At 41.3% G+C, this 144,179-nt stretch overlaps 6 protein-coding genes across 9 annotated transcripts in view; 4 read left to right on the top strand and 2 right to left on the bottom strand.

Annotated features, from left to right (window-relative positions):
• Nucleotides 1-63,584: 63,584 nt before the first annotated feature.
• LCTL (lactase like) lies at nt 63,585-77,674 on the top strand (the record flags this gene model as incomplete). Its single annotated transcript, XM_080351212.1, has 15 exons — nt 63,585-63,593; nt 64,984-65,127; nt 67,032-67,157; nt 70,696-70,917; nt 71,356-71,443; nt 71,692-71,801; nt 72,080-72,208; nt 72,588-72,683; nt 73,324-73,378; nt 73,472-73,633; nt 74,322-74,596; nt 74,981-75,107; nt 75,528-75,727; nt 76,281-76,344; nt 77,559-77,674. 15 exons carry the CDS (start codon nt 63,585-63,587, stop codon nt 77,672-77,674), a joined length of 1,923 nt encoding a protein of 640 aa, XP_080207338.1.
• A 587-nt stretch (nt 77,675-78,261) lies between these two features.
• Nucleotides 78,262-88,237, bottom strand: ZWILCH (zwilch kinetochore protein; the record flags this gene model as incomplete). Of its 2 annotated transcripts, XM_080351386.1 has the most annotated exons (18): nt 78,262-79,002; nt 79,568-79,686; nt 79,777-79,872; nt 80,156-80,292; nt 80,678-80,706; nt 81,499-81,655; nt 81,872-81,951; nt 82,943-83,045; nt 83,775-83,830; nt 84,680-84,773; nt 85,105-85,176; nt 85,410-85,565; nt 85,843-85,922; nt 86,432-86,628; nt 87,314-87,432; nt 87,545-87,640; nt 87,893-87,941; nt 88,179-88,237. In XM_080351386.1, 18 exons carry the CDS (start codon nt 88,235-88,237, stop codon nt 78,911-78,913), a joined length of 1,791 nt encoding a protein of 596 aa, XP_080207512.1. In that variant the 3' UTR covers nt 78,262-78,910. The 2 variants fall into 2 exon arrangements, with proteins under 2 accessions (XP_080207512.1, XP_080207511.1); XM_080351385.1 differs by lacking the exon at nt 88,179-88,237 and having other exon boundaries at nt 87,545-87,976.
• Nucleotides 88,174-94,168, top strand: RPL4 (ribosomal protein L4). The gene is made up of 10 exons (XM_080351387.1): nt 88,174-88,597; nt 90,038-90,209; nt 91,009-91,115; nt 91,457-91,595; nt 92,127-92,251; nt 92,621-92,750; nt 93,188-93,344; nt 93,502-93,585; nt 93,787-93,907; nt 93,993-94,168. The coding sequence occupies exons 1-10, from the start codon at nt 88,499-88,501 to the stop codon at nt 94,086-94,088; spliced, it is 1,230 nt and encodes a 409-aa protein (XP_080207513.1). The 5' UTR covers nt 88,174-88,498; the 3' UTR covers nt 94,089-94,168.
• A 247-nt stretch (nt 94,169-94,415) lies between these two features.
• Nucleotides 94,416-96,257, top strand: SNAPC5 (small nuclear RNA activating complex polypeptide 5). The gene is made up of 3 exons (XM_080351247.1): nt 94,416-94,511; nt 95,098-95,187; nt 95,697-96,257. Exons 1-3 carry the CDS (start codon nt 94,422-94,424, stop codon nt 95,796-95,798), a joined length of 282 nt encoding a protein of 93 aa, XP_080207373.1. The 5' UTR covers nt 94,416-94,421; the 3' UTR covers nt 95,799-96,257.
• A 2,078-nt stretch (nt 96,258-98,335) lies between these two features.
• Nucleotides 98,336-134,050, bottom strand: MAP2K1 (mitogen-activated protein kinase kinase 1). 3 transcript variants are annotated; one of them, XM_080351122.1, is made up of 12 exons: nt 133,703-134,050; nt 119,791-120,001; nt 117,023-117,169; nt 112,937-113,014; nt 112,351-112,402; nt 106,035-106,159; nt 103,332-103,539; nt 102,848-102,912; nt 101,206-101,267; nt 100,137-100,182; nt 99,101-99,244; nt 98,336-98,774 (listed from the first exon to the last, which is right to left on the bottom strand). In XM_080351122.1, exons 1-11 carry the CDS (start codon nt 133,780-133,782, stop codon nt 99,131-99,133), a joined length of 1,188 nt encoding a protein of 395 aa, XP_080207248.1. In that variant the 5' UTR covers nt 133,783-134,050; the 3' UTR covers nt 98,336-98,774; nt 99,101-99,130. The 3 variants fall into 3 exon arrangements, with proteins under 3 accessions (XP_080207248.1, XP_080207247.1, XP_080207249.1); XM_080351121.1 differs by having other exon boundaries at nt 98,336-99,244; XM_080351123.1 differs by lacking the exon at nt 100,137-100,182 and having other exon boundaries at nt 98,336-99,244.
• A 7,117-nt stretch (nt 134,051-141,167) lies between these two features.
• The window catches only part of TIPIN (TIMELESS interacting protein), a 5,357-nt gene continuing 2,345 nt past the window's right edge, over nt 141,168-144,179 (top strand). The window contains exons 1-5 of the mRNA XM_080351434.1: nt 141,168-141,210; nt 141,558-141,715; nt 142,383-142,476; nt 143,387-143,462; nt 144,062-144,179. The exon at nt 144,062-144,179 is cut by the window's right edge and continues 5 nt beyond it. Of these exons, the coding sequence (XP_080207560.1) occupies nt 141,583-141,715; nt 142,383-142,476; nt 143,387-143,462; nt 144,062-144,179 (421 nt within the window). The 5' untranslated portion in view covers nt 141,168-141,210; nt 141,558-141,582. The remainder of the gene's footprint in view (nt 141,211-141,557; nt 141,716-142,382; nt 142,477-143,386; nt 143,463-144,061) is intronic.

The raw sequence follows: 144,179 nt of genomic DNA, 5'->3' as shown, positions 1-144,179 counted from the left end.
GAAGTGTAACTAGAGCATTTTTCCACAAGTTAACATGAAACAAGTACTAAACTCAATGTAGCCTGGCTACCCTCTCAAGCATCTTAAATAAACAAGGATGAGGATAATAATGCCAAGGCCAGCATTGCCAAAAACATAATGTACTAGAAACAGTTACTAATTACATATATAGGTTTACATACACACACACAAATGATCTCATGCTTCTTATACAGTATCTTCAACCCAAGATCAACATTCTACTTGATTCAAAAGTATCACCTTGTTTCCACTATGGATGCGTAAGCCAATCTTTCTACCCCTTGCCTCTATCCTATTTTTGATAAAGTGTTTCTACTGTGTATCTTAGGTTAAGTATTAACTTACATGAGAAACAGATTTTTCCCCTTCGCAAGGAAAAGCATCTTTTCAAATGTCATCAGTGGGAGAGAACTTCCACAATTAACAAACTCAGTGGCAGCTGCCACTGTCCCTTCTGCTTTTAAGATCTTTTTCACATGGCTTTAACTCTACTAACAGTTTTAAAGAAGTTGTTTCATTCCATTGCCTGGTAAAACGTATTTTCCACACTTCCATTGCATTGAGAATCGTCCATTGGGCCACTCCTAAAACTACAAAGACTATTTTGTTGAAGAAATCCAATCTCCGCATTCATTCCTAAACATAAGTCAAAATATTTCAACGGTGCCTCCCCTCCTTTAGATGTTTTTAATATTGGATAGGGAGATTTGCAGGATTTGCTTTATACATCTCCAGGTGGAATTGCTTAACAGTTACCAAAAAAAAAAGAAAAAGAAAAAAAGAACATTTTTAAAAAACAAAAGGGAGAGAGAGAGAAGACTTGAAGCTGCTGGTCCACAAAAGAGAAGTTAATAAAACACAAAGAATTGTGAAACAAGAACAATTTCCTCACTGGTTAAACTTCATGGAATGAATGATCTGAGTTTCAGTGATACCTAAAATATATATTGTACTTCTGTATATAAACAATAAAGAGACCCTGCTCCCTCACAGTGTTGCACTCTCTTCACAGGGTAACAAACAACTTTCATAAATTATAAGGTATAGCTATGCATATGTGCAAAGATAAACAGCACATACAGACCGACAGGCAGAGCAGAGAACAGCTCAGACCAAAATTAGACATCAGCACCCACAGAATTAAGAAAATTTCGTGTGGAATCCTTGACCTCAGCAGATGAATAAATTAGGTTCAAGGAAAAGGTAGATCTAAACTGAGATTCTCGGCATGGATCTGTTAACTTCAGTGTGTGACTACAGGCAGGCAACAACATTCCAATTCTCTACACCGCCAGCTATGGGAATATTAAATCTTTGACTGGGGAGATCGAGGACCTCTGAACAGAGAACTCTCTCTTACTCCTTGCTGACAGCCATGGGACCTTATCTGATCACCGAAAGCCTCAGACCTGTTCCTGGAAGACTTCAGCCATGTAAGGTGGCATAGTCACAGTATAAGGACTTAGATCAACCCCTGCTCTCACTTAAGATCACCAGATTTTTTCTCCCAAAGCACAAATGTTCCCCAGATTCAGCACCTCCTGCTCTGATGAGCTGCAACCCTGTGCTGAGATGGAAAAGCATCCCCAGGGTGGTGGGGTGGCCTGTGAGCAGACCCTGCAAACTCTCATGTATCTCCCAGAGTGGAGCCGGAGACGGGCAGAGCGATGTCAAACCACAGGGTGCAGCATGAGAGTGTCTGCAGGAACTGGGCGGCACAACCACAGATCGCGCCAGTGACCGACAATTCCAGCACGGCGCACACTGGGGGTTGTCAGCGCCCACCCGTGCACCAACACTGCTGTACGGTACCGCGGCGGCTTGGGCTGCTCCTCAGGCTTTTTTATGCTTGAAGTAAACAGAATCAAAGTCCAAGAGTTAAAACTCTGTTTCAGGTCCTATAAATTGCCAGTTTCTGAAATTACACAAGCAAACAATATTAAAAGAAATAAAACCTAAAGCGCAACACTTTCTACGAGCCCCTACTATTGTTAATGTCAGTACCAGAGAGCATTTGTCTTTTGTAAAGTTATATGAAGTCTTGGTTTGGCTGAACTCACATTGTCTGGTCATTTCTAGCTTCCCTAGTGAGAATATGACCGGTTTCTATTTAGGGGAGATTACAGGTAGCCATAAATTAACACCTAAGTGTGGTGCCAGCCTGAGCACCTTGCCAGCTCTTCACATCACTAGATGGCTGATGCTCTGGCAGTAAAACCTGCCAAGTCTTGGTCCACGTAAACTCAGTTTTTGACATGTGTTATGTTGATCACAGGGAACCATTAGACAGACCGAGTTATGGAAGAATGAAGCATTTTTTCCCCATCTATCATAGGTACTTTTCAGATGACTGCATTCCTGCATGACTACATCATCTTTTTTTTAAACCATCCAAGCTCCCTCACTGCCCTTGCCTGAAATGTCAGCTATGACCGGGCAGCTTGGATTGTCCATATTATCAGCCACTAGACACATGATATAGAACAACCTTAATTATCACCTGCACAATACTGTTAATTGTGGAGCTTTGGCTTTCAAGCACAAAAACACATTAATTGCCACATTTAAGTTTCTGACTCAAAGAAGTGAGTTGTCATAAAATACTGCCATGAGTGGAGATGCACACAAAGACCTCTTCCAAAGCATAGGTTCACTTAACATTCTTGGTATAAAACTACTCACATGCAATGCGTGTGAGATACATTCACACATCTTTTGCAGAGTATTAAGGAAAGTACTTTAAAGGCACAGTTCAATTAAACTTTTTAACACTCCTTTGTGAGGATAAAATAATCATCCCTATTTTGCAGCAACTGCTAAAAAGTTAATTAAATTACAAGAGTCAGACAGCGACTTAAAGGCATAGTCAGGAAAAGAAGTCAAAAGACTCAGTTCCATTCTCATTGATAGGAAACTCTCCCCGATGGATATAGGAGCTCAAGTCAAATTTCATCTGACTTCAGATGATACTGCAAACCTCACATTTTAATGAACAGATTATGAGAACTGTGAGAGACATCGAAAGCATAAAATATGTGGGGTACTGCAAAATGTTAACAATGATAAAAGAATACTTTGTGTTCCAAACCTCAAAAACTCGGGATAAAATTAAAATGAGAAACAGTAAACGAAACTGCAACAACCTGATAAAAGACAATACAATAATTGATTTGTTTGGATTCTTAAGCTTGTGAAAGGTTTTGTCCTTTTTGTTTCCTTTATCAAGTCCAAAACAATCCTAAATAAATGAATGAACGGTTACTATTGGATGTGAAGACACTATTTGAAAGAAAAAGTGAGCTGGAGGGCAATCATTAAAATGATCCAGGTAGAAGCTCCACTGATTTACATAGAAATTATTTGTTTTTATTGTATTCATGATGTCATTTCTTTATCAAATCATGATATAAAACAAGTCAAGTGTTTGGCAGATGACTAAAGAAAAGCTTTTAACCAAGTTAACATATCCAGCTTCATTCTTCTAGAAAACAGCTTGTATATTCAGTTTATTGCACAATCGCTAGTTCCATTGGGCTAATTAAGTCAATTATGTAAAAATATTCTTGCTTGCCAGGGTAGGCAAGACTTGCGGAGCAGTGGTAGATACACACACACCTGCACCTCTGTGTATCTACTCAGTCTCACCGATCCTCAAGCAGTTTCTGAGCAAGAAAATACACTTGTTCTGAACAATCATCATTCAGCAGTTCTTGGGCCAGGACTCCCCAGGACTTTGTGATAACCTGGTGACAGATCCAGCTATGGACAAACGTACTTGCCACAGAGATAGCAGGAGTTCACTTCAAATGAGATTTTCAAGCTCAAAAATATTTTCAGGATGAGGAACATTAAAAACTGAGGAGAAGCTTCGGGTTTTCCAAGGGCAAGAACACACTGAAGCACAGTAACATATCTCAGAAAGGCCCTCCGCACAAAAAGGATCCGGCAGCCAAATTCCACCCTCTACCACACTATTAATAACAGTTATTATTACTTGAGCTCCCTTTAGCTATCCTGGGTGGTTCTCAGGAAACAATGGCACAGTCTTTGCCTTGAAATGGTAATCTTCCATGGAGACATGATACAACAGGCCAGGGGAGCGAAAATGAAAGACGTGGGTGGGGACTGGGGAAGGCAGGACAACGGTCACAGTAATGGGATCACTTGTTATATCCTGTAACTATCTTGACGCTCCCACTAAGTGATTTAATTAATGGCTTAGCTATATTTCCAGGAAGGATTGAAAAGAGTATAGAGAGGGAAGGTGTGGCAAAAATGTTTAGGAGCGAAAGTAAACCCAACAGTTCACGAACATTGGAATTAAGGAAACTTGGATGGATTTTGCTTTATGACACAGCCTGTGGTCGAGACATTACAGTGCTTCACGCACGAGTGGATTCTTGTGTGTCTACCAAGGTGTGAGACCACGTCACCACCAAAACATTTCTGGCGTCTCCCTCATCAGTGCAGTTTCTTTGTACTGCAAAACCTGGAGAGAGATACATTCTTTTTGGTGAACAGCTTCAGCATTTTAGAGGGAGGGAGACGGATACACAGACAAACCAGACCAGGAAAAAACAACTTTTCCATTAGAGAACTGGTGTCGTGAGTGTGAAGGAACTGTGCATCCTCCAGTCACCCACCACCAGAGCGTGGCTGGGCAAGCTGCAGGCTCCGGAGACACATGCCACCTGGATTTAGGGACCTATGGGTACCTTCAGGGGATTCTGGTGCTTTCAGGAACAGCCTTGCAGCATTTCCCCTATAGACAGCAAGTCTTGCAGCCTGACCTGATTTCCTGCTGTCTCAGACATCACTCAGCTCCAAATACCTTGCAAAAATGGAACAGATAGAAATGAAAACACAGTGGTCCTTATTACAGATCATCTTTCTGTTCCATGTAAAGAGTAGTCACGCCTTTAAGCTCTCAGGAGAGCTGAGGAAGACAATAAGTTTTATTTAACGGAAGTTAAATGGGTTCTTGTTTTTCTTGAAGAGTTATTTTGATTTAGAAAGAAAACCTATGAAGATTTCATTTGCAAAAACAAATTTTAACACAAACAAAAAATGACTGTGAAAACCCCTGTTTGGGCTGAAAAAGCACTTCTTGTAACTAATGAAGTTTGCCTGACTTGGTCATTATTCTCTACCAGCACCTGCCACCCTTCACTGCAGAAAACCTCATGTCTCGTCCCGTGAACAGGACCAACATGTACAGATGGAGATGTGAGAAGGAAGAAGAGCTTGTGCACCACCATAGCAGCATATAACAGAGTCATGGTAGCAAACCAGGAGGTTTCCACCACGTGTGTTTGTGGTGGAGAAGCTGGGACACACACAACAGCTCTCGCTCCTTCGCTCAGGAGCTCATTTTGGTGGGTGCTGGAGGGGCTGAACCTGCACAAAGCACAAAGGCAGAGCTCCTAATCACCGCATGTGCCCCTGCCCTGAACCCACGCACCGCGCACACGCCGTTCCACTGAATGAGCAAAGCGATTTCAGGAACCAGGAAGCTTTCTCCTGGCTTGGCCTGTCTGTCTTTTGGCCTTGTGTGCTCCCCAGGTGCAGAGGTGAGCATGAGGTAATCACACCTAGTGAATATGAGGTTTAGTCTATAGGAAACCAGTGGAATTTATGTAATTTTGGCATGCAGTGCCTTTCTACTCTGTAAATTTAGCAGTGAGTAGCATGCTCGGCTCCAGAACAGTGCGTGCACTATATTACATGTGGATCCTCCCAACTCAGTTTCAGTCAGGAGAAAGGGGCTGTGAACTTGGGCATCGGTCACCAAATACTCACTCCGGTACCCCCAGCTGAGTCGGAATACCTGGTTCACACTCAAAAACAAAAGGGGGAATTGAACAGAAACAATGTTTATATGCTGCCAGAATCTAAACTCTGTTTTAAGGGTATATTTCCCAAATGATGTTAAAAGTACAGTGCTTATTCTGGCTTTGAGGAGAGTTGGAAAAGGATGCTCAAGGACTGGAGAATCATTTAATCTGTCAGCTACAGGCTCAAGGGAGAAGATGAGGGAGGAAAAGACCAATCTCTTTTATATTTGCTAATTCTCCTGAATGATCCAAAGCTTTTGAGGCAGCAGTTGAATTAATGCTGTATCTTCAGGCTACGCACAGTTCGTGTACAAGTGACAATAGTCTAACAGCTAGAAAAATGCTCCGAGACAGAGAGGACGTTCTTCTGAATGGCATTTTTTTCAGGTCCCTGCAGAAGTGAATGCTCGAGTCGTACAGCTCTGCCTGCAACGGGGCTGTTCTCACCCCGCTGTGTGTCCTTAATCCCACCATGGTCACAGGACTCCCAGCAAATGGTCATCACCCTGAGCTCTCTGACTTAGCCCGTGCATGTGACGAGAATAAAACACTTCGATCTGCAGATCTAAAGCACCCTCAGGCACAGATCCCACAGCCCAGCCGAGACAAGCTGCAGCAGCCACCGAGCAGAAGCAACACAGCTTTTATACTGGCTGTGGCAGAAGGAAACAAAATCATAGAATAATTTCTGTTGGAAGTGACCCTCAAGACATCAAGTCCTACTGCTAACCTGGCACTACCCCATGTCCCTGAGAACCTCATCTCCGTCTCTTCAACCCCTCCAGGGATGGTGACTCCACCACTGCCCTGGGCAGCCTGTTCCAATGCCTGACAGCACTTTGGGGAAGAAATTGTTCCCCAAATTCAACCTCAACCTACCCTGGTGCAACTTGAAGCCATCTCCTCTCATCCCATCGCATGCTACTTGCAAGCACACAGTCACTGAGAGGATGAAAATATGCAGAAAGAATTGCCATTATTCCCCTGCTCAGTACTCATGAGGCCGAAACTCCAACGCTGTGGCCAGATTTGGGCCCTCTGGAATACCATGTGATATATTTGTTCATCATCAGAACAGAATGGTTCTCTCTTATGGCCACTGAGAGGGTTGGGGCTGACAAGGAGAAGCTGAGGGCTTGTTCAGCCTGAAGAAGAGAAGGATGAGATGACACCGTACTGCTCTTCACCTGCATGAGAGGTTGAGGTGATGGAACCAGACAGTTCTCAGCAAAAGGATGGGAGGCAATGACATGATATAGAAAATCCTGCCTGGACATAAGGAGAAAGTTCCTGATGATGGCCGTGGCTCAGCGCTGGAACAGGGACCAGAGAGATTGTAAAATAACCTCCAGCTTTGGCTTTTCAAAACTCAATTAGTAACACCCTGCACAACTTCATCTAGCTTGGAAGTTAGTTCTGAGCAGATGGTTCAAGTCCAGGCCTACAGAGATCTTTCCAAACTCAGTTTTTCTGTGAGTTTACGATCACTGAGCCTTTCTGAGGTGTTACTAAGCACACGGCTGCACCTTGAGGCTGCTTTAATTTAGGCTTTAATTTATTTCAGTGGAAAAAACGCCTCTGTTCTCCTGACGAAATGCTTCCCTTTGCGCCTTACACTTACATGCAGAAGACAGCATTTCTTCAAAGCTGGCCTCAAATCACAGACCTACCAGAGAAGAAAATGACCCTAGGTTTGATTTTTGTGTGAAACTCACTCACATATGTCTCTCCACGGTCATCTCTTCATACAGCCACGCAGAAACAAACAGAAGAGTCTGGTCTTTCTGAGGCTGGGAAAAAGAGGATTAAAGCAGCTTTATCCACAGTTAGTGTTTTACACACTGACACCAGAGCTACATCAGCACAGATTTCTTTTTTTTTCCCCTGCAGAATATACACACACTGGTGCTTCCCAAGCCACAGGAACAGAAGGCTGCAGCCCTATTTGGAATTAAAATGTCATTATAACAACTACAGCAAAAGCTGACATCTCTTCTATGGAAAAGGTTGAGGATTTGGGGGAAGGTTTTGCATGTTTGTTTGCATTTTGAGTGGTTTTTTATTGCTACATACGTTTGTAGATACAGATCCCTTACCAAGTTAAGCCTGAATTCCCTTTTGCCTCCTAACTCCCTGCCTTAGAAACCAGCAGAGCCCTTTCAATGAAACAAAGGCTCAAGCTTAAAGGAACAAAATGTGTTGTTCTAAAGGTAAATTTCACAGCTTATTAGAGTTATTCACCTTCCCACTCTCAGACAATGAGTTTTAAAAGTTTTTCCAAGTCATCACACCATCGGTCCTGTCATTACATTTTTAAAATGTATTTTGTTCCTCATTACGTGGCTCTAAGGTTCCCTGTGCTACGGCACATGTGCTAGGTAAGAAGCTGTGAACTTCTGCAAGCTAGTGTTTCTGGGTTCTTTATTTTGTTTTACCAATGAGAAACATTTCATATGAATACAAGACCTTATTGTAAAAAAAAATTGTATTTCCCCAGTGCCTTTTTGTGTCAACAGAGGACTTTCCTGGCAAGTAATGAGTTTGTAGTGAGCAGGCAAACAGAAATAAATGAAATCTATGTGGATAACTAACTGTGGTGTATGTATATAGTGTATCTCCAAGGATTTAGAAAAAAAACTAAACAGCACAAGAAATCTGATCCTTTTGGAAAACAATAGCCATTTATGAAACCTTTTTGCCACTTACATTTCCAGGGAAAAATTAACCCCCCGCTCATATACCCTAGGTTTTTAATTAGACGTTATACACCTAATCATATATACAGTAACCTATCAAAAGCATATATGCTGAACACTTACGCACGATAACATTTAATATTAATTTTTATTAATACAATATTTATATTTTTGCCTCTCTTAGCATTTTCTAAGTTTCTCTGTACCCTGTTCAGATGGGCCCAAAGCTGCAGGCATTCCCAAAGAGTTTATATAAAGACTCGGGCTGCAGCTCGCAAAGGGGAATAGGCTGGAATTGGGTTTGGAGCTGCAGTGCCGTGATTTTCAAAATCATTTAAGAGATTTAGGTGCGTACATGCCACCGATTCCAATGGAGACAAAGGGTTAAATTTCTCCAAAAGTCTAAAAATCCCAGCCTAGATGTAGGACCGGCTTCTCCACCACTGCGCTGGAACTTGGCAGCGGTTTAAGAGAACACATCAACACTAAACAACGGTTTGGAACAGGAAGAGAAGATGAATATCTAATCCGATTGAAACTGCAGAGGAAATATCACGCAGGCAGCCTGGAAGGGAGCCAGGAATCTCACGCTAACAGCTCCGCTCTTACGAAAAGTTCTGCTCTGCTCGGGGTCTCTCACTACCAGGGATCAATACGCACGGCAGCATCTGGAAGCAGCGCTGCATTTTTAGTAGCCAGAACCTCCATCTTAAAGCACAACTAAAAAGATCAGTGTGTGTTAATACGCTCGATCAAGGATGTTTGGGAAGAGATGAAGGTTCAAACTCATATTTTTGTTCCTTTTATACAGAATGTCTGAAACAAAAGCCTTCCAAAACATAAATGATTCCTACTTAGGATACAAGTAGTGGGAGCATTGCCTTGTTGCTTCAAAGGGAAAAATAAATATCTGAAGTGTTTCCACCCAAAAGTCCCAGAAGACTCCAAATTTCCCAGTTATCCAGAAAAAAAGCATTTACACCAATGCTGTTTCCCAACACACAAGCTATAAATTGTCACCAACTTCTGCACAAGGCCATCCCGAGAACTGCAGCAGCAGAGAACTGGGCAGGCGGCCAAAGCCTTATGGAGCAGTCGATCGAGGTTCCCACACCAAAGCTGTTCCGACTGAAGTCTGTGGTGTCTCGGCGTCCATCCTGAAGGCTGTTCTCATGTATGTGCACTAGAATGCGAAGGAACCTGTCTATCCCAGCCTGTGCCCATGGAGAAAAATGCTAATATACTGCAGCAGGGAGAAGCTCCCACATGGAAGAAAATGCACCAGGGAATGGCCGTGCACACAGACTTCAGACGTTCATCTTGGCAAAGTTACCGATGTAGGAAGAAGGTTCTTTTGGGGCTTTTGAACTTTGCATGATTCACTTCTTAGCATGTCTCCCTCCTAGATCTTCATGGGCAAATTTTAACAGTCCTGCCCTGACTTTTACTCCTATGAGCTGCAAAGTGCAGAGGCACTTCAGCATGGCCTAAGTTGGTGATTTTGTATTTATTTATTAATAGTCTGGCTAGTTTATTGCTGGATCAGTTTTCTCATGCAGGTCGCTGACCTGAAGACTAGTGCTGGAGCAAGGGGGCAGCAGGACAAACACCTGGGGCTCGAAGAGAGCGGGACGGGAATACCCCTTTGCTGACACACACTTGAAGATGAAGCAACCGTATAACAGCTTCCTTGCTCGCTTTTGTGAGCACCTTCCCAACACACCACCACAAATTGCACCAATTCCACTGTTTGTGAAACTATCCAAGCGTAATTGTATCTGAGAAACATCTCCTGTGCAGTTTTAGATGGTTTCTGAACACAGCACCCTGAGCGGAGCGTGTTCCTCCGGTGTCCAGCAGTCTGAAGACACCAGACAGACCCTTCTCCTCTGTGCAAAATGTGACTCCTGAGTTTTCATGGATATACCAGCGGGAGCGAGGGAGCAAGAGTATATTTTACACTCTGGGTATTCCACTGCTTTTCCAAAACATTATGTCTTTTTAAGAAATAGAAGACTTTAAACAGAAATGGCGTAACATTGGAAATTTAGGGATTCAAAGTAAAATAATTTCATGTTCCAGAGTGCTTGGTTCTACAGCTTTTGCTTATTCACTTAAGAAATAGAATACACCTATATTTCCTCCTCCGAAATTCCAATTGGTCCCCTCTGCTACATCAGCTCCCACTTTTAAAAATCCCATTTAAATCCCATAAATGTTTTTTTCCAGAACGAGGCCAGGAATAAAGCCTTGGCAGGTTCGGCACCGCTCGCTGCCGGACGACTCCCCATCGTGCCTTCCCACACGGACACCCCCTGCCCAGGAGGGGAGATCACCTTGCACATCACTGTACGGGCACCGATACGGTGCTCAAAGTCTCTGATGTACAAGGATGACAAAGGACACTTAAATCTCATCTACTTATTAAAATGTATTTTGGGAATGAAGTCATATTAAGTGTGGTTTTATCAAGGTGATCCGGTCAAGGTGAGGTCTTGCATATCAGTGTTTTTGTTTTACTGGACACACTAAATGCTTTCTCATGTGAAAGAGCCAAAACAAGTGTCAAAATAGTAATATTTGTGTTTCAAAGGAAATAGGTGTATGTTTAACCTGGATATGCCTGAAGTGGAGATATTTGTGGTAACGCTACAACAATTTCTCCCTGAGATTAGACATCGCACTTTTTTCCACAGAAAATCCCTAATAAACCTTCTTTATACTGAAGGTTCAAACCTGGGGACTTGCCCTTCTTTCTCAACATGCATAAATCATTTTGATCCACAGGACAATTCTAATGCAGCCCGAGTGTCTTTGGCTGCAATAGAGCACACACTGTTCAATAGTCTTGATAAAGCCAAAGCCATTTCTTGCATAACCCACTTTCTTCTCAAGTCACAAATCCCACTTGGAAACACTGTGAATTGGACACATAGTAATTAACAGACAGATGACAACTTGAATAAAAAAATGCACCTGAAGATCTGCAACACTGAAGGATCTAGAATAAAATGGAAAAAGTCCAAAAGGGTCAAAAAGAGGGACAAAAAGACCCTCAGTCCCTTGATCCAGTTGTATTACCAAAATCTGCCATGGAATACGGAAAACAGTCATCATACGGGAAGAAATAGGGATATTACAGCCTAATTCACTTTTTAAGCATTGTCATATTGTTATTATCTCACCAAGTTATGTTGGGGATTTAACTTCCCTCCAGGTGTCTATCAGCACTTATTCAAGTAATGACAAATTGGATTTGTTGCAGGAAAAGGTTGATTGTACCTTAACCCCGTAAGTACGTCTTGGGACTGAAGAACACCCACTACCAAGCTTCCAGATCTCTTTCTAAAAATTGAATCCGTTGCACATGACTTCTTCATTCCCACTGTATGTAACACGTCAAGCCTGAAATGGGCTCAGTGGGATCTGTGATGAAATCCTGACTGCTCCGAAGTGAGAGAGATTTCTGTCAGGGACTTCAGGGGAGCCGTATTTCACTTCTGGAATTTTCCTTGACTTTAGGTACACACACGTGGCACTTACAATAGCTTACATGCAGCCTACCTAGCTTTTAAAAGGTTTTGATATCTTTAATTGGTATTTTGTTACAGCTATTTCACCATTTATCCAGCATTTTTCATTTTGCCCACTACGTGGGTAGGTTTAGCAGAAGCAAACCAATACAACTGGTCTGGATATAATGTTCCAGCTCCCCTTCTTCCAAATGATTTGGGAGTTTATCTCCCATCGCACACAGGCGTCAGAAGGTACTGACTGCGTCCTGCGTATCATAACACAGTGCTGTACACCCATGGGAAATTCAAAGTTCAAAGAACACAGACTCATCCTTTTCACCATCCACAGCCTGGAAACACAGACATGGTTCCTGCCCACCCCTTTTCCGAGATCCGTTTGCTAGTTTGTCTCCTACATACGCTCAAACAAGGATCCCAGAGCAATCTCATACAGACAAAATACTCTGTAACCTCAATCACACAGAAGTGCAACTGCAATTCAAAGAAAAGGTTTCTGCTCAGGTCAGAAGCAAATGCAGCTTGTGCTGAGAAAAGATCTAAAGACACGTGTGACTATACGACCAATTACAGGTGTGGTTACCCCCTGAACCCTCATGGGGACTTAGAAGTGAATCTCATGGGAAAACACCTTTTTCCATTTAATTTTCCAAGGGGATCTAACTTTCCCTTTTTTAACCCTACTTAAATTGCTCAACTGCTACAGAGGGAAATTAGTTCCTTTACTGCACTTTGGACATAAGCATCAAAATGAGAATGTGACTTTCTGGATCAAAGCAGAACAGTGTCACCAACCACACTCAATGCTGAGTGTTCATCAAGGATTGTTAAGTGGAGGATATTCCTTCTTTCTGCACTGGGCGGTAGCTCCCGTAGTTGATGTTCATTTTCCCAATGAGGTGGAGAATTTTCTCAGGAGAAAAAAGTTTTTTTCACAGGGGAAAACACCAAGAGATTAAGCTCTGGTGGCTTTAAGCTGCCCATTGACATGAGTCTGCAAACTAATATCTGAAATAAAACTTCTGCTATGAGTCTCCATCCTCCTCTCTTTACTTTTCCTCCATGACACATTGGCACTTGTTCCTGTGAAGATGCAGCCTCAGCTCACGTACAGGGCAACCAGATGGACACCTGGAGACACACAACTGCACAACCACCAGAAATTCTTCAGAACAAAAACTGATTCTCTCTAATTCTGTGGTGGATAAAGTAACCCAGAACTGATCCAGGGATTTTGGGAGATACCTGAATGTAAATAACAACATGTGACAATAGTGGCCATTAGCATTTTTCTGATGTGCATAGTCTATATTCCCCATTTCTTTGAACTAGATGATGTTTTATGGACATAAGCCTGCTCAGGGCCTTTTGCCATAACTATTCTGTTTCTTCATTCTCGGTCAGATGGTGGGAGAAATTTTTTTTTGGGTGTCCTTAATGTAAAATTGCCAAGAATAACTGTTGCCTCTCCTCAAATGGCAGCTGTAGTCCTGTGAAAACAGCCCCAGCGGGTTCCTTTCTGAAGTGACAGCAGGTCTGACCGACATCAAAGGGGACGTGAGGTTCTTAGTGAGGGCTGTTTGTTGATTTTTTCTCCAGTGAAGTGATATTACATGGCATTTCCAACCTTCAATCCTATTAAGTGACAGAACTACCTAATAACACTCATTAAATAACATAACTTGGTGTCAGAAATTCACTGACAGGTTCATGCAATTGAAGTGGTAGATTTATGCCCTAAAACAATATGGGCTTGGTGTTATTGTTACTGGTTTTTTTTAATAAATGTCATTTATTTTAACAGGTGAAAGCGTAACACCCAGGACAGTTCATGAAAAGGTTATCACCGATCAGCACATAACCAAGAAGAAAAGTGCCTGAATTCTATGTTGAGAGGGAAGAAAGCATTAAAAGCATGTTCATCACTTCTGAAACCCTTCATTTCTTGGAGACTGTTTCTTTTGTGACACCAGCCGACACTGCAGTGTTGTCACAAGGCAGTCATATGTTGCAACAGTATTTGGGATGGACATCGTGGGCTTTTTCCTTTTTTTGAAGTTAATCTGTTCCTTATGCATCCAAAGCAAACACAGATAACAAAAATATTAAGGTCTCAAATTCCACCATCATCCCTTGCTCTAAGTCAGCTCTTAACTGCACATTTTAAACCTTTAACCCAGTGTATTTTTCCTGTGGAGTGAATAACAAAGTTTGTCAGTGTTCACAGAAATAAGTTTATCAATGATTTCTTGCTTCTTTTTTTCCACAGCTCTTGTCCTACCAGAGCCTGTTTTACCACCTGATATCCAAGTGATAACGGCATGTTCCTGAGGTGGAGACCTGGCAGTGGTTCACATCCCAATGCAAAGAGAGCATGAGGTGTAAGACTGGGAACAGCCAACTGTCTGTCCAAAATCCACCTTACAAAGCTAGAATTCCAAAAATATACTCTAATCAACAAGACTATCGCTCAAAAACAATGGTTCTATACACCCAAAAAGTATTAGAAACCAGAATTTCTGTGGAACATTTGTACAGGTAAACTCTATTTTTTCCTTACAAGAGAAGACTATTTTACCAGTTGCCAGTAAACTACCACATTCAAAACCAAAGCAGAAAACATGCTCTACCTAGTGAGCAATTAGGTTTGACTGAGAAGTTCTGACCCTCACGAGAGATCCCGCTGGAGGTGACTGAATCCTCATGTAAGCAACTGCTCACCAAAATGAAAAGTAATTCACGATCTGGTCTGAAGGTCTGCAACTTGGACACACAGATCCTCCCAAGGTCTACCTGTCCACACTGAAAAATCGTGGTTTTTATTATTTCTCTGCTTGCCTTTTCTTACCATCCATGCAGCAAAAATCTTTCCAGGTTATTCTACCCACCCACCTCTGGAAAGACAGAAGAACATTATGGGGCTGTTTTCAGCCAGGACTCGCATTGATCAGATTTTCATCTTCTTGATGCTATGGGCAATTTTTCATTTTGCAGCTGGTGTAACAGCTCAACACTCCCACAACCTTCTCTTCGCTTTTCCAGCAGAACTCCCCATCACACCATCCCCACTTCTCCTTTACGCTGGTTTCAACATTTACCAGAGCTTCACTGAGCGCACTCAACCTGTTAACTGCACAGAAAATCCTCACATTTTTCCCCCAGGTTAGTTTTCTGCAGGTGAAGTGAGTTGAATTTTTTATACCCTAAAGGAGTTAAATAAAATATTCTTCCTGGAAATAACAATTAGTGGTTAAAACCCTGACACTCCAAGTAAAGGCAGAATGCTCTAAGGAATAACTAAACAATGCAGTGAATATTTGTGCAGCAAGAAGAGTTTGGAGATGTTTGTTTACCATGTAGTTTGTTCCTACTTGACTGATTCCTAAAGAACCCACAGAGCTCTGATTATTAATAGAGTCAGATGGCAAAAAACTGCATTTGTAATCTGTTTATAAACAGTTTAAGGGAAATTACAGATACATAAAAAATCAAAACCAAGCTTACAGTAAAAGGGGAGAGAGCTAAATTTGTTCTTCCAATAAGCAATATGTTATATGAAACTGAGCTGAGTATATCTGCCATCATTTTACCTGGAAAAAATCAAAGTGGGGAGGAATGATTTTTAGTTTGCCAGTTTTTTGTAAAAGCAAAACAAAAGGGAAAAAGCCCATATATTGTATTAACCTATTGTACATATGGATAAGTAGTTTAAGTAACACATACAATGATTTCACAATGTGCTTTGAAAAGATTCGTTAATGTCTTTGGAAATATGGGAAAGTAATTTATAACACCACATTAAAAAGTAATAGAGGGACCAATCCTGTCACCGCTAACTTAAACTGGGCACAGTTGAGCTTTCAGGGCCTTCCGACAGATTTAGAACATTTTTCAACAGCCTAGTTCAGATATTAGCAAACCCCAGCCTGGCTGGCTCCCACCACATCCCCACTCGCTAAATTACTCCCCTTTCCCTATCCCCCCCCCCCTTATTATAATTTAAAACAAAAATATTTTTTATGCGTTGAGCATTTGTGTATTTGGAAATGGTGCCTGCCTTTTCTCCATCCTGACAGCTCTGAGCACCGCGAGCCATTAGCAGCCTGCAAATCAAGAGACGCAGAGCAGCCAGATAGACCAAAGCAGAACAGCCCACCCTCAACAGCATCCCCGAAAACACCAGATTTATGTGAACTTCTGATTTTCCGCATAATACCATGAAAACCAAGGTCGCCTACACAATAAGAGGACAATTCTTGAAATGCATCAGTTATGTCAGTATCACTTTCCAGAGGCCTTTATGATCCAAAATGAACATTTTCCCTTTGTCTACGCAGTAACAGAAATGACGAGGATGAACGTACGGACTGAGAGGTTGTGTCCTGTGACCGGCTGTTCTCCCCAGTAGTAACATCTAAATACGACACATTTAACAACGTGGGACTGCACCAAAGAAAGAGCACTTTTCCTTCTCACCCCGTCAGCACAGCACTTCCAAGTGGTTGCTGGAAGGACCAAACCTTCAATCATTATCCTGCAAAGCTGTTGCACTTTCACAAGATGCTGCTGATCAGTCCAAAATTCTGATATAATTTATTTAAAAACAGGAAAACAAACAAACAACCACCAGTAAACAAATGAATAAGTTGTGTGTTATATCATGCAATCTCCCTGGCCAATTCTGCATTACAGGGCACATCCATTACTATCTTCTCTGGCTTCCATCGAGAGCAGACCCAGCACGCACAGACCCAAAAGCACCACTTCATGCATTAGGTAGTTCAACACAGCAAATACACAGGCAACGACCTGTAGTTCTCATTTACCTTCTGCTTCTCTTGCAGCGTTTGTTTGTCCAGGAGAATATCTTAAGCGTTTAAAACCTTTGAGTTTCTGTCAACTGAAGCCACTTGTGAACTGAAGCTGAAAACGTGAAGCCACAGAAATACAGAAAACTCTGCCCACAACATGCACTGAAACTCTGGAGTCCCCTCGGCCGCCCCCTTAAAGTCAACTTTCCCTTCACCACCACAGTGTTAAATTCTACACGTCAGCCCAAATGTACCAGGGGCTCTGAAAGATCTAGAGGTTCCTTCTGAAGCCCTGAACCAGGAGGAAGAGCCAGCAAGAGCCTGGGGCACCTCCCCGTGTCCACCCTGGATCCCAACCCAGGACCAGGCTTCAGCCCTTCTTGGTGAGGAATCCCAGGACCTCAGGCTTCAGCTGAGACATGTGGGCACATGCCCCATCCAGTTGTAGGACAAAGATCAGAGCCTCTCCCGTCAGGTTTTGAACCAGCTTCCTGCTTTATGAACTTTTGTTCCCCTACTGTATGGTTTGGTTCAGATTTAAACGCAGTTTTAGCTTCTGAGTTCAGCTCTCTTGTGAATCTATCAGTGCCTGGCAGTTCTTTGCATTTCCAAGCCAGCTCAGCAAGTTAATGCAGGCTGCCATGTCCCTTCCAGTCTGACATTACCCACAAACGGTAAAACTTTTCCCATTTAATTCTCTCACTACTCTTGAAAGGCTGACACGACGTGGTAAAAAAGCTCCACCATAGTACAGTTGGACTTCAACAGGAAAGTTCATTTCTTGTGCTTTTTATTACCTTGCTGCCATTTCCTAGCCATAAGCTGGAAATGTTAAATTATAAAAAATACAATATTAATTGAGTTGCCAGTTCTAATTTTGGACAGAAAAATGGACAGAGAAATAATCAAAGAGTTACCAAAAAAGCAGATGGCTGGAGAGTGCTTCTGGCAGTCATGCTACTCGCACATGGGACCACTTGAGTTTAACAAATTGGACAACAGAGAAAGGACTGAAATGGAAATTGGGGCTCTACTCCATTCAAATACTTGAAAATGTTTGTTTTGGATTTGTACCTCTGCTGCAATTTACAGCTCTAGATTAGATATAGCAAGAGGAATATTCTTGACTAGAAGAAAAACAGAATGACTAAACCATTTGCCAAATCACACAGATCATCTCCCTGTGTACAAATAATACCAACGTATAAATGGTTTTGTAAATAACACCTAGTACTAAACATGTATTTTACAAACACAGCAATAAAATTCTACCAGTAGTTAGAGCACAAGACACTTTCCTGACTCAGACTGCAAAACTTCTTCAAGTAAGGCCCATATCCACATGTAAACTTGTGTAATTTATATCAGCATGAAACAGAAACCTGCAGCAACTCGAGATTTCACAGTCATCTCCATGCAGCACAGAGACCTCCCCTGCAAGGGAGACTCCAGCCCAAAGCTGCTTGTTCAAAAAGCACGCTCGTCACTGCTAATGAACTAAACTTTGTTTGGTTGTTTCTAACTTTAACTGGTTTTGAGACCATAAGGCATAGTGCAATATTCCCTATTTGATCAGGGAGGGCAAATCACTAAAACAATGTTAGTTATGTCAATATCAAAGGCACATAGGTAATCGATGACACCAAAAAAAGGAAGAAGAAAAGACTCACTCCATCATTCTTGCTGTAAGAAACCAGTTGCATAAGTGTTTAACAGAAAAAACACGAAGGCTTTTGTCAGTGAGATGCCAGTTGCAGCTTAGAGGAAACGTATGGCCAAATATGACATCACCCACCACAACTAAAAATTAAGACGAAAGTTCTGCTGGTCTCAGTGACCAGTCACTCACCAGGGAACCAGCGGTTTTATGTGCACGCCTTCCTGAAGAATCCAAAAATAACATCTTTCCATAGAGCAGAAATTCCTGTAGTGTTCACGCTTTTCATTTCAGCAATGTTGCAATCCAAAGTGCCAGCCCTCTGTAATGAGGTAATCCGACAATGTAATTTGTAGTATTTTATTATGTCAAAATCGATCTTAGCATTTCTATAGCAACTAGATCAAAACAAAAGATGGAGCAGACAGAGTAAGTCTCTCCCTGCCACCACCCAGATTTTTATATAAATACATATGTATATATATATAAAGCATTACACATATATAAAGTTAATGTTCATGATTCATCATTAAACAACGCTAGAAAAACAGCACTAGAGAAATAGCAGCACAGTAGGATAACATTTAAAAACAAAAAAGCTAGCAAATGTGTAAATTGACATCAATAAAATATATTTTAAAAGTGACTGTTCAATTATCAAACACCTGTGAACAGAGTATGTCTTTCCCATTAAATCCACTCAAGAAAAGGTGTTATCCATTTCTGGTTGGGACAGATAGAAGTGAATACTGGCTTTGCTGACATGAGTTGAAGAATACAGTATCTTCCCCCCAAGGAAATCACATTTTTACCATTACTGTTAACATGTTAACATTGAAGAGAGTTTGACTGCTATTCAGCTACCTAAGCTTAGTTTTGTAAGTGCTGTGTGCGACAGTCCTGCAAATGTCTGTCAGTTTATTTTAGTGCCCTTGTAGAAGCTGAGCTGAGTCCAGACGCTGTGATTGCAAAACATCAAGGAAATCTCTGGATGTGGAACCTGATGCCACTTCCAATCAACTAATATGATTAATAGCAGCACCACCCAGCCCCTTCCGTTTGAAACAAAGACTGATCTGTTACAATGGTGGAATAAAAAAGCTTGATTTTCCTCCAGACCACTTCTCCTTAACATCAGAGTAGCTTCTGAACATTTCTGAGGAGACTTTGGTCAGATCCTGACAGAGACTGCCAAGCACACCCCGTGTGCACACACACACCTGCAAGCTGCAAGAAGGACGGTATGATGGACAAAAAATTCTTGGTGAATACAGGAATAAAATTGTGTACACGCATAATTTGAAGCATAGGAACGTTTGCACAGATTATTCACCCTCCTGAAATTAAAGACACTCAAGTTTTTCACCTAAGAAAAGACCCTGACCCTGCAAAGCGCTCTTCCACTTGATGGCAATTCCCTTGAGTAATGACAGCAAAGAATTCAATACTGGCAGAAGCTGAACTGTATATTCATACTGAATTCACACATGCCTCTCTAATAACTTCTGTCCATACATGGTCTTGCGATATCGGCACTTCAAAGCTTGTCTTACAACTGACACAGACCTTGGCATGTCTTCAGATGAGTATACAAACAAAAATGTACACAACAAGCTGTTACATTTTTTAAAATTTCTAAAATTATTGATCTTCTGCTACAGCAGGAGATGCAAAATGCTTGTTTAGGCAAGAGTGTTTAAGAAGTATAAAAATAAAGTGTGGATTTCCTCCTAATTATCACCAGTTTCTGTCTGTCAGAGATGCACCTTTTCCATGTGAACCCCTCATTACCCCTTCCTTCCAATAAAGAAAATCAACATTGAACTTAGAGGCTCCCGTCTGCATCCAGTTTACAGGCTTTACCACCCTGCCCTTTGAAATGGAGTCTTGTACAAGGCACATCAGAAAAAATGAAGGAAATAGGAGATAAAAAAAAGTTTTAAAAATAAAAACAGTATTTATGTCTCCCAAATGGGAAGTTTGGAGCAGCAAGGGCAGGAAACGGACGGGTATTTAAGCTGATTACCCAAGCAAAGTCCTCTGCCTTTTCAGCAGTGCCACGGTCCCTCAGTAAAACCATTTAAATTAATTGGGAGTTTGGGCCAGGGGGAGGAGGGCGGGCGAAGATGTCAAATTTTATCTGGAGTGTTAGTGATGGCTGGCTGGAGAGGGGCTTTCAGGCCTGTTAATTGGGTCTGTTTGCTCCAACGCCACAAACACTTTGACATGAAATGTTCTAATAACCCGGCGGTGCAGGTGGCCGCCGGCGTGGCCGGCTCCTGACGCCCGGCCAGGCCTGTCCCTTCCACTCAGGCCGCGCTCGGCTGAGCAGGCGGCTTCGGGCCCGCCGGTCATTAACCCAAATGTTCTCGGCCTGTAGCTTAGCAACCAATTAAGTAGCTGGGATCCTTAACATTTGTACCAGAAATTCACACAAATAAAAGTCTTTGGGCCACGCTGGCCTTATAGACATGGATCTTATTATGCTTTTTACCTAATTATCAACTTGGCTTTTTTTTCCTTTCTGTGTCTGCAAAAGGCGGTTAAGGGTTCTGCTGAGCATGACGGAGCACAATTTCCTTGGGCAATACTTCCACGGGTGTTTGCATACATCTAAAAATTACATCTTCTCATTCACACTTGCACATAACTGACTAGACAAATAATATTATCATAGTGGGAAGAGCCAGAATTAGAAAGGAAATACTGCAACATTCAGATTTAATCTGGTGAGCATTAGATCATGATTCACTTTGACATAAAAGCTCAAGAGCACATTTAGCTGGGGCAAAACGCATTACAATGTTTTAAACGAGAAGGAAATAAGTCTAATGTTTCATGGGTTGCACTATTTGCTGTTGAAATCCTCATAATTGCCTGCGCTCCACACTTAACTCGTACCTAATGAATTGGTTGTAAATTGCAGAAAGCTTCAGCAACAAATCGGAAGAACTTTTTTGTTTCTGACTCTTCAACAAGAGGAGTTTTTTAGAAAAATGGAACAGAAAAGTAACATTAAAAAAATCCCAAACAAAAAAAACCCAAACACAACAGGTTTTAAATGTCAGGCTCCATTTATCTTCACTGCATTTCAGAGCAGTATTTTTACAATAAGCATATTTTTTAATAAAATATTTTTTAAAACAGGTAACTATTCAAACATTGTAAACAGAACTGGTATCATTGTTTTTCAATATCCACTGTTAAATATCCACAGCCAAATATGGAGCAATGCTCCTCAAAGGACAGAACCCGCTCAAGTCTCAGGAAATTTTGCTTTATCAAATAAAACACTGAATTAATGCTCCATATGAAACAGCACCTGACTCCACACACGTTGTACAAATGGCTTAACGCAATCTCCTGCTTTTTTCTCACCCACACCCACAAGATCCTATTGCTCCCCTCCCATCACCTCCTGCTTTTTGGTGGCCGCAGGAAAAAATAAATCCCTGCAGACTTTCTACTAATCTATCTGTGTCTTCCTCAGTCCCAGACATACTAATAAAACTCCCATGTCTGGGCTTCCAGCGTAACTTGGGTTTTCACTTACGGCTTGGGTTCATTAAAACACTTGTCCTTCATGCAGCAACTGGAATGAACATATCTAAAAAGAAACCAGATCACATAAAACAAGCTGCTAACTCTTTCTCACATGTGCAAATATGATGCCAGTTGCCAGAAGCTGCTGTGACTGTGTGAATATGGTTCTCTTACGAACCCAATTGAGTGTTGCAGGGCTCTGAGTATCTGCAATTTCAAGGCAGATAAATGTTATGTAAACTCAAATTTTGCAACTTTATTATTGTGTATTACTTCATGCCAAGTCGCCCTTTACATAGAAAACAAACGTAATTGAATTTATTTTTTTTTTAAAAAAAAAAAGCAAAATAAAGTTTAGAGCTCTGCTTGGCCTGAAGTTTGTGTTTTTAAACACAGGAGCAGACTGGCCTTATTACAATGGGAATGGCAGGAAAAAAAACAACCAAACAAACAAAACACAAACAACAACAAAACCTACAAAAACCAAATTATCTTCAAGGCGAATATGAGCCAAAAGTGTGCTCTTAGCAGGTAAGGCAAAGAATGTACTGGTTTGGTCCCAAGCGCGGCCTGGCCTGTTTGCTCTGATGAAGAGATGGTGATTTAGTAACAGGCTGTGTAATATTAATAGTGGCCTACACTGCATTCCCTTACCTGAAGGGAAATTATAGTGACAATAGAGCCCAACTTTCTCGAGACAGATGATAGAACAAGGGGTAATTTAAAAAAACGCGTCTTGGCAGGTCAGATGAGAGGCGAGGAAAAACGTTTTCAGCAGAAAGGTGGTGCAGACCTGGAGCAGAGGATCTCAGCTCTTGGAGAAGTTTAATGCTAAACACGCACCTTTTGACACATTGGCCTTTTCAGTGATAAAGTATCTTATTAAGAAATTCTTGACAAGGTATTGGAGGAACCACAGATGTTTGGCACTTAACCACCATTAAAATTCTCAGAAGCACTTTTTTTAAATACCCAAATGCCTTTAAAAGCCTTATAATAAACTGCCTAATAATTATGGCTCCATGCAGGATACCGGACCAATCTGGAGTTTCATTCACATGCAAATCCTTGCACTTTATTTTGGTGGACTATTCCCTATAAAAACAGTAAGAGAGCAGGATCTGGCCATCTAACTTGCATCACAAGAGCAAACTCCACATATTTGAAAAGATTATCAGTCAACTACAGTTCTTTCCACTGTAGAAACAGTTACTCAGTTAAGATAAACAAAGAAATTCCCATGGGCTGAAAAGGAAAACCTATTAACTGATTAAACATGTGAATCAGTTGATAAACTGGTTATCAAAGTTCTGAAAACATTTTTAACAATGACCCTTCCTGCCATTTTTAACAATGACCCATAAAAGCTAGAATAATTCAGCACTTTACAGGAAACCAGCTGGATAGAAAACAGAATGTATTTCTGACCTAAGAATGAGCTGACCAGTTTAGACACTAATTATCAGTAGGGATAAACAATTTCAATACCAATTAAAAGTTTTGGTCAAATTTTTTCAAAGGTTTCTAGCTCTTTTCAGCGCACATCAAAAACTACTGGTCTGATGTATAATTGTAATTCATTCTTTGTATTGGGCTTTTCAAATGATTGTAAAAATACTTATTAAAAAAAACAAACTCAACTTTCGGGACAAGTTGAAGATCTGAAAGCAGAACAGGAATGGAAATACCTTTGTTTTTCTTGTAACTGATCATACAAAACCCATCTTAGAAAAAACTCCACCTCAAAAATATTTGCAGGGGTGCAAAAGCAGAACGTAGCATACACTAATAACTAGGCTTCACTTCATGGAAAATCGGATTTTACTCCTTAGTGCAGTTCGAAAAAAAGTTGAAAAAACTGTTAGAGCCAGCCCTTGCGATAGATAAAAGTTCCCTTTAGACAACTCGAGATCCATAGAAAAGTGTAGAGGGATTTTTTGATCCTAAGAAAATTTTGGTGCCAGATGGGGGACCTGGTGAACCAACAACATGAAAAGGGCTGACTGCAAAGCATGGACGGAACCTGCTGGGGTTAAAGAAAATGCCGGCCATGAACTTCAGGTGGAGATTTACATTTTCCCCAAGTTCAGAGAAATATTCAGATCTAAGGCACTTCTCAGAGCATTTTATACAAATTCTTGACATCTATTCCCCCTCCTCATAACCCTTTTTATTAGCCATGTAAAACAGCCGTTAATCAAAATATATCCAAATCCTGACTCCTATTTCTGCACGGTTTCATGGCAAGGAAATCGTCTAGCGCTTGCTTTTTCATTTCACTATCAGAAAAGTTGGTCTAGCTAAAAAGCAACATCACAAGTCAGAGAAATCCCAGAACACAAGATATTTCCACCAGGGTCTTGTGCACTGTTCTAATAATCGGCCAAGATTTTTGACATAAAACTTTTCCATCAACTAAGGAGCTTTTTAAAAGTAATAGAAAAAGATTCAAGCTTTTTACCAATCACTGCAGAGTATTGGAAGTCAAAATGGTCGCTATTCAAGCCTTTGGCTTTACAATGATCTTAAAACACTCTGAAAACAAAACAAAACAAAAAAACCCCTCAACTCTCAGCCTTCTCATAAGCCCAAATAATAAGGCACACAGAATTAAAAGTCATAGTTAAAAGCCAGTATTCTATTTTCACTCCAGAAACACAACATTTAAAATTAATCAACAACGGCATTTGTTAACAGAGAAGCATAAATAAAAAGAAAACCAATTTTGAAAAGTCTGCTACCATTTCTGGAACATCATATCTCAAAAGAGAGGTATGGTATAGAAAGACAGCATTTATTTGGCTACAGCCGTGATCTCAGCAAGTACTGATGCCCCTGCTGTTGGAAGAGGAAGAAAACAAGAAGTTCAGAGAGTTATTTTTAAAAGATGTCAACGTATTCCAAGGCTGTGATGGATTTGGAATCTGGCTGAGCCCCATGCAGACCCTGGGTTTGGAAAGAGACGACGCACTCAGCACCTCTCTGCAAAGAGCCCTTCAGTTCACCAAATCTAAAATGAAACAAATATACACGAAGGATTTGATACATTCAGTTCTGTAATTTGCAAAAGACATAGAAACTGCCCAGCTCATATACTTAAGGTCACATTGCACTTTTTTGGTCAACAAAGCTCGAGGAGAACAGAATGTTCTCCCCACCACCTTCCTCCCACTGCCCCTCTGCGCAGCGGGAGCTTCCCAGCGGGAGCCGCTGCCTTGCAGAGGGTTTTAACTGTGTGTGAACAGAAATTCTGAAAAAGTTTCCATATAATCCCTGGCTCAAGGAGTTCCTGTCTGTGAGCTGGACTCCACTGAACTTTGTGTAAAGCAGAAATGCATTTTTCCCCATTGACGTTAAGATAATCTAAAATATTCTTTGAAACTAGATTAGGCAGAAAAAATTTACAGTCAGTTTTGCAACATTTCATTTCTCCCGCTTATCCCCTGCTTTTGAACAGCCACTCTGAGATCAGCGCAGCCATTTTGTAAAACCAAACCCTACGTTTTTACAGAAAGTGCTTGATTTCGAATGTTTCAGCTACCAGGTGCTCATCTTATACACCTTGAAGAACTTTAACATTTTCAGATGTGAGAACACAGAACTCTCAAATCACCATTTTCCAGACAGCCCAGAACCAAGTTGCCCACAGTGATCTCCAAACATTTCCAGCACCTGTTAACAGAAACCTGGTTACCTATAAATACATTTACAGCCAAAGCTTTTTGATACGTCCCAGTTGTATCAGTATACAATTAAAAGACTTTCCTATTTCACTTTATTATTTTTGCAGTTATACATAACATACACACTCTCTTCTTCTAGGGATGAAATCTGAGTAAAGCTGTAAAAGTATAAAAAAGTGATGCCAAGATTCATGATACAGTTCAAGAGCAGAACAGTGCTGCAGGTGATTGATAACATATATGTAGTATCTATGCTTCGATATGGATATAACTGCAGCCATAGAACAGGGACGAGTAGTCCCAATATTGCAGCAAGGGCAAATATACTTTAAATTTTAAAAAGCTCACATGCATATGAGTTCTCATATCTAACATGGGTTGATCCCAGTAGCAGTTGCCCTGTCTTGTGAGTGAAAAAGTTGCTGGGATGGAGAAATGTCTCAGCACAACGTGTTGACGTGACTGGGAGCTGCTGTGGAGGACCTTGTGGTGGGAACATGGGCCTGCAGATCTGCCCATTCGGCATCACTGTACACTAACCACACATGCTAGAGACTGAAGAGTGAAACTGAAGAAGACAAAAAGAGGAGTGAGAAAAAGAGAAAGTCACATTAAAAGCTAAGCACTTTAATTTTTCAAAGAAAAAAATTCAGAGATCAAAACTGGCCTTCGCAACACGTGAACACTTTTTGTAACAACAGTATCATGTTCAAAAACAGGTTTCGAGCTTCGCAGATGAAGGCGAAAGCATTAGACTAATAATGTGCAGGTCTGGTCCTTGCTCCAGCTGGATCAAAGGCAGCCGGTCGGGATGCCAGCCTGCCCTGCAGCTCCGCTCGGCTGCTGGGGATTCCTCACAGCTCCCGAGCACCGGGAACAGGGTTTTGCTGCTCACACACAGCCTGACTCAGCATTGGCAGCTCGATGCTGCATCAGGCATCCCTTTGAGAACAAACTGTCTGCATCCTTGTTGGCAAAGTGGCAATTGAAATTGTCCCCTGGGAGCACTTAGACGCGTGGTCACATTCCCATGTCCCAAAAGCGAGGTGAGCAGATGCTCAAGTTGGTGGTTATTCAGAGGACAGTGTAAAATAAGGGAATATGCTTAAATCTCACTGGGTTCAGTTTACTTCATGCCTTTCCTAAGTGGGTGGTTTAAGGGAAGGGAACACCTTTGGGCTAGGATCATTCACTTGCTGCCAGACTGACAGCATCTTCCACAGCAGAGTCACATCCCTGACCTGAGTTCTCCCCCTGTCGCAGGAGTACCAGTGCATCCCATTTATTTGGAGCTCCAGAGAGAAGCGTGACCGAAGCAGCTTGGACAGTCAGACTGGAAGAGGATGAGAAATTAAAACAAAGTCTTTCACGATGCAAATTGTTACCGCAAATCCTCAGAACTAGCAAACTATAAAAGTAACAATAACTCAGTTTTTCAAATCAAAGTTCAATGAAATTGCCATAAACTGACAAAACAAAGCAACTGTGTCAAACCTGCAGTTTCCCTAAAAGAGTTTCAGGGTTAAAAAAAAAGAGAGTTAACAAAGACCCCATTCTGTTTCAGAATGCCTTTATTTGAAAATAAACCATGTGTTAAAAAAAGAAAAAACAAACCCACTGTCTGTAACATTATAGTTTTCGAGGATTGTGCAGCCAGGAATTACAGATAAGCCCTCTTAAGACCATAAAGAAAAATCTTTTGATAGTGTTCAGCATATTGAACTGGCTTCCCCTAGTTCTTGCAGTAATAAACCTGTCAAGCAACCCAGAAAAGGAGAGCTAAGCATTTCAAGACTCAGACACGTGAACTTCTATTAACCTGCATTAACGTGTAATTGTTGCTGTGAGTGCACTGCTCTCAGTGTCAAGTGCTTGTAAAGGACACGAGGAAAATCTTTCCGTGTGAGAAGGACGGGGTAAGGGCTGTACTGTCCTCTGAATTTCTGAAACAGTCTTCCTGGCAAGTACTAAATTGATATGTAGCAGTTATTCCTGGAAACTTCCCATATGGTTAGTAAAATTCAGAATGGAAAGACATGTTATTTCACTTTAATAACTTCCATGTTTTACATCACACCAAGTAGTTACTAGGAAGTCTAAGAGCCAAATGAACAATTTCAGTATGATCACAGATGAGTGTTTCCAGCCTCAGCAAGGCAGCAGGGGGTTGGTGACCATTTGCTTCAAAGCTTTGAGGCACCCCGGCCAAACCGAAGAGGTCGTATGGCAGGAGGAGATTCAGGATGCAACTTCAACGTTTTTATCTTCCACTCACTCCAGCTGGCTGTGGCCGAGACGGATGGGAACACACCTGTAATCCTGCCAGACGCGAACCCGAGCTACGAAGCACCGGAGGACGAACGTTTTCTTTAGACCTGACTGAAAACCCCGCACCAAGCCTGTTCCACATCACCTGGAATCATAGCACAGAGCTCTCCGCACCGCTCTTTGGGCACTGCAAAGATGCACCTTTCAAAATGCAGCCAAAGCAAGGTGGGGAGGAGGTACACAAGGCTCTCTGTAAGTAAATCGGAAGGGCAAACAGCAGGAAGAGCCATCTAATCTGAAGGAAAACATTTGCACAACAAGCAGTGGATATAAGCCAGCTATTAATAAATTTCTGCTAGAAATTAGAAAAAGGTGCAGAAAGATTCTGGCACAGCTTTCCAACAGGATGGGAGAAACACAAACCACACAAAAATGTTACTGTGTTGTAAAATCATTGTTTATAAATTCAAAGATGAGAGGACATAGTGACCTGTGACTGTGGGACCTGGACTTTCTCAGTTCTTAGCCTGGATTTGTGCTTCATGTTCCCCCAAATACCCTTCCTTTCAGCCAGGGCCATGTTCTGGCACTTGTTTAACTCCCATGAAATACAAGGGTGTCACTAAAAAGATGCTGTAGGTGTGTTCTCAGAGAGTAAGATGTGATCGCATAGGGAGCTGGATGTGCTTATGCGGGGCTGATCACTAGCTCGGCCGCAGATGCAGGTGAACAGGTCACCATGTCTATTGGGCTGCTCAGTAAGTCCTCTGCCCACCTTCCAGACCCTGCCAGACAGACGTACAAGCAAAACTGCCCATGTAATGATGCCCTAACTGTACATCACAGTGACAGGGGTTAAGAAGTGCCGAGCTGGGTTGCAATCACAAATGCCCCAATACAAGTGGACTGAAGGGAAGATGCTATCCCATAAAGCATGTCAGCTGTGAGAAGGACGGTGTGATAGAATCATTTTGGTTGGGAGAGACCCTTAAAGTCATGAAGTCCAATCGTTACCCCACCCCTGGCACTGCCCCATGTCCCTGAGAACCTGATCTCTGCAGCTGTTCAACCCCTCCAGGGATGGTGACTCCACCACTGCCCTGGGCAGCCTGTTCCAATGCCCAACAGCACTTCCCATGAAAAAAAGATTCCTAATAACCCTCACCCAGTGCAGGGGCAGTTTCTGGGGATAACAGATGAGCACTGCCCTACCGAAATAGGTTGTATTTTCTGGAAATGCTTCTGAAAGTCCTGCTGTGCTTCCTTGAAGAGACTAATGCTAGACAGGTAGCGCTGACTAAACTTCCACTGACTGGATGTAAAGGCCAATGTATAAACATACGCTGCTGAACAGGTGAGTATGGAATCAACTCTAGGTTTTGTAAAAGCAGAGCAGAAGTTCAAGATGCATTTCTTCCTTTGGGTTTCATTCCACTCATTGTAATCTGCCTCCCTCACCTTTCACCATCTTGCTTTAAGTAATATAGCCTGGGGGGCATTTCAGAGCCTGTATCCTCACCTCAGGTTAAAGTGGTTGCTGATGACAGACAGAGCTAAGCACGTGCCTTCAGAACCCAAGCTCTCAGGTAAGAAGCCCATAGCTAAACTTTGCCAAATTACTTTCAGGAAAAGCCCTGATTGAAAGGGATCTTCATTGTAAAATGCTGAAAGACACACACACACAGAAACCCCTGAAACTGCTGAATTGCACAAGCAAAAAGCAGGAAACAGTCTGGGTTTTGACTCTCACAGAACGGCTTGTTTTCAGCTGATGAGTACATCAGTCTAATGTGTTCCAGAGCAAATGCCCTTCACATAGGACCTGCACACAGTCTGACCTAAAGGCCAGCCTAATTTCCACTGGAGTCGGAGCTGGAGGTCTGCTGAAATTTGTGCAAGCAGTGAAAATGTCTCCATGGAATTGAATCATGTCACTTTTGCCCCCATGTTATTCCTCCTGTTTAAACGCAACTGCTGCTCAAAGATCCAGTCATCAGACTTGTAACTGTGGCTATCTAATGACCTTCCCCTTTCTGCACAGCTTTGGTACTATCCACATAATGGGAGACTTCTGCTGGATATGCTCTGCGGATGAGGCTAACGAAAAAAATAAAACACATCCATATCCCAAATCCAGCTGTTTCTGTGGCATCCCCAACAGTGGAGATGCCCATAGGCTGTATTAGCATAACCTACTTAAATTCACCAGAAGACAATATCTAAAGCTTCAGGTTTAGTACAGAGGAGCTCTCTTGATCCACACAAGCCTCCACTTCTCAGAATACAAGAACAGAAAAAGGGAAGGATTAAACACTGTTAATGCACACCATTCTCCTCCGCTTCCCTGGCACTGGTGTTCTTTCATGTGGTAGTTTGTTTTCCTATGACACGATTTCAGAAATACATCTCTCCAAACATCTGGAAAACATCCACGTGCTCTGCCCACCATAGCAGGAACCAGAGAAAACCAGATTGTCCGTGTTCTCCACCTCTGCCCTTGTCTAAAGGCAGCTTCGGAGCTCATTTTGTGGTTACCTGCAAGCCTGCCATTGCCTCCAGAGAGCTTCCACAGCACAACTCCTGACGTGCTGAAGGCTTTGGTGCCTCCGTCCCTGACAGCCGTGCCTCCTTTTAACCCTCTCCAGTTGCCATAGATCATCCTGGGATGAAAGTACTCACGATGTACACTACCATATGTTTAAAATTGGAAACAAAGAACAAGCAGCAGCTCACTTCTGAAGACTGAACGTGAATTCTTATGCAGAACAAGCTATTTTCTTAGCCCTGAGTCCAAGCCCACTTACATACTGGGCAGAAAGGGGAGCAGAGAAGGCCCAGAGCTCTCCTGAGGGCGCTGGCAAGCAAGAGGCCGTAGCATCTTCCTGCTGTTTCAGTATCCACAGCACCAGCAACCACTTTACAAGAGATCCACACTCCTACCTCCATCAAGAGCAGATCCAAGTGCCTCTTCCACTTGGACTCCAGCATCCCTGTTGACCGAGAGCCATGGGAAGCTTGCTGCCTGTGCACACAGGATGTGGACCATCGCGAGCCACATACACTCAAATGATTTCACCTTTGTTCCCAAGACATATTTCAGCCTGAGTGACCTACTTCTTCACATTTTCTTCAGAGAAAGGACAGGGCAGCGTTCCATAGAAGGACTGCCAGAATTCGCCATCCAACAGCTCTGTTTTGTAACGCGAGAGCTATAACAACTGACAGTAACCAAGATCTAGGACACGATGGCATCCGCTACCCGTTTCATGGAATTGCATGTATATGAGCAGCAAAAGGAAACATCAACAAATTCCAGATGCAGAATGTAATTATGTTTGGATGGCAGAACGTTACATATTGTTTTCTATAGGGAAAAAAAAGAAAAAAAAAAAAGTCATCATTAAAGCAGTAGAATTTCAGTAAACTATGTTTTGGGTTACAGCCCAGAATAGTTACACTTGGCAGTTCAGAGGCATGGGTAAAATATTCCAAGGTTCATAAATCCTTGACTTTAATTTGTAGATATAGGTTACAGCTTTAGTATCACTGCAAGGGGGTAAATCATGCTCCCACCTAAACAGTTGCCAAAGGGCACTGTACCAAGCTTTCAGCTCTGTTGGGCAGCTTTTAGGAAAACCATTCATCAATGCTTTTGGGTTCCCAGGCCGCTCAGATGCTATATATTCATGGCAGAGGCTTCCTCGGCTGGAACCGGCTCTGCAGCACCTCTTTTTAACTGACACGTTTAGATGGTGGTGACCCAGGAAGGAAAAGATACCTGGAGGTGGACTGGACATGAAAAAGGTGATGCCTCTCTCCCATCAGGTTACATCAACTATCTTATCTCAGTCCTGCAAGCTCAGTGTGAGGAGCCAGTCTGGAACGGTTAGGAATTCGTCTGTAAAACCAATAATCCAGCAGCATTCAGTGGCCTATAAAGAATTGGTTTTAATCTGCATTCTCTGGGACAAGTTAAAGGGTTCCAGCAGTACGTGTCTACAAAAAAACAGCTACAAGTGTCTGGGAAGGGCTACTTAACTAAGATCTCATTAGATATTAGACACCTCATCTGCATGTTTCTTTCAGAGCTCGGGTTTTTGCTGTGTTAAATTAAGGGTTTAAGAAACTGGTACGCAAAACTTACTGGTAAGGTGCCGCTTTGTATAACAAAGACCTGATAATTAGGATGTCACATGGACAACATATCATGCCACAGCAGGGTAATAAAGTCCAAAGATGAAGCACGAGCCTGTATCAAGAGAATGTACTCTACAGATAGTGCCCAATTTGTCCCATTCTGTTAAAATCCTTTGCTATAACAAAGCCTTGTCACAGCTAAAAGCAAATTAGAGGTTTTAACTTATACCAGTGAACAATCAAAGGCTCAGTACCATAGGCCACAGTCTGAAAATTTAAGCATGTGATTAAGGAGCATCTGAAGAAATTCCAGTGAAGTCAGTGGGACTTCTGAAATGTGTAAATTGTGATGTTCAATCCAACAAGTTACAGAGTCAGCACTGGGAGAGCCAGAAAGTTTCTTGCAACAGTATGAGTTTAGGAAAAAAACATTCCTCTTTCTACCAGGCCTCAGTCACAGGCTGGTTTCAGTTCACTTTTGTACTAGCTGCATAATTATTTCATTCATATGCCCCCTCGGAAGCCTTTCCTAGAATCTTTTATTTGGAAATTGTGTGATTTTCCGAGCATCAGATCATCTTCTGAAGTCCTGTGCTCTACATGCAAACCCTGCTTACCCCAAATGCTCACCAGAATTTGGTACCTACTATTCTTCCCATTTTCACATGGTGACAAGAAGAGCAATCCTTCATTCTAAGAGAGTCTTTGGTTTGCAATCAGTTATAACAAGCTTATGAGAAAGGCTTTTTTTAAACAGAGAAAAAAACAAACAAACTAAACAGCAGACTACTTGTGTACCAAGGCGTGGCAGGATGCACAAGTAGACTAGGCAGTATTGGTTTCTTCAAAACATTCAAGTTGACACCTGTGTTCATGTAGCTCTCTCAAACAGTTCTAAATTCTGGAGAAAGGGTGTCCCCTATAATCCAGCCAGAGCTCCTCTGTTCTTTGAATTCCGGTTCATCCACCCCAGCTCTACAAATGCAGGATGAGGTTGAGCCAGACTCCTCCAAGCCACTGGTGCCACCATCATCCCATCGCAGCACCCAGGTGCTTCACCCCAAGACATTTGTTTCCTCGCTGCTTGTTTTTACTGGCAGCCTCCTATTAAACTAAAGCAAAATGTCCATACAGTAAACATCCAATAACCGGGTCACTGTCTAACCTTCAGAAATTAGAGAGCAGCTCTGCGTCCACTACTAAGCCAAACCCCAAAATGAAGTGCTGGCCTGGATTAAAAATTCTCCCAGACAGGGAGTGAATTGTGGCCTTGTGTGTGATAGTCTTGCAGTGTCTCCATCTCAGAGGGTTTGCAGGCTTGGACCCAGCTGTGCCAGGCAGTAAACCTTCATTGGAGATAACAGTGCTTCTCTAGAGGAATCTACTCTCTCAAAACCAGCACTCGATAAAACACAGTTGTGCTGTATCACAGCCTATCACACCAAATGTATCTTACCCCATAAATGTTCCAAAAGAAGTTGAAAAATCAGTAAAGACATTTCCAATAAATCCACATTTATATATGAGACTGTAGATGTCAGTGGAATGTAAAATGCTTTTCTAATGAAAGAATTCAATACAAAAGCCAAAGCTTTAACATGTAAAGAATGCAAATATCCTGCAAAGTCTGCAGATGTAAGTGCACAAATCAAACAACCGGGTCTGCAGAAGGCTGTGTAGAAACCTCAGCACTGTCTGTACTTTCATGTTACTGCCACCCACAATGACTATAATGTCTTCGGGTTCTCATAGACCCAGATCCTCAAACATTCAAATCCGTGAGCCTTGGGACTCATGATGATGACAAATAATTACCTCTGGTCATAAACTAGGCATTGCAAATGTGCTGTACAAAATGACAGCGCTGGCCGCAAAGCCTGCGTTTGGAATGGGAAAAGACATGGATATAAAGAAGCAGGAGAAGGCAGAGAAATGCTTCCAACTCAGGAGGAACGGAATATTGGCAACCCAACCTCATTATCCCAAATCAACCAATTCCAGGAGTCAGTAGGAGGTTGAGCCAGGTACCTCAAAGCACCAGTTCCACCATCACCCTATAGAATATCCATGGTGCAGGGGCTCAACCTCCCTACATGGTGAAGATGTTAAACCATCGTGAAGAGCCAAGCAGAAAGTGTACGCACCCCAAGGAGGGAGTTCCTGCAAATACGGGCGGTTGTTTGCAGAAGCAAAGGTCAAAACCAGGCCACAAAAATTGTATTGGAAAAGGTCGATGCATCTCGGTTCACATCCGGCCTATAACAATTTCTTTTTTATATCTTATTTACATCTTTATCTGAAGAGAAACACAATAAATGAGATGAAGCTAAAACGGTAAACAAGAATTTCAGCTTTAAGCTTTGATTTAGATGATCTGTTTTCTGATAGTGCTTATGTGAATTGTGCCGTTGGGTTATTTCTGGAATAACAGTAGGCAGAGTTTATAAACAGGTAACATATAACAATGTTTCTTATTCCCCCCACCCGCTTAATAAAGTGAAGGATCACCTAAATTTAAAACAACATATTTGAAACATTAAGAATCATTTCCTGGAGTGTTGCCTAGTTTGTTTTAAACTTTTTTTTAAACAACAACAACAAAAAAATAGAAGCCCAAACTGAACGTTTGTTTATTGCTTTTATGTTTCAATTGTACTTATTTCTGTGCCTTTACAAGTGGAAGAACATGACTTTATTTTTGCAAGAGCTCTTTCAAAAAAGGAAGTCGATTGTGCTCCTAATTGTGTATGTTTTTCAACTGAGAACCATAAGATATGAGAAAGTGGACCACGTAATGATAGCAAAGATTAATTTTAAAGGGTTTTTTATATGCAATAATGAGTAACCTGAGACCATGTTTAGATATGCTTACTTACAAGAAGCACATTATGCCCATTCCAATTTTTTTTTTTAATTTCGGACTTCCCTAAATTCTTAAATTCCCTGATCTAAATGTCTGGAGACTCTAATGTCTCCCTCCCACAGCTTCCCCAGGGATATTTCCTAATGCACTGAGAATTAAAAGATAAGCGTTTCTTGATGGTGTTCACACTATTTGCTGCATTGTTTTGTTTTCCCCCAGTTTTCAAAGAAATCTATACGATAGTGAAAATGCCACCCTCTCATTGAGAACACGTTCCCATCGACATGGCCGGCAAAACAAGCAAGGAAAAAAACCAAACCAAACCAAAACAAACCCAAGAACCACAGTGCTCTAAGACTTTGTTCACATTGCAGTCATAAGCATTACGTTTTTCAAAGTATTTACAGTTTGCCACCTAAAATGGAAGCCCCAAAAAATCAAAGTGAGGTTCTGCTGTATCTTCACCTGAGTATTTTTTTGAATGGATTTTTTTAGGATTCCAGCATACCCCCTGGAGTCAGGCTGAAGGTCCATTGTATGGCAATGACAGGAGGAGAGCAGCAGGGATTGTGTCTCCCTTACGATTCCTTCAGCACCCGGTTCCTCGCTGGCCTGGAGGACATTGTGCTGAGTCTCATGGAGATGTTCCTGCCTTTCAAAAGCATCTCTTCGCTACACAGCTGTGGTTGGGCCACCTATATCATGAGCTTGACCTTGACTCTGAACTGCCTGCTCTGCTACAGGCTCTCTTTCTCCAGGGACAGGCAGGGGAAGGTCATATTTCACAGCTGCCATTCCAAAGCAAAAGCTGGAAATCCAAGAGTCTTGACTTAATAAATAAAATTCCAGCAGTGATGTCTCAGTTTACATGGAGAGTTGACAGAGTTTTCTTCTAGCTAAGGGGCTCAAGTGAGTTACGGCGATGAAGGAAGACCCAAGAATGTTGATTAATAGATATTGTAATCTACAGAACGGAGGACCAAAATTCACATCCATTCCAGCCGTCACGGACAGCGAGAGGCCAGAGCTAAAGCAGCAACCAGAGATGCAGCAACACGCAGTATCAGTGACGCTCTGCCCAGCTCAAGTAGCACTTTGCTATTTGCAAACCCAGGAACAACCCATGTTAGAAAAATTCTAAATATCAGCACTTCCAGCTGCATGGAGACAAAGCTGCGAGGACACTGCACCCACCGCAGGGTGTGTGATGTATTTGAGTGGATTTGAGGTACCAACCAGAAGCATGAATGGAAATAACACATTGCTCCATATCTTTTTTCTTGAACCCATTGGCACAAGAATTAGTTAGGCTTCTCTTTTTTTTAGGTTCTACAGTTTCAGGGCTAAACTTCCCCCCCAAAATTCTGCCCGTTGATACAGCACCCTGCAAGTCTGTACAGCACATTTTACTTCGAAACCTGCATATCTCAGTTCCTCCAGAAAAAAGGGCAGCTTTGTGAGCAGGTCCCAGCTCTGCCGGCTGCCAAGGGGCCACCAGAGCCTCTCAGACATTTGGTAAAAACCTTCAGTGGTTCAGGTGGGGGCGCCACGGGCTGTGGTCTCGGGAGGTCTGAGAAGGGGCTGGGTGAAGAACTGGAAGAGTGATGGTGTGGGTGATCAAAGGAATGGACGAGATCTCCCAACTCAATCAGCATTTTCACATTAACAGCCATAGTAATCTGAATCTTATTTCTACACCTAATTTTACAATAACAAATACATATCTAACATCCTCAATTTCACTGATTACCAACATCATGTACAAACCATCTTTCAGCTCACACTGCCAGTGACACAAGCAGAGACACATCTGAGAGAAATTCCCTGTCAGGCTCAGACATCCCAGCAGAGCATCCAGCTCACGGTTATTACAGATGACTCTCCAGAAACTCAGACAATCATGAGAAGCAATTTTTACAAATTTTGTTTAGCTCTGGCACGATGACAGTGCAATAAATAAACACTTCAAAGCCACTTTTGTCAGGTCCCTCGTTTGTTCACTGGGCAGTTGCCAGAAAGAATAGAAATGTTCCCCAGGGGTGAGGTTTCTGAGGGCACGAGGTGCTGGAGCTGAACTTACACACTGACAGATCCCATGGAATATCAATTATAAGGAAACTGGTAATTCTGAATTTGATGTTAGATTTATGCAAAACAAGGCGATAGTTGTTTGTTTTAATTCAACAAAGCAAAAAGCAATCAGTGCTTGAACACTGATTGTTCAAAAGGAAAAGGAAAAAAAAATAAATAAAAAGAAACTAGAATAAAACCCAAAAGCCACACTCATGGGGAAGCGAGTAACCATCAGCCATCTGTTAAATGAAACCTGGTCTTTCTTTCAGATCAGCTACTGTCTAGTGGTACATAATTAATATTGATTTGAAAGGTAGTCTGCCCGAGGGATCCAGAACAAGTGACTGTAGTACATGCTGACAAATGAAATATCATAATGGCCAGTTTGCAGCACAAATTGAAGGAATATCTATCAGTAGGAAGGTCTTTTCCCCCCACCAGACTTCCAAAAGGCTAAATTTGAATTTGACCAGATTTTAAACATTGGAAAATGGAAATGATATTTGAGGAAACTGGAAGAGTCCTGTTCTATTTTATCAAGTACTTTAATCAGTTTTTCATGTCGAGCCCAGACTGTGTGTCTCAGTGGAGGAATTCCTCAGTGAAAGTCAATGGACTAAACGACGGCACTAAAACCTGCATTCCTGGGTAGTTTTTCTGCGCATGTTCCCTCAGCCAGAGACCTCCCGACGCAATTAGGGGCAGGAGGGCTGGAGGTCAGGGCTGGAACCTGGGATTTTAGCAACCTGAATTGCATTTCTCCCGCTGCTGCAGCCTTCCATGAGACATAGGGCAAGTCTCTGTCTTTTTGTAGCTTATTTTCATAGCCGTGAAATGGAGGTAAAAGGCTCCCCTCACAGAGACATGGAAAGGATAAAAACTGAAGAGTTCGGGGAAATTAGGCCTCTAATAGAAGAGCGATTGCCAAAGGGTTAGAAGACCCTAATGCTCTACAGACGGTGCTGTCAGACACACTTGCTTTCAGAACTGCAGCGGAGGGACCCATCTTCACAATACCGAGCACTTCCAACTAGCATTTTGCTTCATAAATACAAGCAGTAATTTCCTTGGAGGGAAAAACAAAGGCAGCAAAAGCCCAGGATTATCGTTTCCCCCATCAAGCCTCACAGCCACACTTCCAATTGAGCACTTGGCTCAAAGGAAGGAGGGAGCCCTTCTGCTCTTCCTCTGCCCCTCCTTCTCTCTCCCAATGCGAAGGTTCGGGGAAAGGGTAGGAACACGCTTGGAGTGAGAACATCCTAAAGTGATAATTAACAGGATACACCAAAAATGATTTGCACAAGTAAAACAGCTGCTGTGTGAAAGCATATTTACACCTTGTACTGAGCTTTCTTTCATCTCTCCAACAACTCGTGCAAGGAGCGTTATCAGAGCAACCCAAACCTCTTACTCTGTCAGCTTCACCACACTAAAATATCAACTCCTGAAATGCAATTACTCTGCGAATGCAAGAGAGCCTACTAAAGCAGACAGTGACGCGACATAATTAGGTAGAAGACGTGTACATAACCAGGACAGGAGCTGGAAAGCTTTACTATGTTTCCATAAAACATCCCGTTTCCCTCTATACAATCCTATGTCAGGAAACAAACAAAACAAAGTCTATTAATTCTAGGTTTTAAAACTAAAGAAGGAAATGACAAGTTATATTAGGAAAAACAGAGTGGCGCTTTAAAAAAAAAATGTTTAAAAAATAAAAATCAATATGTCTCCAAATACTAGAAGCACATACACATGTCCCCTTTGGTGCTGAAGCAAAACTGAAACAATTCTAGTACTGCTCCTTTTTCCTTCAGCTTACTTTTAAACAAGTATATCAAATTATAGATTTGTCTGAATAAAAAAACAAAAAATCAGGATTAATTCCAGAAATCAACGTATTTCAATAAAATTATTTAATCTCCTTAAGCTGTTTGTTTTCAAGTCCAAAACAGTTTAAAGCTTACTGTGTAAATACTGGGCTTCCAAGCATCCTGCTGAATTCAACAGAACAGAAAGTCTAAGGCATCATTAAAAATAACACATTGTTTGCATTTTTCATAAAGACATTAAGAGTATTTCATCTCTCTGAAACACGATCTCCCCCTGGGAATTATGGATGAGCAAAACCAGAACAAGTGGAAGTTAAATAATTTTTTTTTAAATGCCAAGAAGCCAATGGGTTAAGCTCTCAATTTATCTTTGTTTCTCCAAAGATACAACACTATTTCAGTGACATTAAGAGTGAGACCACACCTGTGTTTCTTTAGCAGTGGCCTGCTGAAAATATTTGTCAGGCATTGTGTCAGAATCCAGAGCACATTCTTTCACTTTATGATTAACCTTTAAAGAGATTACGTTGGGAAAACACTCCAAGTGACATTCATACTAAATTAACTGCATTCATCCTGGAAAGGGTTTACCCTTGAAGTCGGCGGTGTTTTTCAAACAAAGCCTAAGTCAGCCGTAGAGGACGTGTCCATAGGAAACAAAATACACAACCATATGCTGAAAACAAGCCAGGAACATTTTGATATTTAGACAGTAGTAAACTCAATACTCCATAGGAGAAAAAAAAAAAAAAATAGGAAACTGATCCATCTAATACAATCTGGTCATAGGGATGAGTAAATCAGCTTCAAATAAGTAAAAGCTGAGCAGAACCTAGACTCGTGTTGCAAACAGATTCCTTCTTCCCCTCATCCCACAAATACCCAAACGTCTATAAAAAGTTCTGCCACCTCTGCAGGGCTTGGCATTGCTCCCGACTGTTCCTCCTGACAGGGTTTGCTCCCTGGATCCGTGTCAGCTGGTGCAGCTCCAGCCTTGTTTCATTGAGAGTTTATCTCGGAGACTAAAGCAAAAGTCAGAGGCTGCCTGAATCTGGGAGCTGGGCCAAATCTCCAAAGACAAAGAACTTTGTCCAGCACAATGCTAATAAGTGATTACACCCTCCCTTTACAAAACATTAATTCACTTGACTTGGGGCATAGGATTCCTTTTTCAAGTGTACAGTAGGGGTTTAAAGAAAAAACTCGCTCGCTTGCAAAGCAACTGCAACAAGACCTGATCAAAGATATTATGTTGGACAGACTCCATCGCCGCACATCAGAGTCATTTGTACCGTAAACAAAGTGGTAGGAATGATACAAAAGTAAACGTGATCTGCGTGTTTTTGGAAGAAATGTGTCAGCAGCACAAGGCGAAGGCTCCACCGCATTCCCCAACATGTCACCACTTACGGTGGCAACCAGGAGAAGAATGAGCCCCAACCACCCAGCTTCTCATATTCTTCTGTTTAAGCACCAATTGCAGGCGGCTGACCTGTCACAGCACTCTGACTTGGACCTGTGCCCAGGCCACATGTTCTTTTGTTTGTTTTCTTAAATTCTTAATGCAAAATAATGCAGAATACTTCCAGAATAGCCAATCTGCATCTGCACTGCTCTGGAGGGGAGGCTGACAAAGCTGCTGAGTGACAGCGCTGCACAGAGCAGCCATTTGGAGTACAAAAACCTCAAAAGCTCCACAGCCCTTAAAACCTCGAGAGGCCATTCCATGTTCTGGAGCACCATCTGCTGGTACCTTGTATGGCCACCTCCACCTGCACTACAGCAGCCTGTCGCTCCTGTCTCAGGGAGGACAACGGCTCTGTCCCCAACAGCAACTGCTGAGCCTTCTGCATCGCTTAACAACAACCAAGCAGCGCTTTATGATCGAGAACAGCCAACTGACCAAGCCAGATCTTCTTCTCAGGGGTAGCATCCATGGTAAGGTAACTCCAGGTGTATCTGCAAGAGCTTTGTAATTCAGATTTGAAGCAATTCTTAAAGCAGTGCTGCAATGTCAGAGAGTCTGACTTGGTCTTTGGGGGCTGGTGTTGGTAACAGTGCTGCTGCATCGTTCTGTACCAGTCTGAATCCAGCTCCGCTTGTATTTGCAATGTTTCACAAGCCAGAAGTCCATTGTTTCAGGATGAAAACGTAGCAGCCGGGTCTCACACGGAAAATGGATGATGCCCCTCCTGAGAACAAGGGCTTTCCCAGAAAGTCCTGGGTAAGGACTTCAGGTTCTGTGATTTCATCTCCATCCCAGTGATTTAACTTGTTGCTTTTCAATCACAGGCATGAAGAGGACAAAGAAAACTGTAAAGTTTACTACTACAAATTTTAAACACAATCTTAATACTTTTTTTGTTGTTGTTGTTAAAGACCATGGTATTTCTTGCATGATTTAGAACAATACCCTGTCTTAAGTCATGAAGATAAAAAATCCGTGATCACAAATTAACAGTTGTTGATCAGTGACCACTTAGAGGTTTCACATTTCTGTAATAAAGTCAATGTTCAGTTTAAAGGTGAGAACACCCTGAACTCATAGAATGGGGATTTCTTGACTGCTTGAGCTTCTGCAGAGTCTCAGTTCCTTTTGACGTGCTTCTGTCTTCTATACTGGTCTACAGCAGTTTGGAACTCCAAGAGCTGGCAGCGACTCTTAATGCATTTGTTGGGAGTCTGTAAACTCCAGATGGGAGCACAGCATTAATCCGTGTATGTGGTTCCTAAAGCATCTGATATTTGCAAACATCTGGGGGTTTTGCAGTGTCCCGCAATGCAGAATTTGTCTACTACCCAATGATAAAACCCAGATTTCTCATGTAGAAGAAAAACAGCAGGTCTGCCAGGTCTCAGTCTCACTCTTGGGTTTTGGGGAGCTGCGGGGTTTTTGTTAATTAGAAAGACTTTATGTCAAGTAAATATTTGGAGATCACAGATTTTCTTTGCTGCCTGACTTCTCAATACATAGACTTTCTGTGGTTGTTTATGTCAACATCAAGGATTTCTGCTTTTTCTTTTTTTTTAATCAATTCCCAAAAAAATTCTTGAAAAACATTAAGACAAAGGCATGACTCACTTTCAGAATTTCCTGTTGATTTTTTTTTAATGACCAGGATGTCATTGGACAGCTTGTCCTAAAATAGACTGATCATAATAATTTTAAAAAGGCCAGGCATGTAGAAGGTTTAAAGCAGCAATTCTGCTTTACGAGCCCCTTTTTCTAGCAGTGCTGTGAGTGGCCTCAGGGCAACCACTGGGACTTTTGCAGGTACAAGATTCTCAGAAAAAGGCTTTAAAGAGCGAGTTCTCACCAAACACTGACAAAGCAGTTAACCAAAAAATCAAGAGAAACACAAAGCCAAAGCCATCTCCAAAACCAGAAACGCCCTTCTAGGTTTGTCCCTGCAGCTCTGCCACCCATCCTCACCTCTATAAACTCGTTTCTGGGTTGCCAGGGCAGAAAGATGCAGATCAATGGGAAGGAAGCACACTCGCAGAAAGAGACAGAGAGGAAGGGGGTTGGGCTGGCGCTTGGAAGTTTCTCCGGAGCCCTGGGATAGGAAGTCAGGGCAATTACTCTCTGAACAGGCACATTAACTGCAGAAGAGAATTTTGGGTTTTTCTCAAGCTCTCACATTCATCCAAAACATTTACCCCTTGAAAAACATTCTACTTTTTCATTAGATGTGGGGGATTCCTACTCAGTAGAAAGACTGAACTTGAATGCCACATGCTCCACAAATCCACTTTGATAATTTTGATGATCTGTTGTTATTTCATGAGCATTATGCAACTACAAAGGGCGAGAGGCCATGTTAAACTCCATAAAACTTTTAGAATCCTGTGGAGGAGGGGTGGTGGGGAGGGAACGAGGGAACAAATCAGCTTAAGGAAAGTATTGGGGAAAATAGTTCCAATGACACGTTATGAAACTCAGCTTTGGTCAGGCTGACGGGGTCAGCAGGTGGGCAATGCTTTCGATACACATGGCTATTTTGCAACTGCAGAGAAAAGCATTAGCACAAAATTACAACAGGTTGAACAGCAAGAAAGGCTGTTCCTTGATGCGTTTTGAACTGTGGTTGATCCCAGAGCACGAAAAACAGAACTGCTGAACGCAGGACGCTCGCTGGGATGGAGACGGGAGCCCAATCTCCCTTTGCACCGCTATGGGTCTGAAAACAACAGCCAGACAGGCTGGGAGGTGGGGAAGCTGTGACTTGGGAGCACAGTCTGTATGACTCATTCCCCAAAAAGAGACCTTTAAATGTCTCACGACTGAGAAACAGCCAGCCAAGAGTCTCTTCCTATTCAGAAATTTAGTAGACAAGGGATAAAAATTCACTAGGTAGTTACAAATGGCAATACATCTGCAAATATTTTACATTTCCAAATGTTTAGAGAATTATAGCAATAGCAACTCATACAGCCTCCCTGTAAACTTTCTGAACACATTTTATACAATAAGCTGAGGCAAAAAAAAGTAGCTCCCTCCAAAGCCAAACAGTCAGTAGCAGTTTTGAAGACATCCAGAGCTAAAAATATCGCAGAAGATGAAGAATGCTCAAGTCATGGCAATGCAGTTTTACTTCAGCAGCACTCACCGAACTTTTTGACCTGGGTCAGCAGGTTTTTGTATTTCTGCTGACAACTTCCACCAGGGAACACACATTTCACAAAACCTGCACGCTTCCGGAATCAAACTTTCATTTTTATTCTTATAGTTTGGGGATTACTTTTTTAAAATAAAATTCTATCGCATGTTTGTGGCAGCACCATCAGCACCTTCACATTAGCTATAATAAAGCAAATAAAAGAAAAATCTCTAGTTATTTTTAGATACTCATTATTTCTGTGTACATCTCATGATATTAATGAATGTTGACAATGAATGTTATGCTGACAAAACCAAAAGCTATGTGGAGGATTGATAATGAAGCATCGAAAGCAAAGAGTTCTTTTGAAATCCTGATTTAACTCTTCCTACTTACAAATTCCCAGTCAGCCATTCAGGAAACAGGATCCAGGGAATCCTGTGCAGTTTAGTTGCCTAATCCAGTACTGCAAATACCAAATTATGAAAGAAAAAGGAAGCAAAAAGTTTAAGAACATCTTATGGACTCTAATCTGTTCTAAGGAAATGACTCCTGCATAGTATATATGAGTGAACCAACAAAAAATGTAATTCTGTTAAAAAAATAATCTATAAAGAAGAAAAAAATGCAGTAAATTACTAACTGCAGGCTCTGGTCAGGAGTTTCTGGCTCCCATGCCCCAGCTCCGGCTCCTAAACCACATCGGTTTCTGCCACACAAACTCCAGATGGAAAGGGCTCAGCTTTGGGTCTCCTGGTTCAAGCAAGAGCAGGCAGGGCTGCTGCCCAGGGATGGAAACGTTCTGGTTCAGGTTTCTGGCATGTGCAGTGCACAGCTCTCTCAGACATGTGCTGCTGCATGTGCACGCACACCCATTAATAAATCTGGGCTGTTACCTTTAGGGAATAGCCAAAAAACTCTAAAGTGGTGACCTACTGTTATTGCAACCATATCGTCTTGAAGCTGTAACAAACCTTTCCTCCCCTCCCTCCTCCCTCTCACTCTCCTCATGCATTTTCAGCACAGATGGCCAAAGCCAGGCTCGGAATTAGGAACCTTGGCTCTCATGAGCCGCACGTCGATGTAAACGAACGCTCAGTTTGGTCGGCAGGATTGTGTATGTTTGTAAAGAACACAGGAACTGATAGAGCACATCTGCTCCCACTGCTTCCACAACACTATTTCTTTCATCTGTTTGAGTTTTGGCTTCTCCGAGAGGAAGTAATTGGCTGTTAATTATGGGGGCTGAGAACTGGTCACATCACAGAACTGTGTTTGCAAGCATGATTCATGACAGCATCATTTCTCAGCAGCTGTCAGCAGTAAAGGCTCAGCACTTACAAGAAACTATTATAATATTATACTAGCAAAGGATGAAGACAAATGCTGCGCACAGCTGAGAAAGCAGCAAACAAAATATTTTTTTAAAACCTTTATTCGATAGAGAATCAACTTGAAACATGCTGTTTCTCAGGAGAGATAAACAACAATCCTGCCAGCATGACTTCCCAGACCATGAAACTGAAATCCAAACTCTTCAGATGTCCTCCCCAGAGCTGGATGAAAAATGAAAGACCTCTTCTCATTAATAGCTGGAAATTTTAAACTCATTCTTAACGCTCCTCAGACCATCTCTGTTCCCGTGTCTTTCTTGTCTTATGTTTAAATTGTTTGCTCCTTAGGGAAGACATTTAGATTTGTTATCTTCATATAGGCCCTAGGAGATCTGGCCAACATCCAGTACTACAGTATTTAAAACCAGGAAAAAAAGTCAACCTGCATCAGATCAGAAGTCCATATAGAACAGCATCCTGTCTTCAGTGACTCCCAGTAGCAAATGCTTTGGGGGAGAAAATGCAAACATCAGAGTATGCGTGCACTGAACTCCTTCCCAACTATGTTTTTTCTGCTTCCTGCTGCCAGCAGCGTAGTAAGAAACGAATAAGAAATTAAAACTGATATTATGGCATAATAGAGAGATCTAAATTCCACTGAGCATCTCAGTCCCTATCGGCTGTGCTGCCACACTGTCATGGTTGCTTTTTTCAGGGAGAGCTTTGGAGAGCAAGGAGAGGTTTGTCCCGTAAAGTCCTAACTCATCGTTGCAGACACCATCACCTGAGGCAGCTCCAGCTCTGCTGCCAGACACAGCCCACGGGTTGGACTCATCCCATTTTACAACCCTGTGTCACAACACACTGAAATCGGTGGCAGTTCAGCTTAAAGTGCTGGGCTGTAAACCGGAGCAATTAGGGAGTGTCTGTCCCTGCTGCTGGGACAGAAGCTGGTGTCCCCACCAGCCATCCCAGCTAAACCTGCCCGGACATGTCAGACAAACACTTTTATCACCCTAAACAAAGTCTGTTCTTGGAAAAATTTTCTCCCTAGAAACCAAGCACTAGTGCGCTGGTCATTAGAAGAGAGGGTTGTATGCAAATAGTTTGTCATAACCTCTGTTCTAGACCAGGTTTCCAAGGCATGAATTAAAATGACAAGTTCTGCACAAGCCCTAGACAGCTCTGGTCTCCTCCTCAGTGGCAACTGCTAAATCTCTTCCTGTTTGCCAACATGCCCGCTGTATGGAAAAATATGGTATAACAGACGGTACCTCTGTCCCAACTTAGTCATCAGCGATTTGTGAAAAACAAGGTGACCCAAAGACAACACACAGGGAGGAGCGCAGTCTTTTATAAGAAATGAAAATACATTTACATGGGCTGCAAGCTTTTTGGTGTGGTTTTACATACGCAGCTCCCTTCAGGGTAACTGATGCTGGGGAAAAGTCTGGTTTGCAGTAGGCAGGAAAAATTAAGGCATTCAAAGCAGCTTCGTGTTGTTTGTGGGCTAAACCAAAATACCAGGACTTGTATGTAAAACACAAATGAGAAGAAAAGAAAAACAATGTTATAAAAATCCCAGCAATGGAGCTTCAAGAGAGTCGATAGATAATATCTCTAACCTACCCCGTCAAAACAGGGCCTGAGCCTTGTTGCCACTGACTTTCCTTAGACTTTGGAGGATAAACCGAGCAAAATGTTTGTCAATACCCAGGAAAGTTTCAATTCAAGACTGCTTATTTCAGGAAAATGTGAGCTTCAGGAACTTGAAGACGATAACATACTGTCCTCGACAGTCATGGAAAAGAGCAAGACATTCCCTTATCTTCACGAAAACCAGCTCCCCCTAGTACTAGAAATAAAATACTGGAGTTTTATGGATGGGAAAGTGACTGCCAGAGAGAATAAATCCTTTGCCTAAGAACCAGAAAGCAAATCTTGATCTCTCAGTGCCTTAACCCCAAGACTATTCTCTCACTCAGTCCTGTATCACAGTCCATTCTCTACTGACTCCACCAAAAAGCCTCTCAATCCCCCTGCACTTTGAACATCTGAACTGAAGCTTTACTGGAGTCTTGGTTGTACTGGTTGAATGATAAGAAGATACTAACAGAACTATAGGTGTAGTGCTTGAGCAGCAGAGAATGCCGTTCTCACAAATGATAAAATTGTCTGCCCTGACTGGCAGTAAATTGCCACTTTTCAGCAGACACTCCTATTTTCCTGAATGTAAATGATTATATCTTTTAAGGTTACACAAGGGCAGACCTGTGGTGTCACAAGGATGGATGTACAGAAACACACATCAACATCTTCAGGTCTGTAGTTTAGATTTTGTCTCTTCTTCCTTGGTGAGCATGAGCTGGAAAAACTGGAGGTGCTTTCAGCACCAAAGAATCGTGGCTTGCGATCTGACACCGTCTTGCTGAGCTTAACTGTATGGTGAACAGTTCCTGCTTCATGCATCTCTGTGCAGCTTCTCAGGCCAAGTAACATCTCCGAAAACAGTCCCAGCTCCTCAGCACTGAGAGTCACATCCCTGCACCTGGCCAAGACGCTCTCGAGAGCAAAAGAAAAGCCACCGCAGAAACCCCATGTCTTCACAACTGTCCAACGTTCCTAATCCAAACATAAATTAATGCTGGCCCTGCTGTCGATGTTATCAGAAGCTATTCAAAGAAAAAAGTAGATAAGTCCTGAATCTGGTGGTCTGGGGGGCACCACCCTGCATTTCTGCAAATCTTTCAAAGAAGACATATGGTTCTGATGATAGGTGTGACCTATCAAGTTGAGAATTTAGTCTATAATAAATATGCCACAGACCACACTCAGTGTATGAGTTGAGGGAAGTTGCCCAGCCAAAAAAATCCAGCTCCATACAGCTGCTGTCTCTGGTCCATATGCTGCTGAAGAGCTTCCCACACGGTCCCTGCAAAACACTGGGACGGTTGGTGGGGCGTTAGTTCCGAGACCACAGAGACATTCAGCTTCATGGGACTAGAATAACATGGCCACAATCTGCTTGAGAATGGCCCTATTTTATACAGGACACAGTTATTAACTCTGCCCTCTCTAATGGGATTTCAGTCAGAAGGACGCACTCAGTGTCCGAGAAAAGCTTGTCCACCAAGTCACCATTTTAATGAACTTTTGGGGCAATGATTATTAAGGTTGAAGATCTAGCTAAAACCCAAACATCTCAGCTGGATAATCTTTAACCAATTAATCACTAAGAAAAATCTTTTGCAAAACTCAGAGGAAATGCAGACAGATCCCTTCTACACAGATTTATTGGAAAGGTTTTAATAAACACAGATGTTGGGAACGGATGGCTACTGTGTAATCCTATGTAGAAAAAGCCAAGGGACAAAATATCCCTTAATGAAGACCTGCATACCATGAAATTTTCCAAAACAAGCCAGGAAGAAACACGGTCAATGTTACAAACAGACAAATCACAAGAATCCGGATGCCAAGATCAGTATTTTTTTTAAAAACTTTGTTTCTTCTCCCACACCTCATTTTTAAGCTAAAGAAGGTCCCTGAACAGGCCTTGATCTGAACAACACACCAGAGAGCTCAAGAGTCCTACGCAGCATTTGAGTCCGTTTTGTAGACAATTATATCCAGTTTTAAACAATGACATTTAGATATGAGAAGGGTCTCACTATTTCTGCTATCCTCATTTTAGAGTTTCTGGTCGTGCAGGTTGTGCATGCACATTTTGATGTCAAAAGGGACACAGATCCTTCCACGAAGAGCTTTTACTAGATTTTAGTCTCTATTCTGTTTTGTTTTTTAGAGGAATCGAAGAAAATCACCATGCAAATATTCCGGAGGCAATGAACCCATTACTGGCCTGTTCAATTCCCAGTAACAACCCTGTGATACTGTGTGACCAGAAATAACCCCGATTAGCACAAATGTGTCCACTTTTTTCCAAAGAAGATTCAAAAATTGTACACTAAAGCATAAAATGTCCAAATTCCTGGCTTCAACAGTTTTCAGTACAAAAACACAAACTGTAATTTTTCCTGAACTGACTATAATATGCTGTCAGAATATCAGAATAGCATTTTTACTGAGTTTCCCCCTCCCTCTTTTTATTTTTTTCCCTCCTTCATTTGGGACTTTCATTCACTAATCACAACTAAATAACCCCCAAGGAGAAAATGTTATTTTTGCAAGTCCAATATCCTTGTTATGCCAGTGAACTTTGCCGAAGAATCCAAAACGCAGGCAACTCAAGAATATATTTGTAATATTCAACAAAATAATAAATTCAGCACATGACACAGGAAATAATAATCAGATGATCTCAGCCCCTTAAGTATTTCACTGCTGTGGAAATGCCAGGTTGGAGAGTTCATGTGGAAAAGGAAAAGCCTTGTAACTTCTCCAAACATCAGTCATCACTTCCAGATACCTCTAAATACTGCCATTCATTTCACACTGCAGGATATTGTATCGAAAAGCAAGGCAGGGCCAACGCAGCACCTTCTACCACTAAATATGCACAGCACAAACCTTAGCTAAGTGTGTTTTTCCTATTTGGAATAGGGCTCTTTCATTTCCAAAAAAAGAGTTTCATGCTTCTCACAGAGCAAAATATTTATAGCCACATGTGAAAAAAAAAAAAATAGAAAAAAAACCCCTATATATATATATATATATATGAGAAAGAGCTCAAAAAGGCAAACCCAGAGGTATTCCAAGATACTTCCATGTCAAATATAGAATGACTCATCCACCTCTTTCAATGAAAATGTTCATCCTAGATAGATCAAAGGCACTAAGCACACCAAGCCCTTTTTGCTAGACCTGGCAAGAGAGTAAAAAGGTTTTCAATCAGCAGCCACTTAGTGGGAGGTCTGTGAACAAATGAAAGCCAGCACACGCTGGCATATGAAAGAGGCCGTCCCCTACAATGCACAATGGGGACAATGTACAGAATCTAAGCATAGTTTGAAATGAATAGAAATTCTAGATTGATGTTTTTGTGCAGCTATGTACCAGATGCCATATGGATCTGATATTAGCAGCTCTGCATTATTTTTGTTACAGACTTTCAAAGATCTTCCATTCCTGCCCATCTTTCACACGCTTGCACATGGAAGGCCGGGACAAATCATAGAATCATTCACTGCACATTTACTTCCAGCCTCTCTGAGGATTCCTCCCACCTTGCAAGCAGTCTCAATATGCCTTGCAGCAAATGAGTCTCTGCAAACTCTAGGTCATATTTACCGCTCGGGCTCCCACCTCTCTCACCCCCATAAAGGCGGGCTGCGGGAAACACAGAACACAGGGAAGCAAAATGGCCAAAAGTCGCATTTCAAAGCAGCCCGACCTGGCGCAGCCACCGCCCGCGCCGGGCACGGAGCTGAAGGTGACCTTGCACAGCGCTGTTGTGCGTTCTGCCCGGGCTGCAGCCCCTTCCCCGCCCCGCCGGCCCCGGGGGGGTTCGGCGGCACCGGCCGCTCCCGCGCTGCCACCGTGCGGCCGCTCGGCCCCGCGGCACCGGCAACTTACCGGAGAGCACCGAGCACCTGCCCCCGAGGCGGGCATCGAGCACCTTCCCCCGGGGGGGCACCGAGCACCTGCCCCCGGGGTGGTGGGGGCGCCCACGATGCAGCGACTCAGGGGATAAGGGTGTCAAACGGCAGCCCCGGCTAACACCAGGACTTCTCTCCCAATGCAGATGGGAAAGCCCCCGCCGCCCACCATCCCATTAAAACCCGTGCATTTCCAGAGATAAAAATCACCGGAATCACCTCCACTCTGGCAGTGCCTGGGTTATCATCCGTGCTGCCTGTTTCTGCACCTCGGGGGGTGCTTTACTTGTCCCCGTTACCTGAAAGCGACTGGTTGAGAGCAGGAAGGGTCAGACCAGGAGCAGGAGAGTGGCTGGCAAAGCTCATCAGTCAGTAATTCAATGAACCTGTGCTGCTGCAGCAATGTTCTGCTGATTGACCACTGCCCTTCAGGCTACTTCAACATAGAAGACAGCTGAAGCTACCTCTGCAAAGAACATGTAGCTATCGGACCTTCAGAAAGCAATGTGCAGAAGCTCTCCATGGTTTCCAGAGAAGCTGGAGCTGTGTCTGGTACTTCAAAGCAACTGATAAATTAATTAACCCTACACTATAGTAGTTCAGTTCAAAGGTGATAAAGCTTCTGTGGAAGGTGAACACAACTGTCCAGGTTACAGGTCTCAGTGTAGATGTTGAGCCCCTCTAACAAGCACTGCAGGGACTTGGGCAAACCCAACTTCTCAGGACTGATTTCACAGACCGTGAGCTCTCCGAGGCCAGTAGGATGCGAACGGGCCCTCCTGCAATGGTTAAATACGAACAAATGTCTCTGGGCAGAGTGTATTCCATCCCCAAAGGTTTAGCACTTCTGTGCAGTAAAGCAGACATCTTGTATTCCTCTCACGGAATACTTTACCTCACTGTTTGTGGGAAATGGAGAGAACAGTATCCCGCAAAGCTTCCTCAACTCCTTCCCAGTTTTCTTTGTCCTCCTGCTTTAGTAGCTGTTGTTTACCACTTTCAGCAGCAGAGACAGCAGGCCCGGAGACTTATTTACATCCTATAGTGTGGCTAATCTGTGGCCAACAAATAGCCAGAGGGACTAGTAACACACGGGCTGGCCAGATCACTCCCGGTGAAGAAAGCACTGCCAGACCACAGTGCTCAGCCTCCAGCTCACTCCACGCTGCGAAACTGTGAATACGAGTAACAGGGATGACGCAGACTCGTATTAATGCCAGCCTGACCAACGCACGGGTTCACTCCGGCTGCCTCTACAGTTATTTTCTGTACACGCACGTGGTCTGGGCCAAGCCGCTCAAACCCCACCGGCGCAGCACCGGGAGCTCCTGCGCTTGGACAGAAAGTTTTTAGGGACTTTACACTTCATCGTGAGAATGGTACAGTGAGAAAAGCTGAGTTGCAAGTTACTTGGGTTCGGAGGTTTTTTGCTAAAGTCTTGTAACTCTTTTTAAACATTAACTGTGTGCAGAATTGATGAGTACAGAAGAGAAATCCTGACACTAATATCCTTCTTAGTTATAAAGAATTCATGCATTTTGCCTTGTTTTGAGAGTCATTAACCAAGCTCATGGAAGCAGTTTTTCCATGACCCTTACACTTCACCAAGTAACAAACAGTTTGAAAATTTGTCTGGGTAACAGTTGCCTGCAAAGCACTTAAAATTTATAAACTTCTTGTACAGTTTCTGACATTTATCATTGCTAAAGTAAATGGAAGCAATGGAATTGACTATGCATCACGAGCGATATAATGCAATATTAAAGGACACCCAGTGGAGTACTTTAGGGGCTGAGGAATCTAAATCATACACGCAGTGCTGGGAAACCGCGTAGGAAAATGTGCAGCACCATTTGTTGGTGGACTGTAGCTGTCACTGCTCAGTGTTATGCGAGAGCGAAGCTGCGCTGCCGATGCGCAGGGTTACATAATTGACAGCGGTGATTTAATATTTATGTGAATTAGAAAAGGAACTGCGGAAAGAATTCCTAATGAGTGGTTGCAAGCGTTTCCACACCGCCCGCCACAGCCTGAGCTAAACAAAAACTTGCAGCAAGATGAGGAGGGTTGAGGCAAACAGAGAGATGAGTTCATGCCACCGGTCCTGAGGGTCCCTGGAGCTCAGCCTGGAGCATCCCAGCTCTTTTTGGGGTGTCCAGCTGAACTACTTAATAGAGAAGGGCAGATAGCAGGTATGATGCTAAGTAGCATTGATAATCTAAAGGAGATTCCCACCTTCATCTCTTCTAACATTTTTTTTTGTTATCCTCCACTGTCCTGGTGCAGGTAGAAGATGAACTGAGTACAAAAAAGAACAACTTCAAATGCACTTTTATGAACCCTGCAAAAGCTGCTGTGATCTCGGCATGTCCCTAGGCAGCGATCCTCACGTAATTTTGGCAGGTTTGTGGCTTCCACGGGTCTTGAATAAACTGTTTTGGCTGCAGATTTTGTCTGGACAGAAGCTGAAAGCTCTAACCAAATGCCAGGGGCTTCCAAATATCCGGCAGCCCAGGGAGAGGAGCTGCTCTGCCCAACTGACCACTGACGTTCACAGCTCTGCAGCGTGTGTTCAGGTGTCAGATGCAGATCGGTTGTACAGCACGTGCTCAGGGGATGATGGGCTGGATACTTTGTGCCAGGGGCACACACAAGGCAGATTTCCAACTGGGAAAGCCCAGACAAAGGGGAAATAAATATGGTTTGTATGGGAGTTTTGTACGCACCTTCCTCCTCATTCATTCACTGCTTCTTACGTACATTCCAGGGAAATATATAGATTTTTTTTGAGTGATAAGAATGAGGACTGGAATTGCACTTTAGAATTCTTTTATTTTATTTTATCCTCTTTCTGGGTTTTTGTTTTATTTTTTAATCTTGCCTGCTTTCCTTTCCACCTCTTTTACTTCTTCCTTCAGTCCTGCTGAAGATACACAGGATCACGGTGTAAGAAATAAATCACACTTCCCATTCCTCTATTCCTCCTCCAATAATCCGCAAATTCTATTAGCTGAAATGCTGTGGGCCACTGGGATGGATGGGGGCAGACAGGGAGGCGCAGACAGCAATCCTGCCTGGCAGCGCCTGGCGCTCCCCGGCTGCGTGGTGCAGAGCTGCCCGGCTGCTGGGCAACAACTTCCTCAGAAGGATCCGTCCAAACCCTGATCGCATTACAGAAATTGCAAGATGAAAATGAAAGTTTAAATTACTTGAGTGTTTATCTTCATTTGTATATATTTGGGCGTTTAAGAAGATGGATGTATACACAGTACCACCCCCAGCTGAATGATGAGTGAATTTATGAAGGATGAAGCAATATGAACTGAAACCGAGGAAGAGCCGAGACCTCCGGGTCCTGCCAGCAGTTACAGGGGTCATTTTTGGGGCGATGGAAGCACTGTTAAGGCCACTGCTGAAGCTCAGCACCCCTCCTTTGTGCTAATGCAACAGTCTGTGGGACCCCACTGTAAACCAGACCTCTGGAAAGGGCTGGGAAACTGCTCGAGAAAAGATATTTTTGGAGGACTCTCTTGACACTGTATGAGATCTTGAGGTCTAGATCCGCTGTGGAAAAGCTATGTGAATCATACATGAAGTGTCAGGTGAATAAAAGTCTCAAAATACTATTTAATTAATGTCTCTGTCTTTAATATCAAAATAGATATTATTTTTCTGGCATGATGGTCAAACAGTTTTATTGCTCTTCTGGGGAAATTATATGTTATTATTAGCAAACGAGCAACTTCTGAAGTCATCAATTGATTTTCAGAGTGCTGTTTTCAGGTTTTTTAATAACCTTCTCACAGTTACAGAATAAAAGTTTGAAAGAAATTAGGTAAAAAGAGTCTAATGGCTCAAAAACACAAGGTGAATGACAAATTTGGAAAGTGTACTTATCCGTTTTAAGCTCACGGTCTTTAACACAATCTAATGACTTTGGAGAGTATTTTTGACTTTTGAAAACTAGTGCTTGGATACGTAATGTTGCTCTTCACAGCCATTTCCTTAAAATCTTTGCAGAAAACTTGTGTGACTGACACAGAGAGCAAACAAGGAAGCAAAATTCACATAGGGCATGAGCACCTCGTGTTTCCCCAGTTTGCTGGTTTTATGGCATAAGCACATTTGTATGTAAAGCCAGCAACGCTTTATTTGTTAAGCAATAACACGGATGACTCAGTGCAGCCAGTAAGCATGTGTGCCCCAAGAAAACAGAGATTCAGCTTGGCTGGTATCATTTACACACAAGGCTGTGTGGAATCTCTGCTTCTAATTACAGCTGTGCCTGGCTGGGGCGGGTGGGTCGAACGTGAAGCTCCTGGGCAGGATGGATGTACCAATGGGACATCATCCCTTTCAGACAATTTTCAGGTCAGTCCCCAACCTATCCAGGGTGATGCCACCCAGAGTAAACTTGAGATGGGTGCAAGCTGTGCCCTCAACAATATCCCAAATTTATTTTGGCAGGAAGGACCAAGCAGAGGACCATTGGTCTCCTATTCCCAGCTCTACCTGACACACCTAGGTCACATCATCTCCACCTCCAGATTCAACACAGCACCTTTGCATGGTCCTCCCCCCGGCCACAGAATCACAGAATGTTAGGGATTGGAAGGGACCTCGAAGGATCATCCAGTCCAGTCCCCCTGCTGGAGCAGGAACACCTACATGAGGTTACACAGGAAGGCGTCCAGGCAGGTCTTAATGCCTCCACAGTAGGAGACTCCACAACCTCCCTGGGCATCCTGTTCCAGTGTCTGTCACCCTCACTGAGAAGTTTCTTCTCAAATATTAGTGGAACCTTTTGTGTTCCAGTTTGTACCCATTACCCCCTGTCCTATCATTGGTTGTCACCGAGAAGAGCCTGGCTCCATCCTCCTGACACTCACCCTTTATATGGCCAGTGGGAGGCAAAGGAAAATCCTTATGGAGTCCTTGGCCACTGTACTGAAATATGGAAGAGGACTTGAGATCTCTTGTTTTCTTCTAAAAGAAATCAGAGATCAGTCATCAAGCTGACATCTTCCTAGGGACTGTGACGACAACTCTGTCACCAAGCCATCCCAGCACACTCATGGAATGGTAGATTAGACTCTGAGCTGCTTGAAGATGTTTTGGGAAAGCATTAAAACGAGGCCATATTCTCAGAGCGCAATGTAAAAATCTAGTCTCTGTTGCTCTAATTCCCCAAATGCCAAGTCCCTGCAAGACACATATACTTCAAAAAACAAAACGCCATAAAAAGATCAAAGATCCCTCTGGGAGTACATTCTCTGTACTCTTCAAAGCCAAATGTCCCCTCACTTTCCCCCATGTAAACTGATTAATTTCAGCAGAAAGAATCTGCTCACAAAATCAGCAAATTCATGCAGTGAAATAAGTACCCATACATATTAATTCAGGGACTGCAAACAAAATCGAGAACCATCTGTATTTTTCTCTAGAAATACCAAGAATTCTACTCATTCTCATTTCCAAGCTGCAATTGTCATTTAATCTGTTACCAGGCGGTTTTTTTCTTGAGTCATTTTGCACATGGATGCGATACAAGCCCCTTTCCCTGAATTACCGAGTAAACGAGCGCACCATCTGGCCAGCCCCCCGTCTGCTGCAGCCCCAGCGCCTGCGGGGCTGTTCCGAAATGGGAGGAATGCTCACCCAGTAGACTCAGTTCACATCCTCCCTCCTATTGACTAAAGCTGCCCTGTCCCCTTCTGGGCCGCTTTATATAAGGGTTTGGTGGGAAGATGAGGTCTCTGAAATCTTAACCATCTTCAAATGTGCGCGTGTGTGGTCTGAGCAGGCAGCTTATGCAATGAGAAATGGGAAGCCGCTAAAATGATTCTGCTTCTAAATATTTTGACCTTTATTGACATTTATAAGTAGCAGGCAGCTTAATTACCAATGAAAGGAAGTTATTAGCTACAAAAGGAGCCTGTTCTTTTTTCTCTTTATGGCTCCTTTCCCAAACCAGTGCTGTTAGCTGAGGTTGCTGTGGCAGGACAAGGCACAGGAGCCCAGGAGACCCAGGCTACTTTACAGCTAAACGATACAGAAATCCTTACAGAACTCAAAGAATTTTCATAAAGTAGATACTCCAGAGACAGCCCATTATGAACAACAGACCCTCCCTTTCTGTTGGTGTTAAAGCCTCATATTCCAGCACTGTCACGTTTCTCTACATGGAATTGCTGGGTGGGCATCACTGCTGGCTGCTTCTCCTTCAAGCACACCCATAAACAAGACCTACCCTTCTTTTTTTTTTTCACTATACGCATTTAGGGGATGGCACAAGGAGGTGAGATGCACAAGGCTTGGCTGCTGATCTTGATACATACTGTGGAAACAATGGGACGTTCTACTCCAGAGGTGGCTGAATTCCTACAGCAAACTGGAGTCGATAGGCTTATTTGCTGGCGATGGCACTTACGAGAACATCCTAATTAGAAAATACTAAATATAGGATATTTATGAGGATGAGCAGTGCTCTCCCATAATTTTAGAATCTCTTTCTTTCAGTAAAAACAAACTAGGAGAACAGTATACCAAAACTACACCATGACCAGAGGTCTGATTTTCTTTTTAACTACATCAGTGCTAATATGAATTAAAAATAGACTTATGAAAGAGCTACCCAGTTCTGTACATGCACATCAGTTCTGTAGCACCTATTAATGGTGTCTTAAGAGACTTTATATATGAAGAGAGAAGAAATGTAGGTAAGTTATGGGAACCCAAAGAAAGATATATAAACCATTATTTTCTCACTGGGTGACTAATGCCAAGGTATAAATTCCCCAGTAGGTAGGACAGGAGCTACATGGTCGAGACTGCATTTCAGAGCATATCAAACGCAAGACATCATGGAAGTTCCAGCATTCTCCTAGACACAGTAATTTAGCTTTTCATCACTTTCCTCCTGTTTATACCAAAAGAAGTCCCACAATCCCTTCCACCAGTCTCGGCTTCTGATTTTCTGACAACCTTGGGGACTCTTAAGCAAGACATTTTTTTTCCTTCTCTGAATTCTTTTCCCAGGTCCTCCTGGCTTTTTTTGCTCTGTATTCTTTCCACCTCCTTTACTGAGTCATTAACTCACCCTCTGTTTCAGAGGGGAAAAAAAAAGCGCTATTCACAACTTATTTGAAACTAAGCATTTGATCCTGCAATCACTAAAGTCAAAGGCAAAAATGGCATTCTAATGGGAATACAGTTCCTGGACAGTATGTTTTTAATCAGAGAGCCTTCACATTTAAGAGGAAATCATTTGCATCATATTAGTATTCGTTGTCCACCTACACAGGATGGGAAATTTGAACAAAAAGGTTAAGTGTGCTGACGCCAAGAGGGTTTGCCCACTGCAGAGCTGGTCCCAGCAATGAAAGCGTCTCAGCTGTACCTGTTCCAGGAAATTGCATCCAAAAACCTCTGCGCTCATGGCTCAGGGGAGCCAGACCTGTTGCTGACTGTATGTAAAGGTCAGCTGAGATCACTGCGTGGATTATTTCACCCCAGGAACAGTCCGAGCGTGCAGAAAACAAAAATAGAGCTCAAGTGAAAGGAGGTAACAGAAGGGAGGCTGCTGCAGCCCATCTGACACGGTTTACTCAAATATGTCACTTTAGATCAACAGAGAAATATCCTCCTGCAAAGTGTTTATCGAGGGAAATGGAAAAATGATACAAGAGTTCTTTGTGCCTGTTGCAGAAAAGCATTTGTGGTCTTTGCCGTGCAGGACAGTTCTTCCCAGCCTGTGGTCACAGCATCAGCTGGAGCCTGGGGCTACTTATGAAGAATCTGTGAAATGGCACCACAACAGAAAAGCTGATTGTGAAAAGGCTACAATTTGCTACAGAGATGTGGCCCTCTCCATTGGAGAGTTTTACGCATCTGCAGTTTATAAAAAGATTGCAAGTCTGTTTAAGTATTTTATACAATATGACTTTTTTCCTACAACGTTTGATCTGATATTAGATAAAAGACTCAAACCCCTAATTTTCTTTCCAAGAGGCTTCCCAGAGGTCCTCCAAGTCCTTTTTCAAGAACTTTTCCAAGCCTTTTTTTTCTTTGGAAGAATCTCTGATGATGAACAGCACCTTCTTAGCCTTGCACGTGAACCTGTCAAGCATGACTGGTAATGAATGTTAATTTAGTCTAAGAGACCTCATATTAATTGCTGGAGTGCTCGGGAAAGCCGGTGGAACACAACAGGGATGGAAACGCCTTTTCCTGCTTCATGGCAGAAGCAGCTTCTTGTCAGTTTGGTTACATACAGCTCAGCACATGTCAGGTAGGTAACGAAATGTTGTAGGAACCAGCTTCCCATCGGGACATAAATTAATACAGACTGAACTGGATAGGGCAGGAAAATAATATATGGTGCTTGAGAACAAAAAGCAATGAGGCCCATTGGTGTAGGCAGACTCTTTGTGAAAAGACTCAATAAATTAGTTTTCAAGGTGGAAAACACCTTCCAGGGGATCATTTCTCTGACACGTTGTGGCTGTTGAGGACCACTGAATGTCACACCCTGAAAAGCCTGTGTTATCTTTTAGGAAAACGTCTCAAGTCTGATACTGCTTCTCCTTCGGCAGCTGTTCTGGCAGCTTCAGTTACCAGCTGTTACCGAAGGGACAGACGGGATCTCACGTCTCATGCGAACTTCTGGTTATCAAATGTCTGAGGAGAAATTAAAGATATTTTCCTAAAGATTAATAACAAGCAAAGCTTGTGCAAATATCAGCCAAAGTAGCTGCTGATGTGCAGGCTCCAAAGACTTGGAAAAGCAAATCCCATCCAAGCTTGCAACAGGGAACAGGTATCAGTAGGAATTAAATATTTGCCTGAATTGTGATGAGCTATAACAATTCAGTAAATCACATCTCTCCACGTATGCAGCTTGATAGGAGTCAGACAGCTGCAGTGCCCTGGAGAACAGGGCAGCGGGTTCTGGGAGGAAGGAAATAGCTGCCACATGGAGTAAATAAAAAGAAGGTTTTTAAAAAAATGCACACAGTTTGCTGCAGAATCATTCCATTCAGCCTGGCTAGAAACACAGGCAGCTACAAACCGATCATTCATCTCCAACATAAACACAGATTTGGTTAGGCTAGCAGTAACATAGGCTGAGATTTTTAGTAGATGACATAAATAAATGTATTTTTATATTTCCTGACCACATTAAGCTTGAAATCGGAGTTCTAAAATGTGAGCCACACACTATAAGACTGCTAATAGCCAATAAATTCAGATAGTCACACTGAAGCAATGTTTTCTCCTTAAAGGTACATTTTGCTGCCATGTACATAAATACAAGGGGATTTGGGTTTTTATGGATTTGAAATTATATGTAGCTGAACATGATGATTCAAAAAAAGGTTAAAGTTCTCTTAGGAGGACAGCAGGATGGAAAACACTTCACAAGGCACAATCTCAGATTCCAAATATTATTTCAACATGGAAAGACATTAGCAAGGAGATGGGGGAAGGTTGGGGAGAAGTACTTTCTCCCCAGAAGACACAACCCAGGAGAGAAGAGTGAAAGCATCCACGTTCAAGAACATACATATAATCCTCTGTTCCTATCACACCTCTGTCACGCTAAGAAAACACAAAACAAGTTCTTAACCTGCCTGGTGCATCCACTTCCCACGGGTAACATTTGGATTATAGTGCTAGAATTCCTTTAGGTGGTGTCAAAGGAATGAAAACCCTTAGAGAATTACCAGCTGCTAAAGGTAATTTTTAACCTCTAGCCCTTGGGACACTCTGAAGTGGAGATCAGCATTATCATCATGATATCCCACACTGGGAAACTGAGTTCAACAGATGGTTGGACTCCATCGTAGGGGTCTCTTCCCACCAAAATTATTCTGGGATTCTATGAACTATTTTTGCATCTTCTCAGAAGGGGTCAGTACCAACGTCAGGAGTGGTTTTTAGGCGGTAGCTGGCCACACAATACCTAAAAAGTCTCTCAGATCCATAAAGGCTGATGTCCAGGCTGCTGCCCAGCACTCAGAGAACTTCCTGATGAGAGAGGAAAGTCCTTCAATATGGAACAAAGTTGTTTAGTTTTTGGACCAACGCTGTCCGCAGGTCTCTTGCAAAGAGACGTATTCCCAGTGGGAAGCAATAAAGAGTCAGCGTGTACTGGCTCCGCTGCCTGTTATTGACCGAATGTTGTCGGAATAGCCAAGATGAAAATATCTGAGCGCTGATGTCACTGCAATACAATTATTTTGGAGGCTTTTCAGTTTTCCTTGGGGCGCCTATTCATTTGAGGAGCCTCACTGATCGTCCTCTAATGCCTGGAGTTTTGTGAGCAGAAAGAAATGAAGGTGGCAGCTAAGAGCCTCACTTCACAATGAATAAAATAATCCTCTTAGGGGAAAATTTCTCATTCCTAGCTCAGTTTAAAAACCAGCAATTGAGACTAAGTAGATGGAATGTACTAGCAGAATAAATTTTAAAACATCAAGTATTTTCAAGTGGAATTCAGATGCATGATGACAAACAAAACAAAACAAAAAATTAACCACCTCTCCACCCACCTATGTTAAGGTTGAAAAGTCAAGTACTCAAGAGCTGGAAACACCATGAATTGAGGTTGCCTTGTACAGTCCTAATTCACTTCTCCTGTGTGATACAATTAAAAGATCTTTTTCCCCATGGCCTCACCCCATTTAGTGAGCAGGATGAACAGAGCTATTCAGTATTTCTTTTTTTACCTTTTTGAGTCAATGTGTGGCCTTGGTTTTATTTATAGCATGAAGTTTAAACTCTTCAGTGAAAACAGGATTATTCATATGCTTGTGGGTTTTAATATAACACTTATCACAGAAATATTTGCTTCAAAAACATAACAAATGTCTTATGACAAAACCCCTGCCAAGGAGGTAGGATGGTAGTGAGGTCCCTTCGGCTCAAGTGCTTAATCAGAACTAGAGGTCCCACAAGATTCATTTGATTAGTATGAGATCATCTGAATGCAATATAGCATATAATATATTCTTGTTTTTAGCAAACTGATGGTAACAAAACTCCATTTCTCTGAGACAGAGCTCCAAAACTTCCACTGCCATGAGTCCTGTGTTGGAGAAGCCATCTGTTTCCTTTCAGGGCCATCCATAGCATTTGCAGACCTTGCTTTCTGTGGTTTAAAGCACCTTCTAAGAGCCCTGGGCAAACAACAAGCAAGGAGCCACACGATGTAGCAGAGTAAGGCTAGAATTAAATCGTTCCTAGCTCCCTTGATTTTGGAAAATTCCCATTGAAATATGCAATTTAAAAGAAGAAAAGAAATTACTCCCTACGTCTGTTTCCATATCCTTGTTTAGAAGTACACGTGCATCAGCAGCCATGGCAGGGGTGGGACTGGATGAGCTGTCAAGGTCCCTTCAGCCCAAACTATTCCATGATTCTATGATTCCATGTGATTGTAAAGATACACCCATAACCAAAAAAGTAGCCATAAATGCTTGCAAAAAAACTGATACAACTTTATGTTTGTAGGATTTTTGTTTGAACACAACAGTCAAAAAAGTTCTTTTTCAGCAGCTAATCAACCATCAGCAAAGTTTCAAATAAACTTTAATTCAGAGACTACATAATCATTCTTCTCACAAACAAGGCAATTTACATCCACCCTTTTGATTTGGATCTAAGCTACAAATCAAGTAACTCTTCTTTTGAGACATTGTCTCTGTGGAAAAAAACATTACCTCGAGTTCTTCCATCAGTGTGTAACCCAGTTGAGAAATACAATTTTCAGGTTTATGCAATCCTGCAATCCCATCTGCACAATCTCTCAGAGAAATCAGTTTATGATTCCCTATGTCACACCAATTGTTTGACATTATAGTCTTAAAAAAAATGCTTATATTAGAAATATTTACAAAAAGGAAATAGACTTACTGTTCTGGCAGCCATCAGGATCCCTTTATATTCTTCTGTTCCATATTGCTGATCTCAAACTGTCCCTCAACGATACTTTCTTCAGAGGAGAGAATCTGACAGCTGAAAGAAAAATGTGCGATGCTTACAGTTTATATCCACAAGACTGGAGATTTTGCATGTCTGGAGGCTTTAGCATTATTATTATTATTATTACAAATATATTTTGGAATTTGTATTTTTGGCATAACTGGAGGATTCATTGTAAAGAATGTAGCTCTTCTTTTTTAAAATGAGTTAAATAAGCTTGGATTATCTGAAAATCAAGTACTTCAGCGATGACTGTAAGATTCTTTTTTGATTTGTTTTAGTAAAAAGAAAGATGATCTCATTTAGCAGCGTCTTTAAAAATACCACCATTACTATCCTAGGATGCAGCTACCTGGCACACTGGCACTGCTGCAACCTGCACTGGGTCAAAATCGTTTTGTGCCTGAAATTTTAATCCTGCACATGAAAAGTGACAAAGGCTCTTAGAACCTCATCCAAGCCATGCTGTAATTAGCTATACTTTCTAACGACCTAGCTTTGGATCTGTCCCCAAAACAACCAGGGGGCTGTGATACAATGAAGGATTGCGGCGGATATTTCACTTAATACATTAAATCTCCATTGGCCTCACTCGGTATTCTACTGGAGTAAAAGTCACTAATGAGAACTACTAAGGCCTCATCTCTGAAATTTATCCCTGAAAAAGCAAAAGCCATTGCTTTTTTTTTTTTTGGTGTAGGTTTTTGTTTGTTTGAATACAGAAAATACAAGTACCAGGCAGTGCCATCACACAATGGTCACTATAGTTCACCCCAGCTGTACAAGAATTGAGATTATCCCAGTTCATCTTCTCACTTTCTCCATGAAGACTGAGAGTTTCCCCAGGAAACAAGGAACCTGGCAGACTGGGAGCCGCTCTCTCAGGCTGTGCTCCTGTAAGGAAAGTCATCCTTTCCCTGGCAGACTCGACACTCCAGTCCCATTGACAGCTATCCTGAGGCTGCTAAGTACCTTTTATATCCCTTTGCTGCTCTTCTCCACTTGTACTGGCCAGATGGAAAGAAACAGGTCCCAATGGCTGAACTACTATTAGTAGTTCAGCCATAAATAACAGATTTCCAGGTCACTGTGCAGCATTTTTCACTGGCATTTTTGCAGTGGTCAGCAGAGCGGGTGGTGACCAGCACTGCGACCATGTCACAGGTGAGGGGAGTGAGGACACAAGCCTGGAGTCAGCCTGGAACTCCCCTGGTTGTCCCCAAGCTTCTCCAGCGCTGGGCGATGCTGCTGCTCAGGGCTCTTCAGGGGTTCAACTGCTCACAAGCCTGAACCTCTTCACCTGAACAGAAGCAAACATGGTCTCAGTGTCTAGTTATCAAGGTGGTTTATCTGTCCCCTTCCTTGCCAGTTGTGTCTCCCTGATCTGTGTGAAAAGGCCAAACGTCATCCCTTCGAGGGTAGCAGTAAAGATGAAATGTCCAAGGGGTATGTTGGAAAACTGGTGGTTAGATTGGACACCAGAGCACTGAACTGGAAAGTTTCATAAGCTGAGTATCCATAGAGAGAACAATTGTATGATTTTACTAATGAGCTAATTCAACTAATTCAATAATGAACAAATTCAATGCCTTCCAAAACAATTCATGAATTCTTATTCATTATCAATTTACAGTTCTCGGGGATCTTCATTAATTAGCGGTATTTCTACTTGTTATACAAATTCATGTTCTGGGTGTGGTGTAAAGACTAACATGGAAACAAAATATAGTTGTGCATTTTTCTTCATACTCACAAACAGTGATGGGAAAACCTCCAGAAGCTTTCTCAGTGTTTTGTAGTTGTCAAGACACTTCATTTTCCCTCATTCCCAAGCTTCAGAAGTTTCCTCTTTGTGATTGCAAACAGATGATGGCAGAGCATGCAACTGGATGAACACAAGTAAATTCCAATCAGCGGTAGCCTGCAGCAGCGCCTCAGCGTTCACATCACATGGAGGCCAAATCTTAGCATGAAGCTGTCAGCAGGAAAAGATAAATTAAAATTGATTTGGAGAAGCAAACTTCTGTGACCTTCTTCATTGCACCCAAGAGTATCTAAAATATGTGTCATTTAATATATATCATGGTTTGGATTTTCAACCATCCACTGAGCTTGTGCGTTCAAAAACCTAATATACACCTTTGACTGAATCAGTGCAAAGTCTCATGAGTTTTGACCATTTAGGCGAACAGCATTCCACAAAAGGGGGAAGTTTCTGCACCTCTCTACATGCACCAAGAAGCATTTTTAAGACTGTACAATTTGGGAGCTTACTTTAAAATGAGACCTTTAATATTTGAGCTTTTAGTACAACTAGAATAGATTCTGCAGATTTACCCTATCCTCACCAATCTTTGCAAAACAGCAATGGTGGATTCTCAAAGATCATAATTTTTCCCAAAATTACCCCAGAAAAAACAGCAGTTAGTGATAACAGCTATTCTGTGTGCCCAATGGCCATAAAATATGATAGCAGTAGCTTTCATAATAGTGTAGGCACTGCTAAATAAATATGGTGTAAGTTTCAGATTTATCTGTTTTAATCTCATCTCAGGGATCCCACTTCAAACACAAGATCTTCCAAACATCTGGAGGTTTTCTTCAGACGGAGACCATCCTCAGAAGCTGTCCACAGATCTCCCATGACACCAGGAGCCTCCTGGCAGCCCAAATGACAACAGGTTTATCAGCAGAGCAGGTCAGTGGTGGCGTAAAGAGCTGCAGAAGAGGAAAATCACAAGGGCAGGTCCAGCAGAGTTTATTGGGTCAAGGGCAGAGCTGTGCAAATATGGTCGCATCAGTCTGGCTAAAAGCATTTATGTAAGAAACAAAAATGGCTGTAAGCATGGAAAAGTTGGCAATCTCTGTTCTGAAGTTACCAGGCAACCTTGCTGTATATGCAAGTTCAAAACCAGGCTTGTTAGAGCAGTGTCTTCAGTGTCATTGGGCTCTTTTCACAGGCAATAAAATGCATCTCCTGCTTTTCCAAACACTCCTTTCTGTCTTCAGAATTCACTTAGTCATAAGAAACACTTCCGAACATCTTCTCCATTAACAACTATATTCCCCCAACTGCTTCAAGTCAAAGCAGCCTGACTGATTGTACAGCAAGGCATCCTCATTTCAATTACTTCCAATTTTCTGTTTTTCTCTGAAAAGCGAGGCCAGGCCATCAGTACAGTTGAGCATTAGACAAAGTTTCCAAAAACAGCTAACATAATGCAATGAAAGTCATTTTGTAACACAGAAAAATATGAGTACAGTTATACAAGTGTTCTTGTTCCAAGAACAATTGTAAGTGGGTTTTGTTTTGATTTTGAAAAATCTCCAGTATCTCAGGGTAGTTGCAGTAGACCACACACTGGAAAAATTACGTGGTTTTCTGGTCACTGTATAATAAGATTTTTCTTTCTGAGACAGAAAAGGCCTATTTCGAGTTGGAACGGGAGGGCAGCTCGGAAGAATGAAGAATCAGGAAGCTGCAGAGATAAGTTAGAATTGAGTGAGGATGATTTGGTCTCATCTGAACAGCTGCCAGAGAATTAGGAAGCTTCTACTTTTTCATCAGCCTAGACAAAACATAAGGGTTAAAAGCAAAAATCAAATAAATACCAGTTTGGCAGTATCTGCTGTTAGGGATGACTCTATTTTTGATTGTGTATGTGGAGATAAGAGGTTTTGCAACATGAAGCATACCCTAGATAGAAAATCAAGTGGGAAGATAAGTATCAACTCCTTTAAGACAGGGGGTTTGTACCAGAGTCTCTGTGACGGGGTCACAGAGCAGTTCTGCAGCAAGACAACACCGAAATACCTACATCATTTATGGATAAAGATCCACTCCAGGCTGCAGAGAAGCAAACAGCGGATAAGCCGTAAGTGGAGAGTCAATTGTGACTTTCCCCCAACTTTCCCCCACACCGCACTGGGCCAGTCACATAACCTACTTTCCAGGTTATTTTACTGGAGTCATTGGGCAATTTTGGATGGGCTCCACCGAATACATTTTTTAACATTCTTTTTTACCAATAAAACAAAATAAAAGATTTTATAGCCTTGATGTGTTTCTGGTGCATTTGAGAAACTGCCACTTATAAAACTTTTCCAAGACGAACCAAGAGGAAAAAATGACCAAGCTGTAGCAATGTAAATATATCTTTTTTTTTTTTTTTTTTTTTTTAATATTTTTTTGTAGAGTTGAGCTTTTATGCAGGAAACTGGGAAACAACATCACAGGAAAAGATTGTGTTAAAGAGAAGAAAACCCATGTAAGCACAACTTAGAGTGGAACAGCATTGTGTTTCTAGCAGCCCATGTTAAATGCAGTTTTTGTGCACACCAAAGGCTTACTCCTCACCACCGAAGTGGGTGACAATTCACCAAGTGGCTTTAGTGACACACAAGCCAGTCCCTAAAGCAGCAGACTGGCTGGTACACAGGGCACTGGGCAGAGAGACAAAGATCTGAGTGTGGTTCCCAGCTGGATACAACCCCCCTGCCCCATTTCTGTCCAACCTCCCTGGGCCTCAGCTTCTCATCTGCAAAGGAGGAGTCACTTTCTCTCCTGGCACATCAAAGCCTGTGGTTTTGCTGTGCTTTTAGGTGCAATTGCGATTTAACAAGGAATTATCAACGCACACCTTTAATCATCACAACAACTGTAGCATCACGCAGCACCGCAGTGATGCTTGTATGCTGCTAGAGAAAAGCACAACAAATGTACAGCAGGTAATTAAAAATGTGCCTTAAGCACTGAGCTCAGCTGCAGCACCTGACCTACATATACAATACCGCCCTTTATGTGCACCATAAATCGCAAAGTGCACGAGCTGGGTGATTTTCAAGGATCTCCTCCTCCGTGCTTGCAAACGGTCCATCCTGATGAGTCAAGCAAGAGCACTGAGAGACCCGCAAGGATGAACAGGGAGCTCCTGACGGTGTTGCAAGACACTTTTTGACTTCTGAGGTCAGAGGCAGTACATGAACTCTAGTGTGGTTACTCACTTCACGCTACCTGGCAGCATTTTTGATGTTAATGCTCTTTCGTGACATTGACCACGAGAGGGCACCAGTACTGCTCTAAAAACAAAAACCAAAACCGAGTCGCTAAATAAATAAATAGAAATTTGCTTGCACACTATATAGCTTCAGAGGAACAGAATAGCAGGTCCCAAGCCCTAGCAACAGGTTTGCTCTTCTCAGTGTATATAATCTATGAGGGAGGACTGAATGGTAACTCACAGAACTAGAAGAAGGAGCAGCTCAAGTTGGACAACTGACCTCCGGGACCGGGAGAGCTGTTGTTTTCCACAAAGACATCACCAGAAGGAATCCCTCTAGCAACAAGAGAAAAGAAAACCTGTATTATTTTTCAAGACCACATCCTGAATATCTGATTCAAAGTTATGCCACGTAAAAACAAACCCTTGGTCTCACGAAATCACCCAGTGAGATCTCCGTGCCAAACACCACCCAGGACAGGGATTTGCATCAAGAGAAACATGTCTACTAATACCCTGTATTCAAGAGCAAGTACAATTATGAATGTATAGATCACTCAAAAAGCTAATTTTGCTTACCAAGGAAAATACCTCATTGCTAAAAGATTCGTATAGTTAAGCTAAACCTTTTCCTGCAGCATTGACTGTGAATACAAAAGGATTGTTCTTTTTTGTTTTGGCTGTAAGTGAACAAAATGCTGTTTTCAACTAGATGTTTCCCCCGAGCTTTTGTGACAGTTGGATTAATTCCGTGCAATTATTCCGTGAAAGTAAATTTATTCTGAATGCCCTGGTAAATCTCTGGCAGTTCACAGGAATCTCCCCGTTGGGACACATCCATTGCAAAGACCACCAGGTAAGCCAGAAATGGGGAAAAAATAGTATAACTCAACCAGGGTAGAAGCCAGAAAACAGTCTAAATCTGATGAACCTTTTTGCACTATTTGAATAGCTGTTTCTTCTGCTCTATTTGTGAAGGTAAAGCCAGAAAAACAGAGCAATGAAGAGTTCCAAAAAGTATGTATTCATTTGAAAATAAAATTAATTGATAGAATATTCCACAATGAGCTGTGCATAAAGTAAGACTATTTTCTTGGAAAAACCTGTTTGTTTAAAGATGTGTTTCTTGCCCTTGAGCAATTCTTGAAGTACTGAAATTATTTATAATACAGTTATCACACCAAAGAGTGAAAAAAATATTTGGATTCAAGTGTTACTCCTAGCTCCAAATGAATTAATCCAGATATGAATCAGGTAGTTACAAATGTCTAAGACTATAATAAGCAGCTACAGAAACCAGTGATAACACTCATGGAAAACCTTTTCTGTTCTCCTTGCTTCTTTTCACATGACTGTCAGTCATTGCAAACAAGAATACAAAAGGTAACGCTAAATTTAAACTAACTTATTGAAGAGTTAGATTTGACTGTCAATGTCTAAATTAAAATCACATCTATTTGCAACCTTCTATATTCAAAATAAAAATACTTATAGAGTATGCAGACCCTGCGATTTTTAAAAGAGGTGAATGGTCTTTTTTTTTTAGGAGTTAAAAATACAGTGCACACACGGTAGCATTTTAAATTGATGCTGGAACTGGATAAAAGGGACATCAAGATAAAAGCTACAATTATTAAAACAGCAACAATTGCAAGTATTAATTTTCCTTTCCAACTTTCACAAGGTTTGTTTCCATTACATATACAGGTGGCAAGATGCTGGCAGAATAATCACTCTTATTTCTTGCTTCCACTCACAATCCCTGTTGGCAGAGTTTTAGTTTCTGGGATAGTTTGAAACGTAGAACAAACCACCTACAGACAGAGAGACTTTTAGAATATCCTAAAGATAAGGAACATTATGGAAAAGATGCAGAGAGCGCTTCTAATATTTATAATTTTGTACTTCATTCTTCTGTCGTGTTCATCACCTTGCCAGAAGCTTAACTGCATTTCCACTTAGCCCAGACGCCGCTTTTAGCTGTCAGTGAAAATCATAATTCAGCAGAAAAATATAAGCTTTTCTTTTTGATCCCCCTGAGCCTATATTGTGGAGTGGCAAAACTTGACAATGCTCTTCTATTTTATCAGGTGGGAACCTGCAGAAAACACTTTGCAGCGATGAAGACTCACGTTTTGAGAATATGGTGTGTGCTTGTGCCAATAATACAGCTGAACGCAGCTGAGGATTTCCAGTGGACAAAGAATAATCCAGGCTCCTTCTATTATGGCACTTTTCCAACCGGTACTTTTGAACTGCAGTTGATTGTGGGGTTTAATGCGCGGGATCTACTCTTGTGTTTGCTCAAGAAAGCTGCCAAAAGGTTTTTCTTCGCCTTCCTGAGAAACAGCAGAAAAAAAAATTCAGGTTTTTGCAGGAGACATACTTAATATCATCTTCTGCACCTCACCCTGGAAATATAAGGATTCACATAACCCTGTACTTCATATTGTCACCTAAAACAGTCAAGTCAGAGGTTAATAGATTAACATTTCATACCCAGATCTCCCTTTCCTGTCTGTGATTGAATGAGATGCATAGTATAACAAATCACACCTCAGAACTCTTCTCCTTTTCCATAAATTATCTACCACTAACAAAGAATTAGAAACTAAAAATGTCCTTCGTTACGCAGCTAACTTAAGAAATCAGTGTGAGTGAAATAATTGCGTTGGGTTTGTTTCAAGCTGTTCAGTATTATCTAATTCACTCTTCAGCACTGCTTTATGAAACCTTGTCCTTTCTTCAACATATACACTCACACATTTAATTCAACCAAAACTTAAAAAGATATAGGCACTGATGTGTTTTTATGCTCAAGTTTTTAAGCAGCTTATAAAACTGATTGTTTCCTTTTGTATGATACTAGGAAAACAGTCCAGCATTTCTCTATATATTTTAGGTAACAGCAGCTAACTTGTAATCACTAAAAAAACCCCATGTAAATTAGCAAGCAGAAACTATGTGGGAACCTACATATTTCTCACAGTAAAATATTTCTGCCATACTATCCATGCACCACCTCATCACTGTAAAGTAACAGTAACAATATATAATATATGAAAGACTTTTATTCCTTTTCCAGTGCATCAGGAAAAATACCTTTAGTCTACACCACATTTCCAGGCTGTTCCTTTTTATGCACTGATCCAATTTCCCATAGGAAACATTAGCCTCTGGTTCAGTAGACACGCAAGCACACACACTTCACATCAAGCTATGTGGCTGCCAAGGTCTATTAATTGCTTTCTCACGTGAAAATTCAGCACAAAGACCAGTTTTGCAGGAAAAATGTTGCAATCATAACTCACTTCTTTTTCCCTTTAGGTTTTTTATGGGGTGTTGGAAGTTCTGCCTACCAGACCGAAGGGGCCTGGGACAAGGACGGGAAAGGACCAAGTATCTGGGACGCTTTTACTCACAAGAAGGGGAAAGTGTTTAGAAATGAAACGGGAGATTCCGCATGCGATGGCTACTACAAAGTGAAGGTATCGTTAAGGAGTTGCTATCCCTCCTGAAACATTCTGGAGCCATTTCATGAGACTGATTTCCCATTTTGAAACAACAGCAAAAAATGAAAAGCTTTAGTTATTCTAAAGGCTCATTTAACTTAGGAAGCCAAGAGATTATATTTTCAATTAGTTCGGTAAAATCTTCTTAATAACCTCATAGAATCAATAATACCACCGTATTTGTCAAATACACCTCAGGTTTTCAGGATTTTTTTGTCCAAAGAAATATTCTAAACTTTGGGGCCGTCCAAATGCTTGGTTAGAACACAAGCAGCATTTGAGATTCAAATAAAATTAACATCGTTTTCGTGTGTGTTTGAGCAGCTTTAAAGGTTTTTTATGTACGTTTAAGAATAATAACACCAGCTTTAAAATTTAGTCTCACGATATTTTAATTAGATTTCCTTTTCTCAGGATGACATCCAGTTATTGAAGGAGCTGAAAGTCAATCACTATCTCTTCTCCATCTCATGGCCTCGGATTATGCCCACTGGCATCAAAGGTAAGCGTAACTATTTCCCAGATCCTTACCAGTACTAGTAGACAAACAATTTTACTTGTGAGTACAGCACAGTTGTTTAGCATCACTGTTAAATAAATATCTGTCTCTCTGTCTGCAGAACAGAATTTAACCATTACCATACACCTGTCGCTGTAATGGAACACTCCTTGGTTAACTTTTTTAGATTTCTATTCTTCTAGTTATTTGAAGAACAATCCAGCTAATTTATTGTCTGTGCGTTTCATCAGCAGAGCAATTAAACGAGAAGGGAATACAGTTCTACAATGACACCATTAATAGTCTTCTAGAAAACAATATCACCCCTATCGTGAGCCTCTACCACTGGGATCTTCCACAGGTTAGACAATAGTTAAATTACTGAAACATAGAGGAACGTGGTAGGAAATTTATGTCTAAGGATTATGTGTACTTTAGAAAAATATTTAAATATGCCTGCATGGTTTCAGGTGTGATTATAGTTATTTTCTATTCATTTTCATTTTATATACATTGTAGTTTATTTATGCCGAAGTTTTGAAAAATCTCCTTCTGAGCTACTGAAATAGAAATGTCTTTGTTAATAAGCAACTGAACTTTAAATAAGATTATTGATTCTTGAAATTCTTATTTACAAAGGTTCTCCAAGAAAAGTATGGTGGCTGGCAAAATATCAGCATGATAAATTATTTTAATGATTATGCAAATCTGTGTTTTGAGAAGTTTGGCGACCGTGTGAAACACTGGATTACTTTTAGCAATCCGTGGGTAAGTTGCCAACGCTTTCCTTCCAATTACTCCCGTTACACAGTTCCGCTCCCCAAATTCTGACATTACAGGAAAGCAGGTTAAAAATTGGGGAGGGAAAGGGAGAGACTTTTGCCATTAATCTTTGTGCCCAAAAATCTCAGTGGGCAGATTCTGCACAAGAACAGAGTTTCAAGATGTGAAATTCCAGTGAGGTTTTAAAAAATCATCAGCTGGAGAGAAAAGAGGCACAGAAATCAATTTTAACTGATGGGAGCTGAGGGGAAGGAAAAAGGGGACTGGAGAGGGTAGAGACTGAGAAACAGGCTGCGCAAAAAATACAGGATCTAAATCCATAGGACAGCAGCAAATTCATTACAATAACCATGTGTGTTTGCAGGCAGTCGCTGAAAAGGGTTACGAAACAGGAGAACATGCACCAGGACTGAAGCTCGGTGGATGTGGAGCATACAAAGCAGCGCACCACATAATTAAAGTAAAATTAAAATCCTGCCTTAAATCATGCATGAACAAAGAAGTTTTTTGATTTTTCTCTTTAAACAGAAATGGAGTTTTTGGAATGATGCCATTTCCAACTAGCACACCAAAACTATAGCCCGACTTTAAACCACCAATGCATATTCAGATGTAGCACGAGATGCTCGGTGCTTGATGTGACGCTGTTGCAACAACTTTTTCCTTATAATTTGTCTCTCTTACAGTACATTTCAAACTAGTTGAATAAGAAAATATCCAGGTTACTCTAGAAACAAGGGGCAAAATCCTGGCCTGTTGAAATGGAAATTTTACAAGTGAACTCAGTAAGGCTCACTCTCATAAACTTCCACTTGCCCAAATAAATTAGGCAAAGACAGCCCAAACCTGGGAACACTGGACAGAACAACGTACTGAATACAGTATATTACCTTCATGGGGACCTCTGGGAATCTAGAGGAGGAATCTTGCAAAAATGCTTTAACATTTTACATGTAATGAAAGCATCCACAATATACATAAAAGAAAGATGTTATTTTCAGACACAGCTTAGTGCAAAAACCACTCTTGATCTTCACTGGCTTTCTATACTATGGCATAGCAGATGAAAACGTGCATGTGGTTATTTTTTTCACTTGCAGACTCACGCGAAGGTATGGCACTCTTACAATAACACGTGGCGCAGTGAGCAGCAAGGTAACAAGGGTTCATTCTGTAATCACATTTCGATTTATATTAAGGGCTTAAAGATTATGCATAAACTGCAGAATTGTCACTTTGTATTTTAAGGTATGGTTGGAATTTCCCTAACAAGCAGCTGGGGTGAACCTGTTGATCCTCACAGCCAAACAGACAGAGACGCTGCAGAAAGATACATACAGTTTCATTTGGGATGGTTTGCAAATCCAATTTACAGAGGAGACTACCCAGAAGTTATGAAGAATTATGTAGGTAAGCCCCAGTATCCGACTAGAACTTGAGTAAATGACGTACTTAAAGCATATTACACCAGATTAGCCCTGACCAACATGTGTTTTAGCCAAGCACAAGGCCCCAGGTGAGACAAGACTGGGTGACAAATGGCCCACGGGGCAGACACAGCTCCAGAGCAGCGTGGAACTGCAAACCTGAGCAGCTGTTGAGCCCAACAGTTGCATGTCTCAGTTGCTCTAAAGCAGAAAGGAAGCAGCTTCCTCACATTTCAGTCACAGCCCATTGCTAGTGGGAGTCATTAAATATTTTTCTGGATTTTCCACCTAAGGACAAAGCAGCAGCAGGTTGTGACCACCAAAGTCTGCGTGTCTATAGGGTGCCACTGTATGTTTCACAGAATGAAGATGACAGGCAAGGTACCCAGTAGCAACACTTCTTGTCATATTATGTTTCCAAGCATTCTGTTGACATTTATCTCCCTCTTTGTAAAAAAAAAACCAAACCAAAACAAAACACACTTTAATTCACTGTCTTCTCCATGTATTGTACCCAAATTACTTCTCCAAACCAACAGGCTAAAATTTTATTTCATCTTAAAAAAGCAATCAAACTAAACTGTCAGGAAGTTGGTAATTATTGATGGTGAGGTAAAGAAAAGCAATTTCTATGCTGCTCAGAAGTATGTTTTCTGTAATTCTTTTGCTAGGTAGGAAGAGTGCTCAGCAGGGCCTGGGGACATCAAGATTACCAACTTTCTCAGTGCAAGAGAAAACCTATATTAAGGGCACATCAGATTTCCTGGGAATTGGTCATTTTACTGCTCGTTATGTGATACAGAAGAGTTTCCCCTTTCTACAAGTGTCCAGTTACCAGAGTGACCAGGATAGCACTGAACTGGTGGACCCAAAATGGACATGTGCAGGACCCTCATGGTTATATTCTGTGCCTTGGGGATTCAGAAGATTACTCAACTTCATCAAGGTGATTACAGAGTAAATCTTTAAATGAACAAAACATCTGGTCACATGCAGAGCCCTTCAGGACCTGCACTTGCACCATTTCAGATATTCACCAGTTTTACCTCTGTATGTGTCTTGTTGTACTGGGAAGTTTCTTTGCCAAAAACAACACCTTAAGTACAGGAAAGTGGAGAGGTCATTATTTAAACAAACAAACAAAGCAAAACAAGACAAAAACAAAAAAATAACACCCCACACACCATAGTTAAATTCCTAGTTACACTTTTTTACTACAAGTAACTAAATTTAGAAAATTGTTTCTAATGCATTTTACTAAGAATCTCATGTTCTGTCAAAACGAGATGATTTTTTTGATATGAACAGGTCTAAACATCTTTGTTTGCAGACACAGTACGGGAACCCTCTCATTTATGTGACAGAGAATGGAGTTTCTGAAAAGGTCCAGCATGCTCAACTGTGTGATGAATGGCGGATCGAGTATCTGAAAGGGTATATTAATGAAATACTGAAAGGTAACTTTAAAAACATCTTAATGTACAAGCTTTTTGAGCTTTTTTTCACAATAGCTTTTACTTCTGTAATTTACTTCATAAATATTGACAGATTAAATGGACAGCAAGCTAGACTAACAGTTTTTGACAAAAATTACAGCCTGGCCAAACATCCTTATGCTAATAAATACAATAACCTACAGGAGATTTAGTACTGGAATAGATCAACAGCTTCTACTTTTAGAGAGATTGCCCCTTAGCTACTATACTTGTAGAGTTCTAGTACATCTAAGCTAAAGACATTTCCAAAGAATCTAAATTCCTTTTCTGTCCTACTCCCCATCTCTCACTGGTGCAAAACAAACCACCTGCAGAATCATATTTTAAGGACAGCAGACAAAGGCAACAAGTTTAACAGAATAATTTGTATTCTGTTGACAGCTCTAAACGATGGTGTTAATGTCCAAGGTTACACTGCCTGGTCCTTGCTGGATAAATTTGAATGGAACAAAGGCTTCTCTGAAAGATTTGGATTTTATCACGTTGATTTTAAAAACAAGAACAAACCACGATACCCAAAAGCATCGGTTGACTATTACAAAAATATTATCAGTGCAAATGGATTCCCAAATCCAAGAGAGGTGATGTCAATCGCTAATTTGATTATTTTTTCTTTTCTTCAGTATATGGGCAAATATCACATTGAATTTCATGAAAGCATTTGCATGAATGCAGTACATGAAATTTGACACTTGGATATCATAAACTAGGGATGTGTTAAATACACCAGCCTCCAGAGACAGAAAGAGGGGAAACAGGCTCAATTACTGTTTAGAAAGAGGGGAAACAGGCTCAATTACTGTTTCTAAAGCATTTCACAAACCCTAAGTGAACTTCGTGATGTGAAAATAAACCTCTTCAAAATCATAAGCTACCAATGCTCTGCCAGATTTCTAGGCAGACAATTACGCATACATGCTACCTTATTGAAAAATATGTATCATATGCTTAAAAAAATAATTAAACCATTAACTATAAGAAATATATTGCAATTAAAAATCACAGAGATACAAAGAAACTTGCAGGAAATCATGTGTTGACAGAATAAAATAGTTCCAAGTCAGTGGTAGTAGACAAACGGTCAGGGACAGAATGTCCCAGTGTAATAGAACTGCTGCATGTCAACCTTCCCAGGTGGAAAATTGGCATAAGGAGGCCATGGACACTTGCTCTGCCACACACCAGCTGCTGGCTACAGGTAATTGTGTCTTCTCTTTTATAAAAGCATATTGCATAACTTTCAGATTTGTCAGTTTCCTAAAAGGAATTTTCTTCTTTAAAGCAAAATGGCTTTGAAAGACAACAAGGCTCTAAAGACAAATGTCTTTATTTACTCTCTCCAACTAAAGTCACTGTAGCTAAATTGATCAACTTTAGATGTTAAACACAAACTGTAAGAGTTACTATTTAAAATTAAGTCTAGGGATGACCCTTACCCTTAAAATAATCAAAGTGCTAAATGCTCTTTCAAACATCAAGCAAAACAATACAAAAATCTGTGTTTGATTTCTTCCTACAACAAAACAATTAATAAAATGGGCTAAGCCCTGGCCTAAGGTAGCATTAAGCCACATTTCTGCTCTTTTATACTCCTGGTAACAAAACCAAAACCAGCACAAGCAGCAGCAGCTGCTGGAGAACACAGAAATAGAGATTTTGCCTGCGGTTTCTACAGTGCTGGGCTCATCTGTCCCATTTAAGTCCTTCCCAGTGTAATCCAGGACCATTCATAATTCCAGAACTAGAACAATGGTCTACCGCAGCAAATTTTTGAAGCTTTCAAAAGAGATAAGTATTATAAAGTCTTCTAAGAAGGATGAGAAATTCTACATGGCAGACAACATCAAAGCAGTCAACCTAAGTTCATCCTGCTCAGCCTCAGCTGCTGAGTTCCATGTTCCATGGGAATTAACTGTGTTTACTGAATTCTTGGAGGCTTACCCGTGGAATAAAATTCTACAAACCAAAACCCATTCACTGTTCCAAAGAGCAGCAAAACAATCATAAAAAGGCTGAAGTGCTTCCCAAGGATTTATCTTTGACAATTTTCTACCTTTTCCTTGTGGTGGGGGAAAGAAAAACAAAAAAATTCAAAAAATAAATAAAATAATCAAAGGAACAGTAGAATATTGCAAACACATTGAAGCTACTTCATAGTAAATACGATTCTTGCAGCCCTTTGAGCACTGACATTGTCAAAAAATTAGCTTAGAGAGAAAAAAAGAGGGAAAACTCATGAATTTCCACTAGCTTTTGCAGACTTATGAAATTTTGTTTTGTTTGCTCTTTATGCCACTGTCAACATTTAAAATAATTTTAGCCATAAATGTTCAAAATTCTATGATAACTCTAACAATGAGTATGCTCCAGAACACTGAGTTTCTAACCTATTACTCATGTCCCACATTTCAGACTCCCTGCTCACTCGCATGGAAATGCTGACAGAGATTGTTCTTCCTACAGCTCTCACACTCTGCATCCTCACCAGTATTGTCCTGCTAATATTCTACCTTCGAAGTCACCATTAAGGTCACATACTTACAGATATCTTCATTTTGCATAATAAGTAAAACGTAACTGTTTCACTGTATTAGTTAAAGCTGACCACAGATGCCTCTTTTGGTACCACTGCAAAGAACTGTTCCTTCACCTATCCACCTAGCACTTTTAGAGTCTTTTCCTATTCAATTCCCAACATTTTTTAATCAAAACCCAAAGAACATTTTCCTCCTGCATTACTTTCTACTAGTTTTAAGTAGCAGATTTTGCTGCTTATTATTTCGGAAACAACTATACATTTTGTTCACCAGAAAAAATTGCTAGCTAATATTAAAGTGATTCAAATCTTGAGAGTAGAAATTTCAAGTGATTAAAAGCTGCTTGAAAATTCTGATTTCAGTTTGTTCATCAATAGACTTTTAATTAGCACATAACTGCTACTTGAAGAGAGGTAGACAATTTTTAAGTGGAAAAAGATTTCAATGTTCTAAGAGCACTGCTTAAGCATTAACTTATTATTTCACATCTAAAAGTTAGGATAACATATGCCTTACTAATTAAGCATAGAAAATATTTAATGATTAATCAAATATAACTGCAACGATGAGGAATGATTCATATAGACACAGACAGATGCACAGAGTTGTTGTTAGCAGCAGGAGCAGAGCCAGGCAGGCTGAGCTCACTTTCATTACCAGTTCTCAATTTATAGGTTTACAGATATGGGCCTGGATTTTTTTTTTCCAAAAAAATGTTATTTGAAGTTTAATAATACTCCAAAAAATAAATACAGGGACACAGAACAATCAATCTGCCAGAAGTCCACACTGTTCTCGAGAAATAGTCTTTGAAATACTTCTCAATGATTGTGTCTTGACACCAGGAAAATAAAACTAAATTACTTGTTTTGTTGAGATAATTCAATTCACTTTGAAGAGTGTCTGATAGCATTCCTAACAAATAAAAATAAAATTTCAAACCCCAAAGTGCAGAACTTTACTGAATGCTTGTAAACATACAAATATATCTATGATATTTTCAAAGTAATCATACTGTACATTCATAATTGCATACAGATGACTTATAAACATAACGCATTTTAGTTTATGGCTGTGTATGTCACACTTCAAACATTCTGAAGAAAATAACTCACTAAGATGTGCTGTTCCTTCAAACAGAGTGTTTCTAGATGTACTGTTGGGACACAGATAAAACTAATCCCTTTACTGTATCCATCCGGTGCCTGCCTGGAGAGTAACAGACAGCTACACAAAATGCACCTGACTGCACTGGGCCAGTGTAATAAAATACATTCTTTCTTCATGGCTTCCCTTAACTGTGGAATTCAAAAAGAGACCTGCACAAACAAAAGAAAAATGTGATTAGACAGTATCCTTAGAAAGAGAAATTGTAGAGATTAGTTCCTGGAGCAGCTTCAAGAACCAGTTTCAAGCGCTTATGACAAAAATTGAGAATGACAGGAAAGCTTTACCAAAGCATTGCCCTGACCCAAACCCCACCCCAAAAAAGGCAAATTAGTTCTATACCAGTCCATAGGCTTAATTTTTCTCCCTTCTCATGTATTTTCTCTTGTCCTACATTTGACTGCAGCAAGATATATCTTCCCTCCTTAACACCTCTCTGACCAGAGGCCAGCATTCAACAGGTTGACCTGCCTTCAAACCCACTCTTAGATACATCAGCAAAGATTTTTAGAAATAAGTTATAAGACACTGTGTAGAATATTTAACAATCATGTCACGCTTCAAAGGTGAGAAGGCAGAAAGTGACCACTTTGTGAAAATCTTTTATGTTCTATAAATACCACCTCACCTGAAGACATAAGAAAACGTTCAGATCCACTGAATTCAGTATAAAAACTGGGTTCGAAAGGTGTACTTCAATTATTTCATATTCCTTACCTGTATTGTTTGATGTCATATGGTCAAATGGAGGATTAGTATTAACAGACCATGTTGTTTTAACCTCCTTCGGTCCATGCCCACTAATTATGTCCACTTTCCATATTTCTGGGTGATCACTGAGAAAATACTCAAAGAAATGTCAAAATTCAGTCAGGTATTCAGTCACATTTGAATTTTAATGCTGCAGATATTGAAGTTTCTCTTACTTTTGATAGAAATTCTTAACAAGTGCTGGTCTGATGGGCAGCTGAAACACGTGCTTCTCATTTAGAGGGTTTTCCTTATAATACTTCATGCAAATTCTACAATGAGAATCAACCAGTTACTAACTTCCTTCGGGGAAATTCTTGCGCAAAATTAACTACAGTCAGACTTAGTTTTCCTTTGGTTTTCAATTTTAGTCACAAAAAATTTAACAGGAAGATCCAACTGATACTTCTGCAATCATCTGCATTAAGGGGGGTTTTTTTGTTTGGTGGTTGTTTTCTTTATTTTGGTTTTTTAGGAGAGTTTCTTTACAACTGTCAAAGAGAACCTATTTGTTTTCATCATTTAAAGAGCAAGTAGTAAAAATGAAATAATTACTTTGTCAAAAGGTAGAGGTTCTCATGTTTAAGACACAGAAAGACTGTAGAGCTGACCATTATTTCCAGCATATGGTGAAGCTTTTGAACGCGATGAACTTGCTCTTGTAGATCAACTGATGTGGAAATGAAGTACTCCTGGAATAGCAAACAGCTTCTACTGTTAATTAGACACTCAGTTTCTATAGACACACAACATATCCTCAGACACTAAAATAATTTTCCTGCTTCTTTTGAGAACCTCAAATTTTAAGAATGGCCCAGCAGAGCCAGAACAAAGTTTCCTGCTACCAAAGTATGAACAACGGTTCACTGTCCTGTCCAACAGCAACCTGTACAACATACCTAGGAAATAATATATAAGAAAGCAATATAATGACATTTCTGCAGTATATTGTCCCATCCTCATGATTTGCAATTCGGTTTCTCAGCTTATAGGGATGATATGACTTGAATCCCAACATCAGCTGTGTGCTCTACTTTATACTGCTTTCAGAGTTTAAAAAAACATAGAGCATCTCACCATGTCGGTTAATGCTGCAAGATCACGGCCTGTAAAATGAACAGGGAAAAAAATAAGATTAAATACAAGCAACATTCAAGTAATCATACAGGAAATTCCACCAAAGAAAAGCACAATCACTACAACTCTGATGCTCTTTATTGACATGGTTACTCATTCAAAACAAGAAAAACTGTAAAGTGCCACAGCTGAGGCATTATCTTATTTACCAGCAAGGCTGCACAACAAAGAAACTTATCACGTACCCTGAGACAAGCCCCGCCTGGGGACATACAGGTATACAAATAGTGAAAATAAAAGAGCAAATGAAACAAAGAATGAAAACAGGATAACAATGCAAAAAGAAATGAAGAAATGAAGGAGAAGCAAGTGGGCAACAACAATAGGAAAACAAATCCCTCCCACAGATTCAGAAAAAATACAGCTACAATATTGAAAACAAAGGCACAATGTTTTCAAGAAAAAAAAAGTACTTCACAAAAATATTTCCACTGCAGCTTGTTTCCAGTATAATATATATAGGAATAATAGAAAATCTTTCAAAATACTACAGAATGTACAAACACAGCTATTACATATCAACACCCTTGTCTGATTTCCTTCTAACCCACATAGACCATAAAGAAAGAGATAAACAAGAGGAAGGTCTTATTTTTCCACCTACAGTAAACAGATAAGAAAACCACACAGTCCACGGTTATATTAATCTGGCATTTATTTTACTTCAAGTTCAGCCTAAAGGCTTTTTCAAAGTGAAAAAGAAACATATAGTTGTGCAAACGATAGTTATTTAGAAACCAATTCATTTGTATCGGGCTTACCTGTGAAAAAACTGACATAATCCTTCTTCATCTTATCCAAACCAATCTCCAAAAGCATTTGAATTGGAGTGATGCCACTGAGGGAAACGGTATCCATCTTTCCATGATAAGACTGTTGGACCAATTTACTCAGCAAACTGTTACTGCCTTGATGAATCTAAAAATTAGAAGTTTTCTTATGATGTAACTGTGTACAGGGCATCATAAACATCCTTTAGAAGTACAACACCATGGAAAGAGGCAAACTGTGACACAGGAAAGTTAAAAACACCACCACAAAAATGAGGAGTAGTAAAGTGACAAAAACTATATTTAAAGAACTACTTCAAACAACTCAAAATTATGTAATTTATAGTGAAATACAAATACATACCCACGGTTGTATATCACCACATGCCAAGGATTTTATGATCTGCGACAAACACTCTACCACCTCCTGATAGGAACCGACACCTTGAAGAAAAGAAACATGCAATATTTTATTTATCAATCTCTCTCTAGCTGTTAAGTCAACATATATTTGCAAGAACAAAACCCCTCAAAGAACAACAGCTGAAATGACAGATTACACTTTTTCATTAAAGCTTGTCGTATCATGACTTTAAAAAGGATGACTCTACAGAAACAATGATCAAGATAGCCCACAGAACTGCACATGACTCTTAGAGAACAGCACCTGGCAGAGGCAGATTGTCACATCACATATTCTGGCTACATTACACATATTGCAGCTCAACATGTTTGATAAATGTAACTTCACAGCATCTATCCAGAATATGAACTATTAGCATCCATTTATCCAACTAACCACTTCCTAAGCGAGGAACAAACCTCCACACGTTGCACAGCTGCAGTCATGACAGGACATTTTAGCTATTGAGTTCTGTTTTAAACAACAGTGGTTGCACTAATAGGAATGAATGGGATTAAGAAGTTACACATTCCATCCCTCAAACAGAAAGGAGTTGTTATCTCTGGAACAGTTTAACAAAATAATGTGTAACCAGAAAAAAATAGTAATAAATAAACAAAAAACCATTTGACTGAAGGACTATGAGTGGTATGACTAGAGTGATAAAGTTTGTGTGCAGCTTTATCAGCTTAAGATTGTCCTTCAGACCTAGAAAACTTTATATATAAAATTTTCCAGTTTAGAGCAGATGAATACTCCTGATTGCTTAGTATCTTTTACAATGAAATGAAATAGATCTCCTGCTAGTAGTTGGTCTCCCTTTATGTGTTATAAGAAAGGATTTCATCTTACATACGTCAAATTAGCTCTTTTGGAAAAAGCCTGTTGATAACAAGTTTCTGAAGAGCTGATCAGTCCTTAAAACCCAGAGAAATTTATATTCACTTCACTTACAGCCTGCTAGATACACAGAACAGAAGAATTAAAGGAAAAGAGGTGAGGTAAAAAACAAACAAACCACAATACACTTACTTCTCATTTTGCACCACACTTGTTCAGCAAAATCCAGGTCTCCTCGCTCACTGAAAATTGATTTTATTGCACTCTCTGCTGCAGTACTGTCAGATTTGACTTCCTGAAAGAGTTTGAGGGGTTTTTTTAAGTCAAAAAGGATGCCTAAGATACAAAGATCTTACGAATTCAAGTTTACTCCAGAGATGAAGATTTGGTCCATCACTAATTTTTCCCCTTTTTCAGTGAAACTACCACACAGCAACTACTAGTGCATAGTAATTTGGAAGCATACTTTTATTTAAAAGTGAGATTAATTCTTTTTAGAATTATCATACTGGATAATTGCTTGCTTTGGACCAGCCTACTATCAAAAAGAATCCTGATTGCAGCCAAGTGAAGCTCAACCAGATAGTTCAGTAAAAACCAACCATTTGGCTCAAGATGGTCCAGACCTTTTCACCCAGATCGCTAGTAAATCACAAGAACACAGTCCGGCAGGTGCTAACTCAGAATATTACCTCTGCTACACTGACTCAGATGATGCAATATCTCTATGTATAGCTAGCAGTGCCTTGGATGCTGGTAGACCATTTACAATAAAAAAACAGGGAGGTTTTCTAAAGGTAAAAATGACAGTAGACTTTCTATCAGAGGATAAGCTACAGAACTCCTAACTTGGCCTGTAAGGCCTGCCTTCCACTGTTTTTACACAGCAGAAACAACAATCTCTCTCTATATAACCATGTACTTACATACATACATAAATAATATACCAGATGTAGCCAAAATTTGAAATAACTACAGTTATAAGGGAAAAAAGACAAGGCAATTGGTAGGAAACTGCATATACCTCTGTTTCATTCTCGTTTCCAGATGTACAAGATCCAAACATCTTCCTCTTTAAATCTAGTACAGGAGAAAAACAAATTTCACTACTTCAAGAAAAAAATTATCATCAGACTAAGCATACAAATCCTTAGACACATCATAATTGACAAATACACTGACTGGATGGCTAATAGACAATTTATCAATTTAGAAATTATTTTTACAGGGTATAGTCAGAAAGGAGACTTTATTAACTTTATCTATTATACACCATACATTTTCCCCAGATACCTTTACTACATTGTTACATAAGCATTAACTTGTTAAGTTCCAGTGTGGAAGCACTAAGGGGTAGCAGGTGGCCTAACAAGTGTCTCTGGTTTTCTTCCACGTGTATTTGTCAGAGTTTTTATCTGTTTCTCCAAGTTTTGTCTACACACTGAAAAAAATTTATAGTTCCATTTGAAAAATCTCTTGGTGCATTCCTGATTCTCTTTTTAGATTGGTTTTCTAATATCTTAAACTTCTGACAAGACACACTTTTACAACATTTTTCAGAAGGAATCAGCAATTTTCAATGCTTCATTTGAAGATGTCAGTATTCTCTTCTACCAAAGGGACACTTCACACATTTAGAAGTTCATGTGCATGCCAGATAACCTGCAAGGCACACCCAGAACTCTCTCAATTGCTTTTTAAACATAATTGTGTTATTTTATGAAGAAGCAATTGTTACTTTTATACAAGATGTTAAGACAAAATAAAATGATAGATGTGCAGACCAACCTATTTAAACACTCTGTGCAGGTGGTCATAACATAGAAAACTACATGTCAAATTTGCATATTTTACAAATTGTATTAACAAGTGGAATTTCCTTTTGCTCCTGTGAACTCCATCTCCCCCCATATAACAAGCAGCAATTACCAGTCAGAAATTCCTGGACCAGTTTAACAGCCGATTCAGATTCCAAACGCTCAGGCCACTCAGTCACACCCGTCTTCAAACCTTCAGCTAAAGTCTAAAGGCAGCAGCAAAATCCAAACACCATGAGTCAGTTTTCTGCACGTTCATATTTCCAAATGTAGTTGACTTCCCTAAGAACCACATGGCTCAGTAGAGCTAACCATGGATTTGGAAACTTCTTGAGTTTCCTGGCTTCGGTGTTGGTGAGTTATCCTCTTTGTATTCAGGATGCCTAAAACTGAACTCAAAGTTTATTCTAAACTAAAAGTTAAAGCCATCTTTTAAATATCTGATGAAGTTTAACGATAATTTATTAACACATACACACAAAAAAAAAATCACCATCCCCTGAAAAGCTGAAATTGGAATTTCTCACTCATACTTACAAGGAGCAACTGCAGTTCTCTGTACACCCGATAGACAGAACTTCCAGGGTCCCCAGACTCCAGCATAATATTCTGAAAGTTTCAGAAGTTTATGTCAGTCTCAAACTTTACACATCAAGTGTCCTAAAATTTTCATTAGCAAAATACACATTAGCATGATTTCTAGATTAACACATTGTGCTGCTTATATAAAGAATAATAAGCATATATGTCTGGAGTCAAACTTATTTTTTCTCCTTTATACCACTCATGACATAAGCTGCAGAAACAGTTCAAGTTTATTTGCTTTTTCCTTCTTGACTTACTAGCATGGCAGCTGAAGTTAGAGGGGGTGTCTCCAGAATCTTATCTACAGTTTTCCATGTCATATCAACAAATACACGGCTTCCAGAGTCTCCAATTGTGTCCTCTACTGAAGGAGCTCTAAAAAGCTCATACCGAGCAAATCCTTTCGTCATTACCTAGAATAAACAGATTTTCAGAATGAAGAACACCGCAACATTGTTTTGTACCTACACAACGTATTTTTGAAAGCATTTTGCACACACATGAATAGTTCTAGTATCAGACAAATACATTAAAACACAGGGAGTTCAAATATTACTTCAAGAGACTGTTATACTATAGAATGAGTAAGATGAGATTCTAAATTGAAAAGCTTCCCAAAACCAGTACCACAAACCTAAAACCAGAGTTTTTAAATTTCGATTGGAGGCACTATAGATCATAAAAACTTACAGTAGATGAATGATGTCTCATTTTATGTTCTGTTTTGAGCTCTTCTAGGTTTGGAAAGCAGGTTTTATCAGCTGTAGGACCTACGAAAGGAAAAAAAAGCAAAAAACAAAAACAAAAAAAAAAAAAGACAAAACTGAAATTTAGGACTTGAAATTAATTCTCAAATACTCCATTTGGTCAAGTACAACTCGTGTTGTCCATCGTGCTGTTGTCCACGTGTTGTGGACATCATGCTTTCGTTTGTCCTATTGATAATAAGAGCTGGTGTTAACATATAAATGTTTTGTAAGAGTCAGAGCTCATCTAAGAAGTTGAATTGTAGCAAATTAAATTTGCTAAGTTATCTCACCTGAGTAAAGGCAGGCCTGCACTAATACTGCTGCAGTAAGAAAATTAAAGTGTTATTTCCCCCTCAGGGCACAGGCTAAAAACATCTCTCTCTTTTGCTTTTTCTTGCTTTTTGAAGTGAGGAATATCGAGCAGCACCAAGCCAACATCACACAAAGGACAAAGATGCCCTCACTACATTAATATTCCCACATTTTTAAACCTTCCTCATTCAATTTTATGTGTATCATTATAACCTTACCATCACATGTGACTGTATACAAGTTGATCCCTGTGATTTTGTGTCCAGCTTTGAGAGGCTCAGCTCCAAGCCAGTAAGTGTGTTGGGGATCAGAACTGTCACACCTTATCCAGAGGGGAGGAAGCACAACCAGCTGTCTTATCTTCAAGTGGGTCATGTTTGGATTTTGTACCATTGCATATAAGGAATTCAACCGCCTAGAGACATAAGCAGGAGAAATAAAAAAAGATGCCAGCAAGTACAGCTATATCTCTCTTACAAAAACCTTAGCTCCTATCTACCACACTTCACTAGCACATGTCAAGTCATTTTACAGAAAGCACACAGTATTACAATCCTCTTACAGGTAGAACAACAAAGTCACAAAGGAGGAGGTAAGATATAACAACTTATATTCTAAGTAATATTTTAATTTAGACTAAAGATTCTGAAATCATAACTGAATTTTACATTTTCAGCATATTAAAAGGATCAGTTAAGCAAACTAGTCACCATGTTGTGGTACCAGGTCTTGACATTTTTATAACAGCCACAGACCTCAACTAGATTTTGTTTTGTTTTGGGTTTTTTTTTTGTTTTAAGAGAAGCCTTGCAAAAACAAGCACTGAAGTCTTCACAACCTTTCTTTGCTCGCCTACACCCAGACAGTCCTATTAACCTCACAGGACAGCTCACAAATGCTTTTCCAGTACCTTGACTTCAGCTATTTTGTTAGGAATACTTTTGGCTGGGGATGAAAAACAGTCAACTCTCTTCGCTAAACTAATGAGTAATTTAGTTTTTGGGGACTGAAAATAACACAGGTTCTGGATATTACGAAGAGAGAGAGAAGCTGCAAAATAAAACCCCATCAGAATGGGAAGGCAGATCTTTGACACTTACCTTGCTCTTGTGATGGGAAGAGCCACTGGATCAGAACCCTCCTTTGGTACAAGCTTAGATGCCTCAAGAGCATCACCTGGGTTTGATTCTTCTACAGGGTCACTTTCTTCATGGTGTTGCTTTAAGACAAATGCACAGGTAAGTAAAAATGCAAGGTATGTGAAAATATTTGATAATAATTCAGAAGTCTTAATTCCATTTAAAAAGTTAACACTGAACATATGCACTTACTGCTTTCTGCAAAACATACATCGTATTGCTTCCACTCCAAAAGCTTTCAACGGGACTTTTGCAGCTGTCATCAATCAAACAAATCTCCACATCAGTCTGGAAAAAAACAAAAACAACAAAAACACAAAAAAACAAAACCCCACAACTTTTTGATACAGTATATATGTATACATAACTGCTGCATTTTAGCATTTTATTAATGCTAGAAGCTGCAAAATTAACTAAGCCCACAAACTGTTTTCCGACCCTATTGCAACCACGGGCACATCTCAGCCGTTGCCAGCGGCTGTGTGTTTTAATCACATATTCATTCGGGTTTCTCAGCTGTATTTTCACACACGTATTTACCTCAAACAGGTACGGCTCCTCAGGGACATTTCCCCTTTCTTCATATATTCTTAAAGAAAAAAAAAAGTTAAGGTACATTAAGTTTTGTCCTCTGTATTCCCCATTAAACAATTAGCCGACGGGAGATCTGTGTTGCTATAGTTTACGAACTTAAACTAAACTGCATAAACACCACGGGTACACCCAGCGCCTCAACAGCCTCCCCACATGCCGCGACCCCTCCCGGCCGGGTCGCCTCCCTCAGCGGAGCGGCTCCTGGCGCAGACGCCGCCGTTCGCAGCCTCACCGGCGGAGCCGCCCGTAGAGCTCCAGAGCCGCCCGGCACAGCGCCTCAGCTGCCGCCATCGCCCAACCAAACCGCGCGCTTCGCTCGCCGGCACTACAGCCACTTCATCTCCTGTGAGGGGGAGTGACTCGTCACAGAGAATCCCTCCGCCGGAAAAGAGTACCCCTGCTTTGGGAGGCAACCGAGAGCGATCGAGCCGCCTAGGGGGAGAGTACTCGGTACCTAGGATCGCGGCGCAAGCGAAGGAGCTCGAGCCGGGGCTAGGGTCGGGAACTGCCTCGCCAGTGTGGCAGAAGGCGGCGGGCAGGGTGCGGAAGGACATGGTCTATAGCGAAGGCAGAGTAACGAGTCCTTCCTTTTCCGGTCGGGCTGCAGCGGAGGCGGACGGGAGCACGAGAGGCTCTGGCGTCGCCGCCATGGTGAGGAGCGGGCGGTGGGACCGTGGCGGGACCGGAGGGACCAGGGGTGGGGGTGATCGGGGCGGGCAGCGGGTCGGGGATGGCGGGAGCCAGGCCCGGAGGGCAGAGCCGTGCGGCGGGCAGCCCGAGGGCTGGAGGCGTGGGGGCCGCCGGCCGCCATTTTGGAGCCGTCAGCGCCGGGGCTGCCGCGTGGAGCCCGGAGGAGCGGCAGCGCTGGGGGCGGGCGGGGTGCGGGGCGATCAGGACCCAGAGCTCGGCCTGGGCTGATGGAAGTCACCCTGTCACGTCTTCACCCTTTCTTCGGGCACTGGGCGAGGTCGGGCCCACATGGCCTGGCCTGGCTTTTTCAGATTTCTCTATTTCTCTGAAGCAGATCTAAAGCAAAACAAAGCTACACCGAGGCATTTGAGCTCATGTAGAGCTAAAAGAACGATATCTGTAAAACCTATTCTATTTTTTTTTTAATTTATTTTTGTTACTCTGAAACAGACTTTAAGATGCCTTGGTCTGAAGCCAGGTTGCAAATGAGCGACTTTTCTTGCTAATACCATTTCAGTTGTCACCTGATTCCTTCAGCCTGAGCAGGTTTGTTCTGTGCTTGTGCTGGAGTCTCTGCACTAACCCAGAGCCTCACTAGTAACCAGCGTTCAAAACACAGACAGCACTTTGGTCCTACTAGTTGGTTAGTTTTGAGATGTGCAGTATTTTTAATACCTCTGAAATTAATTGCATCTAGGAAAGAGAAGGAAGAGTCTTTGCCTCTTGTTATAGCCGTGAGCTCTTAGTTGGACAAAAAATACAGTATAAAGCTGAAAGATTATTTTTTAAAGGGTTCTGTTCAGACCAGCAAGCTCTTATTTGACACCTTCTCATTTTTTGAAAAGGAAGCTGATGCTACTCGCAGCTGGATTTTTCACCTCACAAATTGTGAGGCACCAGGGACTGCTCAGATCACAAAAATTGCACTCTGATGCCACCTTTGCTTTCCTGTAGTCATTGTGAGTCTCTAGATTGTATTAGAGAAGTTTGTTACAGCATTTCAACTGCTAAACATTGCCAAGCTTCTGGTAAACTGAATGAACACAGGTGGGTTTTAAGTGGTCTTCGTTAATACTAGATGAGAAGCAGTTTAGAAAGTGTTAGTAAAGAGCCCAGAGATTTATTTCTAAATTAGTTTTACCCAGTTGACTTGGGACTCTTGAATTTCAAAGCTCAGGTATAGTTTTCTGAATGTGGATTGTGCTGTGAAGCACTATTTCAAATGAAAATTATTGCTGTGATGAAGTAATTTGCGTCTTATCCAGTGTTCAGCGACAGTTGCCTGCTGTCAGCATGCTGGCACTGCTGAGCTGAAGACCCCTTCACTCTGAGCAATAGTCGATGGATTTGAAAGCCAGCAATGTACTTTACTTGTGCTTAAGAGTTTGTTTTCTTTTTCAGGCTTGTGCTCGACCGTTAATATCCGTCTACTCTGAGAAGGGGGAAGCATCAGGCAAAAATGTCACCTTGCCTGCTGTCTTCAAGGCGCCCATTCGCCCCGACGTTGTGAATTTCGTTCACACCAATTTGCGCAAGAACAACAGGCAGCCCTATGCTGTCAGTGAGCTTGCAGGTACAGACAGAACTGCTTGTGTTAGCCTTTGGGTTTAATATAGGCGGGTTAAAATTGAAACAAATTTAGAATTGAAACGATAGAAGCGCTGCTCAGCGGGATTCTGTATAGAAGGCAGGGCACCTGTTCTGATTATTGATAATCTGATTCAAAATTGTATGAAATACAACTTTATTATTCTGAAGAACAGCGAAGTGGTGTAAAAGTCTTGGTGCACTCTGGGGTATTAGCTGAAATGTGCATCACTGGAAGTATTGTGGCACCTACATCATCAAGTAGAATCTACGTTTTTTGCAAGAACACAAAGTGTCTGGAAGTGTCTCAAACAGAAAATGGATGAAAAGCTGCACTTTGTGATCACTGCTTCATGCTGACCATAGGGGACTGGCCTTGGGTGCTTGCCAAGACAAAACCTGTGTGAACAGGAGTCTGGGGTTGCTTCAGGAGCAAACGGCTACTGCATCCCAAGAGATCTGTGCTAGGAACACTCATTTTCAAGTTTATTTAGTCCATTAGGGCAGCAGTGCCAATTCAGGCCTCTAGATTAAAGGTCAAGCTTAGAAATGAGCATGGTAACGTACCTGATTCTGACCTAAGCAGATCTCTAAGATGGTAAGAGTTGAATTACCTTATCAGGATTTGTTTTGCTGAAATGATGAGATTCCACTTAATTGGTCCGTGTTTCTGAAACACATGATGACAGTGGATGTTCTGATTGCTGGTTCTGAACTCTGCCTCTCGGTGACTTTATGAAAATTGAAATGTTGTCTCAGTCTGAATTGAAATCTTTCTGTTCCAGGTCATCAGACCAGTGCTGAATCTTGGGGCACTGGGCGAGCTGTTGCTCGTATTCCTCGAGTCCGAGGTGGTGGAACCCACCGCTCTGGCCAGGGTGCCTTTGGAAATGTATCCTTTCATCGCTGCCACTTGCATCGCCTGTGAAGCTGAACTCATTGAGCAGAAAAATTATATTTAAGTATCTAAATGTGAAATGGAATCTTCTTCAGGTAGCTTTCATTTTTTCAGTTATTTTTTCAGTGCAAAAGTGGTAGATATAGTGAATCTGGTGATGCGTACGTCTTGCCATGATGTCGTAATTTGCGTCTTACTCTGTGCTCAGTGACAGTTGCCTGCTGTCGATGTGCTGGTACAGATGGTTGACGAACAATTAACACTGAGCAAGGATTATAAAGTCCCACTAGACAAAAAAAGCTTCGCAAAGGTTGTTCTTAACTGCAGGTGCACAGATGTGTCGTGGAGGCCGCATGTTTGCCCCAACCAAGACGTGGCGGCGCTGGCACCGCAGGGTGAACACGACTCAGAAGCGTTACGCCATCTGCTCCGCCCTGGCAGCCTCCGCTCTCCCCGCGCTGGTCATGTCAAAAGGTGGGAATTGGCTCCCTGGAAATGTTTGCTGCTGGTTTTTATTGCCCAAGCAGTACCAGTTACTAAGTAATTACTCCAGCTGTTTCTTGTTGGTAACTAAATTCTCTTTGAAAGAGTTCATGAGGCCGTCTCACTGGTTCTGTCCAACTCAGGAAGGTACTTCGCCATTTTGTGGTGTTGGAAGTTTGGTGATGCCGAGGTGCTTTTGTGTGTGTTGCTGACACAAATGCTGTCCATGCAGTTCATGGAAACTGGATTTTGAGTCATGGGGCAGTTGGGTTTCATTTCTATTCATGGAAGCCAACAATTTGCCTAGTATTCACTCAGGTACAGAAGGTACCATCTGATGCAGACCCACGAGACTCCCCTGCCATGTCACAACTGTCACCACCATGTCAGTATATCTGACCACAGATTTAATTTCCGCTGTTTTTGATGTTGCATAATTTCTGAATACACAAGACAGGACGTCGAGAAACACGTACAGCTGAGATCAGCGGGTGACTTTGTGTCTTGTCAAATCCTCACTAGGCCACCGCATCGAGGAGATTCCAGAAATTCCTCTGGTTGTTGAGGACAAGGTGGAGAGTTACAAGAAAACCAAGGAAGCTGTTCTCCTTCTGAAGAAGCTGAAAGCCTGGAATGACATCAAAAAGGTGAGTTCTTGCAGATGTGTTCTTCACAGCGGAACCCGGGTGACCTGACTCTGCCAGGGTTATAGGAGGAATTCCAGTTCTGATTTGATGCCACTAGAAATAGCTTGGTAATAAAACTTCAAGAAGCTAAAAATAAAAGAGTTGAAGCAAAGTAAATGTATTACTATGCTGCTTTACTCTCTGTTTAGTTGTCTTTATTTTGGTGATTCTTAATAGCTTTTTTCCGACCCTTAAGAATGATGAGCTTCTCACTGGTCCGTGTTTCCGATCAGCACTGATGATTGTGAAGTTCTGACTAAAGCTGTTTTTTGTGTCTTACTAGTGGGATTTGGACTATTTTGAATATTGACAAGTTTAATTTTTCTCTAGGTTTATGCTTCTCAGCGTATGCGGGCCGGAAAGGGCAAAATGAGGAATCGCCGCCGCATCCAGCGGAGGGGACCCTGCATCATCTACAACGAGGACAACGGTATCATCAGAGCTTTCCGGAACATCCCAGGTGACTGCAGCTCAGGATACGCTCACTGCTGGTTTGGGAAACTGGCTGGAGTGATGAGATTCCACTTCATTGGTCCGTGTTTCTGAAACACATGATTTGGTGGAAGTTCTGACTTGCTGAAGGAGTTCTTAATGTTCAGTCTTTCTAAGAATCTGTTCTGATGATGTTGAGGATGTTTATGACGAATGTTAGAGCTGTTACCAACCCTAAACTGCACCTAGAGGCGTTAAAAATAAGGCTGTCAAATTGGTTGATGGAAAAAAAGATTAGTATTATTTTTAAAGAAATATATTTTCATACATAGGTGTATGTAACTTTGTAGTGTAGAAGGTTCTAAGCCCACATCTGTTTCTGTATACTCATTGTTTATTGCTTAGTCTTGCATTCCTTGATTTTAATCACAAATTAAAGGGGTGGGTTTGTCCGTCTCTCTACAGGAATTACTCTTCTCGATGTGAACAAGCTGAACCTGCTGAGACTCGCTCCCGGGGGCCACGTTGGGCGTTTCTGCATTTGGACGGAAAGCGCGTTCCGCAAGCTGGACGACCTGTACGGCACCTGGCGCAAACCCGCCACGCTCAAGAGTGACTACAAGTCAGTGCAGAGTTACTAATGGGTTACAATGGGCTGGGGGGGAGAACCTGGGAGTGAGGTGGGTGGCGATCACCGGGACTTTTTCCTAGATGCCCATTTTCGCTGAATTAGCCACTGTTTTATCATCTAACTTACCCGACGAACATTTGTTTCGCAGCCTGCCGATGCACAAGATGACCAATACGGACATTGGGAGAATCATGAGAAGCCAGGAGATCCAGAAGGCGCTGCGTCCTCCCAAGTAATTATTTATCTAACGAACGTTGAGTGCGGTCTCTCAAAATTGTCAAGCGTAAGGCTTTGTAGCGAGATCAGGAACCTGTTGGGATGTCAGGGCTGGGATTCCTTCAGCTTACTGGGAATTATAGTTTCCCAACTGAAAATTTCAGGGAAAATTGAGCAGAATTATGACGAGTTAGTGACACGTGTCCGTCCTTTTCAGGAAGAAGATTCGCCGCAGGGTCCTGAAGAAGAACCCGCTGAAGAACCTGAGAATCATGATCAAGCTGAACCCATACGCCAAAACCATGCGCCGCAACACCATTCTGCGCCACGCGCAAAACGTGAGTGAGCGCCCCCCCGGGAACCCCTGGACTGCGCTTTAGCGCTTCCGCTTGTATGTTGATGATATCTTTTCTTCTTTTTTAGCATAAACTGAAGGAGGAGAAGAAAGCCAAGGCCAAGGCCAAGCTTGAGGCGGAGAAGGCAGCCAAGGGCGCTGCAAAAGCCAAGGCTGAAGCGTAAATCTCATCTGCTTCATCCTTTTCGGTTCAGACAGCTGTACCGTGGATCTACAACTATTAAATTCTATTGGAACAGAGAAATTGTGTCATTTTTCCGATTCATTTTTTTCCGCTGGGCTTTTTCGGGCGGGTTTACAGCGGGACCTCTTTGAAGAGGAGGGACCAGCGGGGCTGGGCTTTGCTGTCTTGTTCCGTGCACCCGCCACGCGGTGGCGGCCGCTGGCGGGAAACGCAAATGGCGGCGGCGTGACGTCACGCGGGGGCGCGGGCTCCTCCTGCGCGGCAGGGGGCGCTGCCGCCACCCGTTTCCCGCCGGCAGGCCCGCGCGCGGAGGATGCTGAGCCGGCTGCAGGAGCTGCGCAAGGAGGAGGAGACGCTGCTGCGGGTGAAGGCGGCGCTGCACGACCAGCTCCGGCGCCTCAGGGTCAGCGGGGCCGCCGCGACACCGGGGCCGAGGGGGTGAGGGGGGAACGGGCACCCCCGGGCTGGTCCTTTCGCCGTGCGGCCCCGGGACAGCGCGGCCGCGGGCAGCGGCAGGGCCGGCACCGCCACGCACGTCCCTTTGTATTAATATCTCTGATGCTCTTGAGTTGCGACCGAGCGGGAACCGGAGGGGTTTGGGTTGTTTCCTGCGGCCTCCTTGTCTTTTAGTCGTTTGACGGCAGCTGCTTCGCAGACTTATCGCTGAGCTCAGCGCGGCTCTGCAGCCGCGTCCCGGGAAAGGGCTCTGGGGACAGCCGTGTCCCGGGAAAGGGCTCTGCGGACAGCGCTGTCTGCGCGGCTGGGGCAGCTTGAAACGAGTTTTAAAAGCTTTTCTGTTGATTATTCGAAAATAATTAAATTTTAAATATAATAGAGTTTTTTGGGGTTGGACGAGACCTGGAGACCTTCAGGATAAGCAAGTCCAACCATTAACCCAGCACTGGCCCATGTCCCTGAGAAGCTGTGTAAGCCTTTACTAGAGCCCCAGAACAGTGCCTGTGCAGAGCTGTCCTGTTCCCTGCTGGCAGGTGGAGGAGCTGGCCCTGCAGTCCATGATCAGGTCCAGAGAGGGGAACGACACCGTCTCTTCAGCCACCGCCACAGAGGAGACTCGCAAGGTAAGGGACACTCAGGGGACACCTGGTGACGGGATGGCCAGCCCAGTGTCACGGCTGTCACCGCATGGCAGGGAGAGGGGGGCTGTGCTGGTGCCGGTGGCTGTCGGGCTGCCTGTGGGTGGTTTTCATCTGTGGTTCTCGTGGTGACCTTGTTTGTGCTGCTCGTTAACAGAAAAGCTCAGCTCTAAAATCCATCTGGTTTGTGTTTTCAATGATTTTGCCTTTTCCCATCCCAGAAGGCAGCGTGTCCTTTCCAGGGAGGGTGGGAAATACCTGATTTATATTTGCATGGTTTCAAGTTGCCATTTATTAAACACTGTGTCTAATACTCTGAACTATGCCAAGCTGGTTCAGCTGATGGTGGGCGATGGAGGTCCAGACACCACCCAAACTTCTCACTAAACATATGGTCAGCCTGAACTAGTTGAAACAATTTCAATAGTGATTTGAGAAGTATTCGGTATCGCTGGTGGTCTTGATAATTAGCAAGATAAACTCTTTCATTGTAGCAGACTCTGGGGCAGATGGACAACGAGGCTGCCATCAATCAAACGGAATTACACCTGAGTCTTCAAGACCATGAAGAGGAAGAGGAGGAAGAATCTGATTGAGAGAAAAAGACAACAGAGAAGTGTTTTAATACAGACTCAGGAACTTCTTCTTTGTTTATATAAAATTCACCAACTGATTTTCATTTTGCCCTGTATGTGGATATGAAATAGCTCATTTGCAAGACTCGCGGAGTCTGGGGAGGTTCCACTTGAACACGAGTGTCACAAGCTTGGCCCATCTTGACTTAAATGTTAAAAGAAGGAAAATTTGCTGCAGAAATATGTAGCATAATCTGTTGTGCATTTAAAACCTAATGTAGCTTTGTATGTTGTTGGGAGAAGTCATTAACCAAATCAGCCTAATTTAACGTACATTAGAAGCAATAATTCATCTACTGTTATTTCCTGATGCTGAAAAATAAAACCAGGCCAGGGAGGCTGGTTACTGAGCCAGTATTATATTACTAACCTCATTTGCTTAAAGTGGGAATTTTAGGATACACAACAAGAAAAGCTGTGTCCAGGATGGTGTCTTTCGGCTGCCGTGTTCTCCATTGCACAGACCTGTCAATGTGCCGGGACACTGGAGTTTTGCACCAGGACAATCAGGTTCTGCAGCATGAACCTAATCCTGAGTGCAGGGCCTTTTATTTGTCCACAAATTGTATGGTAAGAATTGGTCTGTGTTACTTGTAAAAAGGAATTGATATTTTTAAATTAGCGTTATTAACTTCATAGATCAATGCAAGTCCACCTTCTGCTTTCAAGTGACCTTCAAGGAGGGGGATGAGTTCAGTAAGGTAGTTATAAACCAGAAAGTGATGGAAGTCCCCTCCGCAATGTTATTAATGGTGCAGTAATGAGCTGGTGCTGCTGTAACCAAGGGCCAACACCTTCTTTCTCCTCCTGGAGTGCAGACACCATGCGCTGCACTGGTTATTTTATCTAAAGACTTGTTTTAAAGGACAGAAAACCAAACTCTGTTAAGCTGATTAAAAACAAACGGTAAAAGTAATATTCAAACTGAGCCACTTTCTTACCAGGAAAATTGTTGTATCCAGGGTTTTTGGTTGCACAAAAAGTATCTAATGGTGCTGTCGCTGCCTCTGGCATCAATCAGAGAAAATGGAATAAAGACTCTTGTGGAGTTTTGCTTTCAAGAGCAGGAAAGGAACTTGGAAAAGTGTCCAGGGTGTGGTCAGAACAAACAGTTCAACCTCCCACACCTTCCTGCCACTGTTTGAGGAGAGATTGGTTATGTGGTTTGTAGCAATAGAAACTGCATTTTTGAATGTAAATGCAGCTTTCTCTTCTACTAAAGACTAAATGGTTTTTGAGAAACCTGATGTCTTAATGAAGGGGCTTAGAACATGAGTGCAGAAGATTTAGCAAAGCTTTTCCCAGCCTGACAGGTAAAAGAAAGTCCAAAAAGTTTGAGCTGAAAATGTTCAGATAATTGTGTGAGTACATGTGGGCAGGCTGGTGCTGGGAGGAGCTCCAGCCTCCCCTTCCTCTGCGTACTCCAGCTCCAGGGTCATTTTGACTGTTGAAAAAGGTGATTTGTCCCCAGCATGGTCTGGAGTAGTTTTCATGGATCAACTTCCTGCTGCCTTCTGCAAATGAGTCCCTTGCTTGCTTTTGGATTAGAATGGACCAGTTCACTTGTATTTTGTAATAAAGTACTTTTCCTGGTGGCTTAATACACGTAACTCTGCTTGCAGTGTTCACTTCTTGCTGTCTGTGGAGCAAACAAGGAAAATGAGATTTAAATCTCTCAAAACTTGCTGTTCATGTACTGCATGTTTATTTTACCAAATAGCAGAAAGTACTAGTGTAGTTTTTCTGTGTCTAAGTGTGTATAATTCAGATACAAAGCTCAGGACAGGTTTGTAATTAAACGTTGCACAGGCTTGTCACACAGCTGGTCCCGTTCAGTGAGCACACGCTGGGGGAGGCCCTGGATGTGTCAGTGACTCATTTCCTGCTGCTGATGGGTTGAGGCTCTTCCGTCCCTCTCTGATACTTGATACAGTTGGCCAAGTGCACGTTCATGACCAGACTGAGTGGGATTCCTTTTGGGAAAGAACTTCAGCTATTTCTGTGTCTGAAACATCCTTTCGAGGAGCTGAACTTCTTACAGCGCTGCTGAGAGCAGGATGTTGGGCTGAGGAGATGTAGCTGTACCCACCTCACCCTGTTCTGTTTCTGAAGAAAAATAAGCTGAAGAAATCAGTGTAGTCCTATCATTGGATCATTCCTGGATCACCTGGTCCTGGGGTTTGTGCCACAGTGGTGGTTTGGCCTGGGAAAACACCCATCACATCCACCCAGGGGTTACAGCACCTGGTGTGAGCACAACAGACAAGAACTGCAACCACACTTCCCTCAGACATTGCACAGAAACCTGGGCAGCAGGATAACCCCACACTGTGATGGCAACCAACTCGAGCCCTGTGTCACACTGTCATTTTACATACACAACATACCTCTTGGAACTAAGAGTGCTGCATGGTTGTGTGGAAAAATATATAGAAAAAAAGAGTGTAATGCAGCGATGGTTAAGTTTTTGAGTTTAAAAAAAAACAATCTTCAAGAAGTTACTTGATAATATATTTATTAAGAGAATCCATTGCTAAACATCTCAGAGAATAAAACAATAGAGAATCTTCATACACTTTAGACATTAACACAGTTGTCATGAATCTTTAGGTTAAAAGAAAGCAAACTGCCGGGATCATGGTCTTGATTCTGTAGGACACTTCCAAGAACTACTTTTAAAAATCAATTAGAAAGACATACATCACTAAATCCAAGTATGATATGTTTTAAAAATAAATATAGAAATATGAACAAGTCTACAATTAGAATATTGCCCTGTACATTCCAAGAAATGCAGAGCTCTTGCCTTCTTCACCTGGAAAGAGAGATCTCTAAACAACAGCAAGATCGGCACCGCTAGGCCTGACTTTCAGATACGGTTTGGCAGCAGCAAAAGCACGTTGGGCAGATCCAGTCTGGGAGCGTCCCCACCCCTCGCTGCGTGGGAGATCAGGTAAGCGTGATCGGAGTACCAACAGTTTACAAAGAATCTCAAGAAAGTTCAAACAAGCTGGGGGGAAACACCCCCAGGGCTGTTTTCATTAAGAAAGAATATCCATAATCACTTAAAATCAGCAAGCACTGGAACTTAAACATCTTACATTTTGGTCAGTTAAAGAACGTAATCCAATACAATACCAATTAGTTTATGACAAAATTTAAAACCATTTGGCACATGCTATAAAGACATTCTTCCTTAAGGGGTGAAACACATGTTTGAACAGGTACAAGCTGAGGAAACAGGACCAAAATAGCATTGTTACCAGATGCGCAGGACAGGGTTTGCTCTCCCCTCAGACCCCAGCGGCGTGCGTCGGTGTGCTCGGTTGGTTAAGGCCGATGGTCGAACAGAGCCACCCCGCAAAATCCACCTCCTCCGCTTCAGATCTCTTAATGAAAGCGTGAATCTGAGCACAAGAGAAAGAATATTATTATCCCAGCGCTCAACCCATGAAATAATGATTTTGAATAACACGAACTACCATAAATGCAGTTTTATTTTCAGTATTCAAGGTAGCTAGAAAATTTGGCAAGCCATGTGGAGTGACCAGGAGAGCTTTGCTGCAGGATGACGGAAATAACCAGCAGATGAAATGTAGACATCGCAAAGTATTCCAGAGGAATGCTGCCTACACAGCACCTACCGCGGAACGCTTACACCTCGGGATGGGATAAGGATGTGACTCAGCCACTGGAGATAATACTCTGGAAAATATCTGCCTGTGTACAGAAAGGCTTTTTGTAACAGCAAGAGCCTGATGGCATTTTGCACCCTGAAGGCCTAACGTTATACTTAAGACTGTTAAAAGATCCACTGAAATTGGTAAGGTCATTTCATGCAGAAAAAAACTCCCCACAACTTGGGATTTGTTTCTATTGAGTAGTTCTACAGGTTTTACAAGGCAAAACTGACTTAAAAAAAAAAAAAAGGCAAATTTTGTGTTTCACAAAAGATAAAAGTATATTTAACTGGTCCATAAGGTATGTGCAATTTTATTCTTTTGGTGATAATAAAGTATATAGATGATTAATAAACCATAGAAAGAGAGATCTCTTTGGCTAATTAATTTAATAGCATTAGGTCATATACTTATTGTAATTATCAAGTGGCAGACTCCAAAAACCACCAGCATTCTTCTCCTTGACAGTCCCTGTCCCAGCAGCCCCTCCTCAACCTGAGCTGCTTCTGTCAAGGGCCATGAACTGCACCCTAGGCCATGTGCTCTGATCTTGGGTCAGCTGAGGGACCCAACCTGCACAGAAAAGTGCTCTTAGTTCAAGTTAAGAACTTCCACTTACCATCAGCTGCTTCAAATCAGCTCTCTCAGCAGGGTTTTTAATTAAACTAGGAAAACAGAAAGCATTACACAAGTTACACACTATTATCTTTTAAAATAAAGATCAAGTGACATCAATGTTGGTCGACTGCTTTGGTCCAAAGAAGATGCCACTCCAGATAAGAGCATTGGGTAATGAAGCGCCTCTCAAACACAGATCTGGGTCTGAGAACAATTCCCTTCTGTAGGTCTCACAGCTCGGGTTTTAGGTATGAAATCCTGAGTTGTCTGACTGGGTTCAGTGGGGGCAGGAGTGAGTGTCTATAACCAAACTGGAGAAATCAAATTCTCATTTAAAAAAACAACCTCAACAATGTGAACCACTTTATCTCTCAAGTTTCTTTCACCCAAGTATTTTCACGCTCAGTATCAAGCACACTGATTGCGCTACTGTTCTTCCTTTTGGAAACAGTAAATACACCTACACAGCTTTTAATAAACAAACTAACTATCTAAACTGGAATGAACTGCCTCCTTTGGCACTAAATACGCTGGTTCAGTGCAGGTGTCACTGAAGTGCAATTGGAAAAGGAAATACATGAGAGAACAACCGCTGGGATAAAGCTGTTATTTCAGTGAAGCACTGGGAAAGAAAAAAGCATCTGGAGCCTGCAAAGACTTCGGCATCAGATGGAATGGTCAGTGCAGAATGCTGGAAAGGTTACTCCGAAAAGTGAGGGTCCTCCTTTACAAAGGTCTGTGTGATCGGAGCCCCCACATACTGTGGCATCTTCAACGCTGAGGAAGCACTAATCGCTAATTTAAGTTGCACCCAGCAGCAGAGATTGTATCTGAAAGGGGAACATCTCTCAGCTCTGGGGTTCTCTTGGGATGCACATGTTGTCATCTGGTGTCTGTAAAATGAGCTTTAGGCACATTAACAGTCAGAGAAATAGAATTATGCTGCTTGAAATTATATTTGCTATGGCCTACAAGTAGGGACTCTGATTACCAAGTTACTGATACAGCAAGACAGCTGGGCTGATCCCAAATGTGCCCCTCTGCAACCTAGCCACAGAGAAAATACTCACCATTTGTTAACAAAATCTTGAAATTCAGAACCAAAAACACCATTGGGCAGTTTTGGAGGTGGCTATAAATAAATAAAGAGAAAAATAAGCAGTCATTCAGCATAACTAATACATGATTATGCAAAATCTACCAACCGCATGTCCTCTATCTGGGTAAAGCTGAGAACCCCCAGCACTGCCCAGGGCTCCTTCCAAAGCTGAGCTCTGAAACAAATGCCAGGCAGCCTTCAGCTTCCATCCACATCGATAAAGGATGTGCTGTCCTGTGTTTCATAAAAGTAAAGATGCTCAGCTTATCACTCACTAATTTTTGTTATTGCCCTCACAGCTGCTGGTTTTTAGGTGTTTCAATCATAAATCAGACCAGAGTTTCTGTGGTGTGGGGTGGTTTTTGTTGGGTTGGTTTCTTTCTTTTCTTTTCTTCTTCTATACACACACCTGAATGGGGTTCTCACAGCCTTGAGTTGTCATTAACGAGGGCTCAGCACAGCTGGCAGTAATTATCACAGTTATTCTCCTCACTACTAATCTCCACTTTGGGGAAGAGAATATGCCCTGCACATCACTAGTTCCATAATCCTTTTGTTCTAAATACTCTGTCCCAGGGAATAAGTTTGTTCAGGTTCTGAACTCAAAAATAATTCCAATAAAGACAGAAGAGGTACCATATAAAACCTGTATACTATTGTCTTGTTCTCCATGCCGCCTGCTATGGGATGCGAGTTAAGTTTTCATTCTTACACCACAGGTCCTGTGAGCACTTAACCCTGTACACACGTCACCCAAGTGTGCATTCAGTTACTCCCTGGTGTAACTTTGTTGGATGTAGCAGCTGCCACTGATTGCTTGTGCTGCAGAGGGGGCAGCAGATAATTCACCAAATTCTCAACTAGTGCAGCTTTTTAGCTCAAATCAATCCCCCTCAGGGATGCTACAGGAGCAGGACCACAGCATCTTAAATAACCCAACACTAACTCTATTCAAAGTTAGTGCTGTCACATTAAAGTGTTACATAATATGGAAAATAGGTTTAATGTGAGAGGAGAATTGTGCATGCAGATGAGGAACAGAAGCAATTTATCAGTACACGTACAGTAGCATAAGCAATGCTCATCTTTGCAGGGCCCTAGGCACCAACTGTGCTTTTTAAATACATGTGTCAGACACTTTTTATAAGTCATTCACCTGGAACAATTATGTTATCCAGCTGTTACAAATTATAGCAAACATGAGCATGCTTTTTTTTTTTGAAGGGCACAAGCAGTGGAGTCACAGGAGTTTCAGTAGCACTTGTGAAAATCATGGAAACAGATTATCAATTCTAAAATACAAATCTCTTTTAAAAAATAGTTTTATATGTGCTTGACCATACTGTTTGCTATTAACTGTCCTAACAGGTTACATGATGCAGGCTGGAAAACACATAAACCTACTTAAATAATGCAGAGAATTGAACTAGAATTTTCCTGGGAATAATTTAAAATCAAGCTAACACACATATCAGAAAGACGGGTCTCTCACACTGCAGCAATAACAGATCAGAAGCCCTGGCTTATCCTAACACTAATCCCACATGCCCTCAAATTCTGGAATGCTTTAAAAATTTACAATTGTATTAGTACAAGTGCAAGCAGTCGATTACCTCATTGACGATGTAATCAAGAAGTTCAAAGATGGCCATAGGGGGTCTGCTGTCTGGTCCGTAGGCTAAGAATAAATCGCAGAAGTGGAAAAACAGAGTGTTAACACTCCTTCTGTGGCGGGAGGGGGTTACGAAGCTAAGTCATGCACACTACTCTTACATCTCATCTAGTGGATTTACAGGAAAAAAAAAAGTGGAAGAGCAACAGGGTAATACTTGCACACAAGGAGACATTGTTTTCAGGTCTGACCCAAGCCATTAACTTCACTGGGATCTTAGTGGTGCTCAGTTATTACCAAAAGCATCTCTGGTCTGTGATTCTCAGGTACCTCCTCACACTGAGACCGAGCCACGTGCCCAAACACAATCCTGGTATTTTTTCAAGTTCAGAGCCACACTATGCAGACCAGTATCGGATAAGGAAAACCTTTAAGCTCATGGAGAAGAGCATCAGAGAAGAATTTAACGGGTTGTTGTAACTTACAGCTCACTGGCCGCCCAGGTGTCCTTTGCCTGGGCGAGGTCTCTGTGACCGGAGAATCCCCCTCGACTGGGCAGCCAAACATCAACTCGAGCTCCTTGGAGTCAGGAGGAGGAATCGGGTACCTGCCAATGGCCATTTCCACCAGGGACAGCCCCATACTCCAAATATCCGATTGCACTGAATAATGAGTTCCCTGTAGTCTTTCCGGCTACACGTACAAAAACAAAAAATAGGGAGGAAAGACAGCATTGTAACAAGAAAGAAAAATATTGTGTTCTGCAATAGCCTGGATAAAAATGATGGATGAAACCCCAACTTATTAGTATGACACCTTCCAATGAGTGACTTACTGATCTTCTTCTTTAATAAACTCATCTGGAGTTCCAGAAGTTCCACAAACATTCCATAACATCACTGCAAATAACTTTGAGACTTTTTAAAAATGATGCTATTTGTGTTGCTGTTTTATTTCTTCAGCATCATATCTAAGTGCTACAACTATTAATGATGATGGGATAATTAAAGAGCAAGAAAGCTAAACTAGTATGGGCATCTAAAGATTCACCTGGGTCCCTGAGAGGCTGTTCTTGGTTTGCTGCTTTAGGAAGGAGAGGAAAGGTAATTTTATTGATTCTACATGGGTCCAAAAGTGCCCTGAGGCTACAGAAATAATCCTGTGGTCTGCGACACTTCTCAGCTGACACCATTCTGACCGCTCCCTGTAGCGGAAACACTTCTATGCAAGGACTGTTACATACGTGCATGTGGCAGATTTAGATCGATATTCAATTTCTAAATAAACTGTTCAGCTCTATAATCCACTGAAATGATAATAATATAATTCAATTGATATGTTATGTTTAAGTATTATGCAGGGCACAGACCTTGCCTGGAGATACAATGACTGAAACAGATATATATTTATACACAAGATAGGAAGATAGACTTACGCTGCCAGCTTAATCACTCACACATTATGGCCTGACAAACAAAAATACAATAGGCTTAAATTTTTCTTAGAAAAACAAAACTGGAAAGCACAGGCTAATGTAAATATTACAAAAATGTGCGCAGGTAAGGCAAACTCTGCTAAAAATATATTTTGTATTGTCTTTAGGAGACTCAAACAGTGGCCAGATATTTAGGGTGGAATTCTTCGGTCAGTTGAATCATGATTAAAATCTGTTGGATATTCCAGTTCCATTGCTCCAAAGATCCTCAGTTTTCACCAGCGTACCCATCTGCTGTTTCTGCCTGAAGAGCTACAACATAAAATTAGTCCTTAACTAATTCTTTTTGCTTAGTTTTTCCACTTGCTTTATCACTGTCATGTTGAGTGCTGAATATGGTTTCTTTAATTTCAATAAAATATCAATCTGGATAATCCTTGGATCCATTTTTATTAAGACTTCTTAAATAAAATGCTCAATTTGCTTTTTTCTTCTCTTTTAAAAAACAAGCTCATATTTTACCAGAGTGGTGCACATTCCTGCCTGACTATATGCATATTTTGGAAAAAATATATACGTAATTTGAAACATTATCATAGATTGTAAGAATGCAGTATGACTGTAAAGCCTCTTCCCTCTGCGATAATGGGTGATAGATCTATTAAATTAGTTTTTAACATTTACTGAAATTATATTTGAGCTTTCTCCAGTGTCCCACCTCAGCTGATGACAGGAAGCAAAGCTAAATCTCAGTCTGTTAAAACAATAAATCAAATAAAACTGGAAGCGGATGGCACTTTGCTCTCATTCCTTCTATTTGAAGGAAAAGGATGAGCCAATAGTATGTCAAGGGCTCAGAAGAGATAGAGCTGCGATTTTTTTTTTTGCTAATTAGCAACGGCCTCTTGATGTATGTGGGAACACAAGCCACAGTTTTATTTCAAGTATGTTACCAACATTAAGTGAAAAAAAAAAAAATAACACTGCCTTTGATGTTGAAATGCAGGTCGCATGCTGAGCCGAAGCAGCATTATTACACTTTTCTCCTTTAAGTTTAAGCCCACACAGTTTCAGTCCTACAGCAGGATCTCTTAGCGCTCTGACTGTAGGAGTTAATTGCCTGTATGCGGAACGAGGTGAGTACATGAGAATAAGAGCCCTGTTATTTCCATTAGCTGTGACTTTTGCATAATGCAAAGAGCTCATGTGAAGTGCAAGTTTCAAGGTATTCCTCACTCAGAGGAATAAAGAACACCCTGTCACTAGTCTGGGCTTAGCTGCCACGACCTTGCCCGCACCAGCCGCTCGTGCTTTCTCTGGCTGCTGCAGCCGTGGTGGGTTCTCGGGAGCGACACGATCACGAGTGATGCAGCCGCTCACCTGAGTGACTGCAGCAAAATGCTGGAGTGGAAAGAGAACCACACTTACTACGGAAAACAGACTATAAATACCAGGCTTTTCTGGAGACCCACATATACAAAATTCAAATGCATTAACAGCCAGGATTCTGTAATGTAGATGCAATTGCATCTCTTTTGTAGCGTTATAAAATATTCCAAGTTGCTTGGCTTTTCTTGCAAGAGTTCTTCCCCCCAACACACGATCTGATACTGGAATATTCCTGGAATGCAGGAAGCACAGAACTATGAACAGCAGTGGAAACAGCAATAGTTGGTTTCTTATTTGGTTACTGGAATTGTGATGACTTTCCCATAAAGTACAGTAAACTCTAAACTATAAAATCTGTACTTACAGACATGTAGGAGCGTGTGCCAACAAATGAGTTTGCCATAGAATCTATCAGTTGTCCACTGACACCAAAATCACACAGCTTGATTTCACCTCTGGAGTTTACCAAAATGTTAGATGGTTTAACATCTGGAAAAAAGTGAATTAGTTATTTATATTTATAATAGATAAAATGAGAGAATTGGCAATGAAACCAACATGAAAGGTCAGAGTTAGTGGGAGTCTCCTTTTGTTTTTCTTCTAACTAAGACATAATTCAGCCTCTTCTCTGGGAACACTCAGAGATCTGGTTCCCCATCCAGGCACATTTCACAGTCACTCTATTTAAATACAGAGAAATGAAAATAATTTTTTTTTAATTAGAAGTGCAAAAAAGTTGTTAGTTTCAAGATTCAGTTTCACCCTGTTTCCTGGCCTTCAAATATTAAGTTTGGGTATCTACATCCTCCTTGCAATGACTAACAATTGAGATCAAATTGAAAGTGTATATCAGCATATCTCCTCTTTAATGTTCGTTTGCCCAGAAATAATCAATAACGAGTCCCTACATATTTCTTTTACAAAGCTTAATGAACTACGGCAGCCACACCGTCATCGTAATCTGGCCTTTGCATGTACACAACCAGAAATCATCCTATAGCAAAACAGTTCTCAAACATGTTCTCGCTCTTCTGGGTTTTGTTCGGGTTTTATTTTGTTTTTTGGAGGGGGGTGGCCCTTTTGTTGGTTGGTTGCTGAGTTTAAGAGTTCTGAAAAAATAATTCTGCTATTGACATGCTGCATTTAAAATACTTGGAGATTGTTTACCTGTGATAGAACCCCCTTATGATTTTGTATTCATCACTTTTTCTAAATGGAAATTTAATAAGGGTCACTGGTAGCTAAGCAACTAATAACAGCTATTTGAGAATGCAAAGGTACAGAGAACAATTGTTTAGCATTTCTTTTACAGCTGTAAGACTTTTTTTTAATGTATCTTGTGGCTTAGCTGGTCATTACTAACGCATTATCGAGACAAGTAACGACAACTCACAGCTGCAAAGTAATGCTACAGAACAAAGGGGACTGTAAAATGGTTCTGAGGAAAGAGATCAGCCTGTCAGAATTTCACTTTAGACTCTGCTATTCAAAAGCACATCCAGCAGTCTAGAGTCTGTAGCATATTTTCATTTGCTTTTCACTTTTAAACACCGATAATTCCAGGTAGTTTCCATTTCAGTGACTGTGGAACTGATCTTAGTTCGTGATGTCAAGAGGATGTCACTGGAAAGATGATACTGATGTGATTCTTCCCCACTGGAAAGAGATCCCCATGCAGGTAACACCCCACTGAAAAACATTCATGGAGACTGGAAATGAAGACAAAACTCCATTTTAGCTCTTTCTCCCCCCAACCCCCTTTTAAAGAAGAAAACAAAGCTTGAGTGAAATTTTCTACTTCTGGAAATTGTGGCTGCATTTTCTGGTTCCTGACATCACCGTATTAGGAAACTGAAGCTCTCCAGGCACACTGGAAATCGTGTTTTGTGATGATTTGTGCCTACATAAGTTCTTCCAGGCTCAGCTGCAGGACAGCAAGTCTACAGCTTGTCCAGCCCCAAAAACCCACCCAGAGATCAAGAGGAACCGCCCTCTGGGCCTGGGGACATCATCCTCCTCCCACAGAGAAAATCCCGGCTGCTTTCCCAGGTAGAGTCTTCCTCCTTATGGAGGGGGAAGAATATGGGCAGGTATTTTGTAGGTAGCACTTTGAATTTTCCACCCCTAGGAAAGTAACTGGCTTATAAACATTGGTCTCCTCAATAGATTCTCCTCCTATAAGAGCAGCAGAGGTTCTGGGCAGTTTGTGGAGCTGTTTACCAGGAGGAAAGAGAACGCTGCACACTGGTTAACTGAGCTGAGCTTCAGTACAGTGAGATTTCAGAGGCCTCCTGGGCAGACAGCTGAACCTTCTGCAAGTTCTGCCTCCTTTGTGTGAGTTTCAACTACTTGTAGAGAGCTCACCACAAGTACACTTCACAATTAAAAGGAACAGGAGCTTGACCTTTCAGTTTAAAATTCCAGCAGGGAAAACCAAAACCAAACCAACTAAACAAACAAACAAAATCAGAGAACAAGCAGATGGTGCAGTGAGTCAGGCAGCAGAGATCACAGATTCCCAGCTACACAGGAATCTGCACCTAAAGTCTGTGTAAAAATGCAAGGTGGAAAAAACAATGTTTGCAAAATATGCTGGAAGGACTGCAGAGCCTAAACGAATTACAGGTATGGCCTCTGGATTGGTACTGCTTATCTGTGCACATCTAGTAGTTCAACTCAGAACAAAGACATAAATCCTCGCTTATCTCTACAGCTCATGAATACTTCATGTTCATAATTAAATGGCAAAAACCAACATTGTCAATCTGTTCACTGACAGTGGAATGCTATTCTCTTCATAAGCATCTTCCATGCTCTAGAATCCACCTGGTCTCTCAAAGACTTTGCTTGTATCTTCAGTGTTTCTGTAGCTGATAATCCCACACTTTATCTTTCTTACAATAACACAGCAAATCATTGCTCCTCGCTGGAGATTTATATAAAATTTGCCTTTCCCTGAGCATTCTCATTTTCCTCGCAAGGCACCCAGTGTGATCGGAGCACGATGTTTGGAAAGCTGCTTTCTGCCCCTCTAAATGTAGCACACTACACTATTTTAACTCCAGCGTGCCCAAGCACTTCAGCAGTTTCTCTGGAAACTAGAGATTTGTGTTGCCAAACGGCACAGGAACACCAAGGCATCCTTCAAAATACGCGCACTAACTTGCAAGGGACAGACAAATCTAGGGAGGAAGACCAAGTGTGCTACATCCGTAAAGTATTTCAGTTTTAAAGAAAATGAAAGGACATTTCACGTGTCATCCCAGACAACACCGAAACAGAGCTGTGCTATTCTAGAGAAGTCTTCAGCCAGCTCAGAGGCACAGATACATGACACTGAGAAAGGAGCTAGTTAATAAAAAGAAGTTTCCAGGACTTACAGGATGCCTTGTAATCTCTGTAAGAGCTGGGCCTCCTCTGCCCCAGCTCTGCTCTCTGAAACCAAGGTGGCCCTGGACATTATCACAACACCGTAAGGCAAGAATTTCTTCTGCGTGGAGGTTACCGAGTTGCCAGAGATTTGAGAACGTATTTGTCTTGCAGCACATTATTGGCACCTTCAAATTCTGATTTCCTGAGGTAGGATCTCATGAGAAGACTCCAGGAACCAACACCAGAACAGACCATTGAGGGCATCCCTGCTCTGTGGTACCTCCTGCCCTGGAGCTGCTGGGTGCAACTGCAGCTCAGGCACCTCACAAAGCATTTTCTATGCAAGAGGAGACTTACAGAGTGAATTGCACTCCAGATCATGCTCAAAAATACGTAAAATTATGTTCTGATTAACTAACTTATTCATCCAGAGACAAAATACAGCAAAAAAAAAAAAAGTTTGTGCATCTTAATAGCCTGTAGCAATACACTTTGTAATTAGTTACAGGACATTTCTTTCACTGTCATTTAGTGCCTTCTGGTAATAACCACAGAGGTAAATAGTGCCATAAAAGTTGCATTTTCTGTAACATTCCCTGTTACAAATATCTTTATTTAAGCAAATAGGAAATAATACTGCAAATATCTACCATGGTCACACTCCTTGCCCCTTTCTTTTCTGGGCCTGCTTTGTACCCCACCAGTTTGTCTTTCCAAAGTTTTGCAATTTCTATCATGCCTTTTCAGAGAGGAACAAAACAAAGCGTGGTGGCCCAGATGAGCTAACGGTCTATAAAAAGACTGTATTTACCATTCCTTCCTTAATAAGCCCTTGTGACTTCTTCCTTGAGCTGCCTGTAACGATGAGTGAATACTTTTCCCCAGAGGTCACAGTTTATCCAGGACAGATCTGTGTGCAGAAGCAGCTTAAGCTGAACCTCGTGTAGAGGAGCCACCATATTCCTTTTCTTTTTTCCCCCTAGTCATTTATGTTGTTACTTCTTGATCAATCCAACTGAATGCAGCACTGACCAGTTTTGTTTATTTATTTGTCATTCCTTTCTTTCAGGTCAGCATTATCATTGGTCTAACAGAGTCTCTCACACTTAGAATGCTGCACGCTGCTGACCATTACGGAAAAATTAACATCTTATAGAATCCTTACCATCCAAGACACTTCTGTGAATTTTTGCCCTATGGTGATGTTTTACATCCTTGTTTTACTGCCCCGCATTAACGCTGAAATCTCAGTTGTACTAGCCACCCTCAGGTGCCATCAACCTGCACCATCACGGACCTTCAACCGCTCTCAAAGCGAGCACTCAACCTCTTATCTTCAAAATAGCACTTGGAGGTTGCACAGCCCAAGAACAACAGGTCATCTTAACCTGTTCTGTATGCATTTAGTCCACTGAGCAGTTCATCAGAACACTAAACGCCAGACATCACCTGAAGCTCCTGACAACTCCATTTAAACTGATTTTTCTTTCCCAGATTTATACGCAGTGCAACAAAAACAGTGATATATGAACACTCAATTTATAAAATCTACATTCATGTGCGAGACTAGTCAAGATAACAAAACAAAGCTGGATGCCTATGAGATTCAACAGAGGGATCCCATACACAGATTCCTCTCTCTGCAAGCCTTATATTGCATTAAAAAAAAAAACCACCACCCACAACGCACAGAAGCATGTAATAAACAGTTTACTTCATGTGGAAGGTGATCCTACAACAGACTGTGTAAATTAGGATTGCTAATTACTCTTTTGGTCTGGCCAACAAATATAAACTCAGACATATATTAGCGTTTGATGAAGATATTTTTAGAATCTGAAGATTGATCTTATATGGTACAAAACTCCACAAATGGTTGGCATGGTTGATACATATCGCATGATGACCGTGATGAACAGTGCCATTCAAACAAAAACATGAAATACTCCATCTCTAGTCTTCAATTTACACTCACGTCAGCAATAACGGTATTTATTACTTTAACATATCAAGTGTCATTTTTGTTTAATGGAACACACAACAGCTTAAAGAAAGAGCTGGATTTTAAAAAGGGCAACTTTAAGCTGAAAATAAGGCAGGGCATTTATTTTACATTAAAGTAACTAAAGACCCCAGAAGTGTAGGAGCAACACATACATTTTACACGGCTTTACTGGGTTTTTAAAACCCCTGATGTATAAAAGAGATGAAATTCTATATGACAGATGTCTATAAATAGCATGTGTAAGAGAGCTGATAGAAGTAGTGACTTGCTTTCAGAAGTTTTAATGGCAATAACAAATACTAAATTGTCAAATTAATTTCAGGTCAGAGGTTGTGATTGTGAATCTCTCCAAAGATTTAGTCATTGCACTTCATAGATCTGTTACTACCAGAAGACTAGCAGTTGTGATGAAGAAAAGGACACAGTTGGACAATGCTTTTTGTAATGTAGTTTTCTTCACAAACAGTTAATTATGTCATTGCACAAACCCATTCATAGGTGTCTCATCCAAGTGGCTTCTGCTTCTCTTTCCCTCTTAAGCCAGGGCAGGAATGGAAACTACATGAAGGGTTTGCCTCACTACGTGTTGCCTCATTTCAAGTGCTGACATTTCTAAGAAAGATACCGCCCACAACCCTGCTACACAGGGTTTATCTTCACTGCAGCTACACCGGGCAATGGTTACTCAGCCCAAGTGCCATGGCTGCAGGTAGAACGGTGAGAGCATCTTTAATGCACAGCACAGTCCTGACTGGAGCCTGTGCTTCTGTGCCTGTGCTCACCCAGGAGCTTATCACGTACTGTTTTCATACTGGAAAAGTGTTGTTCTCTCCCAGAAAAATGTGGGAAGACTCATTTGGTATTTAAAGGAAACAGAAGCTGAATCACTGGAGTGCTTGAACACATTCCTGTCTTCGCTGCAAAGGGAATACTTGTGGTCTGCAGTTACAATTCCACCTTTAGCATATCCTCCCCACCAGGCAAGTCACTCTGGCAACAAGCAGCTTCCAACAGGCAGAAATTCTGTGTGCACAGTTTCCAACAGAATACACACACGCACCAGGTTGAAGCATGGATTATAAACCCAGATAAACAGCAGTAAGACAGCAGAAGTTGAAGACAAACAACAACCATAGTGAAAGATTCAGATTAAAAAAAAATAAATTTGCTTTATACTACTCAAAAAAGCTCTCTGAACTTTAGTCATACTGAACCTTAAAGAACCCACCATATGAAAAGTATGTATTTTAACTTTAATAAAAACTATATTCAAGGAAAGTTACAATGCAAAATTTTATCTTACCTCTGTGCATTATTTTATGCTTTTCTCTCAGATATGTGAGTCCTTTTATTACCTAAAGACAAATAAAAGAAAAATTTTCGATTTATGAAACAGCAAATATAATTGCATGCTTTGTCTGTACAAGAACTCCAGCTGAATGTGACATAACAGAAATCCCAAAGTGTACTCGCTGCAAACCAATATTTTAATTTGTACCTCCAGCTCAGACTAGAAACACAGAATCAACTGAACCCTTACTGGAAGTTTTGCATACACAGCTTGTTGCACAATAGATATGAAAAGATATTATTTAACGTTTTTTAATGAAACTATGTTAATTTTGTTCCCATCCAGAAGCAGAAGCTGACAGGAAAGCGGAAAAATCAAAGTGAAGACAATAAATGTGTTATTCATCGCAATGCCCTGAGCTACCAAATAATGACATGTACAAAGATTGCTTTTTAAAAGAAAGCACCAGACTTAAAAATCCAGTAATATTGCTCTTTCCCACATCTTTCGGTCCTGAAGTGGCTGTTTCCTGGATCTGCCATTACCACAGACACAAATGTACCCGCTTCCAGCCTCCCAGAGCGACGCAGGCACTTACCGCAATGCTGACTTTGCCCAGGATCTGCTCGGGAATTCTTCCAGCCTTTTTCAGTACTTGATCCAACGAGCCACCATCCTAATTATAAATATTCAAAGAGTCAAGCTCTAATCAAATTACTCTAAAACATTTTAAAACAGGACTATACCCCGAAGACAACTTGGTGAGGAAAAAAGAGTCAGTTTTCATGTTTGATTTAATACTGTTATGGTACGTATCTGAAAAAAACAAATAATTCCTCAGTAGGAATCAGTCAGCTTTATGTTTATTTTAAACAAACATTTGGCCAGGAACAACATCCACTCAAATAAACACTTCATACAATGATGCTCAATACTGTTATTTCCATGGTTTAGCTCCTGTTAAGTACTGTTCACAAACAGCTGTAGACCAAGCATTAGGAATTTTACAGATTTCTGTAACTTTCAGACCAATGCAATAACGTGCATTTTCTCCTTGTCACAGCCATCACATGAGAGTCTCTCCCCTTCCAAAGGCAGAGCAAGGAGGATTGAAGGAGTGTAGAAGATTTTGTGAGCCTGATTATGGGGATAAAAATTCATTACACTGGAAAAGACCATGTTTTATTCCTAAATATAACAAGTGCCAGTGCCACCCCACAACAAACACTAAACCCAGATCCCTGTTCCCGTATCCCCCGACAAAATCCTGCGCAGGGAAAGTTGGGTTCTCTTAGTTCTGCACATCCAGGGTGGCTCTTCCAGCTTCCAAGGACAGAAGGTGGATATGGAACAGATCTCAAAATACCAAAATAGGAAAAAAATGTTTTTAAAGTTTTCATGGTAAGTAACAGCCTTGCTAATGTTATTAGCTTAAATAAATTGAATGCATGCACACGCATCCCCAGCAAAGTCAAATATATTCCTCTGTTGCTAAGGGCTTCTGAGAAGGAAAACTGTAAAAAATTATATTTAGCAACTGATTCAACAATATGCTTGTGCATAAGTTCTAGATCCTCTAGAATACAGAACATAAAATCAAAATAATAAATTAGAAAGTTCTCTCGAATTAAAAAACAATCCTGTCGTCCGGATCAGCATTTGACACCTCCCAGTACTCAAGGCAAAAATCCACCTTGAGAAAGTAATTACCTTCTGCCTTCGCCTATCCTTTTGAAGTCTTCATCATCATTTATACATGTAAAGAAAAAATCTAGAATCTATGCCAAGTTTTATTATTTGAGGAGTAAAATCTAAAACCCTTATGAGAAGAGAAGTGTATAAATACTTATTTAGTCATGTATTTTTTCTAAAAACCACACCCACATACTCCACACTCAATTAAAAATATACCAACAGAAAAAAAAAAAGTCTATATAAATCCCCTGTATAACCAGCCTGCATTTCTGGGCAGCTGTCTAAGCTGAGACACCAGTAGATTAACAGATTTCATACAGAAAAACACTTTTTCCCTTCCCCAAGGACTAATCCAACCCTGGAAGAAGCTGAACACGATTCACTTGCCTCGTGTTGGCTGCAACATTCAGTGTCTTTCAAGAGCGGTTTCCAGTCCTTTTGCCTGTTAAATACCTGCTGCTAAGCAAAGTTATGTATTTGATTTTGAATTTATGTGCCTAAAAATATAAACCACCTCAATCTTCAAGTTCTGCCTCCAACTTTTTGTTCATATTCATACTTAAGTTTTGTAACACGCTGCTAAAAATAAGGATTTTGACTGGCAATAAGTGAAAGAAAGATAAGTACAGAAAAAGACAGTGGAGATTCTCATCTAATCTTTTATCCAGAACGAGACCAAAAACTTCCACCTAATGATCCACATTAAGCCAACAGCTTAATGGCTTAATTAAGACTACAATTTCAATAATCCACCTTTTCTATTTCATATCCTACTGATCATTTGTTCTGTATGTTAAAAAATCTTGTATCCAGGCTGACTTAGCCCAGATTCAGCCCTGAAAAACCACATCTTGCACTGCCTTCCCTTAAATTGAAGAGATTTCTGCTGTCAGATAGGTCATTCCCTGTGTAGGAATTTACAAACCCTGATCACTCCTGTTAATTTTCCTCACTGATAAACAAACTGAGATTCCTTAGGCCTTTTATTTCTCCATGTAATTCTATAAGGCCACCATCTCTCCTGCAGCGTGTGTCAATGCGCACACTCTTAGCAACTGCAGATGTGCACATTGGTGACATTTAATGATGTATTGTGAAACAATGCCCAGAAAGTCATTTTTTTAAATCTATTTTCTACATATTTTTCATTATTGTTTTCAATTTTGAGAAACTAACTTTACAATTCCCAATAGTCATTTGTTTTTTGAGGTATGCACGCTTTCCATTCAGCCAGCACATGCTTAAAAACTGCATCATGATCACTCGTTCCTAGGCAACCATCGATTTCTTCTAAAAAATTCCCTAAGACTAGACCAGCATTAAAACAATCCCATGTACTTTCCAGGAAAAAAAAGGTTTCTCTCTGAAGTTTTGTCAAGGAAATAATAAAAAGGTCTTTAGATTTATTATATTTCAGACTATTAAAAACATCCTCTACTAAGTGAGGAAAAAAACCTGACTGACCTGTAATTAAAATTACAGAAAATTTACTTTTAGGGTTTGGTTCCATATGGTTAGAGAAAGGCAAACAGATGTCAAGAAGAGTGTGTACTTTTCTATTAAAATGAAATGCAGTTAAAAATATTTTTGGTATTAAAAGAAGTTGTTGTATTGAGTTTGCATGGCAAGGTTGTGGTAATGGGGGGGGCTACATGGGTGGGAATCTCTGAGAAGCTACTAGAAGCTTCCACCATGTCTGATAAAGTAAATTCCAATTGGTTCCAAGACAGATCCACCGCTCACCAAGGCTCAGCCTCTGGGATAACACAGTTAAGGGAGAAAACAAACAATGAGAGAAACCACTCTGAAGACACCAAGGTCAGCAGTGGAGGGAGGAGGTGCTGCAGGCACCAGAGCAGAGGTTTCCCTCAGCCTGTGATGAAGATAATGGTGAGGAAGGCTGTCCCCTGCAGCCAGGGAGATCTATAGTGGAGCAGATCTCCACCTGCGGCCCCATGCCAGAGCAGGTGATGCCCAGAGGAGGCTGTGACCCCATGGGAAGCCCACGCTGGAGCAGGTTGTGACTCCATGGAAGGGACACACGCTGGAGCAGCTCATGAAGAACTGCAGCTCATGGGAAGGACCTACACTGAAGCAGGGGAAGAACATAAGGAAGAAGGAGCAGGAGAGACAACGTGATGAACTGACCACAATTCCCTTCCCTGTCCCCTGTGCCACTTGCAGGAGAAGGCAGAGAAAATCAGGGTGCAGTTAAGTCCAGAAAGGAAGGAAGAAGGGAGAAGGTGCTTTAAGACTTAGTTTTTATTTTTTCATTATCCCACTCTGATTTTGATGAGTAGTAAATTAAACCAATTTCCTCATCTCAAGCCTCTTTTGCCCAGGACAATAATTGCTGCGTGATCTCCCTTTCCTCATCTTGACCCTTTCATTGTATTTTCCCTTCCCTGTCCAGCTGAGGAGGGGTGTGACTGAGCAGTTTTGGTGGGTGCCAGATGTCCAGCCAGGGTCAACCTACCACAGGTATATTAGATCCTTCTGGCCTTGTTAATTTCATGTGCACTAGTGTTTGTAATTGTGTTTTCTGTAAAATTGTGGAGAAAAAAAAAAGACGACAAAATATGGATTCATCTACATAAGACTAAACTAGATTCTCATTATCATAGCTACCAAGGACTGTACAGCTGTAGTATGGGAGTGATCTGGTCCATTCTGCATAAAAACAAAACTAAACCCAAACCAGAACAAGTAGCAGAACTGGGTCAATATTTTTCAACAACACAGATCATGGATAAAGGAGAAGCAAACTGTACATCTTACACCTCTACAGAGAAGCAGATATTGGAGAAGGGGATAAAACAGATCGTATCAATCCCAACCTCAGACTTGCAGAGCAAATCTGAAATACAGTATTTGATTAATTTTTAGTGCAGAAAGGTCTACTTCGTTAACTTAAGTCCTGTTGACACACTGGTTTTGCATTAATGGCCTGTTAATAACTTCAGGCTAAGATAGTTCTATACATACTTACCATATGTTCCATGCAAATGCTGATTTCTCCATCACTGTAAAAAGCTCCATAAAAGCCCACTATGTATGGAGAGTTGCACTCGTGTAGAACTTGCAGCTCACGGATGATCTGGTTTCGAATAGCCGGCTTGATCTCTAGATGAATTAACTGTAAAATAACCCACTCTTATTATTTTCTTAGAGGCAGAGGGCCATTCAGAGGGAACGGCTTGTTCAGAGAGGTTTTCAATAGGTGGCTGGATAAAGCCCTGAGCAGTCTCATATCAGATCGCTCCAGGCAGCTCAGACTACGTGACCTCCCGAGGCCCCTTCCAACCAGAATTATTCCATGACTTAACTGTAAAGTAATCCATCCTTATTTTCTTAGTGGCAAAAGGAAAAGAAGACACTACAATACAGCATGATAAAGCTGAAACATCAGCACCCATGAAAGATACCAGATTTAGAGCAAAAGAAAGGGAAGTTATCCCTAAAATAAACTCTAGATAAACCAAGAAAGGTTTTCCATGTTACCCAAGCATTCTGCCTCCACATCATCTCGAAGAGAACATCCAAACCCTTTTAACTATTTCCTGTTAAAAATGGCCATAACATTCCTATTTTGGCAAGGTGTTAATGAATGACAGCTATTAAGGCATAATCTATTGAAACTACCGACAATGTAAATAACATCTAGGACACTAACTTTTAAAATTTAATAACAAATCAGCAGCGACATTTCATGGATTACAAAAAGTTACAAGGAAGCAGCAAGTTTACCAAGGGGACTTTTTCTAAGGGGATACATTTTCATATTTGAAAGCTACAGGAGCAATAGGAACATTCCAAATGAGTTATAGATAATTTCTTCCTTCAATTCAAAATTCAACCAAAAGAAACTTTCAAACATCTATTACAAAACAGATGAGATTGTACAGTTTCTCAACTCAGAAGGACAAAAAACCCCTATTATTTTATCAAGAACTCAAATTCTGATTATGACAAGAAACTAAAATAAATTACCAAAATTCCTAAACATACAATTGCAATAACATTATTTTGAGATACTCCTCACAGCATAAGCGATTATTCAAGACAAGTTATTTATGCTACAAAATGTGAGATTTCTATCTCTCCACAAAATACTTATCCATCAGAAAAATTTTGTTCCAGCACATTTTCTTCATGTATCTGTTTCCTTCCCATCATTTAGAAACTGAAGCTCTTTATGCTGAAGAAAAGCCATGAACAAATATCCAAAGGAAACGTGTCAGAGCCAAACTGACTCAGAAGCAGCTGCTGAAAAATATCTGCACAGGTGTTTGTCAAGCATTAGTGGAAGAAACAAGCTGAACCTCACATTAAAAACTCCCCAAACTGAATCTAAATGCAAGGGGGAGACTGTAAAATACTCTGTGCCACTAGACTGTTATCTCATACAAACAAGAAGTGTTTCTTTTGTGAAAGAGAAGAGACATTAGTCAATATATGAAAGAAAAATTGCAGTTCAGAAAACATCTCAGTTGCATCAAATATTAATGAATCGCAGCAGCATTTCCTGTTAAACCCACAGTAGGTGGAAAAAAACCCACAACAAAACAATCAATTAAATTTATTTAGTTGAAGGAAACTTCAGAGATTTGTGTATTTTGTAGTTCTTCCCCCTCAGAAGCAGCCATTTTTCTTTGCTTCTCTCCCAGCCACCAGTGTACTGAGCACAGTTACTCTTAAAAGTCAGTACAATCGCATTTTCCTTTAGTTTTGCTGAAGATGACGGTGGACTCTTCTTACAAAAAACACCAAAACTGAAGTCTTGCAACTTGTCAATTTAAAAAATTGAAGTTTTCAGTGTAGTGTAATAATGGGATCTGGGATGTGAATGTGATGTGTGTTTTATCCCTCTCCAAGGCCAGGCTCTGTTTCCCAATCCTGCCATCCCACCCACTGCAGTACAAGGAACCTTTTCCTGGAAGAAAAATGGCACAAGGTGCCCAAACAGAAACAACTGGGCAGTATCACAGATGCATCTCCCTTTCTGTATTTGGTTCCCAGGGATATTGAGAGGAAGTGAAAGCTCCTTACATAAACCAAATGAGAACTGAAACATCAAGCCAGTTCCATTAACAACAAAACTCAGTTGTCTTACAAACTAGGTCACAACTGCTAATGGTTGTAAAGCAGAAAGCCGAATTCTTGAAAAATACTCTTGCCAAAGGAACAAGTACCTTTTTGCACAGAAGCCACCTGCACCCCATGATGAAACTATAAAACAGGAGATGTCACTGTACTCCAGTGTATTCCCTCATTCTCAGTTTTTGGAGTTCTCATGTTTTCCAGTATCATTAAGAGGCCCTTTTCTGATCTGCAGCTGAGAAGGAAGATCTTAGGACAGGTTGTATCTTTTCCATTCCTCTAAACTTATGGCCCAGAATACACCATATTGTCACTTTTCCCTACCGTATATCTTTCAGTAATGTTTGGGCCTTCGTCTTGTGAGTGAGCCCACCACATTTTCAAAAGGGGGGGGGGGGGGCAATAATTAATGCCTATCCTTTCATTATAAACACATGGGACACTAAAAAAAAATAACACCACACCTGGGAAGTTTAAGATAAGCAAATGCCATCTTTCCTATTTTTTAAAACACATCAGCTTCTCTGAAAGTTGGCATAGAAAAGTATTTTGTGTGTGTTTCAAGACCACTTACTCCTCCAAATGAAGTCACTATATTTTATAAGACAACCTCCTTAATAAAAATCACCCCTAAGTTCCTGTTTTTAAGGCACGCACCTTTCTTGCCATTATGAGACCAGAAGGCTTGTGAGACACTTTGAAGACCACACCACCGTTCCCTGCTCCCAGCTCACTGATCTTCTCAAAATCATCATCCTTCAGCTCTCCAACTTTCTGTTTCTGGGTAAGGAAAGCTTCAAGGCGCTTTCGTTGCTGCTCATCCAACTCTAGTTCTTCAAGCTTCTTCTGAAGTGCTTCCAAATTTGTCCTGCACAGCAGAGAAAGAACAGATGATTATTAAGCTGTTTGAGCTTACCCAGCAGTGGTGCAAGAAGAAAAGCACTGAGGTCAGAGACTAAACCCACTACATTTTTGCACCTATATCCATTATATAGAAGGACCTGACTTATACAGTCATCCCCACGAGAGACGGATACTATTGTAACTCTGATTTAAGTAAGCAGTATTTTATTCCAGATAAAACAATGACATAAACAAAGAGACGATACCCAGCTTCCCCATCTTTGATGTTCCGCCCAAATTCACACATGTTAAGTTTCGCTACCTGCAGGAGCGGCTTAATGACTCAGCAGATCTCCTGAATCACAGCTATTCCACACTATTTTTAGTCTTGCATTTTCAAGGATTGTGTTGTAATCTCCTACAGAGTTCGTCTAAATGTTTTACCTACTTCAGAAGCTTTTTATTTATATATCAGTACAAAGTCAGCACACACAGCCAAACATACATTAAAAACACAGCCACTGGAAATACAATTTTTTTTTGTTTCACTGTGGAAAAGAAACAGCCCAAAGGTTTCAAGCTAGATTTGTCTTTTGTTTAAACACCCATCTACTAGAAATCTAGGTTTAACGTGATCAAGCAATACAAAATAGAAATACAAAAGGTTAAACAGCAGTTAAATTTGGGACTACAAACAAGTTCTGTTTCTCAGTAAGGTTCTTTTTTTTTTTTAATAACTTCAGATCCCATGAAAGTGCTTCATTCCAATAACATAACAACTTAAAGGATCATTTAAAATTCCCGGTTTCCAACTGCAACAATAAGTTGCTGCAAGAGTAAATATTTAACAGCAAATACCTGATTTGTTTAGCCAAATGTAATGTCATGTTCCCAGGGATACAGTGTTGCTACGATGAAAAGGCTGAGGAACAGAATCTACTTCTTCAGAGCCTAAGCCACTTCCCATTAAAAAAAACCCTAAGTTTTCACCAATAATTCAGAGAGCTATTTTCATTTATCACTTCATAAAATGTCCACTTTTGAAACATGCTGTACAAAGTGACATTATCCAAATGCCCTACAAGGTGCCAGACAGTTGAGAATATATGAGTATAAGGTTGATTCTTCAAGAAACAACAACAAATAACACTCAGACTCAACAGAATGACAGAATTATGAGATGAAACCCTCAATGCACTCCCAGGCAGGATAACAACCTTGGTCTGACACCACGTAAGGTTTGACTGAAGCGAATAAAAATAATATAAATATTCACAGCTCTTCCTTACTACACGATGACTCTGACAGTTCAAGCAATGACACACTCCTACTTCATTTATCAGTTTAAATACGTTGGACAGGATGCAATTGTTAAGCTAACTTAGGAAGTGATAATGCTTAGAAGAATTAAACAGAGGAAGCAGAACGAGCCCTTTGATGGAAAGGTGAGTTCTGGTCAGTCTGTTATTCTGACACTTTAATTGTTTAAGTATGAGCTTACCAGGCAATGCTTGGGAGCAAGTTTCACCAAACACTCACCCTGGGCCAGTGTAGTTTGTCAGTGCTGCTCGAAACCAGAACAGAACTGATGTCTTTCATTCTGGTCCTTTGCTTGAAGCACTAAATATTAATCAATTTCAAATGTAAATAGATAAATTAAAAAAAAAAAAAAATAGGATTTACGTAATTGAAATTGTCGGTGGTGATCTACTCCCAGTATTTCTAAGAGGCAGGACTTGAGTAGTTTCAGTTTTGAACTTGAATTACTGTAAGAAAACTACCCCCTGACTGATAACTATGACTGCTATCTGGACCCTCACCACAGAAAAGCCTCCAGCCAGGCCACAGTGCAAAGCACAGACCAAACCAGGTGGAAAAGTAAATAACTGCGTATGAAGTTCTACAAATTAAACTAAACAAACACATACAAAAACCAGAAATATTTAAGTCAGTTCATCACTAGGACACCACGAGAATGTTAAGGAGGCTTTGGTAGCTAAAAGTAGCAGCACGCTACTGTGCTCACATTTGCCTCCAGAAGGAGCACTAGTAGTTACTTAATCTTATATAAAACTTTAATTCAGAGACAAAGATTCCTATTAAAATTCATCACCATTACCTGCTGCAGTCTTGGAGCTGTTTTTTGACTGTCAAAGCACTACGCCTTTGCCAGAGGGGAAATCATCAAACCACCTCAGCACTCCTCTGTTCCAAGCACTACTCTAAAGCAACAGGTTATCATTTAATTTATTGTGATCAGTTTTAAAGCCAAGCACATACTAAACATACTGCACTAGGGAAAGAATCCAGCTTTCGTAACGTGATCATCTGAATGAAGCCACAGGGAGGTCAATGCTGTTTTCTCCATTTGTTAAAGAGACAGTGTAATTTCACAGAATGCTATCAATATATTTTTACTTGGCTAGCAGAAATGGATAAATATGGATAAATAAGCTGTATAACTAGCAGATGACACCACAGCAGAAAATCTGCTTACTTCAGATACAATTATTACAAGATCTCCCTCTTCCAGACTAAATGGAAAGCTAAAAACCAAAAATATATACACTCAGGGCAAGTTTGGGGGGAATTGTTTGTTTGTTTACTCCCTCCAAGTACATCACCAGGTACCAGGTGCTCTAGAGGGGGAATTATCTCCATCCACACTTGATCAGGTAGGATCCTTTCTATTAAGTCAACATCACTTCTTCCTTTTTACTCAAGGAATATGCTGACAGTACAGCATCCTCCTAGTCATGCAGCACTTATGTAACTTCAAAAGTTTAAAAAGAATGCAAAACAGAACTTCAGAGTGTGATCTCCTACCAAATACACACAACCACACCCACCTCCCCCCAAAACAGCGACCGCTGATGCGCACGGAGAAACTTCTCCGTTACTGCAATTTGCACTTTACAAAAGGTCCATTTTAGAGACCAGAAGACAACAGCAACGGGACACCCTGGGGGAACACACATCCACTCCTTCTGCAGACAGTTTGTGAAATTTCACAGAGCTGAGAAAGGTTTTCCAAGGAGCATCACAGAGATACTGGGAGCTTTTCAGACTCAATGCCACCGCACCTATATGGAAGCTCATCTCGGACTTTCAGAATTGCTTCATGCATCCCAGTCACTCACCTCCCAACAATGGCCAAAAATGGATGATTCAAAAACAATAATACTGGGTGGCAATAACAACAAAAGAAAGAGCACAGCAACACCTCTAGTTACTGCTGGATTAAATGTTTGTTCTCTGTTCCCAAGGATGCACGTGGCATTATCCACAAACTCCTGAATGGACAAGATGTATCACAGATGCCATCACTCCACCAGGTTCCCAGGTCACTTTTTTAGCTCATAATACTTTTCGCTTTGAGTCTGGCCACAGGTTTCTTCACACTTTCTTTTTAAGTATCAGAGCCCCTATGATTTATAACCACTGTAAACATGTGTCTATAACACCGTTGATACATATTACTGAGTTAGGAGAGACAGAGCAAACCTGAATTTCCTACACACAGGTTGGGCAGGGAAGAATAACAGATTCTGCTGAGCGCTCTCCCCCTGTACACAAAAATGGGCAGATGGCAAGAGAAGACTCCTCAGTTCACGCTTTTAGGGGCAACCACCTCAGCACTGAAGAAAGTGCTCCTGGAAGAGATGCCTTAACATCTTATGGCATTTTTTTAAATTCACATTAGTGAGAAGTTAATTAGATATTTAGTCCTAAAGGCTGAATTAAAGCTGTACTCAATCCTGAGAGAGAAAGAAGGAAAAAAAAAAAAGTGGTAGCATTAAAAAGAAGTCTGACAGTCTTTGAACAACTATTTGACAAATCACTGTTAAAGTTATTACTATCAGCTTTGCAAGCGGAACAATTAGCGTGAGTGAAAGCATAAAGAAGTACATTCACTTTCAGATCTCCTGTCACATGAGGACACAGCTTGGGGGTTGTTTTCCAGAACGGTGACAGTGACGCTTTCCCCAAGCCCACACACCTGTCAGAGAAGGCAGGAGGCAGCTCACTCACTGCTTCACTGCCACCAACAGCCTCGACCAGGGAGCTGAAATCAGCATTAGGAACACGAAAATACTCTGCAGTTTTGAAAAGACAGACTACTATTTTGCACGACTGTGCCAAACCTGGGCAGTCAAATTTTTACTTAACTTTTGCTTTAACAAAGAATAGTTCACATGGAAGATAAAAGTAATTGCAGTAGCCACATAGCTCGCAGCACAGGTGTGTCTGTCTGGGCTCACTCCAGTGCAGCCTCATAAAACCTGCAGTTAAACCAACAACTCAAAGATCCAAACTCACTGTAAGTGCAAAGGAGCCTTGTTTGGGAAAAAACACACTCTTTCAATTCCTGCTTATTTTCAATTCTTGCAACATGTTAGAGGTGCATCATAAATTACCCTTTAGGTGGGATATATGATTGCCCAATACACCTGCTCATTTCTAGCATGAACTTCAACATCAGAAAATACCATTCCACTTCCATAATGCAACAGACACAGTCGGGCATATTGTGAGGTCTAATACTGCCAGAAAGAACAGTAAGAGGCAGTACTTACTGCCAGTAAGAATAAGAGGCAGACTATCAGATGAAAATCTATTTCTTAGTCAAAGGTATGTAAAACTAAACCATTAGAGAAGTATTGTTCTGTCCAAAAAGTATCCTGCTAGACTAATTCAACAGAAGAATTCTCATTTCTGTAAATCTGAAAGCCTCAAATTTTAAAAAGAAAATATGCGATATGACTTCAAGTCTCCTACCAAGGGGACAACTTAACTTCAAAAACTCCTTATAGGTTGAGCTGGTGGGCAGGAATCTTTGCTTTAAGCTTCCTCCCTTTTTTTCCTTTAGCCCAACCAATATCCCACTGAACATTTCAAGACTATTTTTTATTAAATAAGCCAAAGCACGCCAAGCAACATGTTTGAATTGAAGACGACAGAGCTTCAAGAGAGTAAAGGCACAGACACAAGCAGTGGCACAAATGGGCAGATACCGGATTTGTGCCCTGGCTGCCTCTTCCCATCAGGTTTTTTGGCAGCTGCTCCAGCCCCACTCCAGTTCCAGCCCTTTCTCCCACTGGCAGCAGCTGCCAGTGAGACTCAGACACCCGCTCGCCTATTTAGCTCTATGGCAAAACAATCTAACTGTTGTTTGCGTTTTTTTCCTTAGTCTTCCCCCAACAGTTAAAAGGCTTCCTCAGGAATTACTGTAGCATTGAATTCACATTCTGCCTTCTCAAATATATTCAAGAACAGAATCTCCAGAACCAGAAACCCAAATTCTGGATCTCCCTTTCATAAATATTTGTGCACCTACCACTGATTTTTCCTAGCCAGCACTACACACAACCAGAAAAAAACAACCAGGGGGCAATTAACACTGCCCTATGAACAGAAAAAGGAATTTATCATGTATTTAAACACAATACAGAGGATAAATAGAAGTTATAAAATTCTGATCATCAGCCAACATGTATTTACACAAGTCCCGCTTTTCCATTGTTTTATGCCTCTGAACTATGAGTTAAATTTAATGATAAAACCAAGGGGTAAATACATGCAATAATAACAGTAACAGTAACTTCACAGTTCCCTTATGTCATAGATACACAGCCTTTGAGAGACACTACAATAATAAAAAAGATGAAGTTACAGTACTGGTTTACAAGGCCCATGAAAAAGCCAGGATTAGAACTGAGATGCCTTCTGTGCAAGAGCTGACAAGGAGAAGCACAAATTTCACCAAAGCTGCAGTTAACGCATCAGAGACCAGGGAAGAATTGCCAGAATGTACAGATGAAAACATACCAAAAAACCCCACAACTGGGATTGAGAGAAAGCTCTGGAAGGTTTAGATCTTGCCTACATTTCAAATGGATAGAGTGTATAACACAGAACACTTGGCAGTATAGCCATTCAGTGGGAGAAGTTAGTAATTTTTACTTCATAGATGTATAGACTGTACACATATAGAAATATTCACATATTAATACACACATATCTATATCCAGACAGAATATTTTTCCTCCAACCAATGCATTCTGTGATTGCTATATTTGCTACATTGAATCTGCTGACTCATCTTCCGACCACATTGCAAAAAGTTCTAGAAAAGCACAGAACAATGCTGAGTTGTAAAAAAAACACTGAAAGAAAGATTTGTTGCCAGGAAGTTTTAATGGTTTGCTTTAAAAACCCGTAAATAGATTTTTAAGATGATATTTGTTCATCCAAAGAATCCCACACTGCTGGAATATCTCTGTCCTAGTTCTCAGGCTGCAGAAAAGTAAAATAATCTGCTCCCATTCTTACTCCTTTTGCATGTGTCACCCACTTTGTCCTTCCATCTGCTGGATGCCAGGGAGGTGACCCAATCCAGAAGGCAGAAGTTCTGCTGAAATCCACTCTCCTGTTCTCCAGACAAAACTCAGGATGACAACAGCTTCTCAACAGATGTTTGTGCAGATACTGAGCAGTAAATTGTCTTTCCCAGTTGTTCAGTTCCTGTGGGCACTGACTGGCAGAAAGCCTTGAGCATCCATTCCAAAGTGCAACTGAGATTTTGTCTAAGTAATATTGAATATATATCAAATCAGAAATCATCTGATTAGTAATTTCTAGAAAACAACCCACAACATTCCTTCCTTTAAAAAAATAATTAAGAAGTCTTTGGAATAAAGAATGTGCTTCCCCCAAATTCAACAAGCTGGAAACTAATGTTGCCAACTAATGTTGCTTCCTCAAAGAAACATTTTTGTGTTTTGGCACTGGAATCTGTACACTTCATAAAGCCCAGTCAATCCCCAGGGCAATGATGGGAGAACAAACGCAGCTGTAAATAGGGTAACACAGGCAAGGAGGGGTGGGGAGGAAGCTTTTTTACTGGAAAATTTAGAACTTAATCATTTAAAGGGAACATCTAGGTTTAGCATACATAAAATTACGTTATCAGTTAATTTCCAAACATTTCTCCTGTATACATTGAAACATTAATACCCACTCAAAAACTGGCTGATGTATTTCCTGTCCTATGTAAATACCCCACAACTTCCATCTTGCCAGGTGGTTTTTGTTTGTTGTTTTGTTGTTGGGTTTTTTTTCAGTTAGTGCTGAAGCAAAGACCTTTTGCCCAGATCAACAACAGTAGCACTGTTGTTATGCCAAATAAATAATTCAACTGCATATTGGGTTTCCTTAGTTCATTTTTTTAAGCCTTCCTTGGCTACTGGGTAACACTGGAAGGTCTCAGAGGTAATCTGTTCCTCTCCAGACAGACCTGAGACTACGCAATTAAAAGATCTGCTACTCAGAAATTATTGTAATTACTGAATTTCAGTGTATCTCAATAGTTTCTCTCAGGCTCTGAGTATACAGTCATTTAATCCTGCAAAGCCTGGGCTGCTGCCAGAGGAGGTGGCTCTGCCTCATTCTGCCCCCAGCCATTCATTCCTAAGTAACCAACACAGGTAACAGATCCATTTAAAAATTAACTAAAAAGTACGGCAAAATTTCAGCTGGAGTATTTCCCTGATTAAGTTCACCATGCAACTACATCAGTGCTGCCCTCCAAAAATTAATCTGGACTTCTCTGGCAAGTCCATTCTCCATCAGATCAGGATGCACATCTGACTCACCAGAGCCGACACAGGAAAAGAAGGATTAGGATGACCCGGGCATGGCGAGGACAAGACTTCAGATGGAGCAGGATCTTGTAAATGCTGAACAGGGAAATCACACCTCCATAATTATCTGCAGAACTGGTGTTGTAAAGGACAGAAAAGTGGCTGGATCCATATTTACAGTCTGCACTTTCCTCATCTTTGCTCCCACTGGAATGCAACATCTGTTTTTAAAGCATGTTTTTATTTAACTCTCCTAAACCGATTTATGCATTTTGATCAAAGACATCATTATAATATCTAAAGTATGCCTCCATTACTGTCATTACACTTAAATATAAGCGCAAGCACATAACAAGACTTGATAGTTACTGTCACCTCAGTATTAAGCATCTTAAAATATTTCCTATGTCCATAAACTAAAAGCTGCCTATTAAGACCAGCACAAGTCAATTTGCCACTTGCATTAACTTCTGTACTAACAGTGCACACTTAGTTATAAGTATTTTCAGTATACACATCAGAAATAATACAAGAAGTTAGTAAGGTGATGCAGGCTCTTAATTTCCACTATTAGAACACATGTTCTGTTAGCTTTAAGTATTATTAAAATGCTATTTCTTACTCAATGAGGGACAATGCCAGGCTCACGCACATTTAAATAAAATGCTATGAGTATGTTTTAATCTAAATGTGGAAAATACAGGGAATAACAAAAAGCTCATCGTTTTCTTGGAATTATAAAGCATTTATGATTGCCTGCCTAAAATGCATTCTCTCACACCACATGTATTTGTAAGCTTGGTTAATTCTTTATTAGTAAGGGATGAAAATCAAAGTTTCTGATTTTTTTTTTTTTCTTAAAAATATTGATAAGCTTGCAGTAATTCCACATACAAATCCAATGCAACTGCTATTTGTCCACATCAGTCATAAAACTCCAGGACCTAATCTTCCAGAACACCACACACAGGCACAAAGCTCTCCTAAAGTCCAAGAAATTCCACAGAGGGGCTGCTCCTCCTCAGAGACTTTGTGGGTTTAGAAACAAAGCGGGGGAAAAAAAGTCCCCCCAGAACACAGGCAGAAGCGACCCAGCAAGCATTAAAATTAACAACTCTTGAAAATCTTCCTTCCATTTCTTCTAAACTCGCCTCCAAGAAAACAGACAAATCCTCTCAGAACAAGGTCTATTTGAAACAGCCCAGTCGTTCTGCTGCACCCTCCTGCTGCTTCATTTTGGAATGCAAATTTAGGGGGGCGGAACAACACCACACCAAAAAAACAACCCAACCACCACACAAACCCATACTACAGGTGATGGGAGATCTGCCTTTCTACTCCTACAAAGCCCAAAGTGAGTTCCCTTTGGAAAGGCATTGAAAAATAGGAAAACTGCAAGATGCCTGCCTGGTAAGCAAGCAACTGTCTGTTTTGCAAACTGTAATACAAACTGAAGCTAAAACCAGTTTTGCACAATTCCCAAATTATCCTTTGACTATCAAATACAGGCAGAGGTCTCAGAGGTCATGCCAGCTATTCAGAGGCTTCCTTAAATGCAATTTGAACAGAATAAACAGCAAGAAACAACACAAAAAAGATCACAAATTAATACTGCAGTTTTTAGCCTATGCATGGAATTTGCCAGTCGTCCATTTCTACAAAGCTTCTCTTTGGTTTGAACGGTTCTAAGGCACAGATGTACTATAATTAAGACTTTTTTTTAATAAAAGAGAAAACCCAGAACTGCTCATCATGGGCACAAGGCCCACCAGTCATAGCAGCGTCACACCTGCTGACCCCTTTATCACCCCCACTTGTCTTCAGACTCTCAGGTCGTACCCTTAGAAATAATACAGTTCCTAAGCTGAAACGACCTATAGACAGAATCTTCTTAAATTCCTCTCAAAGACCTAATTCTTCACAGCATATTCAAGATTCAAATTCCATTCCCTGCTTTTTTGTTTATATTTTTATCTAATTAAACACAAACCAGAAGTGTTGTTTCATACTGTTCTTAGTCCTCCTCATCAAGAATATAATTGTGCTCTGCTCATCCTCGATATTACACTCGCTATGACCCGTCTGAGGTTTGCTTGGCCCTGTCTTCCCAGTGCAGAGACCACAGTTTAAGCTTGACTTGGAAGATATCATTTGTTGCTAAAACACATACACAGTTTGTATATTTTGGAATTCTTTAAACAGATGGAAAAAAACCCCAACCAACTCCGAACAACCATCCACACCTAAAACACATGCCTCAATATAAAAATCTTATTTGATACAAGACAGTGGAACTTCTGTTTCAGCCCAGTTTCTACAGACCATCAGACATGCCCTTATCTGTCATGTTAAAAATCTAGTTGTATCTTAGATTCACTGGCATTCTATATCAAATTAACTTTCTCATTAGAAATATAACCCTTCCCTCTGCCTTTTTTGGTAAAGATGTAATTAAAGAATGACATGAAGTAACTTTCTTTTCATGTGAATAAAAAACTTATTGTGATACAGAAAGGGGAATGATCTTGAAACCCCCTCCCTCCTGCTTCTTTGCAGAGGTGCTACTTCATGTTCTGGGTCTACCTTGGATTTAGAAAAACACCAAATTTGGATAACAACTGTCATATCCAAAAGAACAAGGAGTCAGAAGCTTGAAAGGAACAGAAAGTGGATATTTTGTTCTTCTTTCTTTTGGCTATTAAGAGAGTAAACTATCCCAGCATGCTCAATTGTAAGAGAAGACTCCCTTTTATTAATTTCCTTTCACTTTTGTTTGATTGTTTTCCCTGTTTACTCTGCAAAATCGTTGTACAGGTCTAGCTGTGCAGCTCCAAAAGTACCAGAATGAAATTAAACTTGCAGCTGGCCAACATCATCTTGGTTTCGTTCTGACGATCTGAAGCAACAGGGAGCTCAAGAACAGCAGTGCAGGTTCAACTCCCTCTCTGCAACTGCTTCTCAGCAGGAAGTGTCAAAACCAGAAGTGAAGCTCACAGTACAGGAAAATCTTTTATTCAGTTTTCTCTATTGTCCAGCAGGGTAGCTGGGGATTTGGAAGGCCCAAGAGAGAACAACAACATCCTGTACAAATAATTAAAGTAAGTGCTACAAATAACAAAAACTGCTGTCAGAGAAAAAAAAACATTGTGAAATTTTCATTAAAATATTCAGTATACATATAATTAAACTGCCAGTACTTCAACTGTCCTTTATCCTACCTTGCCAGGATACATACATACATACATAAATAAATAGCCACGCAAGTGAGAACCAGGCCTCATGTTCCTCACGCTTGTTAAAGCCCTACACATCATGCTACACGCTTTTTCTTGCTCCCATCAATGAGTTCCCATCACCAAACAAGGATGAATATAGAGGACAAGACAGGAATAGAAAGCAGGACGTCCTGAATCATCCAGCCCCTTCTTTCATTTCCTCCCTCTCCCCTTCCTTTCTGCCAGGAAGTCAACATGTCATATACACTCATTCCTACAAGTACTAAGCTTCAATATTTTAAAACCAGCAAGAGATTCCAGGGGTCAAATATCCATCAGAATATGCTACAGAACCTTGCACCTCTGACAGCTAGAAAGTTTCTGAATTCCAGCGTACAGTTACTGATGGCAAATCTATAGCCGTTTGATTTTGTGCCAGCATTGCCTTCAGGCCTAAATAATTCCCTTCCTATGGATGTTTAGGTCCTTCATGCATTTACAGGCAGCAATCATACCACTTCGCTCTGAGTCTTCATTACACTTAGCTAAGTAATTTGAGCTCTTCTCATTCTTTGAGAGGTTCTCTTCTCTGAAAAAGAACAGGGAAGCATCATTTGCAAAGTGACAGGTTTGTATATGGTGGAAGCAAATGAGAAACTGGAGACTCACATAGCCAAAATTCCATTATACCAGGAATAGAGCTTTAGAAAGTGTTAATTTGGTTGTCCACGGATGCATAGCATACTTGAAACGCTCAACAATGTACAAGGGCTGACAAACAGCTCTACTGTTGATTTCAAGCAGTAACGAAAGGGGAAAGAAAAGCACAGAGAGGGAAAAAAAAAGAAACAATCTTACAAGTGAAGGAAAAAAAAAGTTTTCATTCTAATTCCAAAAACATCTCCAAATTCTGATGCAACTATTCTTTGCCATTTGAAATCATTCACAATGAGGATTTAATATTAGCAGGATGAGGGGATATTTCCACAATTAATTAATTCTGGCTGTTTAGAGAACAACAGGTTGCCGGGTTTAATTTCACGAAGCTACCTCTTTTAAAAATACTTGACACATCTCTAAGCCTGGCAAAACCTGGGTATAAGGTATTATATACAACAGAGAACAAAAGTCTAAGGGAAACACATACCAAACAGATCAACATACAAAACAGAACATGAAGCAAGATGGTTTCATCAGTGTAAACAAGATTCAACACTCCCACGAGCATTCACATACTCCTGACAAGCATTAGACATGTAAAAGTAATTTAAAATTAATGACATTTCCTGAGTGAATCAATACTGAAGAAATAGGATACTTAATACATTGCATGTTCAGTGGTTAACTTCAGGTAGCCAAACAAGTAAGTGGTAGGTGTATCAGATTTACTCTATAAAACAAGACTAATATGCCATATGGATCCCTGAAGAGTAAATCAGCATATCCACAAGTACTTTGAAAAAAAAAAAACCCACAACTGGAAGGTGCTGTACAGGTAAACATAAAAATATTTTCTCCCATCAATCCAGAACAAAAACTACATTATATTCTGATCATAACACTTAGATACAATCAGTAACTCCTGCCAAAGAATACTCTCTAAACAGCTCATCTCTAAGTTAACCATCAAAAGAGCTTGCTAGAAATGTCACAGCTGGAGCTGCTAGATGCTGATTTTATTTTTTTATTTTAAAAGATGGTTGGGTGGTTAAAGACGATCTGAGTCTGTCTGAAAAATGCAGCAACAACGATACATGCAGAGCACTTTAAAGCCCAAGACTTGTAGGTCTCCCCACAATAGTGTGTCAGCGTGGTACATGAGCAGACCTGAGCTCAGTTTACAAATCCAAGAGAATGCTGAACTGACCATACAGGGGCAGGAATCCATTCTGCCAAGACGCATTTTTGTATCAAGGCTCTGTTAAGAGCTAGTCCGTCACCTTAAGATAAAAATCAAGTGGTGAGCACAGACTTGCTAAAGAAATTCCTTTTATAACCCTTCAGTATTGTAGGGTGCTGGCACTGTGTGTGTGTGACTGAAGCCACCAGGATCGCCCACATCAATAAGCTCAGAGGCCTCATAAGCAACACATAACAACTCAATATTCTGCCTTTTTTCTCCTCTCAAGTGTACCTATGATTAGCTCAGACCTCCCTTCCACACATTTATACAGTGTAATGTTTGTATTACACCCAGGAATGCTCAGAAGAATTTTCTCCAAACACACATCCCTGATATACCTAGAGCTACACGCTAATTACTGAAAAACAGATCTACTGAAACTAGCGTTAGTTTGGTTTAAGACAAGGAGGAGGAAAACAAAAAACACCTTTCCTACAAATCTGGGATTTTCAATATTATTTCTCCCACACACATATTTATGAAATATACAGGTAGAAATGTATAATTTGACATTCATTAGATAATCACATAATCTAAGAACTCAGCAAACACCATTAGGGACTACAAGAAGAGAGTTATACGAGTTTTGCTCTATCATTTTTCCTCAGTTTATTTACCTTTCATATCTGACAGAAGCTTATTTATTGTCGGAGACATCACCCACTTAATCCGCTGAGGAGACTCTCAGCAGCCACCCCGAAGGGGCCGCGCACCCCCCCGGAATCGATAACTTTGATTTTTCTGGAAATGAGGCCGTGCCGGCGGAAAACGAGACGGCTTAAGGAGAAGCGAACCCAGCAGCGCCGGGGCCCGTTCGCCGCCTCGCTCCGCGGTTTTCCCGGCGGACGGCGGCGGGGGCCGGTCCCCGGGAAGGCGGCGGCTGCGGCGGCCGCGCCCGTCACCTCAGGGATGCGGGACAGCGGGTGCGGGGCAGCCCCGGCCACCCCCAAACCGGCTTCACTCACTCTGCAGAGCTGGTCCCGTTGACGGTGGAGCCATCCGGAGCGGGGTTGAGCTGAATCGGCCCGGGCTTCTTCTTCGGCATTTTCGCCCCCAGACGGCGCGGAGGGGAAGGGACGGAGGAGCCCCGGCTCCACTCCGGCCAGGTTCGAGGGACTTCCTGCGGCGGACCAAAGTTGGGGGCTCCTCTCGCCGTCGGAGCCCCCGCGGGCTGTAGGCAGGCGCCTCAGCGGGCAGGTGCCAGTGGTACCGCCGCCAGACCCCGACCGTACCGCGCTGCCCCTCCCGCCCAACACCGGCCTCCCCTGGCGGAGCAACACCGCACTCCCTCCAGCAGCTCCCGACGGGGAAAGCTGCCCAGGCTCAAAATGTGCCCTTCTTGGGAACTGCGCCTGCGCGCACCGCCCCGGCCCGCCCCGTGCGCAGGCGCGGTAGGCGGGCGCATGCGCAGTGGGGAGAGCGAAGCCCGCCTGAAGCCCTGCCCGCAGTGCGCGCTGCCCTCAGTGGCGGGGCGCGCACGTCGCCGGGCGGGGGAAGCCGCTCCCCCCGGGTGCCGGCGCCGGTACCGCCACCGCCTCACACGGTTCACGGCTCATTAAAGTTTTCTGTCTGCGAATTCTCTTAGCGGTTAATTAAAATAGCTGCTACCGACAAGCGATGCCGCTTTCTCCGCAGAGAAATCCCGATCGTTAAAGCGATGTTTTATGGAGCTGCTTATTCCCCTCCCTCATTAACGTCCCCCGATGTGGAGGCTCCTGTGTTTATAATTAAAACATGAGCCTCAGCTGGGGTACTAACGGATGCTAAATTTTTCCCAAAGTAAATGCCTGAATTAAAAATGGAAACGGAGGATTATGGTTACAAAACTGCGAATTATAAATAGTAAAATGAGAAGGAAAATGAAATGCCTGAGCAGCTCTTGCTAAATCTTTGCTGCAGCTGCCAGGAATGGGCAGATTTGGTCACATATAACGTGATGATGCTTTTATGTGCCCACATTTCTGTGAAGTTCTGACTTGCATTGCTATGATTTTGGGGCTTTCTAGCTTTTTGTAATTACATTATTTTAGTGAACCTAAAAACATAACTAAGGAAATATCATTTTCTGGGAGCTCTCCATCATGTTTTGGCATTCAAAAGCAAGAAGGTATGGCTGATAAAATATGATTGATAAAAGTATAATAATATTTATATTAAAATAAATTTATAAAATACAAATTTTAAAAATCAATGTTATGTATAGTATAGATTATACTTTATGAACCCACTCCTTATTTAACAGTTTTAGGGTTAGACATAGAAGTCCTGAATGATTAGGCAGCCAGGCTGCGACCCAATGCCACGGAAAGCACAGCGCCTCTTTTATATGGGTAGCTGTGGGGAGAAAAACACAAATCTAAGGTTAAAATTTCAGAGAAAAAAGCTACCTTAGTGCTGAAAAAAGAAAGCCACATTTGGATTTAAACTGAACTCTGCATTGTTTTAATATCAACTTGCTTCCACACATGGTCAAAGTACTGATTTTTTAGAAAATAAGTCTGCCATGCAGCACTGAGGGACATATGAACCACATTGTTAGGAGCAGTGGAATCAGGGGGACTCCCCTGGGGATGGGGTGACAAACAGGCAGGGTGACAATGTCCTACAGCGGCTCAGATGGGCCTGAGCACCAGTGCTGAGCAGTCCGCCTGACGCACTCCCAGTCTGTGACAATGTGGCGCCGTGTGTCACTCACCGCTTGGGACAACCGTGTGGCCTTGCTCCTGTTGGCTCTTCTGGGGCAGGCAACGTGGCTTTCCCGGTAATAACGATCCTTTTTCTTGCATTAGTAGCAGTTGTTCCTCCATACCAGTTCTGAGAGGGAGAATTTAAAGATTCCTGTCATTTAGTTGTAGAGCTTAAAAATGCAATATTAGAGTACTGCCGTATTAGAGTGAGGATCAACAAAGCCAATCTGGATATTACACATGCACAGGAGTTAAAACAATGCCATTCCTAGGCAAATCGTATGAAACAGCTCAGGAGATAAAAGGAGTTATGTGTATTTGACTTTTCTGAAGAGTGACAATGCAATCCTGCCCCTACTGCTGACATCTGCAAAGAAATTTGGTAAAGATGGAAACTCAAAGGCCTGTACCCTGAGAAGTTATCCATTAAGCAGATTTCTTCTACTTTCTGACACAGCTGAGAATCTCTTACCACTACTACTGTGAATTTTTGTACTGTACAGTGCTCTAATCTCTCAACAAACGTGACACACCTAGAAGACTCTACAATTACTCATAAATTTGTTTAAGTGGTAAATTAAATCTCTTGCAGACACAAGTGAGCCAAGAACTGAAGCAGAACAGAATGACTTGGTGCTAAGGTGGTGGTTAATGGCTCAGTACTGAGTCAAAGCACAAAAAGGCAGGTTTTCTGGCAGTTCTGGCACTGACCATTATAACTGGTATTATATTTCTGTGCTTTACGGCTTTTGCCTAAGAGCAGAAAAAGATCAATGCCTAGAAATGCCACTCCTCCCTGTGAGGCAGCTCCAGCACCATGTTTGTGTCTCTGGGCAAGGCTGGGAACTGCTCCCCTGCTCCGGGAAAGAAATAGAGAAATTGGGATTTATATAGTTACAGTTAGTTGAGAATTTTTACTTTTGTGTTATTTTCCTTTCTTTTTTTTCTATAGGATTAAGGCACTGGAGTAAAACTGAATGACTAGCACCTGCAGTAAGTCATGAAGTATCAAGTCTTTCTACACTAAAATAATCTTCTTTGTTCTGAAGAAGACACTGAGTTGCAGCTGAGGTTGTTTTTCTCTTCCCACAGCTGTGTGTGGGGAAATGCAAGGATTCTCTTGTCTGAAACACTGAACTCCTTCACAGAAAACGTGAATATTAGGCAGGTATTGAAGGCACAATTACTATATATGCCCCATATAATTGCAGTTGTGCTATGCTATAGTCGCCCACAAGAGTTATGCAACTCTTTGGATTCTATTATGTTGCAAAGTCTGGCCTCTTTTCATCTGTAAAAATATCACAAGGAAGTTTCTGTTTTCTTGTAAATATTTGGACTGAACAAACGAGAATTTTAGTTGTGAACTGTGAATTTGCATATAGAGTTTGAATTATTTTTCTCCTTGTAACACTGGTTTCTGCCATCAGAAAAAAACTACACAGAGGAATGACTGGCTATACCTGCTGAAAACTGTGGGGCTGGTGTGCAGAATGGTTGAAACACAGCAATAAAGAAGTGTGGATCACACTGACTGCAGAGTAAAGTCCATAATTAAAATTAAAATGTAAATACTTTGTATAAAGAACCACTCTCACCTCCATATGTTTTCATTTTCTGTGGTTTGCAAAAGTAAAATAATATTTTTAACCAAAGTAGGAATCAATGGTTTTATAGAAACTGAAAGGAAGGACGAATTTCCCTATCTATTATGTGAAAACGCTGTATCTTTTCTAACATCTTACCCATTTCTAAAGTAGAAACGTTCCAGTTATTCTTTTCCCAGCTCTGCCGCTCAAAGACACGCTCCCTCCATCCAGTTCCAGCTACTACGAGACAGCTCCCTCCTCTGGGCCACTTCACACTTGCACCGCAAACATGGGGAATGTGAAAAATCACTGAATTCACTCAGCTGTTTTAAAGCCCCCTTGACCTGTAGCACGGAAACAAAGGTATTTTGAATTTCCACTACCGTACCCCTGGAACCTCAGAGGGACCCAAGAGCTGGGTGGCCTCTGGGCTTTGCTCAAAGCCACATGAAAGGCACCTTATTTATTTTGTTGCTGTTTATTTTTTATAACGGCTGTCACACAGATCTACGTAAGCGTATGGAACGACCAGTTTTCTTTTATATGATTATATAGCACACTTAACATGTTTCAAGGTTGCTGTAGGATGGTTTGAATGTCTGTAAAACAAACAGAATTAACTTCAGTGTATTCACAACTGAAAATTAAGGATTTTTCCCCACCCAAACACACGTTTTGAGAATTTGAACATTCTCGGTGGAAGGAACTGCATTTTGCTTTACAAATGGGTGTTTCTGAAGGTGAATCATGCAGGAAAAGGCAAAGAAAAAAATAAAAGGTAGTGTATTCTCTATGAAAGGCTTCTAAGCAGGGTGATTTTCTGATTTTTTTATTCCACCACTGCTTGGGAAAACAGAAGTGAAATACACCCTTGTAAATAGAAATTGATCCAATAGGCTTGTCTTCATTACCACTTTTTTTCCCTCATGGAAACCTGAATTTTATCTAGTTTCTTGAATGAAAAGGAAAACATTACTAGATATATTAACTGCATCACTAAATTAGCCCAACTTGTAAAACTTGATTGCCACATAAAGCTGCATATTTTCCTGACAAAACGTGCACATCAAATGTTATTTGTAATATTTAATGCTTCTTAATCTTTTTAGTGTTTAGAAGAGCAATTTAAGGAAATAATTACTACCATAAGCAATGGAATTTAAAAAGTCTGATTCCAATTTGATTGAAATTGGCCAACAGAACCAAAAATCACTAGAAGGGGCTGACAGACAAACTGGCTTTCAAACAGCCAGCGATTACAACCTTTCTTGCACATTTTTTCTGCAAGAAACAGGTATTGAATAGAACACCGTAGATCAAATCACAATCTTAATTTTTTAGTAACATACTAAAAAGCTTAGAAATTAATGTTTAAGGTGACTGTATAGTGTAACGTTTAGATTAGATTAGCAAGGTAAAAATCATAAATAGCTGAAGTTTGCTAAATCCCTAAGATGTGGTCTCCCACTAACATAGCTGCAATGGTACCAGTTTTGCCGAGGATTTACTGCATGAACAGCTTTTCCAACATAACACTTAGAGGGTTTTTGCAGAACAAGTATTACTCCCATAGGAGTAAAGCCCTTCCAATGTAGAGGCAGTCAATTATCCATTTTACAGATTTTCTTTGCCATATATTAAATATAAAACAGAAAATTAGACAGAAATATAACATAAAGTGCTAATTTTCTGCAGTTTTTCTAATGAAATGACATTGTTCAATACAGAAACAAGCAATATCTCAGTTTCACTTAAACTAGAAACCAGAAGTGTTTTCTAGAATAGAGGCAAGCTATGTTGTTGGATTGTTTGTGGTTTTTTTTCTTTCCTAACTTATTACTTTATCAGCATGTGGCTGGTTATTCATTTCCTGAGGAAAAAACAATAATCAATGCCTGCCAGGTTATGCTTTTCATTTAATTAGGAACACAGGACTGGAAGGAACCATATAGGTCATCAAGCCCAGTCTCTAATTAAACGCTTTTCAAAAAATATTGATTAATCAATGTTGCATAAATGTGGTAGGTTTCATAACACCGTATTGCTCTGCAGACGTGCTTTTCTGATTTAATCATTTTATAGCTTTTTTTATACTTTTCCAGCACTTTTGTAACGTAAAACAGTGACTGTTATTTTCAGTGCAAAGAACCCATCATTTGATTTTCAGTAATTTTACGACACAAATCTTCACAGTGTTTGGAGCTGGAAATTAGCAGCACTTGATCTAGAATTTTTAATACATCTTTGTGATTATTTTCATAGATCATGCATTTCAGTCAATTGAAGAAATTGACCATATCTAAAGAGTTAAGACAAATTGATTCAATGCTAACAAATCCATTAATGCATTGTTTCTATATTTAATGTATTTTTTACTATAAAAGATGCTGCTGCATTTGGGAATACAGTTTAAACATTAACTGTTGAAATAATTTTGACTAAAGGATAATATTTTTTTTAAATTGGAAAGTAACTGCAATTGATTTTGTCATGTTAGAAGGAGTACATTAAATTACCAGAAACATTATTTGTCAAATTCAAATTAATAGAGAAATAAGGAAAAACCAATCAAATGTATTAGTATTTGACATTAATTCAGCCCATTTTGCTTAAATGACAAGCCTACCATTTGAGTCAGATACACTTCTACGGAGTGACCTGTAAAAAACACCAACATTTTTCAGATGGAACAGCACTGGAGATCACAGCATGGAGCTTCTGTACTATTGTTCCTGAAGCCCAAGTCCTTAAAATGGCATTTTATGTGCACAGCTGCCAAATCTCAGAGGGCTCAGTGTATTTGTTACAGCCTGGACAACTGCAGACTATTTAGATTTAAGCTGCCAGAAGGCTCACAGGCAGCATCTGTATAGAGAGAGTCTTGGGGTCGCTACCTGTCCTGGGTGTCCTTTTCTTCAGAGAAAAGGGTGAAAAGGGCTCTACAGACACTATTTTAAATCTAATTTCTGGCAGCGATTCATCATGGGGCCTAGCAAGCTTGGATACTTTGAATAAAGTTCTCATTCCCATCAACTTTTACAGAATTACAGAATCCCAGACCGACTGGGGTTGGAAGGGACCTCTGGTGACCACCCAGTTCAATCTACCTGCTAACACAGGGTCACCAGAGCAGATCACACAGGAATGTGTCCAGATGGGTCTGAATGTCTCCAGAGGAGACTCCACACACGCTCTGGGCAGCCTGGTCCAGGCTCTGGCACCTCACAGCAAAGAAGTTTCTCCTCATATGGAGTTTCTCTCACATGGAACCTTCTGTGCTTCAGTCTGTGCCTGTTGCCCCTCAGCCTCTCTTTGGGCACCACTGAAAGGAGTCTCATCCATCATCTTGACACCCACTCTTGAGATATTGATCACATTGATAAGATCCCTCTCAGCTTCTCTTCTCCAGGCTGAACAGCCCCAGCTCTTGCAGTCTCTCCTCATAAGAAAGATGCTCCAGGTCCCTCATCATCCTTGTAGCTCTCCGCTGGACTCTCTCCAATAGTTCCTTGTCCTTTTACCTGAAGAAGTGTCACTTATAAAAACTAAGTCGAGACGCCTCAGCGGCCCAGCCCAGCCCGGATGCTTTTGGCGCCAAAAGCGTGGCCACGGCCCTCCCGCGCATGCGCGCCGCTCTCCTCAGTCGACCCCTCCCGGAGCTCTCGCGAGATCCGGGTTTATCGCGGCGCTTCCCGAGCGCGGTTGTTCGGCGGGGCCCGCGGAGCCGCTCGCCGGGTGTGCAGGGGAAGCGCTGGGAGTTCATTCCTCTCTCCCCTGAGGAGGCAGCGAGGAGCCCGCATCACCCTGTTCCGTCAGCGGGGCAGCCTCGGGGCCGCTGTGCCGGCGTGAAGGGAGTGGGACCTCCGTGGCACCCGCAGGTTGTGGCTGTGGGGTCTGGCCCTGGAGACCCCGCGGGCTCCTTCACTGGCCCCTCTCGACTGCCTCCGGCTCCCTGGGAGCTTCTCAGCCCGGGATCTCCCCTCCGAAGGTCAGTGCAAGCGGAGCTGCCCGGGGGTGTCCCTAAAACCGTCTGAAAAACAGCCTTCCCGTAAAAAAGAGCAGTTCCTGGAACCTTGGGAGTGTAGCCGCGGTGAGACTGGGTCACCCTGAACCCGGTTGTGCTGATGTGCTGGAGTCTCCGGAATTGGCTTTGCTAAAGGAGCCGGAGTAGGGCAATCCTCCAGGCTGCATTTTTAAGTGAGTAAGCAATAAATCAGAGTAATTATCGCCCAGCCCCCCCGTAGTCTTTGATATTCAGGGCTGTGAGTGGCGAACAGCTGTATTGATAGGTGCTTTTGTTGTGTTCTGTGACCAGTACCCACCACTCCCAAGTGACTTCGATGAGTTGAAACATGAAAAACCCTTATATTATTCGGCCTGCTGAGGCTGGATTGTGTCATCCGCCTGCATGCTACTGTTTCTTAATTTGTGTGACATCATTTTTTCTGGCTGGCAAATCTTTTTTTCTGTAGAAGTTGTCGACATATTGTACATAATTGATGTTTAGCTGCCTCTCTTTAAATGCATTTGCTGTTATCCTGTAGGAGGGGAACAAGTTCTTCTGTGGCAATGATGGACCCTTTGGAGAACAACTTGTTTGATCTTCCTGATTATGAGAATACAGAAGATGAAACGTTCCCACCTCTTCCACCTCCTGCCTCTCCTGGAAGAGACGATGTCGAATGGGCTCAAGCAAACGGAGGTGAACCCCTGCGACCCCTAAAGATCCCATTTTGCAGTATAGACAATGAAATGCTGTGAAATCAATATTACTGGCACTGTACTTCACCGTCTTGCGTTTACTGCATGAAAACAGTCTTGTGTAGATAAGAAAGCAATTCATAAATTTAAATTGGTATTGATCCTATGATTCCAAGCCTGTGGGAAAAGTTTGATTTTGTAGATGCCATGAAAATTTGCACACAAATAAATTTTTACAAAATTCAAGCTTTTCTAACAAAATGTCAGTGAAGATAATTATACAGTGGTGATCTACAGTTACCCTTTATGACTTGGCTTTCAGAAAAGAGTGTTGAATGTAATATTCCAGGGAGGTATTGGTTGATTTTGTAGAACATATGACCTAGAAAAAATCCAAGACACGTCAGGACAGTAAAACATTTCCCTTTCAATGAACCTACTTTGTTAGAAAAGTTGATTCCTCAGTATATTTTGAAGAGACTGATTTATTTCTAATCTGTCTTGTGGAAGAAGCAAGGTGAAATAAGCAGATGTTTGTTTGCAGTACTATACCTGCAATGGAATACTGTTGCCTTTTTGATAGGGTAGAAACTTAAAATTTATATGACTTAATTGTAGTTGATGACAATTGCATTATAGACTTAAAAGTATGTTATTTGCTTTATTAGAACCAGATGGAAACCAGCAGTCGCAAACGAAGGATTCTGCTGTAGCTACACGGAGAGCAGTTAAACGACCGATGCCTAAACTGGATGCCCAGAGGTAATTTTTTTACAGAATATTTCTTTCTGTGATGAATTTGGTATATGGCTGTGGGGAATGATTAAGGTTACCGTGATCCCTGCTTGGTCACAGCCAAGTGATAGAGTTTTGGAGATCAAAGTGCCTCTTGCGTGCTGTATCTCAACCTTTTTACTCCTTGCTTACCTGTGTGATGCTATTACTAGTTGTAACTCGAAGACTTGAAGTCTCTCTGGGATTTAGTATGTGACTAATAATTTAAAATATTTTTTATTCATACATAGGAATCTTCCAGCTGAATATTTTTTATTTTGCTTCAGGCATAGTATTATAGATTTCTTTATTTAATAAAAGTGTGCTTCAAAATAAAATCTCAATATAATGATGACTTTAAGTTACTACTTAAAGTACACTTACACCTGACTTATGTACAAGTTGGATAAACTCTGTATAAAGGATTTTAATATATATTTTAATATTTTTTCACTAAAAGTGGTGTAAGTTCTTTATAAGCAATGGAAAGAATCTGAGCTTTCAGTTTCTTCTGTTTTAAATACACTGGTGAAGTTAGTGATACCACAGGTGGATGCTCTGCTCATGCATCTAACTAGTTTTTACTTGACCTGTATAGATACAGGAACTGACTTTCCATGTAATCAAAACAAAAAAGCTCCTTGGACTAGAAATATATGTATGGTGAATTTTCCAAATAAGTCTTTGGTCTTGCAGAGTCTTTATCCTATTTTGTGCATTTTCTTAATGATTTCTAATTCTGTACATCTTTCGAGTAGAGCTCTGAGGCTTTACGCTATTTAAAGGAATATGAGGTTGGTTGTGTGGTTTGTGGGTTTTTCGTTTTATTGTTTGGTTGGTTTTAATTTAAAAAAGAAAGTGTGGGGTTCAAATAACTTCACCCATTTCCTAATAACAGGTTAATTTCAGAAAGAGGACTTCCAGCCCTGAGACACTTGTTTGACAATGTAAAATTCAAGGGTAAGGGGCATGAGGTAAGACACAGTGAGCTCTTGTTTGGTTTCCTGGGAGGTTAATATAGATTTGATAGGTTCCTGCACATCTGATACAATGAGAATTGATATTACACTCCAGTTAGCCAGCTTTCTAACAGTGTTTGAACTTACACTGATGGGGTTTTGTAGTTGCAAATATTAAAAACAAAGCACCAAACAAAACACCTAAGCAATACTGCTCATCTGAGCAGAAATCTTTACTAGATAAGGTTATCTAGATTTACATTTTTCTGTGTTCTGAATTTCACAATAAATGCCAGCTGAGCCCGTGGATTTTGTTGCAGTTTGGGTTCAGACCTGCGTTGCTGAAGGGCAGCTTCTCAGAAGCCTGCCAGATGTTCTACAGTACATGCACATACTTTCCCTGAACTCACGTTGCTGTTCTGATAGCTTGAAATTGCACTTATGGATTGATTGTGGGAGGAAAGGCCACCCAAGCATTTGTGTTACTTAAATTTTCAAGAGACTTTCAAGCTGCAGATGCTTACTATTTTCAGAAATGTTACTGTGGTGTTTCCCTCTGCGGTCTGTTGACTTTGCCACCTTTTACTAGCTGGATGTCTTGTTTTATGGTATAGGCTGAAGACCTGAAGACCCTCATACGACATATGGAACACTGGGCTCATAGACTATTTCCAAAATTGCAATTTGAGGATTTTGTTGACAGAGTAGAGTCTTTGGGAAGCAAGAAGGAAG

The sequence above is a fragment of the Nesoenas mayeri genome, assembly GCF_963082525.1.
Source record: "Nesoenas mayeri genome assembly, chromosome: 11".
NCBI lineage: Eukaryota > Metazoa > Chordata > Aves > Columbiformes > Columbidae > Nesoenas > Nesoenas mayeri.
Note: the sequence above shows the minus strand (reverse complement) of the source record. Positions and strands in the feature narration are given on the sequence as shown.

Coding starts and splice junctions, on each gene's coding strand:
- RPL4 (XM_080351387.1), top strand. CDS start 88,499: ATGGTCTATAGCGAAGGCAGAGTAACGAGTCCTTCCTTTTCCGGTCGG. Junction 91,116..91,456: donor GCCAGGGTGCCTTTGGAAAT/GTATCCTTTCAT, acceptor GCAGGTGCACAG/ATGTGTCGTGGAGGCCGCAT. Junction 92,751..93,187: donor AGCTTTCCGGAACATCCCAG/GTGACTGCAGCT, acceptor GTCTCTCTACAG/GAATTACTCTTCTCGATGTG.
- SNAPC5 (XM_080351247.1), top strand. CDS start 94,422: ATGCTGAGCCGGCTGCAGGAGCTGCGCAAGGAGGAGGAGACGCTGCTG. Junction 94,512..95,097: donor ACCAGCTCCGGCGCCTCAGG/GTCAGCGGGGCC, acceptor CCCTGCTGGCAG/GTGGAGGAGCTGGCCCTGCA. Junction 95,188..95,696: donor CCACAGAGGAGACTCGCAAG/GTAAGGGACACT, acceptor CTTTCATTGTAG/CAGACTCTGGGGCAGATGGA.
- MAP2K1 (XM_080351121.1), bottom strand. CDS start 133,782: ATGCCGAAGAAGAAGCCCGGGCCGATTCAGCTCAACCCCGCTCCGGAT. Junction 120,002..133,702: donor AACGGGACCAGCTCTGCAGA/GTGAGTGAAGCC, acceptor TCTGCTGTGCAG/GACAAATTTGGAAGCACTTC. Junction 112,403..112,936: donor TGGGCAAAGTCAGCATTGCG/GTAAGTGCCTGC, acceptor ATTTGTCTTTAG/GTAATAAAAGGACTCACATA.